Source organism: Odontesthes bonariensis, chromosome 11 (assembly GCF_027942865.1).
Source record: "Odontesthes bonariensis isolate fOdoBon6 chromosome 11, fOdoBon6.hap1, whole genome shotgun sequence".
NCBI lineage: Eukaryota > Metazoa > Chordata > Actinopteri > Atheriniformes > Atherinopsidae > Odontesthes > Odontesthes bonariensis.
The window spans coordinates 12345750-12489928 of NC_134516.1; the positions used below are offsets into that span (position 1 = coordinate 12345750).

At 41.3% G+C, this 144179-nt stretch overlaps 2 protein-coding genes across 3 annotated transcripts in view; one reads left to right on the forward strand and one right to left on the reverse strand.

Moving 5' to 3' along the window:
- Positions 1-9246, forward strand: part of ect2l (epithelial cell transforming 2 like) — a 17488-nt gene extending 8242 nt beyond the window's left edge. The window contains exons 7-21 of the mRNA XM_075477108.1: positions 61-226; positions 1089-1217; positions 1326-1418; positions 1715-1921; positions 2047-2153; positions 2280-2435; positions 2517-2603; positions 3059-3168; positions 5541-5688; positions 7766-7839; positions 7966-8122; positions 8251-8316; positions 8413-8501; positions 8801-8973; positions 9104-9246. Coding sequence (XP_075333223.1) covers positions 61-226; positions 1089-1217; positions 1326-1418; positions 1715-1921; positions 2047-2153; positions 2280-2435; positions 2517-2603; positions 3059-3168; positions 5541-5688; positions 7766-7839; positions 7966-8122; positions 8251-8316; positions 8413-8501; positions 8801-8973; positions 9104-9237 — 1896 coding nt within the window. The 3' untranslated portion in view covers positions 9238-9246. The remainder of the gene's footprint in view (positions 1-60; positions 227-1088; positions 1218-1325; positions 1419-1714; positions 1922-2046; positions 2154-2279; positions 2436-2516; positions 2604-3058; positions 3169-5540; positions 5689-7765; positions 7840-7965; positions 8123-8250; positions 8317-8412; positions 8502-8800; positions 8974-9103) is intronic.
- Positions 9247-12410: 3164 nt separating this feature from the next.
- Positions 12411-106758, reverse strand: filip1l (filamin A interacting protein 1-like). Of its 2 annotated transcripts, XM_075477564.1 has the most exons (6): positions 106400-106758; positions 78319-78649; positions 70594-70767; positions 70310-70488; positions 18400-21235; positions 12411-13208 (listed from the first exon to the last, which is right to left on the reverse strand). In XM_075477564.1, exons 2-6 carry the CDS (start codon positions 78637-78639, stop codon positions 12999-13001), a joined length of 3720 nt encoding a protein of 1239 aa, XP_075333679.1. In that variant the 5' UTR covers positions 78640-78649; positions 106400-106758; the 3' UTR covers positions 12411-12998. The 2 variants fall into 2 exon arrangements, with proteins under 2 accessions (XP_075333679.1, XP_075333680.1); XM_075477565.1 differs by lacking the exons at positions 70310-70488; positions 70594-70767; positions 78319-78649; positions 106400-106758 and adding an exon at positions 25707-26082.
- Positions 106759-144179: the final 37421 nt, after the last annotated feature.

A 144179-nucleotide genomic window follows, 5' to 3' on the forward strand; every position in this document is an offset into this window, starting at 1 on the left:
ACGCAAAGGGCAAATGAAACAAACATTTCTCCCTTTCCAATCTTCTGGTGTTTCATCCAGCTGGTGCTGAGTGGTTTGAAGGCCAGCATAATCGTGGTCTTGTATGACTACAGAGGGACTCTCTCAGCTTTGCTCAACCAGGTGGAAAGGGCCACGTCGAGGCAGCCCGTTCAGAGAGTTGGCCTGCTAGCTCCAGGAGGAACAGAGGAAATTCACCTGCTTCATGGTGAATCTTGATCCTTTTTTTGTTCATTAATGTGTGGGTACACTGCTACCTGGAATCTCCCCTGATAGCAGTTAACTGTGAAACTGTTGGACACTCCAGCTCTATAACTCCGGGCTTTGATTTGATCTTAATAACATGTATCCTTATAACATTATATATATATGTATATATATATGTACATATATGTATATATGTATGTATATATATGTATATACATATATATATATATATTTTTTTTTTACACGATATACACTTTTACTAATAACATATATATTAGAATAAACTCTGCACTTATTAATGCTTTTTTCCCAAGGAATAGTTTTCTATTTTTTATTCATGTGACGGTGTTGTGTCATTGAGTTTGACGACCACAATATCACAAGAAAAATTACTAAAATGAAGTAAATGAAGCCTGTCTTTGGTGTCCTGTTGTCCAAAAGGCTTGAGTGATGTCACTTCCTGATGTACATGCTCATATGGATCGTACCATTCTTTTTAAGTGGGGGGGGGGGAATCATTTGTGTAATGGGGTTGAGTGGTCACTCAGAACTAAATAATGTGATTTTGGTTAATAATTATCAATTCATTTTGAGAAAAAAAATATCACCAACAATTAAGCACAGATAAATGTTTTCGTTTGATATCAAAATGCATGGACTTTTTTTATTTTATATATTTTAAGTATACTTTCATCGAAGGCCACGAGGGACATGACAAAATAGGTGGTGTCAACAAAAAGATGTAATTTCTCATAAAAAGCTCAAATTTTATGAATGTTTTTTTGTTTTTTTTTTACACTGTACACAGACTAAAGTTATTAAAATATAGATTTAATTCCATGTTTATCCTCGGGAACTTTCAGGCAGTAGTCTATCGGAGACGACTGTGCTCAGCCCCGATTACAGAGAATTCTGGGAAAAACTGTGTGGCTGGGTGGCACCAATAGAAGAAGGAGGTGGAATTGACATCTTCTGCCCACTGGCTGCATCTGGTAGCACATGTGTTAAAACACACGCACACACACACACACACACTCCTGTTTCTAACTTACATTTCCTCATTTACATAAACTCCCTGCCTCTTTGTCACCTCCTCGCAGCATCAGGAGTGGCTCTCATTCGCACTCTTTCTACTCTCACTGGTCTGGAGGTCCAGGCACCAGTGGGTCTTGCCACTGGAAGTTTCCAGAACAGTGAGTAACACACTCTTCAGATTGGGAAAGCCCCTCTTATTTAACAATATGTCATCATTTTATTTCACATCGGTGCGTCTGTTGACTGCTTAGCTCATTATTAAACTTAGTGTAGTCAAAGTTCAATAGCTGCTTATACAGTCTGACCTACAATCTACAGTGTTACTGTGGAAACCACCCGTGTTGTCGTTCAGTAGATGGAAGTACCCAGCAACACATGTGAAATTAGTGTGGAGCATCTTGTAAAATTCACAAGACACATGTTTGCTCTCCTCCTCTTTTTAAACCCAATTCAGTTCTTGGCGAGTGGTCGGATGGTGATGTGTGCAACAGACGCTTTGAACAGCAGCCGGCAGCTCCGGCGCTGCGGTATGTGTGCGACAGTGTGCTGCAGAGCTGGTGCAGACAGGCTCAGTGGATGGAAGAAGCTCTGGGGGAGCTGAGGAGCTCCCTGGAGCCCCAGCTCCAGCTGGCCAGCCTGCAGGCCAGAGGCCGAGCTCTGGGTGGGTTTCACTTATCCTCCGAGTTAAAAGTTAGACATACAGAGATGGACTGATGCTAAGTTTAAACACGTGGGTGTAATCTGTGCCCTGTTAACTCTCTAAAGAATGTGATTGTATTTGTATAGGTTATTTCCTGTGGGAGAAAACCTGCCTTGACAACCTTTGTGTGTCCAAAGAACTCGGCGAGGCACTGACAGAAGGACTCACTGCCCTAACGAGACAGGAAGAGGAGGTGGGAGCTTTTTGAAATGCAGAAGAAGTGAAATGTAGAAGTGAAATTTCAGCAATAGGGGGGCAAAAATGGGTCTGTCATTTAAAAAATGAAAAGCATCTATCATCTGTGCTCGCACACTTTCAGACCAGACCTCTGGAATTTCTGTCCGTCTTCCTGACAAGATGGAGTAAGAACGAGGCGAGACGAGCGAGTAACGAAGAGGATGAACAGAGAAACGCAGCAGACGATGATTTGTCTCCAACACAACGAATGTCCAGCCTAATGCCTGAGCTGCCACAGGTTTGCGCTCATAGAACATTTCCATTCAGGGAAGATTGAGCACGAACACTCGACGGATGGATTCTTTCTTTCTGCATTTAGACGGCGTTAGACTGGAGAGGCGAAGTTGCAAGAGAGCTGTACCAGAGCGAGTGTCTCTATCTGGGGAGGCTGAGCGCTGTGGTGAAGGTAGAACCTGGATTTTTTTTTTAATTTGATAGCTGGAAAAACTAAACATCGAGGTAAAAATCACTAATGAAAAGTTTTAATTTGTCATCTGTTGCTGTCTGGACAACATTCGATGAAAACTTATTGAGAACGGGGAACCTTAGAAAATTGTGTTTTTATCTGTTTTACAACAGAATTTTTTCGAGTGGGGAAAAATGAGAGTAAGCAGGGCTGAAGTTTGAGCACAGTGAATTAAGTTTACTCTGCAAACCTGGCTTATTGAGTTATACGTCTCCAAACGAAAGAATACAAAGCAGAAATGCTGGGTTTTTATATCACGCCCCAAATATGTGCTCTAAAAGCACAGAAAAGGGGATGTTTCCATCATATTTCCCCTTTTAAGAGAGTCTAAGAGAAGACAATAACTGTCAATAACAAACATATTTCACTGATGTGCGTCTCTCTCTGTGTCGAAGGTGTACCATGAGCCTTTAACAGCAGCTCTCAACTCCAACAGAGCTATCCTCAGCTATGCTGACATCCAGATTGTCTTCAGTCCTGTTACCCAAATTCTGCAGCTAAACAGGTAAATACAAAACATTTTGGAAAAAAATGAATGAAAAAGGTATTTGGTATTAAAAACAGCTGGACGAACATGTAAATCGTCAACAGATCAGTGACATGACTGGGCATAAAAAAAGTCCGAAGGAAAGATTGGCAGAGGCTTGACAGTTTGCAAAAAAACTGTGTTTACAAATTGTGGAATAATGTTCCTCAAGGTAAAGCCGCTCATTTTAGATGAATACCATGAAACATTCGTTTAAGTTATGGAAACACAAGGGCTTGTAGTCAACTCCAGTCAAGGTATCTTCATAGCTTTCATTGCTTTACTGTTGACATTTGCCTGCTGTTTGCGGTGCTGGTATAATCGGATGAAAACAAGATATTTTGTTTATATTGTTTGTGTGTGATATGATGACAATAATAAGAATTTAAAGAAAAGATTTATCCTGTAAAGAGGAATCTACATGTGAACATGATCCACAGATGCTGCCATCTTTTGTGGGTCAAACCTCTGATAAAATGAAATGGAAGATGAAAATCTTTTTGGAAATCATGGATACTGCATCATCTGGACAAAAGAGTAACTGCTTGTTATAATCCCTCAGTTCTAAAGCCTAGTGTGTTAGTTCCTATGGAACTTGCAACTTGCACATCTGGAGAAGCACCCTTGTGCTGAGAGATACACTATATTGCCAACAGTATTCGCTCACCTGCCTTTACACGCATATGAACTTAAGTGACATCCCGTTTTGAATCCATAGGGTTTTATATGCAGCTATAACAGCTTCAACTCTTCTGGGCTAGCTTTCCACAAGGTTTAGGAGTGTTTATGGGAGTTTTTGAGCATTCTTCCAGAAGCGCATTTGTGAAGTCAGATGTTGGATGAGAAGGCCTGGCTCGCAGTCTCCGCTATAATTCATCCCAAAGGTGTTCCATCGCGTTGAGGTCATGACTCTGTGCAGGACAGTCAAGTTCTTCCACACCAAACTCACTCATCCACGTCTTTATGGACCTTGCTTTGTGCACTGGTGCTGCAGTCATGTTGGAACAGGAAGGGGCCATCCCCAAACCGTTTCCACAAAGTTGGGAGCATGAAATTGTCCAACATCTCTTGGTATGTTGAAGCATTCAGAGTTCCTTTCACTGGAACTAAGGGCCCAGCTACTGAAAAACAACCCCACACCATAATCCTCCCTCCACCAAACTTTAAACTTGGCACAATGCAGTCAGACACGTACCGTTCTCCTGGCAACCGCCAAACCCAGACTCGTCCATCAGATTGCCAGATGGAGAAGCGTGATTGGTCACTCCAGAGAACGCGTCTCCACTGCTCTAGAGTCCAGTGGCGGCGTGCTTTACACCACTGCATCTAGCGCTCTGCATTGCACTTGGTGATGTATGGATTGGATGCAGCTGCTCGGCCATGGAAACCCATTCCATGAAGCTCTCTAAGCACTGTTCTTGAGCTTATATGAAGGCTTTGTTGAATGTCAAATATTTCACGACTGGACTTGTTGCACAGGTGGCATCCTATCATGGTCACGCTGGACTTCACTGAGCGCTCCTGAGAGCGACCCATTCTTTCACAATTGTTTGTAGAAGCAGTCTGCATGCCGAGGTCCTTCAACTTATACACCTGTGGCCATGGAAGTGATTGGAACACCTGAATTTAGTTATTTGGATGGGTAAGTGAATACTTTTGGCAATATAGTGTATATTACCCGGTTACACCTATGACTAAATCCCTTGCTGGCTTAGAGGTAAATCAACTTTGACCCCTCCCCATGCCTCTGATACCAGTCCTTGAAAGGCACATGTCAAAAAGTGTTTAGTCTCACCACAAGTTTTTTGACAGGTTGCATACACAGGACTTAAAATCAGCTGTCAGTTACATCTGCTAATAGAGGCCAGTATATCCGGAGGTTTCATTGGAACATAGATGCTACAGTATGCACAGTTTATTAGAGCAACATATGCTCCAATCCAGATCGTGTCCTGTATTAGGGAAGACCTTATGCATTATTGTAAATTTCAGCAAGACAATGCTCCACTGCACGCTGCATCTACTGCAATGGCTTCATATCAGAAGAGTTTGGATGCTGGACTGGCTTACTTGCAGTCCAGACCTTTCACCAACTAAAAAAACATTTGGGGAAGTGTGAAACGCAAAATACTAGAAGGAAGACCCAGGACTGTTGATCAGCCAGAAGCCTACATTACACAGAAATGGGACAGCATTCCTCTCCCAAAGGGCCGGCAACTGGTCTCTTCAGTTCCTAGACCTGAACAGGATGCTGCACAGTAAACATGACCCTGTTCGAGTTTGTGGTGCTGCTTTATTGTCCCCCTGTATTGCCATAATGTGGCAATTGTGTGTTTGCATGTGTGTTGCAGGATGTTTCAGGCAGACTTGCTGAGTAGGCTGCAGCAGTGGGGTGCAGAGCAATGTGTCGGAGATGTGTTTGCAAAGCTTTGCTTAAAACTGAGAGTCTATACCAACTACCTAAACAACTACACCACTGCCCTCCGGACCATTGATAAGGTAAAGTCTGTGAGTTTGTGTCCTCCTTCAACACTTAAGGGGTGAACATTTCCTTCACTCGCACAGCATTTCTACTTCTGCACTAAATCGGTTACAGTTGATTCATCCACTATACTTTTGAAGCCTCATCAGAAATGGTCTCCAAGAAAGGGTGACTGTCAAGAAGTCATTCTTAAGGATGGGAAATGGGGAGAAGGGGCTAAATCATGCCAAATGATCCAAGAGCCGGGCTGAAAATCAGTGGCAACAGGTCTTGTGGAGTGAAGAATCCTCCACTAAAACCCGGACCTCAGCAATATTGAAGCAGTTTAGGAACATCCCGACTGAGCACAGGACAAAAATGCAGGCAGCATTCAAAGAATGAGCTTTGGAATATCCTTCAAGAAGCCTCAAACTGCTTCTGCAGTTTTTCTTCAACTTTAAACTTAATACTTTTCAACACAATACTCAAGAAGTACCTTTAGGTTTGATACACTGAAGTGAAAGTCTTTGGCCAATTCGAAAGGGACATTGGTTTTCACCACTGAGAATATTCAATCAATAAAACTAATCTGTATTCTTTATATCAGTGCAAATCAGGACCAAACATAAAACATGTTTGCCCATATTCTGCCTTTGCATATAGAAGTAGGGCTGGTATGGGGAAAAAGTCATCACGATATTTTTTTCGATATCAGTCGATATCGATATATATCGGGTCCATAACTTTTAGCATCCACTTGAACCCCTTATTTTCCACTGTGCTTATTGGTAGCATGTCTTTTGCAATACAATAAGTTACTGTATTTATAACATCACGGCGTCTCTTAGATTTTTTTGTCATACGGCGCTGGATAAAGCAGACTCTGTTGTGTCCTGTTCGATTATAGCTATAGTTGGGTTATGCTCCTTATTTGAGCAAGGGTAATTATCCTTGGATATATGGTGGTCAATGAATCGAATCATTGGCACAAAGCATGTCATACCCTGGTACGATAGGTGGCGCTGTACCCATTTCAACTATTGCTAATAGAGCCACTTCCGGTTGACCGCTTCACCACCAGCAACAACAACAACAAACTCAGGTATTCGAGAAAATGGTGAATGAAGAGCAAGATGAAGGTACGTCCCTCTACATTTCGTTTTTGATGAGCTGCTTATTGCACAAACGCGATGCACAACGGCGCATTCTCCATCGCGTTGCTTGTTTCTTTCTGACGGCGGCGACACCAACAGTAATATCGTCTCTTTCCGACTTCCGGTTCAAGACCCCGGGAAAAAATCTCGAGCATGCGCAGAACACAAAGTCTACTTCACCACGTGCTTCACTGTCTACAAGCACGTTTTATTTGACTTTCAACCGAGTTATCTCGGGGTCTTAATCCGATCACGAGTAATCCGATCCAATTTCTTGTCCGATTAAGGTGTATACGTGAACTTAATAACTCAGTCTTATTGTAATTTAGCCCTTAATCCGATCCTTTCAGTGCCATGTAACCCCACTGATTTATACCTGAGGAAGGGGCTTTGATCTCTGGGTGCCTATTGTTTCAACGCCACCTTACCACACCCCCCGGGGGGATGTCTCACACTTTAGAGCAGGATGTGGTCTCGGTGATAATTAAGAGACAAATGGTTAAGACATTGAATTATACCATTACACTATCGTTATCATTTTATCGCCCAGCACTAATATAGAGCAGATAAACTCTGATTTTTGAGTTGTGGCCACTTTTTGATAAATGAAATTCATGGCCAAGCAACCATTAAACAGATGTTAAAAGACACCATTAATATGATTTTATTTTGATTCAATTTGAAAGTTTAAATGCTAATACTAGTCGGCATTGTCAAGTGAGTCTCAATAAAGATCAACTGTTAAAAATAAAAAACGTATTCAATGTCAATCAAAGCAAAAACTTTCAATTTGGTTTCAGTCTCGGGAATCGACGTAGATGCAATTCCTGATGAGATGTGCTCTTTCCATCTGATTTTGCTATCTGCAGGAAAAGGGAAGGTGTGAAAGGATAGAGCATTTTACACCATATTTAAGGACCATAATGTTATCATTCCATGGGGTTGTGTCTTTGTGTGTCAGTGCAGAGAGACAAAACCAGCATTTCGGGCTTTCCTGAAGGTCGCCGACAGAACTCTCGCAACACACATGCTGAGGTAACGGCTCAAATGTTGCCGTAACTCTTCTTTCCTTTTTTTTGAGCATCCCCAGTACATCATCGCCATCTCCATCTAGAATTAATGTGTGTGTGTGTGTGTGTGTGTGTGTGTGTGTTTGTGAAGCCTCCAGGAGCTGTTGCTGTGCCCAGTGTGGAGAACACAGGAGTATGTGACTCTCCTTCAAGTCATGTCATTACACACACAGCCCGACCACCCAGACCACACACACCTCTGCCGTGCCCTCAACACAATGCTCCAATTCAGACGGTTCATACAAAAGGTAGAACCCGTGCACACATTCAGAGCTGTATGCCATGCAGATACCTTCGTCCGTTTTGGTTGACTTTACCTCCTAACAGCAGTTTGGATTAAATGTGCAAAACGTTTCGCTGTGTGACAATTTCTCAGTTGAAGCAGTGCTCAGAGAGAGACGGGCTGATGGAGGAAACGCAGCGAAAGATTCAGGGCTGTCCGGTAGGAAAACGCACACCCCTCTCTCAAATGTTTTGCCTGTTCTGTAGATTCAACCAAATGCATGTGACGCATTGGTTGTGTTTTGTGTGCGCATAGAGCCTAAGCGAAGGAAACAGGCGGTTAATGACGACTCAGGATGCCGTGTTGCTCAGGAGCCCTGATGAACAGATTCCAGACTCATTAAAGTAACAGCTCATTTTTCCATTTCTGTGTATGTCTCTTGATCATTCGTTTGTCTTCGCCTGGCAATGCGCTTGTAGTCGCACGTACGTTGCACAAAATACACCTGCCAAAACAACAGAACTTTAAGCTCAGTTATGGATTTTATTATTGCCCTGCTTATTGTGGTAAATGGCGAAACCCGACATTTACTGTGTGTGTGTGTGTGTGTGTGTGTTTTAAAATGCAACATGGCGGTATATTGTTAAGTAATGATGTCATCCTTTTTCCGGTGTTGTGTCCCCTTGTGTTCATGCATGGGTAGGACCTATGAGCAGGTGTCCGATGTGGGCCTGTTCCTGTTTAACGATGCTTTGGTGTTGACGCGGAAAAATGTGCAGCATACACCTTTTGTGCCATCTCACCGAAGCACATACACATTCCTGGCCTCTGTGGCTCTTACCAGCCTGACTGTCAGAGAGATCATGCATACCCAGTGTAAGTTTTTACCACATAAATGATACGGTACTTTGTATACTGTGGCTTTGCGTCTTAATAGCTAAAAATGAAATGCTGTCGCTGACCTCCAGTGGTATGTCTTTAAATAAAAAAAAAACTGTTTTCACAGATATGCGCCATGGATTTGTCCTGGAGGGTCCTTGCCGCTCTTGGGTTTGTTCCACAGAACGAGGAGAGGAGAGAGCAGGCTTCCTTTCTGTGCTGCGTGAAGCCATAAACTCTGCTCTCAAAGGACATAAGTGACTATTCACCAGCAAGACAAGAGGAGGTTTGGACAGTGTAACAGATAGGGATGGGAATCGAGAACCGGCGCCCAGTAGGTCGATTCCGTGGAATCGTTAATCCGCCTGCCTAAGGATCCCGTTTATATACACGATGACCTCATGTTCACGCTTCATATTTTTGGCTCAGAATGTTTCCAAAAGGGCGTCGAGGCAGAAGCGCTCCAAAGTTTGGTTATCTTTCACCAAAAAGGACAATACTAAGGCCAGTTACAACACATGCAGAGCTTTGATCGCATCAAAGGGGCGAGATACCTCCAACATGCTGAAACATTTGACCACACAGCATACAATTACTTTGCACGAATGTAAAGGGGAAGAGATGTCACTCTTGCCTGCATTCAAAACTTCAGAGCCCTGTTGTAATGTTAGCGACATGCTGTATGAATAATTTCCATCTGATATTAACATTTAGTTGACAAAGACTGCAGGCGTGAGGCAGAGTTAGATATATAGAGTTATATATTGTGCTAAATATAACTGGATGAGAACCAATAAGGAACCGAATCGACAAGCGATATCGATAATGGAACCGGAATTGCTCAATTCTTAACAATTCCCATCCCTAGTTATAGAACAGGTGACTGACGACAGCAGTTCAATATCTTAGCACAATATGTTGTGAAGTCCTTGCCATCTCACTGTGGCGTGACTGTGCATAGCAACAGTACCGAGGTTTATACAAACAAGCCTCACAGCTGTCAGGTACTTTATTGAGTCATAAACAATTCAGACCAAACTATTTGAGATTACCTTACAGGTAAAGATAGTTGTGTTGTATTATTCCTTGGCTAGAGTTCATAAAGTTGTTACCTTTCAGATAAATATCTTGTATCTAAGAGTCTACAAAGCAGAACTTATGGCTTTGAGAGGTAACATTGCAATTCCTCCCCTCTATCTCGCAGGATGAGATACCCTTTTTCAAAGAAGTAGTGGTCATGTGGACCCTTAGCTGTGGCATTGGTGGCCATTGGAATGTGTACATGACCACTTCTTACTTTTGTAAAATGGAGGAGAAGGGCCAAGGGGAAGAGTTGGAATTGGGTCTTTTTCTATATGCTACTGCTCCAGAGCAGCAGAGAACAGACGTAAAGATAAAACATTAAAGAATGCAAAAGTGTGTAGTGTGGGCAGTGAGAATGTCTTCTTCCCCACATTCGGCTTTTTTTTAACATTTTACCCTCAGGGTGTCACAGAAAATATTTACAGTATCGAATCATGTTTCAGTGTTTGCTCTTTACTTGCCCCCGTCTGACCATTAACACTGCCTGGGTTGTATTTGAACAAATAAAACTAAAATGATCTGACACACCATGAGACTTTGCCTGTAACATAGTCACTTTATGACATTCACGACTGTAATTTATAGTCAATTTGTTCTTCAGTGAGTTGGCAGTGATGTTTAAGCTCATTATTTTACAGTGGATTTCCATTTTGGCTTCAGCAACTTCAGCAACCATTATCTTTGTCAGGAGAAAACGGCATCATGATACTATCCCATATATCGCCCAGCCTTGTTTGTTTCTGTCTCACCTGTTAGGTGAGATATGTTTGCATGAGCATAGAATAGATTCAACTTGTAAAACTGTTACATAATTCTTTGATCACAATTTGCTTTTGTCTTTGACAGTCAGGCCTTTCCAATACCACCTCAAACAATTCTGTTGTTGCTTCTCATTCACTACATATCTTTGTAAAAGCCGACCGCTGTTTCTCACTAAAAGTAACATGGTTTAAAACATAATGGGCATGTGGCCTTTTGGACATCTCCCCGGGGAGGCGTTTCGGATATGTCCAAAATGAGAGGAGTCATCAGGGCACACCCAGGACTCACTGGAGAGACCGTATTTCTTGGTTGGTTTGGGAATTGACTCGATGTCGCCAGAGGAGGTGGCGTTTGTAGAGCTCTGTTAAAGTTCTTTGTGTCTGTCTTTAATGTTTGGGAGCTTTCCTCAGTTCTTCTGTGGATTCAGGCTGCGTCTCTGTCTTTTCCTATAGACTCAAACTGACTCAGTGATGTTATCAGGGTTCAGCAGACCATTGGTTAAAGGGCAACCTCATTCTCTGATGGCATCTAAACTGCCTAAGACTTCTTAACAGTACTGCATATAACTAATTGTGAGAATGCTTTTTTAAGGCATTCTCACTATTAAGTTCCTCTTTATTTTTATTATTCCGCCAGTTTTCGACACCTAACTACTCCTGCATACTTTCAGCTATTTCTACAATTTTGGTTTTAAAACGTTCAGCTCTTTCAGCGGATTCCTGCTATCATTTTTGGTGTTTCTAACTTTTACACTTTTTAAGATATTCAACTTTTATTCAAATTTTCCCATCATTCAAATGAATGGAAACTGATTTCAGCTCTTCCAAATCATCTTCCTCTTTCGAACTATTTCTGCATGCTTTCAGCTACAGACACCATTCAAACTTTAAAATGTTCACAAGACATTCAGCTATTACCAATTCTTTCAGCTTTTTCAAGTCTTCAGCCAATTTTGAAATATGACAGTTTCAAAAACATGAACATTTTGCTCTTTCTTGATTTTTATGAATGAGCACACAGTTGAGTGCGTGCTGATAAGTTTAATTTTTTTCAAACAAATTCCTCTATCTTTCATACAGTTTAATTTACAGAAACAAATTATACCTTAAAATGTAGGAAAAAATGTCTTCTTTCAGCCAATGTAACTACTAAAGAGCTCACATTTACAGAATTTCAGCTATGAGCCTTGAACCGAGATCAACCTCTCAAATTCTCTGACTAACTCCAATGTTAAGTTTGGTAGTACACAAAAATTACAAAATTCCTTCAACCAATACCTTAGCAACAGTTTTTACTGCTAAAATTGAACTATTTTCAGCTTTTTTAGCATGGTCAGCTATCCCCATTCAGCTCATAAGCATTCTCACTGCTGTTTCGCAGGAACAGCTCTTTCTAGTTGTTAGTAAAGATAAATGTTGTTTAACCACATAATTACAATTGTCCGTTTTAAGCTGGCAAGCCTTTGAATTATTCATTTTCAGCATTCAAATAACCTTTCGGGTTTGGTCCCCTTTTTTTGCTGCACCTTTGCGTTTTTTTTCTAATCGGATAAGAAACATTTCTCAAGTTAAAGTATAAAAAAAGTCTTTATTGATAAACAAAAATAATACGTGGGACATTTTTAGAGATAACCTATACGATGCAGCTACATTACAATTCATCACTTATGTACATTATTGCCACTGTTTAAAAAAAAAAAATTCCTGTTTCCCATCCCAAGAAATGGATAAATGGTTGTCTCATTATCTGCATCTCACAGCAGATTGCTGTCATAACAGATGGATACAGATACTCAAAATTTACATACATTTTATTCAACAACACTACCATGTAACACTTTGTGTCACTTGTTTTTAGCATTCTATTGATTCTGTTTCATTTATGCTGATCAAAGTGTCATCTTCACACAAATCTGTCACAGCAGATAATTGGATCTCAATATTCAATGGATGATTCATTGAATCTATGTTTGAACTACTTTCTAAAATGTCTTCATACAGTGTGGACACAAAGAACAGCTACATTTCGCTGTCTTCGGAGCACCACGGATAAAGATTTGATAAAAGTGGAACAGGTAGTAACGGATGTTGCTGTTTTAATATTTGAATCAATGTCGGGGATGTTTTTCTTTTGAGCACACGCCAAGCTGAGCCTCTGCTGCAGGAGATTCACTGATGTCACAGTCTCCGGTTGATTAGATTTGGGTTGTTGTTGTGTGATGCAGACATGTGTGCCGGCTGCTCTCTCCCAGCAGTTGCGTGAGGCGGCTGACACTTGCTTTGCGGTCCCGGGCTCGTCACTGTGTTGTTAGGGCCTTTTTGGGAGCCGTAACCCTTTGGCTTGGGGATCCTTGTCGGCCCTGGACGTCGGAATGCTTCAAGTGGTATCTGTGGGACAGACACGGGTGAATAGTGAGAAGGTTTGAGAAGAATGCGGCAGTTTTAAGACTCAAAGAGAGACTTTAGAGAATGTGAAGAAAATGATGAAGAAGTGGGGTTGTAGGGGAACAGGCAGCAGAGAAACATTCACAAAAGGTTTGCGTTTTTGACCAAAAGGTTTGCTTGCAAACTCAAGTTGTTCATTTGAGATCTATTGCAGTGCGCGTAATGACCACTAGATGGCATCAAATATTATTTTATGCCAATAAACCTTTTCTTCCTCACTGCTCCTCTCACAGTGTAACTAAAATAGTGTTACTGCTTAATTTAGTAGTTATGTTATGATAATATTTAGCCAAATATTCAATTTCCCGTGTTTCTAGTAAAAAGGAAGTATCTGACGTGGTAGTCGCAGTGTAAATGCTCAAATTTCAAAGAAAAATCACATTTTAGAATTAATTAAACCTTCATTAAGTTGCCAGTGTTATCATATTGCATGGTCTTTATTTGAAGTTATTCTTCATGACATAGAAGACTCCAAACTGAAGTTTAGCCATCTTTGGGAGTGGAAAAAAAAGATTTGTGTTGTCCCTCATATTGTCCCAAGTCATCCAATCATCAACACCAGTGTGACTGACTGCTTTGCTTAGAAACCAGTGTTTGACTGCTTCTGCAGCACAAACCCTGAGCAACGTCGCTTTTTCCTCATTTTCTTCAATAACTTACAGTGCAATCACTTTTTAATCGGCGTGTTTGCATGATGGATGCTGAGGTGCACCACTTTGGGATGGCCCCTTGTAGTCAAAGCCATATCCTGTTTACAGTAACTCTGATGAGATGTTTGCAAAGTTATGTGAAAACCCCTGCCACAAACTTACCACATGTATTCCTCGTTCGGTAATGGCATGCTTGATTTGATTCTTGCCAATGGATCATGACAAGGATGCATTGACTTTTACATAAACAGCTGATGCATTCATCAGCCTTTGGGATGATTGCTCACTTAACAATTATTTTTGTGTAACCAGCGATGCTGTCTGCTATCAAATGCAGTTTTGTGCTCCATTTAAACTCATACAGTAGTTTACTTTAAATTACTGCATGACAACAGTCAGCAGGCAATTGGCCAAAAAAACATAATTTCTTCTTAATCACACTGTCATAGCTTCTTCCTTTTCCCTCTATACGCACAGTTCTACACAAGGTTAGTGCCTTTGCAAATAGTGCTGACTAGTTTCCCCCTACCACCTCAAATAGCCCATCTGAATGTATCTGAGGTGTCTTTTCAGTTTTCGGCAAGGGAGTTAATTCTCCTTGACAGAATTTGTCATCGATCTGGTCTGAATTCTGCAGCCGAGTGAAACTGAAACTCCTCAGTATTTCCACGAGTTTCATCACGCAGCTGAAAATATTCCCAAGCAGTCCACTGAAACCTCTCCCTTTTGAAAGCAATTATATGTGATCGTGTGTACCGTGAAGTTCAGAGAATTTATTAAAAAAAAATTTTAAAAAAAATAAAAATCAGCAGTGGAGTACATCCTTCAAAATTCATACGGGGTATAAATTACAGAACAAGCAGAGACTCATCGCAGCTAATGGGCCAGAAAATCCGAATGGCTCTACGTCATGGGAGCAATGTTGATTTTACACCGAGAGAGACTTTAATGTGAGCTTTGTTCTCTCATATATCAGCGGTGCAGCAGGAGTACTTCCTCTGCCCCTTGCTCTGCAATACCGGCACAGCTGTTGCCCTAGCAACCAAACACGGGCTTTGTTTTGGTGCTTGTCTTGCGGTGGGAGAGAGGCTCCTCTGACACCGTCTTACACTCACGCAGTATGAAAGCCTTTTGTTTTCACAAAGCCACTATTTATTCTTCTTCAGTTTTATTGAGCCTGTCGGTCAAGGTGAGCAATTTCGTCTGCGGGTTATAGGCGTCTTGGGCTAAAATGAGAATATATCTGCTCTTGCCTGCAGTGTGATATACAACTAGTCACTTTGGTTACCAGTATGGTGATAAGACTTTCCTGGCCGCAGTGGGATTCACCTCAGTAGATGTGTTGTTTTTTTTTTTCAAATGAACACGGTATGTTTGGTGTTATTAATAACACTAACGTTTTTTTTTGTTTTTGTTTTTTGTCATAGTGTGATTGCAATGGCCTTAGCAATAGAAATAAGCACCGCTGTTGGCTCAACCTTCAAGAAAGCCGCATCATACTCATTTCATCAGTCTGGCAGGGACACAGTGCTCAGATTTCTCTTCCTCGTCTGAACCAGATGAGTTCACTTTATGAATCAGATCAGTCTTTAAGTGAGTCAGGGGGTAATTGAGGTCGCAGACAGCAGTTCCAGCTGCTGGATGCTTTCTCAAGCGGCGCTCTAATGAATAGCATCTTGTTTAGCCTGTGCATCACTTCATCGCACCCAGACGGTTTTGGATCTGGTTTCCACAGCTGCATCTCTTCTCGCCCGCTCGATGTAATGCTTCATTTAATCATCTCCTTTACCGTAGCTAGTGGGTTCGAGCTGGGTTTCGCATTTGTACCTCTGACCAACCTCCCACAATATGTGTTTGGCCATTTTTAGTGCAGTTGGACGTTGGAGGTATAAGGATCCGGAAAAAAATCTTTTCTATTCTCGTGTGTGGCTGCTGCTTCTTCTCCACCCTGCAAATGTGCGCAACACACAATCCCCAAATATTTACCATACTTAGCTGCATGCTGAGCCGGCCCAAGGCATATGCCAACTATGCGGTCGCTTAGGGCCCCCACGCCACCAGGGGGCCCCCGAGAGCAATTTTGAATTTAATTTTGATTACAACTTTATTTTTTTGTAAGATAGTGTGAATGTCATTTGACTCTATTTTGTATTTGTATTTTGAACATTTTGCACACCATTGCACATCTGAAAGAAATTAAACTATTTAACGTGTTTACTATAAATGCAGTCTCCAGCCTGCTGATGTTACTTTCAAATAGTTAAATTAATGAGCCATACTTATACATCACTCTTTATGTAGAAGTTAATTAAACCATATTTATGAGTTTGCTATCCCTTTAAGGTTAAAAACAAGAATGACACCTGTATAATGTAAGATGATTACAAATAATGCTAATGATTGTGGGTCCGTTACACACATAACAGTGTAGCCTATGGAATAATGAGGCATCTGGAGCTGAGGTGATGGTAGGGGGGCCCCAAATGAAATTCTGCTTAAGGCCCCATAAAGGCTTGGGCCGGCCCTGGCTGCATGTTTTCCATCTACTCTTTCATTAATCTGTTATATATGTTCATGTATCTGTATTCGCAAAAGGGCCACGTGTAGATGTCATAAAACGCATTTACCGCGTGGTGGTTTTGATAAGCTGCTTTTCTCGTTTTTATGACTTAAGATTCTTATTTCCATACAAATATAGAGAATTGAGCATGAAAAGCTCTTTCAAAGTGGCATTTCTTCTCTCGTCCGAGATGTTCCTTTACGTTATTTGTATTGAGACACGGATTAGTGTGCTCCGACGGACAAATACCTTTCCACTCTCTCTTCCACTCCCACATGCGTTCATTCTTGTTCTTCAGTCTCCGTTCCCTCTTTGTCTTGCTCTGACCTTTGGTGCCCTTTGTTTTAAATGAACCGCATGGATTTGGGAAACATTTCCACTGCAAACACTTAAACCCCATTCAGAGGAACGCACACACACACACACACATGGACGAACGTCTGTAAGTCGCGTAGATGACTCATTTCGCGAGACACGATTCATGGGATGGAGCTAAGTCAAACAGAGGGTTTGAGTTACTTTTCAATGAACAACAAAGCTCCGTAAGACTTTTGCAATAAGAACAGTTCGGTCAAACTATCAACAAATCCGTCGGTGTGTCTGAGACCCAAACATCGTATCAAGTTTTCTGAGGTGGGACTTTTCAGTGTTTACAGTAGGTTTCTGGGGGTGCGTTATTGAGTTTCAAGGTTCATAAGTCCAAAAAAGCAGATTTTCCAGCACTAAAAGATTTGATTGTAAGGCAACCCGGGCTTTGATTTCTGACAAAATAAAAAACACATTTGTGTAATGTCAGTGTCTCTGAGCTACAGATAAGTGTAATCTTTATGGCTGATGAGAAATAAAGTTGCACCTTATCAGTTTGTGTGGAGCTTTGTTCCATTAATATTGCGTCTGCAAGTGCTGTGCTTTGTTTTAAGTGAAAGCACAAGCTTTATGATCCGCCACTCAATGGTTTAAAGGTTTGAAGCCAAGTTTCCATTTAGTAATCTTACGACAAACTCCAAGTTCACATCACATTGCTTTTAATTTTCGGTCACTGGGTTTCTGTGCTCTGGATGTAGGAAGAAACTATGACATCAACCTATGATTTTAGGTCAAGCAAGCAAACACATGTGAGAATCCCAGACTTTTTTTTTTCTTTCTTTCTTTTTTTTCCTCTGTAGGTATGAGCACAAAACAAAAACTCTTTCATCTGAGTGTAGCTTAAAGACTTTATGTCTTTATGCTCGAACCTGAAAAAGGGATTCGTGATCCTTTTGAATACGCATTGGATTGAAATCATGTAAAAAGGGAAAAAAGCTATGACACATGCAGCAAAAAGACAAACAGTTGATTTCAATCTAATGGAGTTTTTCCTTTCAGATTTTTTTTTTTTTAATGTGACACATTCCAAACATGCTAGATTTAGTGAATAAATGAAATTGGCAAGCATGGATGACAAAACTAGAACATAACACTTTTTTTTTTGCACACTTTAATTATCTGAAAATTAAACAACTTAATTGTAATGCAGTACGTGGTATATGAAGTATAAAACTGGTATGGTACATCAGTCTGAATAGTCTGACTACATGGCACTACATTGTGCCACTGAGTACAATACAGTAAGTGCACATAAGTTAGAATGTGGTGTTATGTCAAGATTAAAATCAACAATTCAAGTGCTCTTTTTTTTTCTTTTTTTCATGCAGACAGTTTCTAAACGTATCACACGGCACCAAGCAAACCAACCAACATAAAAAGTAAAACATTCAATCGTTTTAAGCTCGTAAATGAAGTAAAACAGACATGAACCACAGTGTGGAGTTGGGACTAAAGGTCTTGGATCTCATGGGCAGGATTCAGAACAGAGGATGGGATGGAGGTGGGTTTTTTTTTGGGGGGGGGGGTTGTTATCGGGTCAGTCATAGGCATTACTTACTGTCATTTGTGATGGTCTTTGGATTGGGGTGGAGGTGGGCTTAATCGTGATGCTACTTGTGATTTTGCTGTTGCCTTTGGGTGCAGGAGTGCTGCAGTTTGCAACCACCTGAGTCCTTTGCTCCTGGAGTCCAGGTGTGCTGCACGGGCTGAGTGTTTGTGACGGAGTGCTGATGCTTTGAATGAACGGGCTCCCTAAGTGGATGTGGATTTTGTTATCCTCCGTGGTGATGACGTTTGGCCCCGAGCTGTTGGACCTCTGGACCTGCCAGCTGCTCTGCCTTTCCGGGGTCACGCGGAAGACGGCGTGGCCCCCGACGACCTCCACCGGCTCTGCGGAAATGGAGCGTTCAGGGGTGCCGGTCATCACTGATACAATTTGAATAGGTGACATGGCTCGGTCTGGTGTTACAGAGCCACAAGAGTCTGGGGTCATTGCTCGGGAGTAAGAAGCCATGGTGAAAGGGGAGAGGGCCCCGTCTGGTGAGCACGGCTCATCTGACACGGAGGAACACTTGGATTTAGCTGTTGGGGAAATGGATTTAGCTGTTGGGGATATGGAAGCATTCTGGATGATGGTAATTCTCTGCTTGGGTGGACCTCCACTTGTGGGTATGACGGCAGTGCTGGTAAATGACTGGGTGCTTTCTGTGGTCGGACTGGTGATCTCTAGCGTTGCCGTGTTGTGTCCGTGGTCAGGAGTCACTTTAATGTGCAGAGGCTGCCCGGGACTGTGGGTCAACACAACGTCTCCGGGCTGGACGTGGTTGCCATTCTGCCGCAGCTGCATTTTGCCGTTCACCGGATGCGGGGCGTCTTTGTTTTTGAGGAACGGCCCACGTGCCCGTCGCAAGTTGTTGTTGAGGTTATTCACACTGTTGATGAGTGACGGGCTGCATTTGGCGAGCTGAAGCTCGTTGCTGTAATTCGCATTCTCTTCAGCCTCGCTCTCGTCGTACAGCTTCCCGTTCACCACGGCGCATTCGAGGGGGGCTGCCGTCTTGCCGTTGTGGGACAGGAGCTCCACTGGTTCAGTCTGAACCTCCTTGGAGGACACGTGCAGGTCCGAAAAGCGCCTGCCGTTCATGCCTGGGCGAAGGCTTTTGCTAAATCGTCTGTATCTTTCGAGCTCTCGAGTGAGCGTCTCCATTTCTCTGGCCAGTTCTTTGTTTCTGACCTCCTGCTGGGTTAGCTTTCGTTGCAGTGTGGAGTGGTCGGTTTTCATGCGGCAAATTGAATCCTCCGTTCCCATGTACTCGTGAATCTTCTCCTTCAGAGCTGCCACCTCTCTGGTCAAATGACTTGACTTGGCTTCCTCCTCCTTCAGTCTTTTATATAGAACGTGCTCTTGGTTGCACTCTTTCTTTTCAGCCAGCTGGTACTTTGAAAGCTCTCTTCTTGATATTTCCAGCTCCTCCATCAAGGCTTTAGCTTTCTCTTGTTCGTTGGTGAATCTTTTCTCCAGTGATTCTAACTCCTCTGTTTTCAATAAATCCCCTTCTGCCACTTTCATGTCCTTTAATTTGCGTCGGAGACGTTCGACCTCCTGTGTCAAATCCTTTACTTTGTTGTCTTCCTGCTGGAAGCGGTTGGCAAGAGGTGTTTTAATGTGCTCCTCTTTAGCTTTGTTTCGAAGGTATTCTCTCTCGATTGTCTCAAGTGACTGCAGCCTTTTCTTCATCATATTGATCTTGGACTCTAAGTCGTTACTCCTCTCCTGCTCAGCTCTCAGCTTAGCCCTTAAGTCATCCCTTTCCTTTGTGGCACTGCACATTCTATCCTCCAGCTCTGCCTTTGACCTCAGTGCTTTCTTGCTCTCCTCTATTAGCTTCTCTGTGACCGATGTCACTTTGTCTTGTTCGGCTTGAAGTTTGCCGGAACTATTTTGCACCTTGTTCTCCATTTGCTTGAGCTTTTCTGCCATGGCCTTCCTCTCATCCACCAGCATGACGGTCAGAGTCTTCAGCTTGGTCAGATCTTCTTTCAGTGTCATCTCCGTCTTTCCCAATTGGCTTTCGGCAGCCTCCAGTTCTTTGACCCTGACTTTCAAGACCTCCAGCTCGCTGCTCAGGACCTTTGACACCATCCTCTCCTTCTCCATGTTACTCTTGAGTGAGCTGCACTCTTGTTTGCTCTTGCTGAACGCATCTTCTAGCTTTTCTAATTCCATAATTCTGTGGTTCAGTTTATCAACTTCAGCTTTCAAGCACCTACTTTGGTTGGCCTCTTTCTCCAGTTTTTTGTTGAGGTCCCTGCAGTGGTCCTCCATTCTGATCAACTCTTCATCCTTTCCCTCCATTTCAAGTACCCGTTTCCGTAGCTCTTCCAGCTCCGACATGAGGCTGGAATTTCCACACTCGCCGCGGCTCATTTTGTCCCTCAGCTCCTGGAGCTCTTCATCGGCTCGGCGCAGGGTCTTGTTGGTCTCCTCCAGCTCATCGAGTTGCCTGCTGAGCGCCGACAGCTTCTGGCGCAGGTGCCTGTTTTGGGCATCCTCACTGGTCAGTTTGGCAGTCATGGCCTCTTGTTCCTGATGATATCGACCGGCTTGGTCACACAGCTCAGCCTCCAAGCGAAAGACCTTTTGCTCCTCTTCCTGCAGACGAGCATTAGCTGAGCTCAGCTCTTCCTGAGCTTGTGCAGAACTGACGCTCAATTCGTGGACCTTCGCTGTTTGTTGCTTCAGCTGCTCGGTGAGACGCTGCTGTTCGTCCACAACCATCAACGCAAAGGACTTGAGTTTTGTCAGCTCTTCCTTTAGACTCGCAATCTTTTTGTTGTTCTCTTGGTCTTTTCGTTCCTGGTAGGCCTTTTCCTGATCAATCAGCAGCTTCAACCTGTGAAAACAGGAGAGAGGCAAACATGAGCCTCAATAAATTTGATTGAGAATGAGCTTTTTGCATTTCAAAAGAGTACAAATTAGAGGAGAAATTCTAAATGAAGTTGTGTTTTCAATACATTTTTTTTTTATGCAGCTGATTCCACTTAAATCTGAGGCAACACAAATGCTAATCTCTGGTAAACCTTAAGCGCCCCCGTTGTCTTTATTGGCCTATGAAAGAAACTCTGCACCCCCCCCTCCCAAAACTGTCATTACCCATAAGGCCCACTTCTCCAAGCACTGACACTTCATAAACACTGTTATTTTCCCTGCATTTTTAAGGAGGACTAAAGTTTTTATGTCATGGAAAATTTAACACATCATAAAAGAGGGTCATAGTCTGAAATACCTGTGGTTATTTATTTTTTTTCCCCCCTTTTTGCCAACAAATGTTCATATGGTTTAGAAACCTAAGTTATGACTGTAAATATCCGTCCTTGAGTACCAAACATTGAATTCTAGAAAGTTTCCATGGTGGTTCAGCCGCTGTGTCGTCTGTGAAATGAGGCGGAACAACTAACACACAACCAAAAGCTTGATGCATGTGAGACGCTCATCTGGCCGCGCAAGGTGGCTTGAAAACAAAATGATGCTTCTGAGCAGGATGGTTACTCTTCTTGTAAAGCGCAAAGAGTGACCTCTGATACAGAGAGGAAGCACAACGTTGCTCAAGAATAAGTCAAAGTATAAATAATGGGCATTGTTGAGAATGACCAAAAAACAAACGTAAGTGTTTTCAGTGCAATACAAGATGTAAGCAACGAAGGGGCCCTTGTGATTTTTGAAAAAAAGTGATAAACAAGTGGCCGACTGGCAAATAACAGGAAATAACACGTGTATTCCGCAGCTAATTCCATTTGATATTTCTGGAAATGTAGCGCATAAAGTACTGCGTGCGTGTCACCTGACTCTGATTTTGCAGCGTGTAGTCTGGGTGAAAACGTCTGTGCACATCTTTAGGTTAAAGTGCCTTTCGTCCCCGGGGGGAAGCAGCTGCCAGGCATTTCCACACAGATGGCCCACTGGCATGAAACAATCCTTTAATTAAGGGGTTCCTCAACTACCCCCCCCCCCCCCCCCCCCCCCCCCCCCCCCCCCCCCCCTACCAAAACCACCACTACCTACCCCCCCCCAACCCCTCTGTTTTTTTTCCCCTCCTCTCTCTTATACATTTAAAGGAATTCCCCCTGCTCCCAAATGCAATTACAGTCCCACAGAGTTTATACAGAAATCCCCCCACCCCCCACCCCAACCACACACAAACTCTCAGGGATCACTAATTCCACACGCACACGTGGGGCTGTGGGCCATGATGTAAGTGCGCTACAGTAGGGTGTGGAGATCACTTCTGAGCAGTGGAGTGTCACTGCTTTTATCAGTAGCAGCCAAGGAAGGCATATTTAACTTCATCTATGGGTTATTATTAGACAGAACACTGACATGAAATATTACATTAATAGTATCATTATGAATAACGATGAGAATTCATTGGTGTGGATTGAGAGGCCATTTGTCCTTAGTTTTACATTTACACTTTACATTCAGTCTGTTAATTCAAAACAGGATCTATTAATAACTGGCGTCACTATGAAAGAACCCACGCAGTGATGTGGTTTTAAAGCCAGTTGTGCATTCTGTAATAAAAATGGTCACATGGTTGATTTTTTTTTTTTTTTTTTTTTTTTTGGCCTACTTTAATGCTTGTGATTGCAAACTTTCATTAAGTTAATATTTTGTGTGAATTCTGTTTATTCTTAACCAAATATTTCTACATCGTCTTAATGCTCGTTTTGTTGTGGCTCCTATTCCGGCGTTTATTGAGGGCCACTGTAAACAAAACCTTAAAGGTCCGTGAGCATTCCCGACGCTCGCATTCATTTTTGTCTCGGCTTTGTTGATTGAGTTTGTCAGAGTTACAGATGGAAAGTAAATCGAGGACCCACAAGTGTGAGCCAAGGTGTTGAATTTAAAAAAAATAAAAATTTCAGCGTGAATAGTGTATGTAGAAAGGCCGAGTCGCAAAGCTAAACTGTTTACAACAGGGAGGCATCTCTCTTGCAAATTCGCCTGTTGCCTGTAATCACTGTTTACTCTATCTCTTATCTCAGTCCCTGCTGTTTTTCTAGTGATGTCATCAGCCGAAATAGAAAGAGAAATGCACTTTGTTCCCAAGTGGGACTGGAGATCTCTGCTGATGTTGGGTTTATTCCCAAAAACTGGGTATTAATCCTGTGAACTGCCCACAGTGACGCTGAATCCCCTCGAGCCCTTTGTTATAGACAGTGTTCTCTGGGCCACTTAATTTGTTTCTCAACATTTTTCGTATCATAGAAACGCTCAGTCGAACGCATTTTGCAAGCAGATCCACATCTGCGATCATTGTTGCTGTAAGATATAATTCAGAACAGACTTTGCATGTTCTATAGCTGGGAAGACGATATGCAGAGTGGCTGTCATGCTCTTTCATGCAGAGTTCCCTAAATCTTGAAAGTAAATCATCATGAAGTCATACATTGTAACTTTGACACATAAGACTGGCAACATTTCATGGTTCTCACTATCACAATGCACCTCACCACCCGCTCTGTAGCCATTTCCGGCTCTTTCCAAACGGATGCATGACCACCACTGCGAGTCATTAATCTATCACCGAAAATGGTTTGCACGAAGTGCTTTGGTGGATTCTTGGTTGTTTCTGGCTTTGTTGCCGGCATAACTTCTGCTTTCCCTCAAATGTAGGATAATATAATTAACGTTTGAAAAGGAAACATCCAGTTAGGAAGCTGGGAGCAGTCACTCCAGCATACGTTACAACTTTACTAAGGGCTTCCCCCCTTTTTTTTTTTTTAAGTGGCTCCCGAGGCTGGAAACTGTGGCTCACCCGCCGCTCAAACTGCTCTACATGTTCCATATGTCGGGGCTGCCGCGCCATTTCCTCACCACAAGTGATTAGGTCATTTATGTACAGATGGATTTGTCCTGTGACCTTTCCCAGCTCTACCAGAGGCTTGTGGACAGTGGGCTAAATGTCCTCATGAAGGACAGAGTTGGGGAGGACGCTGATTGATGCTGTGCAAAGGCAGCATTTAAAGTCCTTGCCTGCTGAGTAATATGCCCCCAGAGTGCAATCAAAATGTGTGAAATATATTGCTCCCATGTTTGCTAAGTATCTTGTAGTGGGTGAACGGATAAAGAAGTGGCATGCCAACAAAACAAACCTGAAATACTCTCTTTTCAGGTTATAAAATAAGTCATTTTATCTTTTCCACAATGCTGCATTCACCCAATGGAAATATTACGACGGTCTCGTTTAGTGTTCAAGCACCATAACTAATTCTTTCTTTCCTTAAAAACACGGATGCAGTTTTAAACAGAAAAGTTTTTGTAAGCACACGAGTTACATGAAATGTACTAATTCATGTTTCCTATGTGCCGTGAAAATGCTGGACTTAAATGTATTTCCAAGTGCTTAGTGCTTATTGAGATTGTGTCCACATTTGCATTCGCTGTAAATCTCTGAATCTGTGACACTGCCTTCAATGTAAACCTTTTCTTCTCTTCTATCAAAAGCACACACAATGTCATTTTGGCTTTTTGTAGCACATCAGTACATGATGCGATGTAACAAAGAAGTAAAATAGTAATTCTAGCATTTACATATATGACATACAGTTTTCTGTCTTTGCAGTTCATTTAGAAATTTAAATCCCCCTCAACCATAAGGTGCTGGAAATGTTTAAACGGTCAACTTAAATTTGGGCTTTAATCTTTGTTTTTTGTTTTTTTTTGCCGTCTGCAATACAATATAGGCCTATTCTTTTTTCTTTTCTTTTTTTTAAATCCACATTTCCAGTTGTATTTACGCATAAAATACAACTAACTTATGACAAACTCCTGAACAGTGACTTTATACAATCTGTCCTAGAACTTGCTAGACAACAATTTGCTTAAATGTGAGTCTCCTCACAGTGTAAAGGGTTGATATCTTTATCCAAGTTTGCCCCACTGAGGCTTCCGAGTCCGACCTTTTTCTCTTGTAAAAACGGCGGCTAGTTTGAGTTCTGATTAACTAATGTTCAAAGATTTCCACATGAATTTGAAACGCCTTGAATATTACATCAAACTGCTCGTAAAGGTCCCCCCAACATTCCTATTTCACAAAAGCATCTCGTTTGTTTCAAAGAGTTGATTTCTTGAGCATTTCAAACAGGAACCACACAAAACAATCTTGCTCTAAAGCTGGAGAGAAAGCTGAAAATGACATTACGGTGTGACAAAATTCACAAGCACATCAGCATGAAATAATGTTACCCGGCTGTGTCCAAACCTGTCAAGAGATTAACAGCTGTCCTTAAAAGTTTTGGAAGTTTCTTTTTTTTTTTCCTTCTTCTCCTGAATACAAAGTTTTTTATGTTCAGAGTTCCTACCTGTGGTTTTTCCAGGCTTTACTGCTATATGCTCATTATCTTGCCGTACAACAGCCGACCCTCAACTCTTCCTCTCACTCTGAGTAGCTGTAATGCGGGCATTCCTGCAGTCAGTCCAAACAATAAGGGATGTGCTCCCTGGCTATGGACCATTACATCATCAGCATGCCCTTATTTGGGGCTTTGCATTGCAGCAGCTCACAAGAAGGGGGTGTGCTTGCTTGCTTGCCTGCTTGCATGTGTGGCTGTGTGGTGTGCTCATGTCTGAGTGGGAAAATGTTTAGCTAAAGGTTGAGAGGTAAAGAACATGGAAAGGTATTTTCTTGACGTATGTAATGTGTGAAATATCTGCCTGACTTGTCACTGCTCCAGAGGCAGGGCAGTAGGTGAAGAGAGATGAGAGGTTTGAGTTACAGTCTTTCCTTTTGGTTCTTGTCAAATTAAGTCATTTATTGAGCCAAGGAGGAAGAAAAAGATAATACAGCCGACATATTAACTTGAATTCTATATTAGATTCAATTGGATTTTCTCAAAGTGTTCACAGACCTACTCACTCTATTAATCACACCCTTGATCTTGTGCTGACGTACAAGGCGCTCCTTGGTATAATTCACAGCTGCGTGCTTTAAAGCAGAATGCAGGAAAGTTGGAAATAATATGACCTTCATCTAATTTAGAAATGTCTTCATTTGTCTGGAAAGATTGTCTAATAACATATTAGAAAGCCCCTCTGTAAAGCTAGAACTGCTTACTATTCATCATTGATGGAAGAGAATAAGAACAATCCCAATTTTTTTTTTTTTTTTTCATCGCTGTAGCCTGGCTGACAAAGACTCCAAGGTCTGTTGAGCCATTTAACTCTTGGTAATGGTGATTTTAATTAGCTTCTTCACCAATGAAATTGTTTCTATTAATTTTCTATTATAATCAATACTTCCATATTGGAATTTGATCAATCTGTCTTTGTTGACTATATACCACAGAGTTTTTAGGTTGTTGTAATTAAACCTTGAAGTACCTCGAGATGTTGGTGCTTGTTGTAATTTGGCACTTTATAAATAAAATGAATTGAGCTGAATTGAACAGAATGGATTGCTACTATACAAATGTGTCTCATGTTAACATCAAGTTCAGGAAGAAAAAACCTGGACTACAGGAGTTATATATATATTTGGGAATTTGAAACTTTGCAGACCTTCTGAGTGAACCAAAAAAGCATTAGAACTCAGAGTAAAAGAATATTATAAAATTGAAATAACCTTCTGAATTTAATGCAAATAATAATAATCCATATTTAGGTATGTCCAAAGGTATCAAACAATAAGATATATTGATCAATCTAGCTTAATTTTCATCTATCTAAATGATAATTAAAATTCACATAGTGAAACAAAACATGCAAAGAAGAAGAATACCCCAGACACAGTTGTTGACACTAACATTTGGATACAGAGCCTTAGGCAACAATTACTAAATGTTTAAAAGCTTCTTGCACGTATATATGCCGTTAGCTTCTGTCACTCTTACACTGCTATGTCTTCAAGTTCCTTCCAGAGCTCTTATGTACCAAACCAATGTGAAGGACCTGTGAGTGGCCCACTGGTAAGCCTGCCAGAGTCACCAATGTCTGGGCAAACGAATATCACTGGAACACACTGCAAGGAAAACAGGGCGCACACCAAATTACAAGAGACAGACATTTGCAGACACTCCAGATGTGCCCCACGACTGATCGTCAACTTTGTATATTAAAACCCTGAATTTTCAAGGGTCCTCATTGCAGAGTTTAGCACTCATTTCTGACACTAACACACTTTGCTGTATAATGACTTGGCAGTCCTCTGATTTCATAGTTGATTTTTTTCTATGGTCAGTTTAGTCCCTCCATTACCAATGGAAGCAAAGCACAAAATGATTGAACCTCTGCAATGTTTAACTGTAGGTAGGGTGTTCTTTTTATAATAGGTTACATTTCACCACCAATAAAAGAGTTCTGCTCTGGTTCTTCTGTATAGAAAATGGATGGATGGTTTGGGGTGATGCCACCACTACTACTACTACTACTACTACTACTCGATGTCAGCTTGAGGCTCTTAAGATTTCTCATTTGACGTTTTTCTATTCTATTTGGGTAATGCTGAACTGGAATGGGTAGACTGGTAACAGCATGAACACTGAAAATGAAGAGCATCTCTTTTCCATGCTCTACCAGCACCTCCACAACTCTTATCTGTGGTTATTAAAGCCAATTTAAGCTCATGGGTCCACAAACAAAACAATGGATTTTCACACCACAGTGTAATCATAGCTGAAGCCCACACATATTGCTCCTTAGCACTGGCATATTGTTCACACCACAATGCCACACTGTCCTTTAATTATCAGATTGCTCTCATTGACCGTAACCGGTGACTAAATCCATATTTGAAAGGTTAACACTATGAGTCACCTATTGTCGTCTAGGAGCAAAGTTTGTTGCGATCTGTCAGTCAGGCTATTGCTCAGCTGTCACTGCCTCTGTTATTGTGAGAAAAATATTCCCTGTTTATCGAACAATGGGACGTGTGACACTGCATGATGTAGGAATATACGAGGAAGTAAAACAGCAGGAGCTTATGGCTGGTGTAAGGTGACAATACGTGACATTCGGTAAGACAGCAAATTAGTCACATATAGAAGTTTGTAAAAACACTCAGCCCTCAACCCTGTCAGAACACGCTTCAGGCAGTATGTCGAGGTTATAAGTAATTCCAGCAGTGAATAATGAGGGCAAGAGTTCTGTCTCCTGCCTGCTGAATTAAATATGTCATGACTTCACAATAGCTGAGGTAACTGTTGCTAAATATTATGAGCTTTTCCACCCAAGTTGAGGGAAACACATTAGCTGGATTCATTCAAAGCAAATCTAAAGCAAGGCTGTGATGTAAAAACAGAAGCATGGGATGTAGCAAAAATGAACACAACGGCAAAAGGTCAGCATGTTGTCTGTTGGTTTTCCTCTGGACAGTGCTGGATTGGATCAGAGACTGTTGCGATTGGTGGCAACGGTAGGAGTAAACTGTAACTATCTAACTGTAACTGGTAAACTTGCTATGATGATAGGAAACACGACTGGTGTGTTTAAACTTAGTCAGCTAAGATCCCCGCCCTCACCAACCTGAAGACCAAAACTGTAAAATCGAAATGTCCGATCTTTGCCAAGCAGCGTGCTCCAAGAAAAATGCCATTTTGTGGGTTCTGATGAATCGACTGCATGCATCACACTCTGACCTAATGTCTGTCCGTTAATGGCAGACATAGCATTGTCCCCGAGTCGTGGTAGATGCCAGACTAAACCCACAAATTTCACAGGAGGTAAGGTCCAAAAAATTGGCCCAGTGGCTTGTGTAAGAAATTGGAGTCAATCATAATGTTTTTTGACCTATTGGTGGAGACAGTTGCTGGAGGATAATGAATGAGGCTGTGTGGAAAAAAAGTTTGGATAGCCATCCTGTGCATGTAGAAGCCAAAGATAGCATGATAGCTGCCTGTGTAAACACTCAAAAGTTTATTTCGTTTTTAGTCTTCGACTTGTTCTTTGTAGCAGAAAACAGAGTAGTGTTGTAGACTTTTCTTCAACTGCAGTATGCCAATTGTCACATATGTTGATGACAGGTTAAGGCGAGCGAATCAGAGCCCAGAGGTTGGGAGCATAACCAGAATGACATGGTTGAATTCTGGTGGAGACCTGAGTCTCAACACTGTCCCTTGCTGTCCTTTCTCCAGTCTGCTTGAAATTATGACAAATTGATTACTTAGAAAGACTTTCCCCAAAACAACTCTTAAATCTTTAAAGCACCATTTTATGACTTGCCATGAGGCTGTGGGAACCGGGACACTGTAGCGCTCACTTGCGTACCGCAGGATTGATTTCAGGAATTAAAAAACCATTGTTGCACAGTCTGCAGACTTGGAGTCCAACAAATGTCGACTGGAGCTCCAGCACTAAACTATGACATACTCTAGTTTTGTGTTCTTTCCCATTTCCCTGCAACAAAACTGTTTGTTCTTGGAACAAACAGCTCGGTCATCCAAAATTGGATTCTATTTCTGGATCTGGACACATTTGGATCTCTGAGTACTGTACACTTGAAACAGATGTTGGGGATCAAACAACAAGAGCAGGCCACATAAACATGTTTGCTGTGACAAACCTCTGCCAAATGACAAATAGTGGGGAAGATTGAAGATGCATTGTGTAACCGCTAAGGAATGACTATAGCTCTGACGATGCACAGAAGAATGTGGAGGTTTGGGATTTGGGTTTGAATGAGGAACGTGGGCTCTTTGGGGATGCAGTTGTTAAACCCAAAGGCCCGGTCTTTCAACATATTCTGAGGGGGTAGAATGTCAGGAAATTCCAAACATGTGCTAATGGTGAAAAATTAGCTTTGATGGAAAATTTCTCTCTGCTGTTAGAGGCAGCCAACATTCCAAGATTGATCAAACTGCCCCTTACACTGCGACCAGGCATTAAAAGCTATGTTTCAACAGATTCTATTACTGCGTCACAAAAAAAATGCTTCAGGGCTTCCGTGTAGCCCCTTGTGGCTCAATGCCCGCCATACAGTGGACAGCAAAGTTTCCAATTGGATTCTGGCTCTCTTCCACAGCGTAACGGATTATCGTCCACACGATACATCAAGTTTCCACATACAACTGAAGAACAAGTCGCAGTAAAAAGTAGATTTCATTCTATTGCTGGTCTTCCCAACAACATCGGAGCAATGGACTAATGAAAGCACCTTCCCCCTCCATGAATGTCCAACTCATTTGCAACTCCCAGTATGTTTATGTATTTTCTGCAGACGCTTTGATCCCTTACCAGTGTAGGCAGGTAGAGTAAGGGGGTCTTGCTAAAGGACCTCTACTGGAGGTAGTACCTTTCATGCAGGGGATTTGAATCTAGGTCACCCACATGAAAGGTGGCAATCTTACCACTACACAATCCTTAATAGTGCACACAACTCCTTCATCTTACAAAACAGCTCGGTGGACATGTGTCTCGAACAAGGAGCAGCTGGTGACGCATGGCTCATTGGTACATATCTTTTAATAATTAACATTTTGTTGAACTTTTTGTTATGATTTGTTTTATTTTGAGATTTCGTTATTTATTGTAGAAGCATTTATCATCATATAAACTTACTCGTTTAGCCATTCATATATTTTTGTATTTATTTTGGATTCTAATAGTTTCAGTCCTCCATGCAACTTGGTTTATTTTTTTTAACTTTCTTTACTAACTCTATACCATCCCCTTTGGTCCAGTCTTCTGATGGAAAGCTCAGGACAAAAAAATGTGCACATATATCATAAAATTAACTCTTAATATTCCCATAACAATGTGTAATTTAGAAATCTTCTTTTTTTTTTTCAAACTTTCTCTTTTGCCGACACTTTACTTTGACTTATTTACGAGTGAATCTATTTGGTCTGAACACCCACGTCCACTCTAAAGTGATGAACATTTACAGTAACAGCTGTCATAGGTACACACTAAGGTTTTGTGAATGTAAGCAGGAAACACTGATGTTTAAATTTGTATGTAAGTAAATATTTGTGTGTGTGTGTGTGTGTGTGTGTGTGTGTGTGAACACTACCTGGTACCTGTTATGAGGCATGAATCAGATAAACCATTAATGTCCAAACCAGATGGAAGCGAGAGATATCCCAGAGAGCAGTATTTTTTTTTTTTTGAAGGAGGGAATGTGTTTCTGTTTTCACACACGTTTTTAAGGATCAGGTGAACTGTCGTCATTGCAGATGAACCAGACAAAGTCAGAGACACTGTCACCCTCTCACCTCAGAGTGTTTTCCGCTGCCTGTATTGCAGCCATCGCAAATGAAGCCTGATCTTTCCCCGTGTGCTTCGCGCTGTCTGACACACACATGCTCGTGAGATACACACAGCCTAGGGGCTGATTACCTGACATACATGCATGACATCATCAGCTTGTAATCAAATCCACATGTCTCCTTTCCCTCCTCCTTTTGCTCTCCGAGTCTATCTCTGGAATTCTTTCCCTCTTTTTATCCACCCATGACTTTGTCTTTATGCTTTTATTTTCTCCTCTTCTTTCCAGTTTTTCATCCCTCTTTGTCCACCACCTCTGTTTTCTTTTTGTTTATTTGTTTTTTTTCCTGCCTGTGTCGGGGGTCTCTGATCTCAGCCTGGGCCTCAGCAGGAGTCCCACTGTTAAAGTGGAACACGATTTGCCGGGCACAAAAAAAGAAATCTCATGTGGACATTTACTGGCCTTTTATGGCCAAAATCAGGTTTTTATTGCCAGTCTCTGGCTGAAAATCTTTTGTTTGATGATACACTGTCAGCTCCAAATAATGGTAATGGGATATTAGATCACACTTTTGACCTGCATTCACTTTGTTTTTGACTCCACTCACCATTTCATCACTTCTTTATGCTATTTCTGCCTTTTTTTTATTATCCCATTTTATCTTATTTTCTTTCTTCTATCATTATTACCACAGTTGTGCATTATAGAGTCTTTAGTTGTTTGCATCTGTCTGTAGGTGTTTTATAGGCTATTTTGTCATTATTTTATGAACTTTGACATCTAAATTGTTTATGGTGATTCATCGGTTTCTTACTCATGTTAAAGGAATATGCCACCCCCAGGCCAAATTAAGTGTATCCCCGCATTCCCGAGACATAAATAAGTGTGTGGGAGCGTTTTCCTGGCGACCCAGGCATTGTCCGAATCTCACAGCACTGACCACTGCTTGGTTGCGCGTAATACATACATGCTAGCGTCGCCAGCGTCGCCAATCGAAATATTTTGCCCAACGTGAATTAATTTACTTGATTTACCTTCTAATTACTGTGTGAGTGGTGTACTTTCACCATCGAGTGCAAATGACTGTGTAAATCTACACGGAAGTTTGGTTTGCTCATGTCGGTTTGGGAACTAGTTTCCAGTGCGGAAAACACAGCCGAAGCACACTCCCCGCCACGTCATTGGGAATTCGCACCCCCGACTTCCTCAAACAAACCAGCGTGAAGCAGCCAGGGGGGAGGGGGGGGTTTCCGCACTGGAAACTAGTTCCCAAACCGACATGAGCAAACCAAACCTTCCGTGTAGATTTAGACAGTCATTTGCACTCGATGTGAAAGTACACCACTCACACAGTAATTAGAAGGTAAATCAAGTAAATTAATTCACGTTGGGCGAAATATTTCGAGTGGCGATGCTGGCGACGCTAGCATGTATGTATTACGCGCAACCAAGCAGTGGTCAGTGCTGTGAGATTCGGACAATGCCTGGGTCGCCAGGAAAACGCTCCCACACACTCATTAATGTCTCGGGAATGCGGGGATACACTTAATTTGGCCTGGGGGTGGCATATCCCTTTAACATCGATTCAATTAATTTCTCCTCATCAGCTTACAACTCTCCACAATAAACAAGCCAAAAATGTTTTTGGAGTGTTGTGAGAGTACACACATATATTATATATTATATAATTTATTTATATATAAATAGATACCATTAGTAGAAGAATTCAGAGAGAATTTAGTTCAGACTTGGTCCCTTCTAGACTTTTAGAAAGAACTCCTCAAGCCACTATTCAGTTTTCCTGTCAGTTTGCTTTGGGTCTTGTCTCCATCACTGCAAGATGCTCCTTTCATCATATATATAGATATATATATATTATATATATATATCTGTGGGGATGGCATTTAAGGGGAATCTATGGTTTACTGTGTCCATAAGCAAAGACCATCTGGGACTACAAATGCACTTGAGGTCATCCTCATGCTACCTTTTGGGTTCAGCTTTGCTGATGCATCTAATGCGTGGGCGACTGGTCTGCAGTATAATACAGAGGTGTGGAAAGCACTGGTTCTCCTGCAAGCCTCCTCAAAATAAGGGTCTGTGTTATCCTTCTGTTCCTCGTCGTCTTGGTTTGGTATGCTGGCCGGTAGCAGAGGGACCCAGTGGATCCTCATGGACTAATGAGGATGTGTCACATGGCTATGAAAACCATGATGTGCCCTTGAATGAGGTGATGATCAGTGTGTGCCCCCCCACCCCCACCCCCGCACCACACACACAAACACACACACACTGTTGAGTGTTGTGGGCAAATACTTAAATCTCCATTTAATAAAATCAACAGATTTAGCTTCTCGTGGTCTGATGGTTATTCATAAGCCTTTTGGCACATTCTCTGCAGAATGTCATCTGCCTTTTTCGTGAAGAATACGTTCTGTGTGACTCTTTTACCACAATGTCCTGATTGATAAAGCTCTGCACCGATGGTTGCCCTTCTGTAAAAGTCCGGATTCTCCACAAAGGAACTCTGGATTCATCGTGACACATTGACTTTTTTCGGTTACATCTCTTACCGAATCTAAACACATCTGATAACTCCAATTGGCTGGGCAGTCAGAACTGGGAAGTGGTTTCAAACTTGTTTACTTTTCAAATAATGCAAGTCGCTTTGCTTTTCCACAGATCTGATTCGTAACACAGTCACGTCTTTCTGGTCAAAACAGAAAGTCACGAAAATACAAATTTCGTAGGAAAGGTTCTGCGTGCACCGTTCAAGTAAAAGGGAAAAGACTGAAAAGCCTTTTGTCTTTTTGTATTCAACAGCAGTTTCCGATCAGAAAAGTCTTCAAAGGGTCCAAAAACCACCACACGTATTTGTGGACACAGAAATGCAACCAATTTTGAGAAAATGTCCAACTAAAGATAGATTGAAACAAATGTTCTCTTTGCTAATAGGCTTTAGTGTTCTGTACTTGTTTCTGGAAATATTGTGCTCTTGTTTCTTGACACAAACTTCATCTTCTCCTGCAGCCTCAATGAACTCTATTTGTATATTTGTTTCTTTACTTGTGCTTTTTTTTTTTCTTATTTATGCTCTGTTCTAGTTAGTCTTTTGCAATCGAGTTCACATTGGTTTGATAAGAGACAGAGATAGAAACTATTTGGAGGTGGTGACAGTGCAAAAAAGCCATTTTTTTCCTCAATTCTTTCAAGAACATTCCTCTGGCTTGTTGTTTTACTCAGCTCCGTCGGGACAAATAGTCCCCTGTACACAAGTGCATAATGGGGGAAGCACGTCATCTCGCCATGCAGCAATATAAGATTATAGACAGGAATCAGTCGTGGAGCTTCAGATTGAAGGGCTGCACAGATCAGAGAGGCTGTAATTTACAGGCTGACAACAGCTATTGCTGAACAAAGGATTGCACTTGTAGGGAGAAAACCAAGAGAGGTGTGTACAAGTGCATCTGTGTGTGAACACAAGGCGACGGGGCAGGCGTGTGTCTTCTGCCCTCAATTGGTACAGCTGATAATCATTACCCCAAAACCACTTTGGACTTTGAAGTAAAATCGCAAACACTTAAGCAGGATGTTGCGATCATTGTTTGCACAGACGTGGTGGATTTCAAAGCCTTGGGGCCACACATCAACCAGCAGCCATTACATGTACCAAGCGGCAACGACTTGGCCCCGGCTGCTTTCACATAATGGTCTATACACTACAAACACACCCGTTTTTACAGGTTTGTGGAAGGTTATTGTGATGTAATTTGCATTTTCCTTTTTTTTTTGCCCCCTAACAAAGCTGCAGAAGTAACTGTTATAAGGCAAGTTGAGCTACAGAGCAATAGTTCTGTTATTAAATTCACGCAACTACGCGGCTGTTGTTCCGTTCGTCTTAACACACAACACTGACCGAAGCTCAACAATAGAATGTCTATATTGTAACTTAGTAGGAAATTCACAGGAAGAAGGGAAGTTATACACACAGGCACACACTAATCTGTCCAGCTGTCAGGTGAGCAGGGTGGATCTGCCCCTAGATACTCTTTGATGGCTTCCTGATGGATTAGCATTGATCTCAAAATAGTCTGTGGGGGCCTATAAAAGCTGCTCTTTAATCAGATTTCAAGGGAGCTGAGCCGCGTCACGAAGCCTCAAATGCTCCCTGGCATTTTTCCCACCTGTGTGCATGTACATTGCTCTGTTGATTGGCTTATTTGCAACACGAAAGCTGTGTTTGCACTTCTATCTCACCCAGCTTCCACAGGGTCGACCTGTTTTCACAGTAATTGATAAGTAGAAAGGAAGGTGCCACTTTACTAAGAGTCCAACCACTACCTGGTTAATCTCTTAATGTTCGTCCTCCCAGAGGCAGCACCAGCATCCCATTCAGTTAAAGATAACTATACTTTATGATGTTGGTGCTTGACTGGAGCTGCCTGGTTGGCCTGGAAAAAATTGCACCCTAACCACACCAGTTGTTTATTTGAAGGCCAGTTCAGCTGAATTCGGTATATTGGAAATAAACCGCAGCTCATTTTTTTTCTGAGTGAAGATAAGCACCGCTTTCTGTTTAACCACCCAGTACGTCCGACACGCGTTCTCATAACAGCAGGGACGACAAACTTCTGTTGAATGCGAGGGCGTCAGCAAATGAAGTGGAGGAAAGTCTGTCATCACCGCAGTCAAGCCAAGTCCTACTAAGATACTCAATCTCAATCTTCGATTTACAAACACTCTCCAGCATCTTTAAACAGAGGAAATGAGTTTCCTAATCTAGTCATACTTTCACAACCACTCTGATGTATTTAAAAAAAACCAAAAAGTCCAAAAGTCGTGTGTACACTCATCTTATAAGGATGTGACTACATTGTTATTTCCATCGTGGCCAAAAAAACAAAAGTCCATCCATTGGTGAAAATCTGTGTACGGTCAAGGCGATTGTAAATGAGTTGCAGAGGAACGTATCTGACAAAGTTACAGAGCTTACATAAAAAACATGAAAACACACATTTGCAGTAAATTGGTGGGCCTCTCTGTGCTTCGAACTGGGGTTTGTATTTGTGTGTATGTAGGGTAGCTGGTTCAGACATGTTCTTTTTCTAGACTGATGTTCTCCCCGTGTATGCGTGGGTTCTTTCCGGGTACTCCGGCTTCGTCCCACCGTCCAAAAAACATGCAGGTTAATTGGTGTCTCGTTCATCTCTGTGTGGCCCTGTGATGGACTGGCGACCTGTTCAGGGTGTACCCTGCCTCTCGCCCGATGACCGCTGGGATAGGCTCATAGAGGCTGCCCAGAACATTCTTCAGCATTCTCAAGAAATAACACATTGTAACTGTGTCTAAACTCACCGCTGGTCGTCCAGGCATCTCTGCTGCAAACCACCCAGCGTAGTCTGCCTTTGGCGAGAGGGAGTGGGTCAGCTGCATCAGCCGCGTGTTTTGCTAGCAAGCGAAATTTGAGACTCGACGCGTTCCGATGATAACGCAGTTCCCATCGACATTAACGGCAAATAACTCTAGGCTTGTCAAGAGAACCATCAAGCAGGAGTTTGAACATGAACTCCCCATTCAAAAGACCCTTTTCTTTATCCCTTTTAGCTTGCCATCCACATTTAGGCCATATCCCTTTTTGATTCCCCGCGCTACGGGGTGGACGGGGGCTCACATTCAGAACGTGCCTACGATAAACTTGGTTCAAAAGAATTTATGGCATTTAGAGCAGTGTTTCTCAATTCCGGTCCTCAAGTACCACTGCCTTGCATGTTTTCGATGTTTCCCTCCTCCAGCACACCTGATTCAAATGATCAACTCAGTGCAGTGGCCTGATCAGGAGCCATTCATTTGAATCAGGGTGTGCTGTAGGAGGGAAACATCGAAAACATGCAGGGCAGTGGTACTTGAGGACCGAAATTGAGAAACACTGATTCAGAGGATTTTATTTTATTTTTTTCGTGAACTCATTTTGTCAACTGATTTTCAGTTCCTTGTGTAATTTGCAAATATGTATACGTGAACTTTTAAAAAATTATTTTCACAAAACCATTGAATTAATAAGGAGGAACAAACATGTCAGTTTCAGAAGTAAAGTCTTTCAGAAGTAAAGATGTCGAGGGGGTTCGTTTCTTCAATTGGCAAATAGTTTAACAAGAATAATCCATCCATTTTCTTTACCCACTTAATCCAATTTAGGGTCGCAGGGGAGCAGCTGCCTATCCCAGCTGTCATTGGACGAGAGGCAGGGTACACCCTGGGTGGGTCACCAGTCCATCACACAGGGACACACAGAGACATACTAGACATACAACCATGCTCACTCACACTCACCCTGGGGACAATTTAGAGTCACCAATCAACCTGATGTGCATGTTTTCGGACAGTGGGAGGAAGCCGGTGTACCCAGAAGAACTTGCAAACCCCACACAGAAAGGCCCCAGCCGGGATTCGAACATGTAAAAATAAAGTTTGTCAGTTAAATAAATGAAATGTTAAGGTTAGGGATGTACCGATACTGGTATCGGGCCGATACTATTCTAATATACTCGTACTCGTTAAAGTTAACCGATACCATGAACCGAAACTAATTTATTGCATAAAGACCGCGATCAGAGGGTGTCATTTTTGTTGTATTTTTTTAGATAGATAGATAGATAGATAGATAGATAGATAGATAGATAGATAGACAGATAGATACTTTAATGATCCCGAAGGAAATGCAAGCATCCAGTAGCAGACATAATAAAACAGTAAAAATGTTTATACAATAATAAACACTTTAAAAACAAGCTAAGAATTTAAAAAACTGTTTAAGAATATAAAATATAAAAATATAAAGTGACCAGTGAAGTGACATGAAAGTGAAATATAAAGTGATCAGTGAAATTCAGAAGTGCCATCACTGTTGTACAGCTCTCAGTGTACATTTTCAGTCTGTTGGTGGAGCAGGATTGAGACAGCAGTCTGCCACTGAATACACTCCTCTGCCTGATGAAGGTGTTGTGCAGAGGGTGGTGGGCGTTGTCCAGTATGGACAGCAGTTTGTCCAAGGTCCTTCTCTCTGCCCCTGTCACCAGAGAGTCCAGCTCTGTGCCCACCACTGAGCCACCTCTGGCGGATTGGCGGCTAGGGGAGATGTCGAGCTAATCAGGAACAGTGTGGTTAGGCTAGTGAGACCGAAACCTGTCTTCCAATTCATTGCATTTTTTTTGTGGTAGAAGTATTGGCATTGGTTCTCGGTGTCTGCAAGTACTCAGATCCAAGTATCGGTATCGTATCGGTTTGAAAAAAAGTGGTATCGCTGCATCCCTAGTTGAAGGAGCCATGGCATGAAATTTTCACTTTTTAAGGTTGTTTAACATTAATATGAGTTCCTCTAACCTGCCTGCGGTCCCCCAGTGGCTAAAAATGACGATAGACCTAAACCATGCACTGGAAATTATTCTCCGCCTTTGGTAATGTGACCATGCAGATGGCCTGATCGGGAAAGCTGCCTCTTATGATGTGGAGGTTGTTTCCCCCCAGAGCCCATAAATGGCTATGCCAAAACTGCCTTTCCCCGCCCACAGCTCTTTGGCCAGCTCATTGCGCTGTACATGGATGTAAAAAAATCTGTTTAGAGCTCCTGCATCAGAACCTCTAAAGAGCCAGTGGACAGATTTTGTTTTTTCTGGGAAAGTGACGGAACCGAAGAGATTTGTGTATGTGTGCGCCAAATATTTCACAGACGAATGTTTCCAGAACTTGGGCCAATACCGAGCCCAAAGGAGAACCCAGACACCCTGCGGAGGAAACTCATTTCGCCCGCTTGTATTCGCGATCTCATTCTTTCGGTCACTACCCACAGCTCGTGACCATAGGTGAGGGTAGGAACATAGATTGACCGGTAAATCGAGAGCTTCGCCTTCTGGCTCAGCTCCTTCTTCACCACGACGGGCCGGTGCAGAGCCAGCATCACTGCAGACGCCGCACCGATCCGCCTGTCAATCTCCTGCTCCATTCGCCCCCTTACTTGGGGAAGGATCTCATTCCCGAGAGTAAGTAATTTAACGCTCTATAATTGTGTTGCTTTTCTGTATGTACAGTATAGTTACATAGCTTGTTACCACAAGAAAGGGTTTGTATCGTTAGCTATGCAGCTAATAGCATCTGCAAGCTCTTATCTCTGTCAACTGGGCTGTTGGAGGTGTTTGCATGCCCATGAGATGGTTAGCTCGCTCATTTTAGACCAAAACCCCCGACTTCAAGCTTCCTGAAGAACAATGAATCCGCAAATTCAGTGCATTTCATCAGGATAATGATTCATTCATGGTTCCTGTCAAAACGGTCAGTCTGTCTGTGTCGTTAGCTCTGCAGCTAATAGCTCGGTCACTGTCGCTAATGTAACGGTAAATAGCATGAGGTATGCGAGTGGACAACTCATTTACTATAACGCGAGTGTTGTATACTTATTTGTTGTTTTGATAGCCGTCCTGCTGTTGGTGTTATGGCGCGCACGATATCTGCCTTTCCCCTGATTGAAATGACTCGCGCTACGTGCATCTTTGCAAACCAGAGCAATCAGATGAGAATGTCAAAATCCTCACTCCTGCTTTCCCCTTCACGCACACCTTTTTTGCTGTGCCTTGTGTAGCACTTGCTTGATGTTTGACTGTGTTAGGAGAGTTGTTCAGTAACTAGTTCGCCATATTGTCAAAGTAAGCTCATATCAACAGGTTTCGCTAGTTTTACGGCATAGGGCTGCTGTGCCATAGCGATTCACAAAACATTTGCGCATGGTACCACGGGCGTAAGTAAGGCCACACCCCCACCCTCCGCTTTGCCTCGCCTTTCTCCTCCTAATTTGCATTTAAAGCTGCAGACCCTAAACAGCAGAATTCTGGGGGAAAAAACTCAGATACAGTATAAGGGGACAACTAAAGCCTATAAAAATATATAAAAGCCTCCATTTATTTTCATGCCATGGCACCTTTAAGGTCTTTGTTTACTTTATCCATTTTTCATATTGCTTCTTGACCAGCTTTTGCAGAGATCTTCTGGCTTTCTTGGACTGCATGCATAAATGTAAGTTAAAATCATTTTTCACTTCATACTATCCACATTTCATCATTATTTGTAAGCTTTTTCATTCATTTTGTATCATTCTTTTTAGTGGTTGCAATGAAGCCAACTCCTACTAAGATACTCAGTCTCCAACTGACAAACAGTCTCCAGCATCTTTAAACAGAGGAAATGAGTTTCCCAATCAAGTCATCCTTTCACAACTGCACTAGTGGAAAAAAAAGTCTAAACGCCTTGACCTCTATAAAAAAAATACACTCCATTTATATGAATGTCATTTCAAAAGTAGAACACGAACTTACGGTGAGGCATCTTTTCAGCACTATAGCCCCCGTCTGATGAATAGCCTGCCTTAGGGCCGCAGAGAGTGTTGATATTTTTAAAAACAGGCTCAAGACCCACCTATTTAATTTGGCTTTTAACTAATGTCTTATTTATACATTCATTTAATTATTTTAGTCAATTTATATTTTTAGCCCTTTTATTATTTTTACTTTTTACGACAGGGTTAATTTTAGCTATTTCCTATTATTATTTTATTTTATCTATTTATTTATTTAATGTTCTTAGCCTTTGTAGTTTTATGTTCTTATTCCATATTCCCAGTGTTTCCTCGGTGGGGGCTGCTTTTAAACATGTATAGCACTTTGTGCTACATTTTAATGTATGAAAAGTGCTTTATAAATAAAGTTTGATTTGATTTGATTTGAATGTTAATTCTATAGTAGCCAGAAGGAACCACTAAATCACTAAATTCACTGAACACTGTTCATCGCTGCATGCATAAAGGCAAGTTGAAAATCTTTTCCAATTCATATTTTATGCATTTCATGACCATTGGACAGCTTTTTCATTCATTCTGATCCTTATTATTGTTTTCCTTCATTTGAAATAACTTTCCTAAAATGATACACGGCGCATCTTGTAGTTTGAGTCATCATATCTTCAGTGTTGAATATTACCTTTTTTTTTCTCTGATTTCGAGTGTAATATGAAATTAGGCTAATTTGCAACTTATATACTAATTTGCAGTAATCAGGGCATATGAAACAGTTAACATTTTAGACAGATCAAAACGCGGTCATTGACCTTTTTTTGTTGATATCACGCTGAAGCGCGTTCCCATCTTTGTCCCTGTTCAGTTTTCCTCCCCTACCATCTCTTTATTCCTCCATCATCCTCTCATTAACTCTTTGTCCATCTGGCCTTCTGAGTCTGTGTTTCTGCACCCTCTCTCTCTGCGGATGACACGCCCTTAAAGCTCTCCAGATGTCCTCATTCGTCATTTATCTGAACCCTCTCATAAGGCCTTGGCTCTGTACGACCAACAAAGTAGGAGCAAGACCTCAGATGACACATGCATCCTTTTTTTTTCTGAATTGATATCTCACAAGTAAGGGGGAATTAGAGGGATTACAAAGAAGTAATAGATCAGCTGTTACATTTGCTCTGGGAATGTTATCACATCACAAAAGATAAAGACACTAGTTTCTAAAGTAGTGTAATGTATGTTTGAGGCTGAAAAAAGATAAGGTAATGATACGTGTATGAAATCCGGATTGGGCCTAATGGGCTGATTTTCAGTCATAATTTCTGGTGGGTTTAACCAATCTGACAAAGTTTGGCTAACAGATGCAAAAAGATGGAAACTTTGGAGGTTACACAGAACTCCAAGGCCCATTTGAGTGAAATGGAAACCGCATTATCTGGGTGTGTTAGCCCAGTGTTAAGAAGCTCTATTGTGTTTGATTTCGGTCGGACTAACGAGCTAACATGCAATTTAAATGTCCGGTTTTGGTCAAACTGAAAAAAACCCCAAAAAAAACGGGGCTCACAACTGTCAGGGGATACCAAGAGCGAAAAGTTGCTAAACTCTACCTCATTACGTTCATTTCGGTAAACTGTACTAAATCATGACGTTACCTATAATACTGGCAACTGAAAATAGTCACCTGCAAACCAGTTTTGCAAACCCTTGTTGCTACATTTTCCATCTCTTCTCTTTAATGAAAGTCTGTCTAAATCTTCCTTTCCTCACTGAAAAGACGTGGGGCTAAAAGCCAAGTGAGGAAAGACGAACAGAAAACAGAGCGTTCAGAAGAACGGTTACCTCGGACATCAGTAGGATAACGAAATATGGTCTCGAGGGCTGAGTCCTAGAAACAGATCTGCAAGTTTGACTGCTTTTGAAGTACTGTAGAACTCTTTGCCAGGCTTTCTTTTTTTTTTTTTTTTTTTGCTTCAAGTCAAGCCTGAACATGAGATGGGGTTCATTGAGAATTTAAACTTTCTTTTTCATTTTGGTGCACTCACAGCTAAGGGTTGACCAGCATAAGCTGCAGTGCCCTACTGTAATTAATCTATCTGTGTGAAGGTTAATTAGCAAAGAAAATGTTTCGGACTTGTTTTTGAGGCATGGAGTACCGGTGGATAGTTAAGTTTGATGGCCTCACTGTAAGACATGCCAATAGATTATCTTTGCATCACAGCTCTTCTGTCAAATGTGACCTTTACAGCATTGTGACACTTAAGCAGCCAAGTGTTTATTACAACAACTTCCTTTACACGGTTTATTGGAAATGTTTCTCCTCCTTTTCCCCCTCTCTCTTCCTATCTCTCTCTCTCTCTGCCTCATCTAGTCCTTCTGCTGTCCTCTCGACATTTCCATCACAGCTGCCTCACTCGGGATCCTCCCACACACTGCTCACTTCTTTGTGTTCGGCAGGAATGCAAATGATAGTCGTCCGGGGCACGGGGTGTGACAGTGGAATTTTCTTTAACGGGATGCTGCTGTGATGGGCTTTGAGTGTGTGCTGGACTGTGTACTTAGGTGACATCACTCCTTTTCCAGGGTGATCAGAAAGGGAACGAGACGCAGGCTGGGAGGCAGTTTGGGTCCCGGACACAAGTTCTTTCTATTGTCTGCTCTCTTCCTGTCCAGGCTGTCATGATCCCAATTACTGGCAGCATGCCTCAGATTGTCTCTGACTTAAAGTGAAGAGAAGCAGACTGGGTCTGACACATCATTGCTTTCTTTTGTCACGGATAGTTGTGTGTCAACTTTGCATCTGCATTTGTTCTCCAACATCTTTATCCTTGAACAGAGCAGAAGTGCCATAACTATACATACTGTTGAATTCAAGGCAATGTTGGTAAGTGTGTTCTTACAATAAAGTTATTTTGTTTTGAAAAAAGAATATACAGCATCCTACCCGCAGTCAGCCAGTGCTATCTGTAAGTAGCCTCCAACTATAATCATGTTTATGGAAAGCGTAAGAACGCTCCCAGTGGCAAGGTTTTGCTGGTTTTGATACATCAGAGTTGTACTGAAATTTTGATTTATTTCTGCTTTGCATTCTAACTAGCCTGAAAATACAGACAGGGTTACAAAATGACCAACTATAAATCGGTGGAAAGAGAGCAAAAGAGTCCGTTCGGCTGAAATGATGCCACAAACATTACAAGACACCGGACACAACATAAATTATCAGGGAAAAATCATCATTTCAGAAACTCCGACACTGAGGTACACTGCACGATGCCAATGGACATCATCCAAGAAAAAAAAAACAAAAAAAAAAAATAGATTTATTTTTTGGCACAAAACTGCACCATCGCGGATGAACAGCCTGAAGAATGTCCGATAAAATCAAAGTAAATTAGTCAGAGCCTTTGAGGGTCCAGCATGTTTTGAGTGAAACATCGTGAAAGCGTAGGCCTGATGGTGGGTGCGATGATATAGGTGTTCACTGGTGCAAAACATGTTTAGGGAGCTGATGTTTATACAAGAAGCATGTATGTCTGTTGGTATACTTACAAAATGGCTGAGGAAATTATACCCAGTCTCCACAAAGTTAGCAGTAGACGAATATTCTGCTGTTGGGTCTACCTTGACAAAAAGTGACGATACACATCAGTAGATGCAGTATAATAATGCCATGTCCTATAGCGGTTCATCTGTGGCAATGGAAAATGCTCAATCAGAGTTGAAGCATATAAGGTTGTTATCCAAAACCATTTTAATTTGTGCTATCTGCAGCTAAATGTTTTTTTTGTTTTTTTTTTATGAGAAAACCTCAAGTAATTTAGCTGTAAAATATTATAATAAGTCAGAAGTCAGATATATGTGGCATATGTAGAAAAAATCCAGCTAAACGTGTCTGTAGTAAAGCCAGGGAGCTGATATATTTTCTCAGAGTTTTTTGGGGAACCTTTTATTCTGCAACCTGGTTCAAACAGGTCAGATTTTCACACTTTAGATACAGCTTTAACCATGACCTTATGTCATGCCCGATCATAAAATTTGAAACCTCACAGGAAAGTAGAGAGGAAAGGGGCATATAGGGGAGCTGGGATACAGTACAGCCTTGCTGTTTCGGGTCTCTTGGCCACATTAGGCTCCCTGTGGCAAAAAACACTTATAATGTTGATGAAGTGCACCGGCGGGATACCTTAGTGGGGCTGCCTGAAAGGCTTGGATCAGTGGAGTTATTAATGAACAGGCCGACTGCTGGATTTTAGCCGTCTGTACTCAGGGTGATGTCACTGTCTGGATAGACACGACTAGTCTCACCTCAGTGACTGAACACAACAGATGGCTCACATCTGGAGAGAATCCAGAGAGGCATTTTAGCACTGAGAGTTATGAGGTTTTAGTTTTGTCCATTGAGTTTCAGTGATGATGAAGATTGATTTGGATTTTATGTTCTTTTTCGTGCAATTAGCTCTGGCAGGATGCCTAACCTTGAGAGATTTTACGGGATTACAAAAAAATAAAGGAAAATCCGACAACATCTGGTGCCAGAATTACATGAAATGTAACATGCACCTCAGTACTCTAATTGTATTTGCATTTTTTAAAACGGGTACGGTCAATAACAGTATATCTCTTTATTTGTGATGACTACACATGTTAAATGATTTGGGAGACTGAAAATAAGAACATGCGACAATTGAAATATATTTAAAAAACATAAAATACTGAAAATGAGATGATTAGCCATGAGGTTAAATGTCAGCAAGAAAAATGTATGAACACGGGCAACAAAAACTGGCGGACCATTTGTCAAAAGTTAGGTGACATTTCGTATTTATTTGTAAAAATCTGGATAAACTGATCAAACTCAAGATCCCTAATTTCCCTGCAATTGTACGTTGACAAACTGTTGGACTATTTGCCCACGCAGTGGTGAACCACGCCCCATCCCCATTTGGGATGCTCCTCTCATATCCAATCATGATGTTAACTTGTTTCCAATTAACCTGTTCACTTGTGGAATGTTCCAAACAGATGTTTTTTTGTGGGTTTTTTTAAACATTCCTCAACTTTGCCAGTCTTTTGTCGCCCCTGTACCAGCTTTTTTCTGGAATGTGTAGCAGTCATCAAATTCAAATTGAGTAAATATTTCTTTAAAAAAAAAAAAAAAAAAAAGTTTATCAGTTTGAACATCAAATATTGCGTCTTTGTAGTGTTTTTAATTGAATATAGGTAAAAAGGTATGTGCAAATTGTTGTATTCTGTTTTTTTTTAATTTACACAATGTCTTAACTTTATTGGAATTGGGGTTTGTACAACAAAGACGGCCACAGAGTGTGTGCATCTTAAATCTTACAAGTATGCTGTTTCTCCTTTTTTCCTGAATGCTTGGAGAATGCTTTTACAAAAGGCGGTGATGGAACATGATGGTAACCTATTGCTTGCCCAAAGTGCAAATTAGCATAGATTTTCAGTTTTGAAAATTATATGTATTCAGCTAAATTTAGGGTTTTGGTTATTTGAAGATCGCTGCATTCTGTTCGTGTTAATATTCTATAAAGCGTTCCTATCATTCGGAAATAGTAAAGCAAACACAAACAGCATCTTTATACATGACACTCATTAATGGATACATTACATAAATAGAATAGAATAGAATAGAATAGAAAAATACTTTATTGATCTCCCAGTGGGGGGAATTCAAAATTAGTCAAGTAACTCAAAATTGAAAAAAATAAATATTTACAATGATTGTATATTAAAACAATAACAGCAATACTAATAAGAATAATGAATACATAAATAAATACATTTGAGAAAAACATCAAAGTCAGCAGTAACTGTTAAAAAGCCTTATGGCTGTGGGGACAAAGGACCTCCTGAACCTCTCAGTCCTGCAGCTGCAGAGAGATGAGCCTCTCACTGCAGCTGCTAAATATGATAAAAATGTAACTTTTCATATATTTGTCATTATGTTATTAAATGTCTTACCAAGCTGTTTAATGAATGAAAATTGTGTTTGACCTCTCAAACTTGTGTATGTTTTAGCTACAGCAGTTGTTTATGCTGTACAAGAGAGGCATGTAATGGCTTTTTTTTTGCAGACAACTGGGACATTGCAGTATTGGGTACTCAGCAGCTGCATTTGAGTGACTGCGAAACGCTTTTGAAAGTTTTATGGAGAAACCCTAGCATCACTTTTTTTAACTCTCCGATTTCATGCATTGTTTTTACACCCAAAGATCATCAGTTTGGGTTGTCAAAAGATGAATAAAGAGACTGAACTTCTATTTTTGTTGCTATCGTCTATTAGTTTTTCAAGTGATTTAATCCTACCCCGTGCAAAGCAAGAGAAAGGTTCGCAATCGAAATGCAACATTAAAGTTTGGATGCAAAGGCCCTTAAAGAAAAAAAGGATGAGTGCTCAATGAGATTCTTTTTTTCAGGTCATTTAGGGCTGGGTTGGCTTTAATATACAGCTTCTTGAAATGTGAGCTCATAATTTTCTTTGTTTGACAAAAAGTGTGCCTTAAGAATGAGCTCATACTGTACTTACATTAAATTAGAGATCTAGGCACAGTGTTTATTTTCTGTTTGCTCTTTGTCCAAACCGCAGATACCGTACCTCCTCCTTGGCATGTTTGAACTCTACAAGAACCCCTTTCGTGAATTGTTTGATGCTTTTAAAGAGATGGCTCACTTATGTTCTCTGCTTTGGCATGAGGGCAGTGCACCCCGTACAGATTTATAATTAAACAAAATATGAGGGTCTTTCTGGGGAGGAAGATAAGAGAGTAGGTATATATTTTGAGGTTACTATACTACAGAAACCAGAACAAATAAAGCATAAAGAATTTTATGTCATAGTCAGCTCTTTGCAGGAGTAAAACCCAGCCTTACTTGTCTCCCTGCTGACATGGATACTTCCTCTTTCTTCCATTTCACTAAACCATAAGAGGCTCCTGAAACTGGATAGACCCAGTAAACCGTTTTTCCACTCTTTAGTCATACTGCCGACCCCCCCTACTCACCCCCACCTCTTCTGCCAGCAGGACTCACTTTAGTGTCAAGCTAAAACATTTGTCCTGAGATATCCACTAGTGGACAAAAATCTGATTCCATACCATTTTGATCTTTTAGAATGAGGTGCGGAAGCTTTCTTAAATCCTGCTACGACCTCATCGAAAATATTATCACCGGGCATTTTTATTATATAAAGCAGTTGTTTGTGGTTCACGAAGGCTGCAGCTCCTCATCAGGTCAAAATGGCATCAGGAAATGGAGATTTTTGAGTAAAACTAAATTGACTGCATAATCTAATCTTGGAGATGGAATGCAGTGTAATTGCGGTTTTGGGCTTGCATCAAAAAGTCCTGAATTGTGTGGTTCGGCATTTCAGTTGGAGGAAGGTTACTGTTGTTTGCTTTTGCTGTTATGTCACTGCTGCTTTAAAGAAGCGGGCTTTACATTTTTTTGGAAGACGAATACAAAGGATTAACCATAGGAGCCATTGTTTTTGTTGTACTGCTTGGCATTGATCTCATTTCCTGCTATAAACACAGAATTTGGTTTTCCGTTAAATCATGCATCTTATTGAGAGTTAAATTCCAATCCTGCAGTGCTTTTGCAGCCTCTTGGTGGGCTTGTAAAAGAATACCATTTTATAAATAGATATTTCTAAGCACATTACTCACACATTCATAATACATTTTATTAGTTTCCTTGAAAAACAATCCTTTCTATTTCGGAGAAAAGGGTGGGGCTTGAAAGGATCGTGTTTATCCGTGTATCTCAACCCAGAAACATCTTCCAGTCTAATAACCTTACAGGGAAATAGTTCTCATCAATCATCTCCAGCACCTTGCATCAGATCTGCGAGGAGGGAATTTGTAACCCACTCATGGCTCTTATTTCCTGGTTTCTGGGGGTTTCTTGTCAAAGCAAAATGAACTGGAATGGGGTGGTCTCCCTGACAGCTCGCTATTGTTCCTCGCTGTGTAGTGGGAACAAAAAGCTTTAAATTTTAGGTTTCCATCTCACTGCTTGACAGCTGACCGTCTTAGTTTTTAGTCAATCTTCAGCTCAACAAAAATCACTAAGATACCCCCCCCCACACACACACACACACCCAACAAGTATCACTAAGATACCCCCCCCTCCCTCTCCCAACACCAATAATTAGCACAAACTTCTCATTATGCTACATATTGATTTACAGCATAGGAAACCTGACATCGTTAAATTCCTTTCAGATGATAAACGTTAGTGACCGCTGAAAGCCAAACTCCGAAATTTGCCACAATACGGAGCTGCATTTAACTGTAACAAGTGAAAACAGTTGCTATGTTTTTTACTTTCTGTGCTATAAACTGTGTCCAGGAAAAGCAAGTTGAACTCCGTTCAATATCAACATCCTGATACATAGTTACCACCTCCAAATGACAAGCTTCCTCAATACCCACTGAAACTTATAAAAGCCATTTTTAAATTGGATAAGAATCCTGTAAAAAAAAAAAAAAAAAAACACCCAGTGGTCGCACACATAACTACTGGTTTAAGCTATTTGGACATTACCCTCAAACATCAAATGAACAGGAATTAGGACAAAATAGAACAATCGTTTTCTTTGTCCCTCCGTGGGGGAATGTGCAGTGTTGAAGCAGCAGAAGGATAGAACAGAAGAAAAAATAAAAGTAACCATAGGTGGTTTGGTAACCATATTTGGTTTTGTAAGTCTTTTCTTGAGCTTTGAGTGTGCCCGCTGCGTTGGACAGCAACAGCAGGGGCATGAATGAAAAACACAGCCCTCGTCAGACAGGATGCTAAACTTGAACAAAGTATATATAAAAAAAAAAAGATAACGGATTAGTTGGTTCTGAGTGACGCATTTTTATTCAAATTGGACTATTAATTTGATTATCATCAGATTATTCACAAAAAGCGGAATATTTTTAAGTAAATACAAATTTGCACTATATAGAGTAGAATTTTTTAGCTCATCTAAACCTCGTTGCACACTCGCATGCCTTGCTCGAATTGTTATGCAGAAAAAAATGCAATGATAAAGACTTCTACAGCCAAGCAGTGACTCTGTTTTCAAAAGAAAAAGCCGTTCGCCACAATAAGACATTTCAGTTAGCAAAGGCAGGCCGGTTCTTTCCTCCCTCCATATTTCACTCACTATCTCGACTCAGACTTGGCCAGGAGCACATGCTCAGACCTATTGTTCAGGCACGGCAGCTGCCAGCTCGGAGGACATAAAGTTTTCTGCTGTCACTTCCTTCCAGCCTGACAGGACGGGAGGGAAGAATGTTTTCCCTTTGCCATGTTTTGCCAAGCTATAACTCACGACAGTGTCTGCACGAACAAATGTGAGAGGAGAGTAAATCTTAGCAACTCGCTGGCAGGTACAAGTATCCTCTACAATGTCGAGCTTGCATGTCGCTCCTTGGATTTTTCTCTGTTGCCTGTTGCATTTTCAGTCTCCCCATAATTTTTTTTTTCCAGTGCTGCCAGAGGCCGTGCAAAGTTCACAGAAAGTGTAGAAATGTCATGTTAAGTGTACATTAGCTGTTTTTTTTTTCATCCTTTTTTTAACTTTTAACTGTTATTTGAGAGAATGAGCATAGATCAAAGTTATTCAACATACATGTTTTTCTCATTTTTTTTTTCCTTTCTTCCCCCCACCCCAAAAAAAAAGCTGAATAATAAAAATAAACAGTGACTGAAGTGTTACACTAGAAAAAAGTTACAGACATGAAAATATACAAGATTAAAATAATAAAGACAATAATGATACAAAATAAAAATAAAAATACATAAATGAATAAAATAATAATAAAAAAAAATAAAAAGAAAGGAAATAAAGAAAAAGTGGATATTCAGGACAGTACCAGTAGGCTATTTGCTTTATTTAATTGTCACTACACAGGTCTTCTGAGGTCTCTGAGTCTTCATTCCCCGTTTACTTTTCAATCATGAGGGAGGGCTTCAAGCTTTTCAAAATAAGATAAAAGTGGGGTCCAAGTTTCATGGAATTTTTGGGTCGATCCTCTAATGCAATATTTTATCTTTTCTAATTTAAGGAATAGAGTCAGGTCTTTCAACCAGGAGGAGGCTTTGGGTGGATGTGCTGATTTCCACTCAAGTAGGATTCTTCTCCGGGCAAGGAGAGTTGAAAAAGCAAGCACATTTTTAATTTTATTTGTCATTGGTATACCCTCCCCTGGGACTCCAAATATAGCCATTTCAGCACTGGGTTGGATATCTTTGTTAAAAGCTTCAGATAACGTTTGAAATATCGTAGTCCAAAAATTATATAGTTTATTACAGGACCAGAACATATGGGCCAAGTCGGCCTTTGCTATATGACAACGCTCACATGTTTCACTGACATTCGGATAGATCTTAGAGAGTCTGACTTTACTATAATGGATACGATGGAGAACCTTGAACTGAATTAAGCCAAGGCGAGCACACGAGGTTGTCCCATTTACTCTATATAATGCACTATCCCAGGTTGCATCGGAGATATCTATTCCAAGTTCTCCTACCCAATCTGCTCTGATCCTGTCAAGTGTCACTTTGTTAAGTGATGTGATACTATTATAAAGTTTTGAGATAAGACCTCTACGGTGAGTGGGAATTTGCAAAATGATATCTATTCCTTTTTTCAGAGGTAAGTTAGGGAAACATGGGCTACTGGTACGAACAAACTGGCGAATCTGAAAATAGCGGAAAAGGTTAGAGCGCTATAAATTAAATTTGGTGGCGAGAGCATCAAAAGTAGCAAAAGTTCCATCTATATAGAGGTCACTAAATTTGCTTAAGCCTACCCTCTGCCACTGAAGAAAGACAGGATCTAATTTGGCTGGGAGAAAGAAATGATTATTGCAGATGGGACTATAAAGAGAGAAGTCTGTCAGATAAAAATTTTGTCTGAATTGTGACCAAATTTTTAAGGTGAAAAATTACAATAGGACATGAGGAGTATTGTTTAGGAGAGAGGGGGAGCTTTGAGCTAATGCAGGGAGTGATGATGAAATACAGGCATTAATTTCTCGTTGGCACCAGTCAACATTTGGTTTCTGAATCCAATAAACAATTTTTTGTAGGTTTGCTGCCCAATAGTAATACATCAGATTGGGTAGAGCCATACCCCCTTCTGCCTTATGTCTCTGAAGGAATACCTTACGAATTCTTGGATGTTTGCTACCCCATAAAAATGACGACAGCAATTTATCAACAAGTCTGAAAAAAGACTTTGGGAGGAAGACTGCAATACTCTGAAAGAGGTATAAAAACCTCGGCAATATGTTCATTTTTATACATGCTATTTTACCTGCTAAGGATAGGTTTAGAACATCCCACTTCTGAAGATCACAATTAAGATTATTAATCAGGGGAGTAAAATTTTTGTCATACAGACTAGAGAATGAGCGGGTAACATTGATTCCCAGATATTTAAATCCTGATTTAGAGAGAGGGAAAGGCAGATCCGTTTCTGCAATTTGGAGGGCTAGGTTATTGATTGGAAAACATTCACTCTTTAAAAAGTTTAATTTATATCCTGAGAACCTGAAGGAAGGACTTAGAACACAATTTATTAGTTATTATTACACTTGCTTTTGGTGATGCATTTAACAGTTGTATCGCAAGATCCAAGAAGTTTGGGCCCACATCCAAATTTTCCCAGCACTGCAAATAAATAGGGCCACTCAACCCGATCGAATGCTTTTTCCGCATCCTGGGAGACAACCATCTCGGGAGTCTCCAAGGATGCGGAAGAGTAAACAACACTGAGGAGCCTGCGTATATTAGAAAAAGAATGGCGACCTCCAATAAAGCCTGTCTGGTCTGGCGAAATTATGTCCATCATAACAGAATCCAGTCTAATAGCAAGAAGTTTGGCTAGTATCTTAACATCTCCATTCAGAAGGGATATGGGCCTATAGGAGCCACAATCAGCTGCATTTTTGCCAGATTTTAACAAAAGTGTAATATTAGCTTCCGTGAGGGTTTGTGGCAGGGCTCCCTGATTCAGTGAGTGGTTGAACATTTCAAGTAGCAACGGGGCTAATTTGAAGGAAAATCTCTTGTAAAATTCGACTGGGTAGCCGTCTGGTCCGGGGGCCTTGCCACTTTGCATTGCTGAAATAGAACTGATGACTTCATTAAGTGTAATGGGTTTATCCAAATCTGACCTCTCGTCAGGATTAATAGAGGGGGCATCTAAATTATCCAAAAAATTTAACATGTCCGAATTATCCTCTGGGAATTCAGATGTGTATAAGTTTGAATAAAAAGTCTTAAAAATATTATTAATTTCAATAGGGTCGACTGTTAGCTCATCAAAGGGTTTCTTGACCTGTGGAATGAGCTGAGCTGCCGATCTACATTTTAGTTGATGGGCTAAAAGACGGCCTGCCTTTTCACCATGCTCGTATATAAAACCTCGAGACCTGAGCAGATATTGTTCCGTTTCCTGGGTTGATACTAGGTTGTATTGCATTTGTAAGCCCAGTCTTTCTTTATACAGTTCAGGGGAGGGTGATGTGGAGTGTCTACAATCTAAATCAAGCATTGCGTCTATGAGTTGTTTCTGCTTTGATTTCCTGGATTTGTTACGTGCTGCTGTGTAAGAAATAATTTCACCTCTAATTACCACTTTCAGTGTCTCCCACAAGACAGACGGTGTTATTGAGTCTGATTTATTTGTCAGTAAGAAATTATCTATGGCGGTGGATATCAATTGGTAAAAGTTTTCAACTGCCAGTAAAGTTGAGTCCAATCTCCAACTGGGACGCTGAGCTTGATTAAGGGGAAAGTCTAAATCCAGTAATACTGGCGAGTGATCTGACTCTACAATGGCTGAATATTCACTTTTCCTAACGAGGGGTAGAAGGGTTTTATCTATAAAAAAATAATCAATTCTCGAATATGATTGGTGTACATGTGAGAAGAATGAAAACTCCTTATTACGTGGGAAAATAAAACGCCATGGGTCCACACAGCCCGTCTCATTCATAAATGTAGATAGAGCATGAGCCATCTTGGATGGGGACACTGACTTGGAGCTAGATCGATCCAAGGTCTGATCCATAACGTAGTTTAAGTCACCACCAAGGATCAAACGGTGAGAATTAATGTTAGGTAAAACAGAGATGAGCTTGGATACAAAACTGGTATCATCCCAATTAGGCGCATATATACAAGCAAGTGCAACTTGAATATTAAAGAGGGAGCCGGTCACTGTGACAAATCGGCCCTGTGGGTCTGATATGGACTCCTTAAGAGTAAACTGTACACTTTTATGAATTAATATCGCCGTTCCTCTTGCCCTGGTATTGAATTATGAATGGTAAAGTTGTCCTACCCATGGCTTTTTAAGTTTCATATGGTCTGCTTTTACCAAATGTGTTTCTTGTAAGAATGCTATCTCTGTTTTTAATTTTTTTAGGTGGGCAAGAATTTTGGCCCGTTTCACCGGCCCTCTCATGCCTTTAACATTCCAGCTCGTAAAGCAAACTGCTGAACCTCCCATTCTTGTGCTGCTGCTTGATAAGTCAGTCATAGTTGTTAAATTTTATGGCCGTCCTGACCCAGTGACCTCATCTGAAAACCCATCATACAACCACATGTTGTCTTATCCACAAAACCAAATAGAATAAAGTAAAAAAACAAACACAAATTAATTAACCCCGATACGACAGCACTGAACTTGAACTCCATTAGAACCCATCCTAACTGTGCCTTCGCTTCCCCAACTGAAGCGAACTGCTGTTCCTTATATAACTCGTAGATCTCCCGATAGACCATCCTCTCATTAACTGACTTGGGAGGGCTCCCAATCAACTATGTAGGAATTACACTATTGTTCCATAAACCGAACCAGTAACAATGGTTATAAACAGTGGCATATACATTCAAATATACGTTTTTCAGGGCAGCATGTTAACCATATAAGCATTATAATCAACCTTGTATCAATGTAATCAGTGGCCCAGATTCAAATTAAAGTTAACATAAAGGTGCAGCTCTCTGGCTGTAGTACATTAAAACAGAGCAATTAAACATATGGTCCTTTAATTTAAGATTATTAACATCATGGCCTTGGATAAGGTGGTTAGAAAATAAGACAAGATAAGTCAAAGAAAGAGATAAATAAATAATAATAATTTGGTAGTGATCCAAACAAGACCATATAGAATCCAACATTACTCGTGGATGTGTGAGTTGATACTGAGAAAATAAAGTAAACATTTGAGTTCTTGAACCTGAGTTTTTATCTTACCCACTGAGTCCCAAAAGTCTGGAGAAGCTCAAACCAAGGGCAGTCCACGTTAAGGCTGAGTTATTCTTTCTGTTTCTTTTTCCATTATCAAAGTTAGCAGTCGGTCCCTGAACACAGAGTGCACGGTTGCCACAGAATATGGATCACAGTCATTACCTCTCCAGCCGTTGCAAACCCGCGGGCAGATGTTTACTTTGCAACACGGCGATCAAAGAATTTTTGGGCTTCTTCCGGAGTCTCAAAAAGGTGGCTTTCTCCATCATAAGTGACTCTGAGTCGGGCTGGAAAAAGCAGACGGAACGGTACTCCTTTCTGGTAAAGAACCTGTTTGACGCCGTTGAATACCGATCTTTTCTTAGCGAGAGCGGTGCTGAGGTCTGGGTATATTCTCAGAGAAGCCCCCTTGTACTTGACTTCGTGCTGCCTGGACCATCTCAAAGCGACGTCCTTCTCCCGGTACCAATGAAAACACAGGATGAAGGGCCGTGGAGGTCGTCCGGCTGCGGGCTTGGGTCCGGCTGCGCAGTGTGCACGGTCAAGCTCTTGGGGGGACGGGAATACGTTATCCCCCATGACATCTTTCAGCATTTCTGAAATAAAAGTAGTCGGGTCATGGCCATCTTCACTTCCTTCAGGCAAATTCAGGATGCGAAGGTTGGCTCTGCGAGATCGGTTCTCCAGGTTTTCAATGCGATCCAGCAGGGTTGTGTTCTGGGCCTGAAGGAGTTTGACGGTAGCTTCAGCTTCACAAATCCGTTGAAAATTGTCACCCGTCAGTGTTTCTGCCGCAACGAGTCGGCCCTGAAAAGAGCTGACTTCGTCACGCAGCCCATCCACTGAGGCTTGCAGAGGCTGAATTGTCTCCTGGATTAAAGAGGCCACATCTTCCTTAAAGTTGGTCCGTTGCTTAGATAGCTCTGTAATCAGCTGGGACATGGAGACAGGATCTCCGCATTTACTACCGCCAGGTATCTCCGCATCGGTAGCTGTAGCCGCCATTGTTGCTAGCTTGCTAGCTACGCTGTCTGTACGTCTGGTCGAAGTTGAATGTCTCTGCGATTTGGAATTAAGGCTTTGGAATTAAGGCTTGCCATTCCGTGGTCGTGAGGGTTCAACAGCTACACTGTACGACGCCTAATATGTGAATAAAACTTTGGTTATTCAAGTTATTAGAAAAGTTGATCGGGAGCCCCTCCAACCTACGTCCTTCTACGACATTGCCAAACCGGAAGCCGTTTCTGCTCTTCTTTAACCCTGGCAAGTATTTGAACTTACAGATCTGGCTGTGGAAGTGCTGTGGAAATGAACTCTTCATTTCAACAAATTGAGCTCATCACGAAGCAAAACATCACCAGCTGCTCTTTGGGGTCTTAATTGTTCTTGTTTTGTGCCCAGTCAAGTTCTGCTTCATCTCTAAACCATGACATATTCACGGTCAAGTTTAACCCCCTCACAGGAGGAATTGCACCCTGAATTAGACAATCTCTCATGAATTCTGGCAACAAAAGCAATTTACCAAAGAATGAATGACTTCATTTGTATAAGGAAGACAGTTTATAGAGGCTGATTTTATAGGTATGTCCTAAAGTTTTTTTTCCAAACCTGATTTATAGAATGAAATAAGATTAAATGGAAAAAAAAGTTGCCAATGCCAAGGCAAAACAGCGCTGCAAGATTTTTCATTCGTATCTTTATCAGTTGAGCAGCTGTGGTTCACATATCTGCACTGCCACGGACAGAAGAGGCCATGTGTGCTTGCTATTTTTGGGACGTTTCTTATTTTGTAAGTCTAAAACTGGTTGGAAAAGCAGCAAGTCTTGAAGCCCTGTGGTCTGTGAGGTCTAATCACTGCATTCTGTCAGGGGAGATGTAATCACATTACGCCATACACTGACGAATTGCTGGCTCTAATTACCACCCAGTTTACAGATGTAGTGGAGTAAGATTTTTTTTACAGTTTCACTCACTCGATTTATGGTAGGAACGAACAAACACATGACGCATCTTTTTAACATTTGCGTGCTGCACATCTGCAGTGCATGGATGTACATTTTTTGGTCTCTCTCTCTCTCTCTGTCTCTCACCAACAGTTTCATCTTCTGCATCCAAGCAGAACAACAAAATGCAACCTCGCATCGCGTTGTTCCCACACTTTTCAAAAGTTACAAGGTCAAGCTTGAGAAAGCTTCCAGCTTCGGCTCGAAAACAATGACGAGACTCAGGCCTGCGTTTTTAGTCCTGTGGAGAACGCTCAACTCCTACATGCCAAAATCTTATCGCAAAAATTCCCTTTTAATATGCATTTTAAACTGAAGAAAAGATCATTAGCCCAATAAATCACCCTTTATAGAGAATCAGTGTGCTTCAGCAGAGAGACAGTTATGTGAGTGAAAGAAAGGAGTACGATTTGTCTTAATACCATCGTTTTTAGAGTAGATTTAGACAAATGAGCCTGTGGTGAAATCTACTCGTTATCTGCCCAAAGCAGAGGAGGGAGTGTTTACTGACCGGACCAAATTAGGTCAGTAGCCGCTCAGATTTTCCCTTAATGTAGGAGTGATATAGTCATGACCGACTACAAACACATTTAACAACTTGTGAGGAGCAAGAGAACAAATACAGCACAGTGTGGCCTCGTCCATCACACAATCCATCCCACACATGTCGGTAAATCCGAATCACCTTTAACCTTTTTTTTTTTTTAATGCCACCTTTTGCTGCATCTGCTCGATTCTTACAAGTTTTTTTTTTTTAAGTTCTTACTGCCTACTGGAGTGAAATTCAATCAGCTGAAGCAGCATGTCGTATCATTAGTTACAGCAAACAAGGCGCGAGGAGTTCTAAGAGAGGTTGCTTATGGTGTCGGACTGTTACAAATATTACTTGTGAAACCTGATTTCACGCAGAAATGTGTGAAACCTGATTTCACGCAGAAATGTGTGAAACCTGATTTCACGCAGAAATGTGTGAAATCAGCACAAGTTCCTCATCACGTGACCTGGTAGCAGCATGTAATGCGTGGAAGTTATCTGCTCACGTTTCATTGTTTCATTGGAGGAGAACATCGTATCCACCTCCAAGTACAGACTGAGTCAACATTTTCTTTGACATATTACGCGCTAATTTCGCTCATTTCTGTGAGACCAACCTGTAACCTCTGTGTTTATAGCCGCATTCGGACAGAGCAGTTCAAAGAACGGTCCACCTCGAATTTCGTTCTGATAACTGTCCTTCCCCAGGGGAACTGTTTCTTTTTGCATTCGCACATGCACTGAAACAAGTGACTTTTTGGTGAAGTAAAAGTAAAAGGGGCCAAACTCTCTACCCACTGAATTGAAATTAGAGACCAATAGTAAAGTTTTTAACAAAGGTCTCAAACAGTGGCTAAAATCTAATCAACAGTGCACACATGAATAGCTCTTAACTGGTTGCTCATACTGCCTTTGCTCTGTTGCCTTTTTATATTCCTTATTGTGAATTGCTTGTATTTCTTTGACTTATTTCCTCATTGTCTTGTTGCCATTTTTTGTTGTTGTTGTTGTTGTGGTTGTTGCTGTTTTTTTGTTTGTTTTTTTTCTTCATATTTCTGTCTGTTTTTTCCTTTTTATTTTTATTGTCCTATATCTTAACTGTCCTATCCTCTCAAAGCTGCCTATGGACAAGTGTTGAGAATTAGCACTTGTGCTAAAACATTTAAACAATGCATCTGGTACGTCCAATGTAATTGCTGTCCATATCAAATAAATAGAGAAATAAAAGAAAAAAGAAACTCTATTAGAGTAACTGTCATAATTTCTACCTTGTATTTTTAAGATTCAGTAAGAACTAGAGCTTCTTAAGTAAAATTAAACATTTTATTAACGTAATACATGAATTATGGGGGAAAAGTAAGTTTTACTTAGGTTTCCTCATACAATTTAAATGTTTAATAGTTGTATGAACATAAACCTAGAAATACTACATAAACTTTACTCTGAAAGTGTATCGTTAAAATCTACTAAGTTACTTCATAACAGCAGATACTACAGATATATAAAATTTACTTAAAATTTTGAGTAAAATGATGTTCCTGCCAATGAAAAACAAGTAGACTTTACTTAATTTGTTTAACTAAATATAACTTAAAACTTAGATGTAATTAAGTAAATGTTACTTAATATCTTCAAAACTGTTGTTTTATGGTAAGCAAAATTTACTTGATACTGGCAAGTGAGTGTTACTTGATATTGCAGCTTTAATATTACTTAAATCATTTGAGTGCAAATACTTACAAAAGGTTTTTTTAAGTAAATCTTATGAGTTGTTTTTTTCAGTGTGAGTCGGAAGCTTGATAGAGACTGATGCGACGCAACCTTCTGCAACAGTGACGTGTTAATTAAAAATGGTAAAATTGGACCATAGTTGACTGATCCTTTTTCAGTTCTCGACAGTTCTCGACTGTGATACGGTTTCCGTCACACTGCTGATGACGCTGCAGTGAGACGTGTGGCGTGATGATGTCGACACAGACGATGTTCTCAACTACGGCAAAGAAAGAAGGAAAAAAAAAGCTGCCGTTAGGGTGGCGTTAAGCCACTCACTTTCAAGCAAGAGAATGCTACTTCAATTACCGTCCTGAGGAACATTTTCACAGCTACTTCACGGTCAAAGTCTACTTTTATGGTTACGAGTTATAGACCCATAGCATTGGTGGCGGTTACGGTCCAGTGACACAAAGCTGCCTACCAAAATGCTGTCATCTCACAACGTTTGATTTTAAAGCCTGGATTGTGAAACCATTCGTTTCTGATGTGACTGGGCTGATCATTTACTACCTTTGGACCTAGCTTCGATGCGGATAGCCACGATTTTATAGGCTGTGCGACATATTTCTGTCCATGCTTCCGATCGTGTTATAAATCCCTGTTCAGTTTTTAAAGCTGTAGAAACCGATGCATGAAATGATGACAGTTCTAAAAAGTTTTACAACTGTTTTTCTTCCTCGTTGGTGTCCAGTTTGAACAGGTTTTCCATAAATATTGCCAATATTGCTAATAGTTGTACAGTGTCGGAGCAGAGACGAACAGTGTTGACAGTCGGTGACCAATTTGCACTTTCGTACATCTGGCAAAGGTGTTACAGGCACATTTTTACTCTGGGCTACATAGACCTAACTTATACATGTTTTTTAAAGGTTTTCACCAAAATGATCAGACCTTCTTCAAGTTTGATACCTAAGAAATGTTTGTTTATCCCGGAATTCATCAGTCATTCATTCATCATTCAGTTGCACATCTGTTGACTACACAAGCAGACATTCCACGAGAATGCTGATTCATTCGCTCAGGAACCAGCAATGTACTGACACATGCGGGAACAAGGCCGAGTGTGGTTTTTTTTTAACTGACTGCAGGTCATATGTGTGTGTGTTTTGATGGCGTTGCCGAATGTGTCATATTTGTGCGATTGCTGAGCTGCACATTGTTTACAACTGCAGACTGATCTGAGCAACGTCACACACATCTCGAGAAAGGACTTTTCTTTCCATAAAAGGAAATGTTTGACATGGAGCCTCCCGGAATGTCTTATGGAGATATTTTTTGAACAAATATCCGATCAACATAGCCAATCGCAAACCTGCATTGCGTCATATCCAAAAACTTTCACTTGGCCTTGGACATTAATGTTTTAAATGTTCTGCGTTAAGTGATTTTTGTGAAGCTGAAACTTTTGTGGGAGGAATAAAGATGTGCTGCTCCCATATAACAGCCTCTGTTACCAGCTCAGCCATCGCATACCAGCTTTAGCTGAAGAAGAAGGCAAATATTTGTGTTTTTGGTAGTACAGATTAAATCTTTATGATGCATAGGTGCAGACAGATCCTGCTCCTTGTGCACAGCGTATGCATGTATGTGCACTCGTGCAGCTGCTTGACAACTTCCAGAAACATACAGTCATTTGTATAAAGCACAGGCTAACTCTTGCTCCCTTTTTCTCCAGAGTTCACAACCTGCCTCGGAGGTGAACTTGCAGAGGCACGAGAGGCAATAATTGATATCCAAAAATTCCTAGATTGTAAAAAAATCAAAACACTTATTTGAAAGAGGAGGGCAGGCCTGGATAATAAGCACCTCGGCGATGATGACGATGAGTGCATTGCCGAGGAATGTTCTCAATCTGATCCACATGAGTGATGTCACAACGGCTGCAGTTAAGTCAACCAGATGGCATGAACACATACTGCATGCACTGTAAATTGTTAAGAGGTGGATGAGGGTTGTGTGTTGTAAGGTTTGCAGCTACTGTTCTTTTGTGAGTTGTGAGAAACTAAGTAACACTCCGTCAATGTCAGTAATTGTCCCTGTAAAATAAATCAGACCCCTTTTTTTTAAATTATTATCATTGCAGCTGTCGTCTTTAATTCCCCATAATAGCTTAGAATAATAACAGCAACAATTTGGCAACTTTTATATAGTAAATACCTTGTATTTTAAAAAGTATTTCATCCTCTATGAATACTTCACCTGCTCAGAAAGAAGCTTGCGTTGCATTTTTTGTTCACAACTCAAACAAAACAGCCATTAAGTTGATGTATGTTGTGGTTTCATCTCATAGCAGAGTACAGGAGATACAGACCGACTTTTAAAGGGTTTGTTCAGATGACAACAAAATCCCGCTTTTTCACAGGACTTTCGTGCCCAAACTGACACGCCTTTGTTTTCGTAGCAGTATCATGTGGGAAAGTACATAGGTGGCAAGGGGAGCCGCTGATTTGTCTCCAAGACAACAAGGGTGGTAGTAAGAGAGGTAATGTGTGGTAAAGGCAAGATAGCATTACAGAACATGCCTCTCAATCCAATTATCCTGTCGTCCTTCAGCTGTTTCCACGGTTACCGGCTGCGTGGGTGTAACGGGGGACGTCGTTTTCTCAAAAAACAACATACAACATGTGTAAAAGGTTAATAGTGACCAGTAAGTATCAACCCGCACTGTCAAAAGAAAACTTCCCGCTCAAAGAAAGTAAAAGATCAAAACAAGTATTTGGAGCTCCTCTATAACTTGACTAAAGTGGTGCACCGACAGTCTGTTTGTTTGAACCTCCAATATAAGAATAGTTCTAATTGCATAAGCTCGGAACAAGTGATCCATAAAGGGCAGATTATAGTTCTGCGTCTATCATCTTGACGTGTTGCTCTGCTCTGGTCGCGAACCACTTTTCATGTTATGGTTCTGCAACCTCGGTCTGGAATTTCTAGGGACGCACAGCAGTGCAACTTGCGAGAATTTCGGTGGGCGGTGACGAGAACTTCGGCGGCGCCGGCGGAAGTGTTTATTTTTCAAAAAAAAAAAAAGTGTATGCAAGATATGGATTTGGAGTTGCTCGACATCGAAGAAGAACAGCTTCTTTTATTGGAGTTGGCGAAAATGCAAAGGAGGAAGCCACACAGACAACGGAAAGGCACACCGAGGACCAATCACAGCCGCTTTTGTCTGCGCACTTCCGTTGGTGGTCTGCGTGCGTCTGTCGCGTAGTCAGGATTTTTTGGAGGTGCACGAGAACGCGCGCAGAGCCTCTGCGTGGGGGAGTGGTCAAGATTTTGACACTCGCAGAGGCTATGCGTCCGAGCGTCAGAGGCTTTGCGTCTGAAGCATGAATCAGCCTTAAGAAGAAACCGCAGTAGGTTACTGTAGTAGCCCAGAAGGAATTGCTTTGTTCCTGCCCTCGTAGTTTTTCCTGTACAATTGGAAGGGTGTGTTGAGTTTTGGAGGTTGCAGTTTGCAATTTCTACCAAAAGTTATGAAATTCTGCACACTGGACCTTTAAAACTGGAACTTATCAACTGATGTTGAGAAGGAGATGGATTTAAAGATTCGTATACCCACAACTTGGGCCCTCTTTCTCCTCTGTGAATCCCCTCTCTAACTCCCAAGTGAGCTCTTCTCACTTGCAACCCATTATGCTTGTTGCAGCATATGAAATCATCTGTGTCCACGTGTTCGCATCCCAAGTTTTGACGTATGAACGGTGCCGTTTCACTATCATTGCGCGACAAGGTTTCTGAATTGAGGTTTTCCACTCAAACTCTTGTGCCAGATATGTTCACTCGATCTCCCACAAGATAAACAACAAGACTGAAATAGTAACAAGGTGAAGACTAAACAGCAGCATGTGAGCTTAAAATCCCTGGAGCCACTAGCATCGGACCCTTTTTTTTTTTTTTCGCTTTTTGCGTTTTAGGTTAAAATGATACCAGACCTGCATGCTTGGCTGTGTGCATTTCACTGAAGTTACATCACAGGACTTTTTCACAGGATGTTTTGTAAAGGTTGCTGTCATCTGGAGACATTGTGCAAAGATAGCACAGTACTCTCTAGCCTCTCTTGGTCCAATACATCATATAAACATGCCTCAGTAAGTTTTTTTTTTTCTTTCTTAATGACGATACACATTAAGCCAGAGGCCACACGTGGTCGTAAAATTCACTCCCTGCCCTCTCTTCAAAAAGAACAAAGGCGAGCAAAAGGCTTGTTGAGGCCTTGCCGTGTGCAGTGTGTGTGTTTATATCTGTTAGCTGAAGTCATGTTTAAAGTAACATCTGTTGATGGTTAGGATGCCGCTCTCGCTCTCACACCCCTGCTGCTTCTGCAGTGCCAGGCGTGCGATGAGGTCATCGCTGGTGGAGCGCTGCCCGATCGACAATTAATCAAGAGGAAAACCAGGTTCATCCCCGACCCCCTGCATGGATTTACAAGCTTTTTAGAGATTCCTCGGAGGAGGTCAATCACAGGCCTCTTTGCCAAAAAAAAAAAAAAAAAAGAGGGATCAAAATAAAAACAGCAGCGGGAGATGTGTCTGTTAATGAACAGCATGAGTGTGTGTGCATTTAGAGAAAGAAAGAGAGGGGGGCGAAAAAGTTTGGTCCACTCCTGAATTCTGCTCCACACACCCCGGGATGTAATCGCGACTCGCTGTTTTCCAGGGCCCTATAAAAGGAAATGATTACATGCAGCGAAAATGCAATCGCACTACAGTGGATTAACAAGAGTGAAATGAAAGCCCGCGGCAACATGCTCGTCTCTCATGGAGTACAAGTCGAGCTGTGGCAGCTGCTTTCAAAACACAGAGGGCTGTTTCAGCTCTCCTTAAACGAGTGATAAGTGGCGTTTCCGTCTAGAAGTCAAAGCTTTTAGTTGTTTTTTTTTTCTTTTTTGGTCAGTTTTTCAAGCTGCCTGCAATAATGTTTTGCAAGGAGGGCAGACTTAAACAGAAGCTGCTGAACAATCTCTGCATATTGAGCCTGCGTGAAGGACTAAACTCCGTTTACTCAAGCTCCTCTGGGATTCTCACTTTCTTCCTGCTTTCAGGCAGTCTTGATGACAGGTCTACCTCTACATCTTTAGAGGGTCACAGGACTGTTATTTAGCGGAAACATGTTTTCTCAGGTTCTTGTTATGACTTTGTGGTAATCAGCACTGGATGTTTAGATTTAGTGTGACTTTACAGGCTGTTTTTTTTGTTATTTTAAATCTCTTTTTAATTTTTTATCATTTTGTGTTTCCACTTTACCCAGTTTGATCGTGCAGACCTTTACTTCTATTAGTTCTGATAATATTGTGCGCACCAAAGTGATGGTTGAGATCACTAAAACAATAAGAAATTAATCTTTCTGTCATGACCATGTGTTGAAGAAAACGAGAAAGTGGAAAGACTGGAATGACTCTCCTTTCTGTACAGCTCATCATGATATATGGAGCTACTCACAGAAACCAGCTAGCCTAGTGTTTGATGGTTAAAACAGAGTATGAAGAATAAAACCAGAGAAAGCCACATGGGTCCTCGGCCACACTCATCTCTCTCTCTCTCTCTCTCTCTCTCTCTCTCTCTCTCTCTCTCTCTCCTCTCTCTCTCGGAGGAACTTCTTTTTAGAACTAAGTTTCTAAATTGAGATTAAAGTGCAAAACTGAGTTGTGTATACTTCCTTTGAATATTTACATATTCACAACACTCCGTATTTACGTTTTACAGAGGCGTACTGTTGAGCTCAGGTACTTGATTTTCAATGTGTAGAACAACTGTTTACTTTACATGTAAACATGTTAAAATGCACCATCTTTTTAAACAAGACTTTGCAGGACCTAACATGGAGTATTTCAGACAACTCGTAATAAAGAATGTTTTATCCATCTCTTTACGAATGCTTGCATAGCAGGGACTCACATGTTCATATGGCCAGACCCGGCTACCACAACAAGGGACACATGTCGGTGGGTGGGAAAGCTACATTATTTTAGCCATATCTCTATGCTAAAATAATTGATTTGTATTGCCAGTCTTTGTATTCACACACTGCACAACCTCTGTTGACGAACCTCAACAACAAACATGAGAGAAGAGCTGCACAGGTGCTACTTCTCGCTAGTTTCTGTCACTCGCCGTGTTTCCATTGCCTTTTTTTTTGGAGAGTTCATTTAGAATATGCAAATAAGGCACAAATTAGACTAAAATGACATCGCTCCCAAGCTGTTTTCGGCTGAGCCAGAAAACAAATTCGACGTGACTGATCAGTGTCCTCCCAGATTTAGTATAATATCCCAGAGATTCCCAGTGATTAAAGTCATTCCTGAAGAGGAACTCTCTCATTTTCCTCTTGTAGATGGTTTAAGTGGTACTGTGGTACTTGAAAGCAGTTTTCTTTATTTTCCTTTTTCTACAAAGTAAGAGCACTAGTTTCCCAGTTAGGACCATTGCTTCCTCTGCTGAAGAACTAGCAACATTACCTCTACTCCCACCCCCTGGTGATGCTTCACAGCTTAGTTTATTCTCTTTAGGCTATGGAAACATGTCTGATTCAAATTTCTTTTTTTTTTACTTTTAAAAAGATCGCTTTAGATTTGCTTCCTACTGAATTGAAAAAAATGGCTCTGGACTTTTTTTTTTCCTCTGCAAAAAATCCAATAAATAAAAGCTAGAAAAGGGCTCGTCGAGGAACTAAAAAATTTCCTCAATCTACTGATACCGTGAAAATCATTGGTTAAGTTGAGCTGGTACACATTTAGGAAAACAAGCCAGATATCTGAATCCAGAAATGATCTACTTTACCCAACAAACGAATAAAGCTCAAACGTCACAATGTAACATACAGTACTCGCCCAGTTACAACAGAACTCCTGAAGTGGTAATTCCTTCCACATTCTTGGTCCAACAGCTCGGAAAGGTCCGTCTCCTCGGGTCCTAAAGCGAGTGCGAGGGACCATCAATAGATATGTTGCTCAGGGGATCTCAAGCTACGAGCTGAAGCACAAGGCCGGATCAAATCACAAATGTAGGGAGGGGCCTGTCCATGCAACGCTCTGAATGTCAAAACCAAAATTTTATCCTTTCTCCGGTAAAATACAGGGAGCCAGTGAAGAGTTTTTAAGACGGGGGTAATGTGGGCTCTTCTGTTGATGCGCGTCAGGATCCTCGCAAGCTGTAAACGAGTCAAATCCCTCTTGCTCAGACGGGTGAACAGGCTGTTACAGTGGTCTAGACGTGATGAAATAATAACGGTAGGTCGCCAATCACAAAAAAAGATTGCACCAACTCTAATTTATTGACCAATGGCACGCAGATTTGATGCTCTTTATTTGATTTCATTTTCTGTTTACATGTGGCTGTAACGAGGAATTGTTCATAAACCTGTGGAATCGTTTACCAACCTTGCCTCTTCTTCTGTCTGGATTTGAGATGAGGGTGTTATCATAGCCGTAAGAACCAAGTTGTGACCTAAATTCAGGAATGTACGGCGCTTCCACATCCGTACTGAAGCATACACAACATCACCATGTATGTAGTATAACTCATAATCATCTAAATGACCCGATCTATCAATACTGGCGCCCCACAGGGGTGTGTCCTCCCCCCACTGCTCTTCTCCCTCTACACAAATGACTGCACCTCAAAGAGCCCATCTGTAAAACTCCTGAAGTTCGCGGATGACGCCACTGTCATTGGTCTGATCCAGGATGGGGATGAGTCTGACTACAGACAGGAGGTGGAGCAGCTGGTCCAGTGGTGCAGTCAGAACCACCTGGAGCTTAACCCCAAGAAGAATGTGGAGATGAAAATGGACTTTAGGAGAAGGCCCAGCAGAGGTTATACTTCCTGAGACGGCTAAGGAAGTTTAATCTGCCTAAGGAGCTGCTGACCACTTTCTACTCTGCGATCATCCAGTCTGTCATCTGCACCTCCATCACTGTCTGGTTTGGGTCAGCCACCAAACGAGACAGGGCCAAACTGCAACGGACAATTAGGGCTGCAGAGAGGATTATTGGAATTGACCTCCCTTCCATCCAGGACCTGTACCAGTCCAGGGCCAAGAAAAGGCCAGTAAAAATCTCTGCAGACCCCTCACATTACTGGTCCCAAACTGTTCAATCTCCTCCCCTCTGGCAGACGATACAGGACACTGCTTGCTAAAACCAGACGACACAAAGACAGCTTCTTCCCCCAAGCAGTCACTCTGTTGAACACCCAGGAATAGCATTCTTACCCATAGTGTCTATTTATTGCAAATGTATATACTGCATTTATTATTCTCGTACACATCCCTATTTACCACCCATACTCAATTCCACTCTTACTGTTCTGCATTTCTAATTTTTATCATTTTATGTTATTGTTGAGTGTTGTACTTTGTGAGTGAAGTTACCGGAGTCAAATTCCTTGTTTGTTTAGTCAAACCTGGCCAATAAAGCTGATTCTGATTCTGATGATGGTAAACGGTTCAGGTGAGGAATTGTTTGAACAAGTGGGATAGAATGAAATGAATGAAAAGGATACCCACAGATACACACCTAATAAGGTCATGCATATGTAAACAGCACCTACGCACATACACTGTGTCTACTGGTGAACTCTTCACTGAAAAATAACTGGCTTATCAAGTATTTCTAAAGTAACCTGGCACGTTGTCGATCATGAGGCGTGGCTGATTCTTTTCAAAGCCGGGAGGTTAGCTTTTCTCCCCCCCTCCCAAATTTAATTTGTATAAATCTTTCACTTTTTCTCACACAGTTATTAGCTTCAGTCTGGACAGGGGGGACTATTTTTCATGGCAGCCCATCCTTCCCGACATGCTCGGTGACAGCACAGAACACACGTCACACCGCCCCTGTGGTCCAACTCAAACACACTCCGCTCCGGCTTCAAGTGCAGTGATGGGATTGTCCCGAGCAGGTCACGGGCCGCCTTTCAGCTGTGTTTCCGTAGTGAAAATAAATGCTGAGAGAGCGTTTGTGTGTGTCGCGAGTTGCTGAGTTAGTGCTCACGCCCTGTGCGCGTTTGTGTGTGCATGATATGTGATATTGCTGAGAAAGCAGTAAACAGAGCACCGCTCTGTTTTCTATGTGACATTTACAGGAGGAATAATTCAGACGCGTTTTCTGCTTCTAGATGCCTCTGTGGCTAGCAATGTCAGACAGCGCTTCGAAATAATCAAGGCCAGGTTCATCTCACATTACAACATTTTATGGTTCATAGTTTCGTCGTCAGAGGTGTCAAGACTTCATCTGAGCAAGCAATCATCTGAAATGCTTGTAAAGTTAGGGGTAAAACAGTGTAAATGCCTAATGGGAAATAAATTAAGGTGCTAAAGGAAAAGCCCACGAACAGCTAATGTTATAATCTATCCTAAGGGAGGAATAAATTCACCTGCCAAAAAGTCTGGTAATCCACTAAATTGCTGACATGGCATTTCACTCAAAACAACAAATGTAAACTGGGATGTTTTCCGAGGTAAAAGAAGCCGAAATATTAACAAAGTCATGTAGCCTAACCCCATAGAAACTATAAATGGCAGCACCAAACAGTGAGAAATTCCTTTAAACTGAGTGAAATATTTCAGTTTGGATCAAATCGTTCCACTGAAAGATCCTGCTATCACCCAGCGTAAGGAACCTGTTGTGGTGTCGGGGGGGAAAGTACAGGACGGGGTTTCAAAGAGATTGCAAGAAAACGCTGAATTAATGCACCTTTAATCATCTTTTATCCGATTCAGTTTAGTGTATTACTTCATATTGTAGCACATTATGAAACTGGCACCCATCCGCAGATATTAGTTTTTACTTGAGACATGGTTTTTCACTCAAGCTCACAAGTATTCACAACGCTACTAGAAAGGAAAAGTCTGCGTTCAAATTGAAATGTAAGACCTAGCTGTGTGCTTAAGTTTCAAACCTAAGTCACCTAAATCATCTGTCCAAAAATGTTTTGCCTCCCACCCATATTGACGGGATCGCTTCCAGAAACAACTCGTGGTTTGCTTCAGGTTTGTGCAAAGCCTTTCAATAATACATGTTCATAAAAGCGAACTGTCATGGGAACAATGGTAATGAACATTGTTCAGGTGGGATTTTACCCTGTTATACTGAACACATTTTGATATAATGCCACATAGGGTTGTTAAGACTGAAGCAGCACTGATTGGCTTGGAGTTAGACGGAGGATCTGAGCCACTGTTACTGGCATCAAACAATTTTTAAGCAAAGGCATTCAGATCTAAAGATTGTTCACAGGCTTCTATCTTCAGCCTCTACCACTAGGCCGTTGGAAAATACTAAAATTTTATGATTGTACCGCGACTATGTCTGCTGAAATTACTCAAGAACTTGCTGACATTTGCTCATAAAGATGCTCATGCCGCAGGGAGAGCGAGGCAGTTAGACATGACAGTTACTGCTTAAAGAAGAAATATGCTTCAGCTGTAATTTTGGCTTTAGATGTGGATGCTACATTTAGGGGGCCAAATCCATGGTTACAGTTGCATGCAGCGCAGGTCAGCATGGGTGGTCAGCAGAGTGGGATGTTTCTCGCTTTTTCACATAGAGCCAAGTGTGTAAGCAGTGCTTAAAGGAGAAGTGAAGATTTTACACAACGGGGGAATGATATATCAAATGTGGCTGAATGTCGTTCAAAATCGTTTGAATTAGAAAAAAACCCAAAATGGCGTTCTTTTAAGAAATTGAAATTCGATTTTCTGTATGAGTCACCAGATCATACAGCTGGCCTTTAGTTTTTTTTCTCCAAGGAAGCCTTGGAAACTGCAGGTACTGTGTGACATAACGATTCCTCGTTTGATTTTGTTTTTTTTATTGTTTGATTTTGTTTTTGTTTTTTCTTGTGTGTTCTCCAACTGACCTCTCACGCTCCTGCTCCAGCAAGTTGGTGAACTCGTCGCTCTTCTTCATGAACTCTCCGTGGTTCCTCTTCTCGTCCTCCAGCTTGTACAGAGCCTGTTTGTGTGCCTGCTCCACCATCAGCAGCTGCTCCAGCATCCTTCGGTGGGTCTCTCTCTGCTTCTCCACCAACTTATCCAGCTACGTCAGGAGGGCAAAGAAAAGTGTCTCATGTCTGAACTGCACTATGTTACCTACATGTTGGCTGTTATCAGGAATATTATAGTACTCTACAGTTAGCATTACCTCTGCCATGGGTCTCTCATAGATATCTTCCTGGAAGACGTCGGACTTGCCCTGGATGGCGTCTCTCTGCAAGGCCTGCAAGACTTTTTGTGGTGTGACAAAACCATATTTGGCCTCCAGCAGGGCCAAGTCGATTTTCTCAGCCTTCAGCACTGTAATCACCTCATCTCTGGCCTGCAATGAGAAAAAATAAAGTGGGTTTGGGTAGATTCAGCTTGTAATGCAGAAATAATTCGCAGCAGAGAGCATCGAGCATACAAGCCCGGGCTAAACTTTTGGGAGTGCACAAAGGAAGAACTGTGCATATACATTCTTCTCACTAGGTTTTCGTAGCCATGCTTACCAATGTTTCTCAATCTCAATTATTGTGAAACTATATGTGTGTGCACGAACCTGATTACCACTCCCATTTTAAGCCAAAAGCAAATAAAGAAGCCCAGTTTTACCAAATGTAAAACTGAGACTCTTGTGAAGTTTTTTTTCCTTTTTTTTTAAGTCTTAGTTCCGGAATGAACAACAGAACAAAAAAAGAACAAAAAAAATGTGCATAAGCTCACGCACGGTCTCAGAATTAGGACCTGCAACCCCTGCTTTATCTGCAACCAGTGAACACAGCCTTTACGGCCTTGCATCAAGATGATCAGGGGGAAACAAAGACGTACAAATAGAGCATTATATGTTGTACTTAAACTGTCTTTGAAAGCCTACATGGCCTAGGATATCAGCCAATATGTTACTAATCAAGCTGAAGTTTTCAGTTTCGTTGTATGTTTTTGTTTCCATCTCATATAAGAACAGAATTGGTGTAAATATGTGTGAACACATGATCTGAAGAATGTGTGAGATCCGCATATTCTCATCACACAGTCTCTTTTCAATTCAATTCAAAAATACTTTATTTATCCAAGAGGGAAATTAAATGTTGATGTAACTCAATTAAATCAAGGAGTTATTATAGATGCTGATGGCTGTGGGCAAGATTTCCTGTAGCGGTCCGTTTTGCATCCAAACTGAAGAAACCTTTGACTGAAGAGACTCTGTTTTCCGATAACAGTCTCCTGGAGAGGATGTTCAGGGTTGTCCATAATTCTCTTGATTTTATGCAAAATCCTTCTTTGCATTATTGTCTCCAGAGGTTCCACAGTCGTCCCCAGAACAGAACCAGCCTTCCTTATCAGGTTGTTGAGTCTTTTTAGGTCCCTGGTTCTGATGCTGCTGCCCCAACAGATGACGCAAGAGGAAATGACGCTCTCAACAACAGACTTGTAGAATTTCTGCAACATCTTGCTGCAAACCTTGAAGGACCTTAGCTTCCTCAAGAAGTACAGTCTGCTCTGTCCTTTCTTGTAGATGGCTTCACTGTTGTGTCTCCAGTCCAGTCTGTTGTCCAGATGAACACCAGGGTATTTATATTCCTCAACCACCTCCACTTCTTCTCCCATGATGGAAACAGGGTTTGATCTGACCCTGTTTCTCCTGAAATCTACAATCATCTCCTTTGTTTTGTTAACATTCAAGATGAGATGATTGTTCCCACACCATGCCACAAAGCGGTCCACCAGCTCTCTGTCCTCAGCTTCTTGTCCATCTCTGATACACCCGACAACTGCAGAGTCATCTGAATATTTCTGTAGATGACAGGAGTCTGACTTGTACTGGAAGTCTGAAGTGTACAGAGTGAAAAGGAATGGTGAGAGTACAGTCCCCTGTGGTGCTCCTGTGTTGATGATCACCTGGTTAGACACACAATTCTTCAGTCTGACAAACTGTGGTCTGTTTGTCAGGTAGTCATTAATCCAGGTGATTGTTGAGGCCTCCACCTGAGTCTTCTGGAGTTTCAGATGAAGCAGATCAGGCTGGATTGTGTTAAATGCACTGGAGAAATCAAAGAACATGATCCTCACAGTGCTGCCTGCTTTGTCCAGATGACAGTGGGTTTGTTGAAGCAGGTGTATGATAGCGTCTTCAACTCCAACTCCATGGCGATAAGCAAACTGCAGGGGGTCCTGATATGTGCTGGTTTGCTTACACAGGTGGGTCAACAGGAGTCTCTCCAGGACCTTCATGATGTGGGATGTCAGGGCAACAGGTCTATAGTCATTGATGACTGAAGGATGAGTTTTCTTTGGTACCGGAACCAGACAGGATGTCTTCCACAACAGTGGTACCTTCTCTTGGGTCAAGCTAAGGTTGAAAAGGTGTTGCAGAATCCCACAGAGCTGCTCTGCACAGGCCTTCAGGACTCGGGGGCTGACACCATCTGGACCTGCAGCCTTGTTCCGGTTCAGTCTCTCCAACTGCCTCTTCACCTGACTTCTAGAAACAGAAAAGTGGGAGGGGGAGGCAAAGGGGACAGCAGCATCTCCTGATTTGGTTGAAGACAAACTAGTAGAAGCAGAAGAATCCATGACTGAGGTGGAGGTGGAGATGTTACAGGAAAGCTGTGGGTCAGAGGAGAGTGGGATGTCTCTTTGGCTGGGAACAGGAGGGGAGGATGGTGAGCTTGTTCCTGAACTGAACCTGTTGAAGAATGTGTTCAGCTCATTTGCTCTGTCCAGACTTCCATCCATCTGATCCTCCCTCTGCTTGAAGCCTGTGATCTTCTTCATTCCTGACCACACATCTCTGATATTGTTCCTCTCCAGTTTACTCTCAAGCTTCTTTCTATACACCTCCTTGCTCTCTCTGATCCTGACTTTGAGCTGCTTCTGTATACTCCTCAGTAACTCCCTGTCTCGCTCCCTAAAGGCTCTTTTTTTCTTGTCCAATAGTTCCTTTAGCTCACTGGTGATCCAGGGTTTGTTATTAGGGAAGCATCTCACTGTTCTGGTGGGATGGTGTTGTCCACACAGAAGTTTATATAGTCAGTCACACACTCAGTCATGGCATTAATGTCCTCCTCATGTGGCTAACAAAGAGAAATCCAATCAGTTGCATCAAAACAACCCTGTAAGGCTTCTTCAGCTTCATGTGACCACTTTCTAACAGTCCTTTTTGTGACAGGTAGTCTCTGGACAAGGGGTTTATATGCTGAATAGAGAAAAAAAAAGGTTGTGATCTGATTTACCCAGGGGAGGTCTTGATTTGGAAATGTATGAATCCTTGACATTTGTGTAAAACAAATCCAATGTGTTGTTTTCTCTGGTAGAGCAGCTGACAAACTGTTGAAAAGTTGGCAGTGTAGCAGAGAGTGAGGCATGATTAAAATTACCAGATATTGCCACAAAAGAATTGCGGTGTTGTGTCTGCATCTTAGCAACAACGGAACTGATGACATCACATGCAGTGTCGGCAACAGCTGAGGGTGGAATGTAAACAGCCACCAAAACAACACTGGTGAACTCTCTTGGCAAATAATATGGACGAAAACTTACTGCCAATAGTTCAATGTCAGGACTGCAGAGACGACTCTTCACACTAACATGTCCTGGGTGACACCATCTGTTGTTGACAAGCACTGCCAATCCACCCCCTTTCCTTTTCCTGCTACTCTTTAAATCTCGATCTGCTCGTACAGTCAGGAAGCCCGGCAGAGAGACGCTGGAGTCGGGGATATGATCCTGCAGCCATGTCTCAGTAAAACACATAATGCTACATTCCGATATTCTTGCTGAGTCCTTGTCAAGGCTAAAAGTTCATCCAACTTGTTAGCTAACAATCTTACATTGCCCATGATGATGGATGGCAGAGATGGTTTGAACTTCTTCTTTCTCTCTCTCTCTCCTCTTTGCTCCTGCTCTGCATCCACGACGCCTCCTTTTCAATTCCAGTGGGATTTCTGGCATCAGTTGTCGAATTATTTCTGCTTTTCCAATGTTAATCAGCTGCTCCCTGTTGTAAACCACCCTGTTGCTATGGTTATGCATCATAACAAAAGAGCAAAATGTACAAAAATATTAGGAAAAATCAATCCAGCTGCACAGCATCCAAGGCAGGAAGGAACAGTTGTCCAAAAAATGCAATTTCTTCCAAGAAAAAACAGGAATGAAATTTAGAAAAAAGAAAAAATCTCAATGTGAGGTACAGAGCTACTCCAACGTGCTGCCACCCTCAGCGGCGCATTCTAGAACATATATATATATATTAGTGGTGGGCATAGATACATTTTTTTAATCTAGATTAATCTCACTGAAATCTTGAAATTAATCTAGATTAATCTAGATTAAAATGGCTCATTCAGAATATGCGTGCTACCCAAGTAATGACTAAAAATCAGTCTTTGAGATAGGGTTTCTTAATACAGGGGGTGCATTAAACCAGGGGCTCATTTCCTGTTTCCAAAACCCATCACTGATTGCTTGAGAAAGCTGTTCTACTTTGATATTTGGTGAAGAAAAAAAAACATTCTCAATAAAATGTAGGTGTGTTAAACGGTTTATTCAGTTAAACATGAAAATTAGTACGGTAAGCCTACAAGGTTTACATCAGTAGCTTTTTGTTAATCAGTCCAAGCGCTACTTTTCCTTCTTCCACCAGTCACTAATGCTGCGTGTACACCAAGAGCGACCTACGCTACCTGAGCGCCGGAAATCATTATTTTTCTATGGAGGGTGAGCTACCTGGGCGACCAGAGCAGATTCTCCAGTGGCGAAGAGAACTGCGCTACCAGAGCGGATTCAAGCAATTAAACTCAAGCTAACATTATGCTAATGAGCTATGACGCGTTTTGGCGAAAACCAATGACAATCCACAGATTGTAGGGGTCCGACAATCCGCGGGGTTCGCGGAAACAGACGTGTAAACTTTAGTTCCTATCCAAACAATAGTCGTTTAATCCTGAGACTGTTGCAATTGCCGTGTCGAGTGCTTCAATACAATAGTGTAGTAACCCCACGTATACCTTCTCACTGCAATTAAGTTTTATTTCGGATTTATTTCGGATTTTATTTCGAATTTAGTTTATTTTTCACAGCTGCCTCTGCTATTCCTGCTCTTCTCAGGTGTACCTAATGTAGTTTTACATAATTTGTAACGTGATGTATATCTTGTATAACAAATTGTAAATAACAACACGTTTATTTGTGTCCCTGCCCTCACTTTCCTCATGTTTTTTTCTCGCGGGGGTGCTGCACAGCCGCGGGGCCTTTAAAAATTTAACATTCTAAATGTGACGTCACGAGCTACCAAAGCTACCAAAGCAAATTCTCAAGCGAAGCTTCTCCAGCTACCTCCGCTACCAGGTAGCGTAGGTCGCTCTTGGTGTACACGCAGCATTAGGCAGACCAGCTTATTCACATGCATGGCTCCAGCAGTTTCTCTAGCTTCGCCAACTTCTCATATTCAGCACTTATTGGGAGGGCCACGTTGTGCTGCTGTTGAGATAGCGTTGTGTGCAGTGTGTCTCTGTTGCGCCACACGCGCTTGATCATCTCGAGGGTGGAATTCCATGTGTTGGAACATCTTGCACGAGCGGCTCCTGAACTTGCCCAAGGGAGGTTTGCTGGACTTTCAGCTCGTCTGCGTTGGCCGGACTGTGTTTGAAATGTCCCACCATTTGACGACACTTGGCAAGTGCAGCATCAAAACCCTCTTCTCGCAGTGACATTACAATCGCTCTCTGTACAACATGTGCAACACACGGCAGATGCTCGAAGGGCAGTATCCTCCCTGCGGCCACCATATTAGGAGTGCTGTCTGTTCCAACAGAGCAGATTTTGTCAACTATCCCCCACAGATTAGCGACCTCCATAAACTGCCTAGCACAGGCTTCTGCAAAGTGGCGTTCTTCTGTTTTCATCACACCTAACGGCAGACAAAGTACATCGGCCTACACCCGAGCTAAAATATCAAGGTAAAAGTCATCACAGTTTGCTTACCTATTTTGACCCAGTTCCCAACCCAACTCTGAGAATAGATTAACAGCGATATTTTTTATATCGCCCGATAAGACTCTCAAATTATCGCAGCACGTTAACGCCGATAACGGCCCACCACTAATATACATATATAGAACATACATTTTGATATACACTATATTGCCAAAAATTTTCATCCAAATATCTAAACTCAGGTGTTCCAATCACTTCCATGGCCACAGGTGTATAAATTCAAGCACCTAGGCATGCAGACTGCTTCTACAAACATTTGTGAAAGAATGGGTCGCCCTCAGGAGCTCAGTGAATTCCAGCCTGGTACCGTAATAGGATGCCACTTGTGCAAGTCCATTCGGGAAATTTTCTTGCAACTAGATACAGTATTCCCCAGTCAGCTGTCAGTGGTATTATAACAAAGTGGAAGCGATTGGGAACGTCAGCAATTCAGCCACGAAGTGGTAGGCCACGTAAAATGATAGAGCGAGGTCAGCGGATGCTGAGGCACATAGTGCGCAGAGGTCGCCAACTTTCTGCAGAGTCAGTCGCTACAGACCTCCAAACATCATGTGGACTTCATATTAGCTCAAGAACAGTGCTTAGAGAGCTTCATGGAATGGGTTTCCATGGCCGAGCAGCTGCATCCAAGCCATACATCACCAAGTGCAATGCAGAGCATCGGATGCAGTGGTGTAAAGCACACCGCCACTGGACTCTAGAGCAGTGGAGACACGTTCTTTGGAGTGACCAATCACGCTTCTCCGTCTGGCGATCTAATGGAGGAGTCTGAGTTTGGCAGTTTCCAGGAGAACGGTACGTGTCAGACTGCATTGTGCCAAGTGTAAAGTTTGGTGGAGGGAGGATTATGGTGTGGGGTTGTTTTTCAAGAGCTGGGCTTGGCCCCTTAGTTCCAGTGAAAGGAACTCTGAATGCTTCAGCATACCAAGAGATTTTGGACAATTTCATGCTCCCAACTTAGTGGAAACAGTTTGGGGATGGCCCCTTCCTGTTCCAACATGACTGCAGCACCAGTGCACAAAGCAAGGTCCATAAAGACGTGGATGAGTGAGTTTTCTGTGGAAGAACTTGACTGTCCTGCACAGAGTCCTGACCTCAACCCGATAGAACACCTTTGGGATGAATTAGAGCGGAGCCAGTTCTTCTCGTCCAACATCAGTGTCTGACCTCACAAATGCGCTTCTGGAAGAATGGTCAAAAATTCCCATAAACACACTCCTAAACCTTGTGGAAAGCTAGCCCAGAAGAGTTGAAGCTGTTATAGCTGCAAAGAGTCGGCCGATGGCATATTAAACCCTATGGATTAAGAACAGGATGTCACTTAAGTTCATATGCGTGTAAAGGCAGATGAGCGAATGCGTTTGGCAATATAGAGTTTTTGCCAGTTTATGTGGAGGATCTTTTTTGTATGTGTATGTGCGTCTGGCTCCCAGAGTAACTTTGGGTGGTCCTCTAATTTGATTGATCAGTTACTTGACTTAAAAAGTAATTTAAAAAGATACTGTAGCCTATACTGTATATTCAAACCTTCGAAGTAGAATTGCCATTTAGTTTGGGGCTGAACTATAGTAAAGTTACAATACCAATAACAAGTAACATTAAAAATATTATTTGTCAGCCATTTTTGCTTTTCTGGTTGGCAGATTATGTCCAGAAATGTTTTGCTATGGAATTTCAGAGTGTGTTTTTCTGCACTAGTCCATGTATTTAGCCCATAAGCTCATTAAAAAGTCTGACTTTTAAACATAAGACTTTTAATCCTTCTCGATAAGCATGTCTGACTTTTAGGTCCGACTGGGCTCATTGCCATATGTGCTGACCTGTCGGCTGCTGTATTAATTAAATGTCCCCTGGGCATGATCAAAGTTGGCACAGGCACCTTTGCAGTTTGAATTACCTGTAGTTCTCCTTCCAGCAAGCTCAGTAGAAAGACGAGGTCATCTCGGGAAAGGTCCCTGCTCTTCTCCCTCCGAGCGCTCTTCTCAGCATTGTAGGTGCTGGAGCTTCCACTGCCGCCGGCACTGCCGTCGTTCTTGGCTGTCTTGTGGTTCCGCTGAATGGTGCCAGTGTCGTCCGGAGGCTCCCGGTGTTGAATACGACGCTCCGCTCTTCCCGAGGGCTCCTCTCGTTCTGCAGATCGTTTTCGGGCATCTACCTGATGCTGCTGTGCCAGCTTGGCCTTGGCTACATCTTCCAAACTGTTGCTGCGAGACCGCATGTTCTTCTACCTGTTCAATGGATTGAAAATGAACGAAAACTAATGTTTTTTCTTAATATACTGCATGCAGAAATACACACATTTCCTGCTCCATGTAATTTGCCTTTGTCTGTTTTGTGCATTATTTATATTTGCATTAAGTCAACATGGGTACAAAAGTGAGAAATCAAAGTGCAATTCAAATGTGGCCTGAATACCAAAAGAAATAAAGTTAGATGTGATGCATTTCCTAAAAATGTTTTTTTTAAAAATGGCATTCTTATTTCCATCTTTTACAGGCTTGAAGTACCAAAGTAAAAGCTTAGGCTCTCTGTCTTGTCAGTGGTCAGTATTCTATTATGCAGGTATTCCAGCTTTTAAACACTAGTTCTAAACATTCTATTCATCTTTTCCTTCTGTGCTTTCTGTATGTGCAATACACAATTAGCTCTTTTTCAATGTTAAAAAATACTATCTAATCAGATCAGTTCATCTGTGGGCCTAAAATTTTGCACTGTACAAAAGTTTCAGATTTGAATTCAGCCACTTTTGTAAGAAATTACAAGAACAGAACACTCCTGGATACTTGTATGCACTCATATAAAGCTACTTTGTGACTCGTTTCGTTTGTTCAAATATGAACATGGTGATTCAAGCCTCTGTTAAATCCTCTATGACTCTTCCAGTCGGTGATATCCTGTTTAGCCTAATGTGCATTTGGAAAAAGAAAACACAAAAAGCCCTGGAAATGAGATGAATGGCCCATCATGAGCGCAGAAATGAATCTGCCTCACTGTCAAGTGTACAAAAATATCGTCATTGCCTGCCATGTAACAACACGGACACTCGGCGGGAAAAGACGTCAACACAACATATCAACGTGCCACAATGCACAATTATGTAGTTTAAGGGTTTTTTTGTTACTTTTTGAGAGTGCTAGAACTATTTCAGACCTTGTCGCGACAAATTACCCAAAAACTGCCGACCGTCTCTCACAGCTGGAATATAGGGCAGCCAAAACCAGTCTTCCTGAAGATTTAGACGCTTGAGTGCTTGCTGTGGTCTCACTTGGTCTTTCTGATTGACATACTATACTGTTGGTGATTTGACCCCCAGATGTGGTCAGTAAAAGGGTTAACATCAGGCATATGTTTTGTGAGCTATGAATGAATGACATATTGAGGTGCGTTTGGAGTGCGTTACTTTGTCACATCTGTTTGACGAATGCTCCTTTCAGGGACACTGACAATGATAAATCATATTGTGATACACAGATGAATGTTTTTAACTGTACGCTCGCAGGGAAAGAAACTATATGCTCATTTGCCAAGTATTTTATTACTTGCTCAGGATGTATGCTTAGCTAAAGCAAAGAGACTCATTTCTGAGTGCAGTAATCTGCCCAAAGACATTACATCACCATCTCTCAGCATGATTGAAGATTTTACCAAATAAGTAACTACATCACTGCATGCATGTAGTCCAGGTATGAAAATCAAGTTTGTTGCAGTTCCTGAAACTATGAGCCACAGCCTGCGAGCAGAAAAATAATACAGTGAGATACTATAATTAGCGTACTTTAGGTAAGAAGTTAAAATGATGTGTCACTTTTTTTTTTTAAATAGTTCAAAGTGATTATAACAATACGCCAAGTTCATTACAATTTAAATGGCTCTTACCCAATCACAAATCTACCCCTTCCTCCCCAAAAGGTGTCAGTGCTGTGTTTGTTTAAGCAGGCAGATACAGCCAATGAATACGTTCCAAGTACCTCTGGTGGTCGTGTGAGCAGCTGCTTATGAAGGTTAAAAATGTCTCTCATTGCTGGTAAAAAAAAAGAATATCCCTAACCACAACGTTGTTGTTTGATAATGTTTTTCTAACCCCAGCCAAGTATCTTTGATTCCTAATCCTAACCAAATTTTCTAAAACTGACCAGAATGGGACAGCATTTTGTTTAAACATGTTATAAGTTTAAGTTTAACCAAAGCAGACCAGCAAAATGGTGTCCATGAGGTTTTCGGTCATGCTGCCAAGGGAATGTAGCAGAACATTATCTCGTTTTCTTATTGCACTTCATGATATGTCTGTTAAAGAAAACAAATTGAAATTAGAAAAAAAAAAAAAAAGTGCGTTTTCAGCATTGGTCCAGAGTTGCCGTTGAAACAAAATAAAAAAGTACTCCTAATTTTCCTGAAACTGCCTAATTGGCACATTAAAGCGACATGACTCCTGCAGTGTGTGTCCAGCCTCTGTGTGAGGCCCTTCTGACAGTTTATGAGTAAGAAAGATGGCTGGCTGATTGCATCGTGCTCACTCTAGGCAAGGCGCCACATGATTCAGAGCTGAGGTAATTCCCTGCAGCCAAAGACAAACTCCACACCAGCTTACTCAGAGATCTGGGCTACAGGCGATAGACAGAACTCCTAAAGATGTGTGTGCAACCGTGTGTGTTGATAAAGACACTTTTTCTGTACAGTGCATGAAGGATCCAGTACAGTTTGTCCTGAGAATCATCAGAGCAGTAACTAAGCAGTAAGAAAGGTGTAGTCCTCTCTTGTCAAAAGCAGCTGTTAGTCACTACCACACAACTGCAACTTGTTCGCACTGAAAAGCACACACATCTTATACATACATAATGAGCTTGAGGATGTAGATTTGAGCTGAGGTTGTGCAACAGATCCAGGGGTCACAGACACGCAATGCAAGCCCTGCTGGGATTCCTACATGTGCAAGTATCACATATCTGCAGAATCTCCAAGAAGGATCAGAAATATATCACATAGTTCATAAAAAAAGTTCACTGAAGGGTCAAGAAAAACAGCTCCAAAATCAATCCCTCGCTGTTGTGGTGGGAGTCGAATAAAGAGTTTCGAGCTTGGAGTCGTATCTCTGCTGAATGATGGTCCCGATTTCTGTGATCTGTGTTATTGGTTTTAAGAAACTTGGAAGAAGTCGGACAGAACTGGAGACACGGGCCAGCTGCGGTGGTTTGTATTATTGGACAGATGTAAAAAGGATTTGTTGAACTGTAGTTACACTCCTGAAAGCACATTTTTGTCATTATCCAAATACTATGATTCCATTCATGTATTTTTCCTTTGAGCATTTGAATGAAATAAATGCCTAAATTACAGTTAATACTCTAAAAGCATTAGAATAGCACAACGAGCCCCCTAATATGAAGCTGTTACTGCTCTTTATGCCCAAAACAAACATTGTAAACGTTCGAATAAGATGGCAAACGGTTCATTTTGGTTAAACAGACACTGGCTGATTGACAGTTGATAATATGATAGAACCAAATTAATCATTGTTCACAGCTACACCTAAAAGTCCCATCACCTGCTTGCAATTTTGAAACAACACTTCGGAAGGTAGCACTTTGGAAAAATTAGTGGAAATGTCTCTCAGGGCTTCCTTCACAATAAACACTAGTGATCACACGTATTTTATATTTTTTTTCCACAACCATGTCGCCAGTGCCTTCGGCTTAAACTATAAAACACCACTAAAACAAAGCCGAGCAGCAACTCATGTAGAAAGAGACCTCAGATCAACTTTGTCAGAGCCACTTGTGACATTATTTTCATCAGAACCAATGAAACATTTGTGTTTGCGGTGAGTAAATGAGTTCCTATCAATCTCTGTGACAAAATGAATGAATGAAACCTTTCTCTGGAAGTCTTAAGTGGGAAACATGAGCAAAACTTAGCAAAGCGTGTAAACATTTCAGATGAAGTCAGAGCATTACCCAACTGTACCTTTCCAACCGTTATCATGTTTGTACCTGCGGTGCTAACGTAATAATAATAATACATCATAATTTCCATCTGTTGAAACACTTACAATTACGGCGTGAATGAATGGGTGTGTGACATGTGTAAAACTGCCCAGAGATGACTTAACCGTGCTTTGTCCTCTTACTAATCCCATGCAACCGGTGTCAGAGCAACTTGGATAAAATCCACTCGTTTTTCATTATGTGAGCAATGATCAGTGCCAGAAGGTGATGTTATGATTAACAGGTGCTCAGATCTTATTCAACAGACTTGGCTGCTCAGTTTGGTTTTGGCAATGAAGGCATAATGCTAAGAGGAATCACTCAAGTACAGCCATGATTATTCTCGGAGGAAGAACCAATAAAATTTTTGACAAGTCTGAGCACATTTTCGTGTAAAATGTGCAACTATTTACTTAAGCATAGCTTAGATAATTGATGCATTCATTAGTTCTTAGATCTCAAATCATTTCTTTGTGTTTCGGTCAGAAAAACTTAACAAAACCATGAAGCAACAAATGAAAAATAAAAAAAATAAATAAAAAACTAGCTGGTATATCATCTTGATCCAAAGAAGAAAAGAAATCCCAAACCTTCACTAAAAACATCAAATCAGAGCAGCAGGGGTCTGTGGAGGAGACAAACCTTCTCCTTACACCGTAAACCTTTAGAACAGAAATTTAGAACAGAGGGAATTGTTTATTGACATTATTGTTGTCATTCACTCTGAGTCTGGTTCCGCTAGAGGTTTCGTCCTGTTAAAAGGGAGTTTTTTCTTTCAACAGTCGCCTTCGTACACGCTCGGGATGTGACTTTGGATCAAAGTGACGTTTCAGTGCAATCTGTTGGTTTCCTTAGCCTGAACTGAGCTGGTGAACCGATACAGTGTGAGGTATAGCTATGGCATCATTCCACAGAGACTTCCACAGGCTTCTGACAAGCTGAGGTCATCTCTATTAGCAAATATGTTCATATGAATATGAAGAACCTTTTTTGCGATGAAACCAAGAGTATTTTCTACTGAAGGTTTTCTAGTTACTATTTATAGTCTTTTGTTATTATCAGTTGTATTAACCTGCTGTGTTGGACCAGATTTGGCTGGATGTACTGTAAGGAATACAACAGCAACAAAACACCAATGACGGGAATAGAGTCTCAAACCCACTTATTGTCTGATGGCTTTGCCAGGATGTCCATTGCCAAGAAATCAGATTCTATTGCAGGCAACCATCTTTTGGTCTAGATATAACAAAGTGTCTTTGGTGCCAAAACCTAATCAGGTCAGCTTTTTTTGTTTGTTTGTTGTTTTTTTCCCCCAAACCTAACTAAACACAGACTAAAACCAAAAGTAAGTTCTACTGTATGTGCCAAAACTTAATCAAGCACCAACTGAACTGACAGAATGAAAAGCATCTGTACACTAGGGCTAAACAGAAGGATGATCCCACCCAGGAAAGGGAATCTTTGTAAAATCAATGCATTCCTGTCTCCCAGAGTGGACTCTTTCCCCAAGTAGACTCATTATTTACCTGTTTCCATAATGCCAACATGCAATTCAAACACATTACACGCCTACCGCGTATGTGGTGTCAAAGAGGCCGTGCTTGATTTACCCATTTGTGAGACATTAGGTTTGGAATCCCATAAATATTGAGTATGATATTGTCATTTGATTGGACAGACTGTCAACCTTTGTTTAATTGTATTTCTTTTTTTTTTTTTTGCTAGAATAACACAAAATGCAGCTAAACCAATGGAAATGTTTGCCCAATGTTTTGGGGAGTTATTCTGGGGGCACATAGAATGTATACAAATGTTTATGGCTGTTTAAAAGCTTTTTAAATATTTCGGTTTGGACCAGAGTCACTGTATCATCCATACAGCTCTGACATGGCCATAAATGATCAATATTAATGAAAGCAGCCTTGTTATTTGTTCGTAAGAACTTTCCTTTTTTTTTCCCCCCCCCTCTTCCCTGAGGTCCTTCCATTACCTTGTGTTCTCATTAAGCAGAGAGGACAATGTCCAAAGCCAAAAGCAAAGCGGTTACTGGAAACAGTTGGCAGTTTGGGCTCGTCTAGCAGAGACCACCAAGGTTTCTCAAACTAGCTAACAGGTCAAAAAGCTCATTCATTTAAATAGCTTTTACACAGAGAACTCACCAAGCCAGCCAGCCAGACATCAACTTATAAACCATCATAAAGTCCGTCTATAATGACCATCAAGAAATTTTTATCACACATATAAGCTCTTCAACAGACGATTAAGCTTATTATTTAGGTTGTTTTCTTTGACTGCTGGGACTCACAATCTAAACCTGCAACACATCCCGCCACACATAGAAACCCTTTCCCACATGTTGTACAAACTTTGTCAATATGCTTTTAAATAAGCTAAACCCGTGGAGATTCGGGGTCTTTTACAACGAAAAAAAGATGGCTTTTTAGTGATGACTTCACTTTTCATGTGAGCTGGAAGTAAAGCAGAGGAATGGTTGTTAAAGTCAAGAGGGTGAAAGGTGAGGAAGCAGGTGTGCTACAAAAAAAATAGACCGCCTGACTTTTTTTTTTTTTTTTTTAACTGCGCGCACACAAATGCAAACAGCAGCCTGTGTAACAGGCAGGCAGAAATGCACAGAACTTATGCATGCAAGCACACACCCACCATTGAACAGGAACACACAAATTAGAAGAAAAAAAAATTCCTGCGGCCTGACATCATTCTGCTGTCTGTATGATTGAGGGGAAGAGAAACGCAGATCAAACAAGTACGGAGAAAAGGCAAAGAGAGGGGAGGGTAAGATGGAGGAGTAGCAGTTTATCCTCGGGAGGATCTCCTGGCAGTCTGCAGCTTTGTACACAAAACCAGTTACCGCAGAATCATTTCGAGAGGTGACTTTGGTGTTTGTAAGTGCTTTCAGGTGGCAGGAGTATGTTCTGTAACATTAATCCACCTTTTCTGAATCCCACTGGATGAACTCAGACATGCAAAGTGCCACCCCACCTCCCCTTCTGTTCTTGTAAAGTTTCTTTATTCAACAGAAAACAGAACAGCCACAATGTGAAGAAAAGTTTAATTTAAAAGTTTTGCTGTTTTTCTTCTTTGCATCTTTTTTTATTGTGCGTAAATATCCAAAAGATGGTTGCCGTCGTCATCCTGGCACATTCATGTGGGAACAGCGCTGCCGTTGTTGTTGATATGGTGTGCCAAAATTTAAGAAGTAGAGCAATACGAGCCTTGAATTGTCAATGATTTGCGAATCACAACCCATCCGGTCGTACAAGTGAGAAATGCTTTGGTTTTTAGCAGAACAGGTGCTGCTATTGAGTTGTTTTGTTACTAATGAGACCAATTGGTTTAATCTGAAAATCTTTTTTTGTTTGATATGGGAGTTCAGCTGTTCAGCAGATCTGGACTCTCTCGCCGTAGAGCCGAGCCGCTGTAATATGTATAAATGTGGTTAGGCATTGGCTTAATGAAATTAACAGGGACTTCTCGGAAATATATAGAGTCTGGATGGTAGTATATCCATCCATCCGTCCATTCTGTATACCCGCTCAGTCCAACTCAGGGTCGTGGGCTCGTATATAAACATGTATATACTGTGTCATTCAGCATCTATGCCTTAAAAGCTGAGTGGTCCCTTATCTTATTATCTTATAAACTTATTAATAGTTTTTAATAGTTTAATAGTTATTTATTCATTTATTTACTTACTCACTACTCACTATGTGGATATAGTAATGAAATGTGTTCGCAGATGTGAACAGATTCCTGAGCACATGCAGTGATGTCTACAACAGTCTGTTTTTCTGTGATGTTAAGATGTTTTAGGTATCAAAACAAACATCATACTTCGTTCGAATATATTTGCCTTACAGAGAGTGATATCAACCTTGTTACCTGGCCCCCAGCAAGAAAACCCGCCAAACGGACATTTCTGTCACTATTTCGTATAAAGTATGAGCAATCGTGTGCAGCAGAAGCAAGCGTCCCACCTTGTTTCTCTAGAAACACACAAGCCTGTGTCCTGTGAAAAATATATCACGTGAAAAAAAAAGGAGAAGGTGGTGTTTCTAAGGGGGAATGTGTGGCAAAATCCTTGTTTTGAAATACTTCTTCTGATTCAACCACAGGCGGAGTTATGCATCAGTATCAAAAGAAACTGTGTGTTCAGTTCGGAGGTGAGCTGCGGAGTCTGTTCCATGTAAAATCAGATTAGGTGTCACACATTTTTTCCCAATTTTCAAGTGTTCTGCTCAGTTCTGCCCAGACATGACGCATGTTGAAGTGCATCATGTGCTGGACTGTGTTAACAAATTGTTTCATTTGATATTCGCTCTCAGGTTTGTCTAGCATGAACTTAAGGCTGATGTCTGGCTCTCTCCGTCAGGGTTTTATTTTCTTGTATTCGTTCCGGCAAATGCAGCCCACGGATTAATTCAAGTATGAGTTTGTATGAAATCCATCAATCGCAAACCATTCCTCAGTTGTTCCAGGAAAATAACACACATCATCGTCCACTATCCTAATAACGTTTTTGCATGAATGCGAGGCCGTGCTCTGGGAGAGGAAGCGAAATGTACGAATCGAAGCAAGTACGTTTCAGTGTCAGTGATGATTAGAATAAATTTTAAAAAATGCAATTTGAGCACAAAGGAGGTCAAAAACTGAGAGCCACAATCACCTTCTTTTTAGTTTAGTGAGGCATTCAGATTTATTTGGTAGAGCCAGCATACATTATGCTGAAATACATTTGATAAGAACGTGAAAGATATATTTTATGATACATTTTCAAGATTTGATTATCCAGGATTGTTCTGTGCCTGCTGCTGTTATGAACTGAAATAAGATAGGAATCTCTACAACCCATTTATGCACCAGATAAATCTGGGACCTAACCGCCCTAATACTTAAACACTCTACTCCACTATCATCCTTTAATTTTGCAGTAAATCTGCGCAAACAGTGAACAAAGGGACAGTTTTAGACAAATGCTTTGGTAAAAGGTGTGGGGCATCTTGAGAATAGTTTTTCTTCCAGTGATTTATTTGTATCGCTTCACTTAAAGTCTTATTCTTCAATGTAAAATGGGTCAATGGTGTTGATAGCAGTGCCGGATAGTTTCTTAAAGCCAAAAGAAACTAGTCAAATGTTTACAAACAGAGCTGCGGTTGCCCCGGCAACAGGTAGCCATCAGCGCTCAAACCTCGAGGTTGGATGAGGTGCCATAAACCCGTCGGAGATGTTTCCTGCAAGCCTTAAAGCTGCCCGGGCTGTAAAGCAACAAGAGAAGCAGTTTGGGGAATTCCTCAGCGCTGAAGTCGTCCACAACTCAGACAAATAACTCCCCCCAGAACGGACGGTCAGGCAGAGAAACAGAGATGTTTCACCTCTTATGGAGGCTTGCTGTTATTTAAAACTGTAGGATATAGTATATGACGGTGCCTTGCTGCTACAGGGCTGTTAAAATGCCAGTTTTAAGAGAAAGAGCGCACTGCTGAACTTTGCGAGATGACGCAAACCCAGGAAATCTTAGAACTTGTCAGAATCTGTTACAATTTCAGCTTAACACATCTTGAGTGCGAGCATATCTCAGAGACCAGTCTCACGGTCGGTAACAATGTAGTTCCACTTTGAATTTTTAAATCTAATGGATATAGATTAAGCTTTTAATAAAGATTAACTTTAAAAAGTGGTCATACAACTGAAAATAGAGCACTGATATTGGGAGACAACACCGTAATAAGTCATTCAGGAGTTGCCTTGTAATATGAATCTTTTTTTGTTCTAATATCCCATTATTTCTCTTTCAACTCACAAAAATACGCACCAGTACAGCATCTTTTCCTCACCAGAGGGCGCCATATTGACATGAATGTTTGAAGCTTCGAGGTTCTTTGTAATCATTCCATTTTCTTATTTATATTGTGTGATTTAGCAGCAGTAAAATGACACTTTTACTGGTTAAAACTATATGTAACATATGGGACAAGCTTTATAATCTCCAGCTATAGGGTAAATGTTATGGAAAAATCATTTTTCTGTGCCTGTTGGCATATAGTTGGGAGTCTGAAGTGACCACCAAGTCAAAAATTCAGGAAAAAAACAAGGCATTTTGTTTCGGAAACCATCTGAAAATGTAACATTTAGTGAGCTGTTCATGTTAGCAGGTAAAACATGCGTCACTCTACAAGGAGAATAAATAAATAGGCTAACATTGCTCTTCCAGTACTCATTAATGTTTTAGATCAGAACGAGGACGTCTAAATTTTTGCTTACTTTTCTCATACCATAGTAATAATGTGGTCCAAGGGATACTAAGACCTATAGATCTCAAAAGATGAGAACCCTGAAGAAGAGAGGGGGGAGTGGAATCGTGTGGGTCACTCCACGCCCCTAAAATGATTAATGGAGGTGTAAATTCATGGAAGAAAAGGGAGTTGCTGCCGTGTCTCACTGTATTCTTTCGACAAAAAGCATGTCTCAAAAATTTAATCAAAACCTCAAGAAATTTCGTTAACTGGTGAAAATGTTTTTTAGACTTATTGTGTCTCCTTTAACTTAATCTCTCTGCGTGTGAAATGAACGTGTCTACTCTTCTCCCCTGCAACGTTAAAAGAAAAAAAGACTCTAGTTTGTGTGCAGAACATCCCTAAATGGTTTACTCTGGTAAACTTTTTACAAGAAATCAGTTATGTGATGAGAAGTGTTCTTTCAGTGTATTTTAGCTGTTGATTCCTTATTATATTGACAGTTTAAATCTAAATAAAACATTTGTTTTTGCAGTGCATAAAGTGCAGAATGGGCTCACAAAACACGGAGGGTGATATTTAGGATTGGTTTTTGATGTTTTCAGAGGTCAATGAAATTTACACCAAGTTTTTTAAAAAAAAATTTTTTTAAAGAGAATTAGGATTAACCCACTCTGACCTGAAACACATCTCCCCTGCCTTAGTTAATCAAATTAGCACAACACGGAACATCAGTTTTAGTTAAGTTGGGAGTTTGATTAGAGAACTGATGCAGATTTATGCATCTGACAGGTTTACATTTAAGGAGGGGTTGAAGGACTTGGTATGAAACAAGACAACGGGTGTTTTTACACTAATCTTCTTGTGCTGGCCTGAATGTTTGCATTTTTATTTGAGCAACAGTGTTGCCATGAGAATATCTTCTTCATGACTTCATGGCTGACTCCACATGTTGCTTGTGTTTTTAAGTGTCCCGGTCCACACTGTATATTAGAGCTTCTGTTTTCTCCTCCGTGATGTCAAGATCGTCACATTTAACAAGGTCGAGCTGTTGAGAATAAAAGCGGACAGTGGCACACTAAAGTTCTGCGACCTCTTAACAAGCATTAAAGCACCAAAAGTGGCTTTTAAATGGCGCCCTTCGTGCTCTATTTATTCAAACGTTGTCACAACAGAATGGAAAGTGGACTTAATGCTATTGCTGTTGCTCTTCGAATTCTCAAAAACCGATGCTATGTTTAGCTAAACACGCCCGGTGCATTCAATATCCTGAGTCAGCTTTCTTTCTTTGGCAGGTGCTTCACGCTCACTGTCATCAGACTGTAACCTGGCCTGTTCTGCAGCAGGTGATTATGAGAGATAGAGCTGATGGGGTTTGATGCTGGAAGTTGCTCGGTGGTGGCAGTGTCACTGCGCTGGGTGTCATGCTGAACAAAGCAGAAGTGAGGGTGGGGTCATCCAGTTCAGTGAAAGGCCCGGCTGCTGTGGTTCAGATGGTAGCATGACTTGAAAGTAGCACTAATCGATTATTTTGTCATTACAATGGGGGGGGGGGTGTGTTTGATTTCCCCTGAGATAATCCAAATAATCCACTGAGATTAATGAAATATTGTTTAATCGCATTATTTGGATTTAATTTATATTCAGACGTATCACTCATCTCTGCTGTCACCTTCAGGATTTTAGCAAATTTAATATTTTGGGTTGATTCCTCCTACCAGCGATATCTCTAATAAACATTATGTACAATGTACATTACCCGCTCGGCACCGAACATTTCTAAAGTTAGACAGTTAACCTTGTGATGCACCATTTGCTCGACATTCTCTTCTCAAAGGAAACATCATCATTTCTGATGAACACAATCATTCTAGTGGCCGGTTGTCTTTTAGTGAGCTCGTAGATCATCTCTGACTGTTTACCTAGATTAATTTAAAAAAAAGTTTGTGTGAGGAAAAGCCAACACATAAATCAATATGCCCACAGGCGAGCTTGAACATGAAAATAGAACCAGAAACAGTGCAGAGCTACACCAGACAGCAGAAATATATTTTCATCTGAGTCAGTATTGCAATAATAATTCTACAGTGGCTACATATGCATCTCATTGACAGGGTGCTCATTCTATTTTAGGGGTGTAGAAGAATGGGTTTGCATTTTCTTATTTTGTACATTGCTGCTGCACCTCCTGTTACCTCCCGTTTGAAACGCTCTGTTTTTGGCTGCTATCTTTTTAAAGCCTGCCTCCCAAGAGAGCGGGTGAAATGTAAGAGGCGAGGCAGTTGCTCATACCTAATGCAGTAGATTTTTTTTCAGCATTCACTGGTAGTTTAATTTGTATCGGGGCCGCTATCAAGCAGAACCGATCAAGTGAATCACCAGCTCTGATAGAAGGCAATGTTTTAGGCACAAAGATCTCTAACCACCTATAAAATCTGATCCTCTCTTCCTGCTTCCTCTCGCACCCCCACTGTGGGTCCAGCATGACAGAGCAACTCCAGACAGATCCGATGGTAGATGAGTGTGAATAGCTGAAATGGTCCCGTCACCGCAAAGGCCACCAGGGAGGAAGATAGATCACCTACAGTACTGTACAAGCCCCAACTTGAGCCTGCCAGCTCTGTCCCAAACATACAAGCTCATGCACATTAACAGCCCTGCCGGATGAAGTGTTTGTCCATACAAAAGTTGCATTTCATCAAATGGTGTTATGAAAAGCCAGGCCAACAGAGCCTATTCTGAAGTCACTGGCTCTTCTGGGATTTGGTTCACAAACACAACGTTTAAAACCAAAAAAGTGCTGCAACTTTTATCTATATCTTTGAACTATGAAGATGTTCTTTCTGTGGGAACACGGAACCGACTCATGCACCTTTAGGGTTAAGGTTGAGAGAAGGGTTTGGGAAGCAGGTCCCAACTTGCAAGCCTAGACTGTTGTCAAGACCAGATTACGTTAAGTCCTTTGTTAACAGATTTCTCTTTTTCTCATTTTTACAAGCTGATATGTGAATAAAGAACAAATGCAAAGATTTTAAAATCTCATAAACCAATGTTTCATTCACAATAGAACAAAGAAAACACTTTGAGTTAGCTAATCTTGAACTTGATGGTCACAACTTGTCTGAAAAAAAGTTAGGACAGGCATTGCGAAAGGCTGGAAAAGTAAGTAGGGCTAAAAAGGAAGAAAAAGGAATATATTGCAACTAATTGGGTGGATTAGCAACAGGTCAGTAACACGACAGGGTAAAAAAAGGATTCTCTCAGAGGTAATGATGGGCAGAAGTTCGGCAATTTGCACAAAACTGCATCTTCAAATTGGGCTGCAATGTTTTTCAAATGTGAAATTGCAAAGGATCTTATGATTAATTTATCAACAACATTAGGCGATATCATCAAAAGATTTCGAGACTCAGGAAATCACCCAAAAACACAGTCATCTTCTCAGAGCCAAATCTCATTTAAAATGGACTAAGGAAAAATGGAAAGCGAGGGACCATCCAGCTTGTTATCAACACTCAATAGTCTGTACTTTGTGGGCATCTTGTGATGGTATGTGGGCACAATAGTACCTATTGAACTGGCAACTTGCACATCTGGAAAGGCACCAGCAATGCTGAAAGGTATACAGAGGTTTTAGAGCAACATATGCTCCCATGCGAGTGGCATCTTTTTCAGTGAGGGATATGCATATTTAGGACAATGCTAAACCGCATGCTGCATCTATTGCAACGTCACATCGTCGTCCGGGTGTTGGACTAGTCCGGCTGCAGCCCAGTCCTTTCACCGACTGAAAACATGCGCCGCATCATGTAAGGCAAAATATGCCAAAGAAGACCAAAATAAGACCGTCGAGCAGCTCGAGTTCTTTCTCCAACAAGAATGGAACAACATTACTATCCAAAAGGGCCGGCAACTGGTAAAAGAAGAGGGGATGTTACACAGCGGTAAACATCTTTTAGACGTGTTGCTGCCATTAAGTTCAAGATGAGCAAATGTTTTCTATGAATCAGCAAAATGTCTCACTTCAACATTTGTTGTTTTCTATGTTCTACTGTGAATGAGACATGGGTGCATGAGACTTGAAAATGATTGCATTCTGTGTCTATTGACATATTGTTGCACGGCATCCCGACTCTGTTTGGAATTGGGGTTGGATTTTTTTCATTCCTATAATTTATGTAGTATTTAACTTATTCTAATTCAAATGAAATCCTTTTACTTTCAGAGAACAACTGTTGTTTAATTACATTTTTGCTTCACCCAATGACACACCTTCCCATTAAAACCTGTGTCAGGACTTTAGCATTCAAGGCATATGTCAGTCCTGTTTTTAGAATGTGATTTTTAAGCCTGTATTATTTTATTTGTCTTGTTTTTTTTGTTTGTTTTTTGTTTTTTCACTGGGATTCTCTACTCTGACCAACCAGCAGATGGCAGCACTGTTTTATTTTAAAGAGAGGCCCTTTGAAGCCTTTGGACTGTGAACTATGCTACTTAGCTTCCTCAGTAATGTCTACATGTAGTATTTATTGAGCTAAGTCAGCCACCTGCACCTGCTGGAAAAATATTAGGCATCTTACACTGTCAAATACATTTGTGAAAATGGCAACTGATAGTATGTTAGAGGGTCAAGGGAGTTCATCAGCTGGTCATCACTTTGTCTGCAGTAATTGCACCTGTGTACACATAAACCTGTCTCACCACCCATTACATGAACTATAACATCTGAGTATGTGTGTTCCTTCTATATCTATCCAGCAAACAGATGAGGAAAGAAAACCACCTACATACAGCGTCGGCATGCATGCATTCATTCATGCATGCGATCCCAGTCTGTCCATCCATCTGTCTAGTCGCTGAGGATTGACAATAGAGGATTACAGGGTCACAGCATCCATCAGCTGGTCCGCATGCTGTCACTTTAGCCCACACAAGTAATGCCACTGACTGAAAGATTTACTCTGCTGAGGACGGTGCGTTTCATGTGTCAGTTAATTTATCGCTGATTCACACATTGACTCAAATGGTTGGGAGAATGAGAATTAGTGTAACATCCATTTGCAGTATAGTGTTAATGGTTAAAGGGAAGATTACATCATTTTCATGTTTTTTTTGCCCTGCTGATCTACATGGACAGTGATATTTGCATTCGCTTTTCATTCAGACATCCATAATCCCCAGACCAATACATGGCTTATCACAAACACCAGCAGAACTAATTACATTCTTTTCAGCTTCAGCTGTTCTCTGTGCTCATCTGCATTACATCAGCCTGCTTCACCTCTAAGCCATTGTACATCACACGTACGTTTGACGCAAAAACATCGGTGTCATCATTGACACTGTGAGTATGTTCGGAGGCTGATGTTAGCATTTAGTTCAAAGCGACACTGGGCTTGAATATGAATCACAGCCAATTATAATTGCCGGAGGCAACAAAGAAAATGCTCTCAAAAGGGAGCAAATATATCAAATTATTATAAGAAAAACATTCTGTTATATTCCCTTTTATCTCCCAAAAACTGGCTGCTGCATCAGATTATTTTCTGCCTGAAATCCAAACGGCTGACAAATCCCAGGCTAAAATTGGGGGTTAATGCACTCCCCAGCACAGTAAATGTGAGGACAAGACAAGAGTTGATTCAGGCCCTATCTGTATTCAACTAGACTTTTGTGTTTTCCGTTATATTCCAAGTGTTATATGTACTTGCCACCGATGAGCCTGAATCACAAAGCAGACAGGTCTTGTATGTTTCACACCGGTCCTATGGTATATTCCAAAAATGAAAGTGTTTGAGTTTACATGAATGACAAGTTGCATGTGTATGTCTATGGAGGAAGTGGATAGTATCTTAGGTCTTTCAAAATTTGAGGCATCTTAAGGTGCAGTGTTTATCAATAGAAAAAAAGAAGAAAATTATGAGTATCAAAAAGTTTGGATCTTATCAAGAGAATCTTTTATAAGCTTAGAATAGATCAGTTATAGCTCTTTGCCAGGTAACAGCCATATTACCCTTAGAAAAGGCATGTAGGAAAAGAGATGTGTTCTCTTTGACCTCATCAGGCACAGTGATTTTGAGATGGGGGAAGGAGAGGTGAAGATGGAAAATAAGACTAGGCATCGGTGTGGCATCTCCCAGATGGAAGATACCTGAAAAATTCTACTTAAGAACAAGAAGCTTTTGTACTTAATTACTTCTGATCTTTCCCAGGTTAATCAGGGTGACAACTGGATATCCAGGAAATTATTTCAATACCTTCAACTTATTTGTGTAGTAAGGTAATCCAAGATCACATCAATCTGAGTGGTAGTCTAAATAGCCGAATATGGTGGGTTCATCAACACAAGCAACTCTTGTCATTTATGTATTTACTTATTATAAACTTACTTAATTATAAAACATCTACTAGAGTATCTCAAAGACCCCTAATTTGCTAACTGTGGCTGAAAGGGTGCACAGCATTATGCTCCACAGCATGGTGCCCCAGTGTATCCCAAACACAAAGGATAATACTTCATTTATCTGGTCTTCCTCTAGCATGGTTAATAATTAGGGACTGTGCTTCATCCAAGCAGGAAGCCAATGCTCAGCAGGGATCTGACTCGTCAGCAGTGCTGCGGTTCAGCTGTAATGCGCAGTTTTGCACCATTTTTCAGTGTGCATCGAGTTAAAAAGAAAAACCTACATTTAATTCAAGCCATATCCTTCGGAATTTTTGTATTCAAAATATTTTTTCTGAGCGGATGGTAACAAATCTAGGACTCGGGAAGAAAGATGAACCTACGCTGTTAGGAAGAGGAGCGCTAGGCCATAATTTAGACCAGGGATGGGGAACTTCCATGATAAAGAGGGCCAACATTTTTTCAGCACTATCATTGGAGGGCCACATGACCACGCACTTCGAATAATTGGATATGAAAGACGCTACAAATGATTCTCAATAAGAACACATTTTATATGAATTTATATCTGTATGTTTATTGCACCAACATACAACTATTTTCTGCAATAAATGCATTTTAACACGTCCTTAATCAGCAACAAAGACAAAACATTTGCTTAAAAAAAGTGCAAAAAGGAATTTGAACTCCTTCATAACAAAGAACAAAACTGATTGCATATTTAACCTTATGCAAGGTGTTGTAATGGCGACTCAAGTTGTAATCTTTTAGGGCTGATAATGTCTCCAAGCAAACTAGACACATTGGTTTTCCTTTGAATTCGGTGAAGAGGTACTCTTCTTCCCATTTTGGCTAAAAAATGCGATTTTCTCGGTCAAGTTTTCTCTTTTTGCCACTGCTAGTGGCCATGGCTCTTGACTTTTCTATTCGCTGTTGCGGAAAGCGGCCCGGGCCCCGCTATTGTTTGCGTATGGCGCGCCCTCTATCGGTCAACAGTATAATTACAATTTTATTTTATTTATTTTTATTTTATTTTTTTTTATTATTAAATTATTATTATTGATCTATTTGCGGGCCGTACTGAGTGAGGACGAGGGCCGTGTTCGGCCCCCGGGCCGCCAGTTGCCCATCCCTGATTTAGACACTAAACTCTGAAGCACTGTTGCGGCTTTGGTTCCACTGTTCCAGTTATGAGTCATCTTGGCAGATTGTAGTGTACCCTCCTTCACCCTATGGGACTCATCCCATTTGAACACTGCAGCATTCCTGCCAAACACAATCCCACTCGTTGCAAATCATATCCATTTAAGACTTTTCTCCAAATCTGCCCAAGTTAAGGTGGGTAAATTAGCCGTCATAGAGTGCGACACTGACATTCCTCAACTCTGTAGCGCCACTGTCCTTTCCTCCTCTGCTCTTGTCGGCCCTCAACATACCTAACTTATCTTTAATAGGAGGTAGGAGGAAAATGCCAGTGGGTCATCAGAAAAAATAGCCTCATAATTGACCCTGTCGTGTATTGAATGTGAGAACCATGCAAAGTCCCAGAGCCATGCTAAGCCCTCTCATCTCATCTGAGTCCATGTCTATAGCAACAGCAAACACAGAGAGGGGCAACAATGGAGGCTTAAGCCGAAAGCAAAGCACTCACAGCAGGCTTCCTTGGTGTGTTTTTTTTCAGTTTTTTTTCTTCTCTCTGGTTCATATCCAGTGTCCTGCCGCCACCTGTGTCATTTTATACAATCATGTTACATATGTTAAGAATTTCACAACCAAATTTGAGCCCTGGTGGGAATACGGGGCAGAAATAGCAGCAATATGTGAGCTGGTTCACTTTGACGTTGGCATGATGGAGAGCTCTGCTAAAAAAAATTTTTTCAGGAAACATATCTCCACAGAGTAAGCTCAGCTAGATGAAGAGCGAGCCATGCTTTGATGGGGTGCAGATTTAGCTTCCAGGGTAAAACCCATTGTTACATAATCGAGGAAGCGGAAAACATGATGATTATACACAACATGCTCATTTTTTATTATCGAAAAAAAAAAAATGAAGATGTTAGGAAATTTGCTGCAGTAGGCGTGTGTCATGTTCAGTGTTGTATAAAGTACTGAAATCTCACACTCAAGTAAAAGTATAGGTACCCCTCCAAAATATGACTTTGGTAAAAGTCCAAGTCACTGACTGAAATGTTACTTGAGTTAAAGTCTTAAAGTATCCGAAACGTCTTGTACTTAAGTATGAGAATTACTGTAAAAATAGATGTACTTAAGTAATGTAATGACAAGTATAAGTAAAAAGAAAACAAGGTAAACGCAGTTTGAATGACATTTTTTATATTTTGGTCAATTTTGAAGGTCAAATACACTTAAAATCTACACACAACTAAGTGCAGGCAAAATTTAGACCAGCTTTAGACAGAAAATACAAACTTTGTGAACCTTTAAGTTTTTCTTCTTCAAGTAAGGTCAGTGCTGAAAATGAGGCGTACATTACACCATTAAGAAAAAAATTAAACAAAAGAGGCTGCTACTGTTATTGCCATCATTATAAACAAAATGTAAAGAAAAAAATAGGAGAAATCTCAAGCTTATCTGGCATCTGAAGAGGGAGTCCAGTTTGAAACCCCTTTTGTAAACCTTTCTGAAAAATAAATAAAATAACTCAGTACAGAAAATGCGGCCAACATCACCAAGAAAAAAAGCTGTTACGATTACTGTACTTCACAAGCTATAGGAGGTGCACACACAACCGGTCATTATACAAAAGAAAAAAAGAATTGGGAGGGAACTGCAGCTTATCTGGCATCTGAAGAGGAAGACCTTTTTTGTAAAACTACCTTAAAACCTAAAAAAGGGGAGTTTCTGTAAGGTAGAATTTCCACGTCTTTGGGCAAGCATAACATGCATGGGGTCAAAACACTGTTGCGTTTTTTTTCTCTCTCTCTCTCTCTCTTTTTTTGTAACGAGTAACTAAACCGAACAATGAAAATGTATTGGAGTAAAAGTATGCAATTAAGTTCGGAAATATAGTGAAGTAAAAGTGAAAGTTGTCAAAAAATTTTAAACTTGAGGAAAGTACAAAGTATTCCAAAATATACTTAAGCACAGTAATGAAGTATTTTTACTTCGTTACTATACAACACTGATCATGTTAGGGCCTGGTGAAAGTCTTGAGACTTTCTTGGATGTCTGCCGCTGCAACGGTCACTGGTTTCTGTTCTGGGAGATTGCTATGGTCGGCTATCAGATCCACTGGCCATGGAGTATTGGTGTTATGTGATCCCTCTTTCTCCCCATAAGCTTTTCCAGTATTGTTCAGTCTCAGCTCTGGGTGAATCTATTATCACCTTTTTTCCTTACCATTGAGAGTACACTTTGGATGGTTCAGTTGAGAACATCCTATATATTCTTTTGGCTGCAGCGTCTCTAGTGCTGTGAGTCTATGTTTTGATAGTCTCCGGTATTCAGGTACTGGAGACTTTGGGAGTTCTTTCTTCATTGCACCTTTCTGAAGCTATGATAGCTGGCTAAACTCCCTGTGTGTTGCCTTGATCTTGGCCCTCCAATCTTATTTCCACGGGAAGTACTGTCCCTTTCTCCTCCTTGTATTGTTTATCTTGTAGCCTAGAATCTCAAGGATCACTGCAGCTGTGCTGTACATCAGCTTATTGGTCTCTGTGATGGTCACAGTAGGAATAGTGGGACATTCACATCCCGTAGCAGACTTTCAGAAGGTTCTTTGTCTCTTAGTAATGGCAAAAGGCCACACAGGCTCCAATTATCCAGGTTATCCATCATCTTCCATCTTAGGTAAGCTGCTCTTGTGTTAAAGTTATAAGGGCTTTGTAATGGGGCTTGGTACCAACTCTCTGACAGTAGAGATGATGATGTATCCTCCCTGGCCTGTCGCCCTTCGCCGTGGCATCTTTGTTGTACTTCATCAACCTCTAGTTGGGATAGCGGATCCTGTTTCTGAACATTAGAATTAGTTGGTTTGCATAGTCTGCATATATCCACTCTCACTGGGATTGCTGGGACAGTAGCACTCCAGCAATGTGAAATACTTCTTTCTCGTCCACGAATGTCGTGTTGCAGTAGCCCACAAGTCATCAGTATGTCCGGGTCTCCAAACACGTGACCTTGTTAATCCGGACAGTGTCTGAGCCGGCATTGGTGATGGGTTCAATTTCATTTATTCAGTTTTGGTTATGCTTTGTCTTTCAAGTTTGTTTTGAAAGAGTTCTTCTCATGTGTGTGTTGTCTTCTTCTCCTTTTACATTTCACTTGATTGTTTGACTTCACCTGTGTCTTCTGAGTCTCTGTGCAGTTATAGCCTTGTCCTTTCCTTGTCAGCTGGCAGTTCAAAACCTTGTCTTTGGGCCGCCTATCCTTTCTAACCCTTCCAATTATTATGATTATGACTTAGCTTAAATGAGATGTAAAGATGATTTGGTGACATCTAGTAGTGAAATGGCATGCTGCAACCACTTGAATAATTTTGGCCTCACTTTGCCCTTCCCATGAGTGTCAAAGAAACAATCGTGGCTGTTAAAAACATTCACGTAGGGTTTTATTTATTCATCTAATTTTTGAAAGTTCTGTTTTAGAGTTATTGATATTGTAGTTCAGCCAATATTGTAAATGCTGTTGATATGTACCCTTTCACGACATTTTACATATGAAGAAATAAACAAGGCTTTTCCACTGCATCACAGTAAGTGGTCCTGAGCCAACTGGACGCAATATGGCAACAAGAGTTAAAATTGTAATTGTTATACACTGTTTAATTGATCAAGTGAACTGAGTGGCTAAAGAAGGTCTATCTCAGACCAGAATACAAAATATTGCCAACTAGATAAAAAAAAAAATCGATATTGCTTTTGCTGTTTTTTTGCAAAAATTTTTTTTTCAATATTTATAACTTAAAATATGCTATTCGTGTTACTTGGTCATTTGTGGTATGAGCAGAACTGCCAACAGCAGCTGTGCTCTTCAAAACGCTCATGGTCCCAATGATTTCTGCTGCATCATGGAAAGGACTGGCCCCTTTCAAACATCTTCCAGAGGAATTTGACTACAGCTGGGCCCCATTGTATATATAACACTGCACATACAGTACTGCAGGGGCTAAATAAAGAAAAGGTGATGACGCGCCTGCAAATCCTAGCGATGTACTGACGTCAAAAGCATCAGGAAATGAAATGACAGTCGGGGTTATTAATCTACTCAGGTGAGAAGTTTCATCTCAGTCAATGAGTCATCAAACTTCTCTATGCTCTGCAACATTAGATGGTAATATTACATTGATATTCAAGATAAATGAGGGCACTGCTCTGACCATTGACATGCCCAGGGTAGATAGGACCTGCAGGGACATAGTCGTGTCCTTTTTTTCAGTATTTCATTTGATCTTCATAACCTGATTCATAATGTCTTCAGATTCAAAATGATTATTTTTCATAGTGTAGCTGACAAGCTACCTGATGCATGTTTTTCTAAACATCTGAAAGTCATGATTACACTACAGGCAGGACTTCAAGCAAGTCTTGTGGCTTTTTCAGCAGCTTTCTTACTTTCCCTATTTTTCTTGTTGCAAAAATCTCCAGAATTTACGTGACTCCCATATGTAAAATCATCTGTGCAGGTGCTGATCTCATAGGAACAGATTTCCTCAATTTGAAAACACACGTGACATTGGCCAGACAAAAGAAATCAATTTGATCTATCTGAGCAAGTCAGCGCTCCAATGGTGTGCCAATGCAGCACAAGTTTTTCTCTCCTTTATACTTCCACAGAGATGAGCGGTGGCTTCGTCTGCTACGGCGAATCTCACTGTTACCGTCTCTGGAACACTATTGAAGATATGCATGAACCATTTGCGCACCTGCAGCAAAAGAAATGCAGTAAGTAGTCTAAAGGTATTTCAACTTAATCTGAACAGACAGCTTGAGTTAATGCAGAATGTTTTAATAGGAGCTTTAAAGATCTGTGAACTTCTTACAAATCTTTAAATTAATGTCTCCGTCAACACAAAATACGAGGTATCACACAAGAAAATTGAGACATGGACCATCCTCCGCCCTCTTTTTATAGTCGTCACTCCCTGAGCCTTTTAAGTTTTCCTGTCTTCACTTGATCTCATCGAGACGGGTTCTGCGAAAGCACACTCCACCTGATCTTTCAGCGCCAAACCCCGCTGTACAAAGTGGTCTCAGATAACCTGTTTTGACTTCTCTTGGCAGCAGAAGACTGCAGGTCAAGATGTGAGAAATGGAGAGGGCCTAATGTCGGACAACACTGGTGCTCCTATCTCAGTATAAATAGCGGTCCCTTCCACAGGAGAAGATGAAACAAGTCCCTGTTGCTGCAACCAAAGTCCATGTGCTTCTCCCAATCCATATCCTGGTTGTTGGTTGGTTTGGTCGACTCTTTTCAGCCACGCTGTTCAGTTAAACAATTCCAAGAACCAAAATTTTGATCTAATGCACATTACACAAGAAATCAAATTTATGATTTCCTACTACTACCATTTTTCCCCGAATGTTACAAGAAGTCCTTTTTCAAATCCATTTATCATAATTGGTTCAGTCCTGTTCTTTTCCACCTGGGAGGAACAGAAATCCTCTTTGTGCAAAGATAGCATGTTCGTGTCTTCATGTCACAAATCAATGCAGAGGGAAGCCATTTAGCGCCAGTTTTCAGCATCCAGGGTAAACAGTGAAATGTTGTATTTCCCCTTCATTATCCAAGGTGTCGGACGAGCATTTTCCTAAACCTTACCTAGTACTTTTTGTCCCATTATCAACCCAATAGACGAATTAAAACCAAAAGTCTGAAGTGACATAAAAGGGATAAGAACTAATGTGGCAACATTCGTTCCTCTTTTCAAGTTTGTTTTAAAGCTTTACTCTTGTCAAATTTGAGTTAGTAATCCCTTCACGATCTCCTCATTGCTAAGGGTGGCGGTGTTGATATAGCAGACTGTCCTTTTTTCCCAGACCAAGATATTTTAATCAAGTGTGATATATCTTACTCTTGCCACAATTCACCACCAGAAGTGATCTCCTCATCCCAGGGGAAGTTATCTAAGGAATCCGGACTACCTTAAATTGGACCATGTCCCATTACAGTATAATCCAAAAGTGTAATGCGATCCTTTTTATTGATTCCTACAAGGAAACACTTATTTATTTTGGTGTCTTTCCAGCACAAACATTCAATGTCCTGCCAAAAGACACTTCAAGAAGCCTTAGGTAAATATGACAATGCATGTCAACGAGACAAAATGACAGTTATGACTCACGAATATTCTCGTCAACATCTCCTTATTTCATGTTACAGTCACATGTAAAAGAATTTCACATATCAGGGCATAATGAAAAATGACCTGTTCCCTACCAGGGTTTAGAATTAGGTAAATTAGCAACATGACATGAAATATTACTCATAAAGACTGAGCCAAATTGCAAAGCAGTGGATAAAAAGTATAGCTTCACTGCCTCCATAGGAATTAAGAGGGCAGTTGAAGTTTTGGCATTTTTTGCTGGTCTGGAGCATTCAGGTGTGTGTTAATGCAATGTCAAGAAAGAAAAACATCAGCAATAATCTTGGAGGAGCAATTGTCTCCATTCATCAATCTTCGAAGGGTTAGAGGGTCAATTCCAAACAATCTGGAGTCCACACTTGGAAGGAGTGCCAGGAGCCGCCATCTTCGTTTTAGACAAACATGGCTTAGGTTAATTAAGTTACATCTGAAGAGAGTGGAAGATTTCTGGAACAATGTCTTTTGGATAGAAGAGACCAAAGTGGAGATGTTTGGTCATAATGCAGAGCACCACAGTTTGGTTCAAAATAAACACAGCATTCAGCACAAACACCTCATAAAAACTGTCAAGCACAGTGGTGGAGGGCTGATGATTTGGGCTTGTTTTGCAGCCAAAGGACCTGAGGACCTTGCTGTCATTAAGTCAACCACAAACTACTCTGTATACCAAAGTATTAGTCAAATGTGAGGCCATCTGCCCCGACAGCTTAAACTTAGCCAGGATCAGGTCATGCCACAGGATAATGATCCCAAACACAGCAGAAAATCTATCACAGAATGGATGAAAAAGAAAATGGTCCAATCAAAGTTTAGACCTCACCTTGACTGGGACCTTAAGAGAGCTGTTCATTAATTAATGTCCACCAACCTCAATGAGCGTGAGTAACATTATAAAGAAGAGTGGGCCAACATTCCTCATCAATCATGTGAGAGCCTTATAATGTCAGACAATATACAGAGAATGATTAGTTTAAATTTTTGCTGCTGAAGCAGATTTTACAAGCTATTGAATTGGGGGATGAAATTAATTTTCCTCATACCGCTTCTTGCATTTTGACTTAGTTTTTGTTCAAGAAATAATGACAGTGTAATTTGTCATGTGTTGTTGTTCATTTGAGGTTGAATTTACCTTATTTTTAACACTTGGTGAGAACCAAGTCATTTGTTTTATTGTGTCCAAATACGTGGAACCTTAGAATTGAATAAAGGTTTACATTTTTCGTTTCTCGGACTGTGTCGTGTTTGTGTGCGGTCTGAGTGCACGACGTAAAAAGCATCTTTTATTTTCAGCTGCTCTCACCCTCACAGCTCAATCCTGCTTTGGATTGGTAGCAACAGAAAAGTACAGAGCAGCGCAGGGCAGCTCTTGCTATTGATGAATCAAAGACCAATAAATCCTCTGAGCCAGGCTCTCTAATCCAAGTTACAGCTGGTGAAGCTCAAGGTGCCAGGAGGTTTGCCTTAATGCGTGTGTTGTTTAATGACCCCTGCCCCACTACCCTCAAACTGTCAATCACTCAACAAAGCATAGCAGTTTGCAGTAGTTTGCTGAAGAAAAGACAGAGTAAACATTAAATTACCGTAAATATTGAAATGTTCCATGTGCATTTCTTTCATTCTAAATTACAGATGATCGTTTCCAAAATTCAAAAAGGAATAAGCACCTTGTGCATCAGCCTCCCGTGGTCTTCGAAATCATTGCACAAAAGGGGAACAACTGTCATTGGGAGCTTTCTCCTGTTCCTCATACTCAGATTCTCAGTCGATATAGATGGGGAGCATCACTGCAAAGCCACTTTCCCATGACTCCAGAGATGCTCTACTGGATTCAGGTACAGACTCTAGCTCGGTCAGTGCAGGACTTTCACTGAATTTCTTTTTTTAAAGTCACTCTCGTGTTTTCTTGGTGGTTCGCTTCAGGAAGCTGTCACGCATTTCCACTTGACACTTGTAAAACGTTGCTCCACCTTAAGATTCTAAGCATTCTGTGAATGGTTTTAACAAATCATTGCTTTATGTCACGCATTCCTGACCAGTTTTGAAATCTCTGCCTTTTCCCACAGAACAGAACATTTCCACAGCATGATACTGGCATCACCATGTTTGACTGTAGATATGGTTTTTGTGTGGCAATGCTCGGGGCCTAGTTTTCCCACTATTTGCCATAGTGTCTCATAATATGTGTTTAAAATAAAACATTTATTTGCAAGGGGAGTGTGCAACATCACAAAATGTGGAAGAGAAGATTTTCAATTAATGCTCATTGGTGGTGTGGTGGTCAGCACCGTCGACCTCGCAGCAAGAGGGCTGCAGGTTTGATTACCGACTGGAGCCTTTCTGTGTGGAGTTTGCATGTTCTCTCCGAGAACACCGGTTTCCTCCCACCGTCCAAAACCATGCACGATTTGTGACTCTAAATTGTCCCTAGGAGTAAGCGAGAACACGTGTCTTGTTTGTCTGTGTGGCCCTGCGATGGACTGGCGACCTGTCATGGGTGTACCCTGCATCTCGCCCAATGCTGGGATAGCCCTCCTGCGACCCTAAAATTGGATTAAGCGGGTAAAAACATTCAACTTCCGCTTCAGTTCACATGAACTTGCAAACACCATTCACCCTAAACTTGCTGATCAATCTGCTGGACGGCCTCCTCTTTGTTGTCGAACAGGAGATTACTACTGTACTAGAACGCAGTGGCTCTCCGCCTCGCTATCATGCAGAGCTAAGTAGATTAACCTATCACTTGCAACAAATGTGAGAGAAAAGGGCAGAAATGGTTGGCTATTTCAGTGCAACAACTTTAAGTTTTGGGACTTTGACATGCTTTGCAGTACTCGATGCAACTTTAAATGTCAGCCTTGAGCTATTTTTCATTTAGAAACCTTTGAGTGACCGCAAACCATAATATTTGGTGATGATCTCTAAAGGCTTTGCTAATCCTTTTATTAATAACATCTCTCTTTTACTGTGCTGACCACCACATGCCAACACATCATCAGGCTATGGATGCCAGCACGGGAGACCCAGTCTGAGCATGTGCTAATTGTTTTGGCATTTTTAATGCAAAAAAAGAAATTCGTCATTTAATTTAGCTGTGGTGAAAATGCTTTCTTGGCCTGGCAATTGACTGTTGTCCATCACTTCTACTGCCCTATGTGTGTTTCCAAACTGAGCCCCGAGTGCAGGCCTGGTAACCCGACCTCCTCCCTCCCTCAGTTGTCCTCATTGCACTCAGTTACTGTATGACTCCGCTGCGAGTTCTCATGGACACTCTGCCCTTTGGAAATTCCCTGGCTGCAACCAATACGGCCCGTCGTGCAACACCATCATCCATACAAGACGATATTACTGCACGGAAGCAGATAAATTATCACCATCAGCTTTGATGTGGTGGACAAATTGACCGTGGGGTGATATCAGTTTTTGTGCTCATCAGCAAATTCAATGGAAAAAGATTGTTTGTTTTTTTACTCTAAGACTACATAACAGAAGTATGACTTTGAGCCAAAATGTGCCAAATAGATTCAACCTCATTAGAGCATATTCAATCCAATTAGATTAAGTTAAGATCAGCAGGAATTCACTGTGACCCCCAGAAACACTGGTCTCCTCCAGCCTCTAATCCCCATATCTGTCCAATTTGCAACAACCTTGCACAAAAGCAGCCACAATGCAGATTACGTCCCTCTAAGTGACTGCACAGCAGCCTGCATCTTTGCAGAAACACAGACGAACAAAGAAAATACAGAAAAGTTTTTTTTATGTATAGATATAGCATTATTGAATTAGAATATGAACAGTGTTTATAATGACGGGGTTATCAGCTGTGATATTTTGTTTCTCATTATCTGAAAGAAATATTTAAATAAATTGCACGTATCACGCAGACTAATAGCCGTGCCTTTTTGCATTTGCATATTTACCTGACGAGAAAGGAGAGGTATATTAGCTTGGAACATGGACATACACATCTCCTGACACACGCACCCACACAGTCTCTCTGAGCCTAGCTCCAGTCTTACCTCTCACAGTGACGCTTTAGCCCACTGTACTGCTGTGCCTCTGCAGTGGCTTCCTTCAGCCTGCCAGCTCAAATGCAGCGTTATCCTCAGTGCGAGTGCGGCGGCAAAGCACGTCCCTTCTCTCTACTCTCTCACTTCCTCAGCCGGCCTCTTGTACAATCCAGGTGGACGTGATGATGCGTCGCCCGGTGCACTGTAAGAGCTGCTGTTGCTGTGAGTGTGATGGTGTCTGTGGCTGGTGACTGTGAAAACAGGCTGTATGTGCGCGTGTTTGTGTGCGTGCGTGCGTGTGTGTGTGTGTGTGTGTGTGTGAAGGAGGGTGAGCAGAGGGGGAGAGACAGGACCTGCCATACAGATATCAGCCCTGTTGCAGTTAAATTTAAACCACCCTCCCCTCTGACACCTCAAGCCGCGGCTGCCCTTCCACTCCAGCACACTCAAGGCTCTGACGGTACCATATGGCCCCTGACAGAAGACTGAGCCCTTGGGAGTCTGTGACTAACCCTAAGGAGTGAACAAGCAAGGAGAGTGGTGGTGGCGTGCGTGCGTGCGTGCGTGCGTGCGTGCGTGCGTGCGTGCGTGCGTGCCTGCGTGCGTGCCTGCGTGCGTGCGAGAAAGAGAGGGTGGGGTAGTGGGGAGTTTTAGGGTAGGGGTGGGGTTGCAGCAAAAATAGACACCTGATACGTCTAGTGGCAACCCCTTCTCTGCCTTTAAAAACAAATTGCGTTTTATCTGATGCAGCAGTTGAGTCACAGGCAGACGTCACAGCCGTAATCGAATGATGGGTATTGTTCAGTTTTGGATTGCATGCAGGGAAGGCTGATATCAGACCAAAGTAGCTAAACAAGGGCTGACGTGTGGATTTATGTGAATGATTGTGTCTCTTTGAGTGTGAGCCTGGAACTGTGTAGAGATTCAGAGTCCTTCAGCTGTCAGCCATTGATCTCTTTGACACGCGGCCATAGATCTTCATGCTAACTCTCTTTTCTTTCACTTGTATTTACCCAGGTGTCTGTAAATGCGTGTATGTGTGTCATGGCAAGCTATTCTGAGTTCTTCAATTTCTCTTTTAAACACATAAACTCCCAGCAGTCTAGTGTTTGCAGTTTCCTGTAGTGCCTGCGGATTAAATTATGGAGATGGGGAAAACTAGGTGAAACACTTGACATGTTTTTCTTCAGCTTGCAGTGAATTAAAGGAGGGGACTCGGCAGTTCGGCAAAGTGTGACACCCAAATTTTGCTGCAGTATTTTAAAAAATGACGCCAGAAGCTCAGATATTTGATGATGAACTGGCATAAATGTGAAGATTAAAACTTTTAATATAACAATGTGTGAAATGGTTTGCAAAGTATATTGTATGACACCTTCACTCATGGTGTTCATACATCCATCCATCCATTTTCGCCCGCTTATCCGAGGTCGGGTCGCGGAAGCAACAGGTCCAAGAGAGAAACCCAGACATCCTTCTCCCCAGCGACCCTCTCCAGCTCCTCCTGGGGGAACCCAAGGCGTTCCCAGAACAGAAGGGATACATAATCCCTCCAACGAGTCCTAAGTCTGCCCCGGGGCCTCAGGATGTGTCCGGAAAACCTCCAAAGGGAGGCGACCAGGAGGCATATTAACCAGATACCCGAACCACCTCAGCTGAGTCATTTCAGTGCGGAGTAGCAGAACACTCATGGTGTTTAACAATACACAAATTGTCACCTCCTTTTTTTTTTATATATATATATATGATTTAATTCTTTAAAAATCATCAATTCAATTCAATTCAAAATGTATTTAAATAGCACATTAAAACAACCTCAGCTGACCAAAGTGCTTCACAATAGCAACTGCATCACATGTTAAGAAAGTCGTCAATAAAATAGCAATAAGAATAAGAATAACTTACAGATAGAATAAAATTTGTAATAAAATTAGCAATAAAATGACAATAAAAGTAACAATAAAAGTAGCTAGCCAAGGTAAACTCCATTTCAGCCAGTGGAAGGCCAGGGAAAAGAGATATGTTTTCAGTCTGGATTTGAGCTGGCCTAAAGACTGAGAGGACCTGACAGACAACGGGATGCTGTTCCACAGTCTGGGCGCTGCCCCAGAGAAGGCTCCATCACCTCTGGTCTTTAGCCTGGCTTTGGGAACAGCCAACAGGAGCTGGTCGGCTGACCTCAGTGCTCTGGGTGGAGTGTAGGGCTGCAACAGCTCACTTAAGTAAGACGGGCCCATAGAGTTTAAAAATCATAACCCGTTCTGATCTACACATTAGCCTTGTAAAAAACATCAAGAAAATTCATGATTTAAATGCAAACGTTCCAGTAAAGCACCTATTGGTTCACATTTTCTAATACATTTTCTTTTAAAGGAAAAGTCTGACGAGTTGAATAGCGCTTTCTCCTGCTCTGCATCACTGACTTGCAACAGAAAACAACCATTTTTGTCCCACAGGCTGGGCATCATTCGCTGAAGTGAGTTGAGCAGTGTAGAGGACTTGTGGGTTGTAATGGGTCCTAATCATTGATTGTACATAAATCATCAAAATTGACCGTTCGGCTCCTCTGGGTCAGCTTTGTGATATGTTGTGCAGACTTGTCTCCTTGCGGCAAGAATAAATGTCTTGTGTTAATTGTCTCCAGCGACTCTGAGCCTCATTAAGAGAGAATTTTCTTGAACCCCGGTCCTGTTTCGCTGTGGATATACCTGCATGTGATCCAATTGTGTGATAACAGAAACAAAAAACTGATAGTTGATTTAGTGTTAAATGCAGCGAACGGTGAGATATCACTTTGTGTTTAATGCGCATGACAACAGTATGTCTTGGTTATCTTTACCTCTGAAATTTCATGTGTGAAGCAGTCAGAATTGCAAATCCTCCAAAATAGGATTTATGGTTGACTGGCATCCGTGGATAGGAAAAAGTGGATAGAAAGGACTCACACTGAACAAATGACTAACACATTATTGATCTTATTGTGCATCGATGAGTGTAAGGCTGGTTCTCAGAATGCAGTAACTTTACACTGCTCGCCAAAGAGAAACCTCTCAAAATGAACCTGACTGACAGCTCTGAGGGCGGCACAAGAAAGTGCTGGCCCTCTAGTTTCCAACAGGCCATCTTTCATCACCCTCATGTGTGTGTGTGCGTGTGTCAGTGTGTTTGCATGTATGCTTACATGTGTGCATGCCCAAGAGTTTCATTTAGCCTTACTCTCATTCACTTATCAGGACTGTTTACTTTCTTATTGGCAAAAAAAAAGGCCTTATAAGATGAGATCAACAAACTTGAAAAGGACAAATACCTGCCGCCCCTGGCCAAACTGGGGCCCTAAGCAGAATTTTATTTTGAGGCCCCCCACAAAAGTCATCAATGAGGAGACATTCAATAAATGATAATCAGGGCCGCTGGAAAATTGAATCTCCAGTCCACATCTACACAGAATTATCCTCTCTTCTGTCCCGTGTTCAGCAGGCTAGCAGCTGCGGGTGTTTATGCCACAAAGTTTTTCTTTTTTATTTCAACAACATACCCACCTTCAAGTGAATCACGAGCCTCGTTCTTTAGACCTTTTCTTTCTTTTGCTTGCTCCCGACTCGTACCGCCGTTTGGAGGCCATCTCTCCACCTGCATCCAACTGCCTGTCAGCGCATCTGACCGCTGATTGGTCAGATGCTGCGTGCTGTCAATCACTGCGGCAACGCATGCGCTGTCGGATTACTCGTCTCGTTCTTTTTCTGCGTGTAGGGATGGGCTGTTAGTTTATATAGTTTACATTGAGTTTTAAAGTCAGTTTATTCCATTTAGTCAGTCTTAAATGTATCTGGAGCTAACACGCCCTTTTAAATCATAAAAAAGCAAACCACTTCACGATCTCACCATTCTTCTCAAGCTTTTGATAATATTACACAACTTCTTTAGCAAGCAGTGATTACAGTTTGTTATCATTCAGTGGGATTCTATTCAGTTCAGTTTATTTCAATTCAGGTTTATATCGCACCAAATCTCAAGGCACAGCAAAGATGCAATCCAATTCAAGCCAAACATGATCCAATTAACTATCATAATCCAATCAAATACAAATTGGTCCAATTCATATAAAGCCAATTCCAAAAAGTTCCCCAGCTAACGAAAACCAACGGATTGCATCAAAACCTCTTCGATTCAGTCGCCTGTCCTTAGCATGAACGAGGCAACGGTGGAAAGGAAAAAAAACTCCTTTTTTGAGGGGAGAAACCTCTGGTGGACCCAAACTCAAGAAGGGCGGCCATCTGCCGCGACTGGTTGAGGATATGCTCTGAAGCTCCAGAGTTAGTTCAACTTTATCCAAAATAACAGTGGTTTAGTTTAAAAACAAACTCGGGCCAGAAATGGTCGTTTAATCTTCTAAAATAGTTCCCAACTTGTTGGTCGGTAGAGCCACACATCATTGCAAGATTATTTTATGTTAATCTGTCATCACTGTTTTTTTTACTGACCTGAGTCTTGGACTAAAATCAGGATATTTATATGAGTCAAATCGCCAACATAAGTAGAAAGACAATAACGATGCTTTTGCAAGATGTTTATGCCCCAATTTATGAGCTGAAGACAAACGGTCCAGCGATAACTTTCCACATAAAACTGTGGTAAATCTCCTTGTGTTTCTTGTGGCTTTGGGAGTGAAACACTAAAAACTACACCATTCTTACCACAGTGGCACAAATCCATTTTTCCATTTTTTTAGTCTCTCAGTGAGTCAGAGCACCTGTCCCTGCTGTTTTATCAGCCCCCTTTAACGACCTGTCCGCCTTGGCCTGTTCAATATGCTACATGTCGGACCAGCTATAAACTACCTTTTTGGGACACTTTTCTAATCCCTGGAGAGCTGTTTCAGGACACAAACGCCGGTCTGAATGATGTTCTCGAGACTGAATGGTTGATGCTGTTTGTGCCTACATTTATGATGAGGGCTCACTTGGGGTTTATTGATTTAAAAACATTTGGAATATGTGATTTCAGACTGAAGCAGACATGCAGGCAGTGAGCCCCTACCTTTACATGTGCTGCCAGTGAAAATTCAGATAGGTGGTGTACACAGAGAGTAAATTATTGGTATGATTTTTTTTTTTTTTTTTTTCGCTGCAATGTTAAACCATGCAAATGTTTTCCACTGCACTTTGCCAAGGCAGAGTCATAAAGTTTCTCCTACCCTCTTCTCCAGCATTATGGGAGCGGGCTGTTTAAAAACAGAGGTATTTACGACTCAGCACTCTCCTCTAGAGTTCCTGGAGCTCCACTAAGCATGTGGGACTTGCAGTGTGACACCACCGGCTCAGTTTAAAGATAGACGGGGTGTTGGTTCTGCCTATTTGTATCAGGGTCAGCACACCTGCTTTTCTGTCTGCCGTGAGCAGATTAAGCACGACTTGATATTTTCGAAATGAACTTACTCAGCGTGTGTCAAATCTGAGGGAAAAACAACTTCTTCTCTGGAATCATTTTGTGTCTTAGGGGAGATCACAAATGTGTCTGTCCTTTATAATCTCGAACATTTTTAGTGGTGTTTGATAAACAAAAATCATATTTCTGTAGTATTCCTTATTCGGTATTCATTGTTATTAAATATGTGCTATTGTTATAGATAGATAACAAAATTAAATATAAATCAGCTGACGAACGCGTAGAAAAAATGTTGAAGTTGAAAGTTGAAATTTTTTTTGTCGCTTGGCAACAACTTAGCTGATGAGTGCACATGCAGCATTGGGCAGGTAACACAAATTAACTCTATTAGTAGACAACATGGACAGGAACTCACTCTAAAACAGTCTCTGTCTGACATATAGTCTTAAAGGTGAATAACAAACATGTGTTAGAGTTGTTCCTACAGTGATCTCACATTTCTTTTGTTGATCAGAAATAAATGGCTTCAACCTTCTTGCACCTTTTTCTTTTTTTTTGTTTCTGCTCTGCATCCTGGGGTCTTATTCCAGGTATTGCTTGGGTTTTGGGAAGCCTGTTGCCATCGTTATGCATCACAAGAGATGTGAAACATTGCCAGAGTCACCAGCAGAAGTCCTTTCCACCAGCATGGAAAATCATTCAGAAATTTGTATTTTAAAAGAAAAAAGCTGTGTAGAAAATCTAAAGAAGATGCAAAGAAAGATAGGATGTCAAGAGCTGCTGGAGCAGGGTGCCTGCCTCTAGTGGGGCGCCATTCTGGAATTACAAATTTAATATCTTGTCTTTGTACCATTTTACTTAAGTATAGTTTTCAAATGATGGTTTGCAATTAGTGAGATCAAAATGAATTGTGAAAAAAAACCTGTCAAATAAAGGTAGGGGAAAATGACATCAGGGACATTATCCCCCTAAAAAATGTAGTGAAACTATTATGAAAGGCTGCCAGTGCACTGTCACCACCTACTGGTTGAAAGGAGAAGAGCAGCCAGCTCCTAAGCCACAGCTGAAAGCAATGCCGCAGTGATGATGAACACACAGCATGGACAAAGCAGGTCAGATTGTTTTAGTAAAATAATGGTGAAAATTTCCCCCAAGTGGATATAGTCTATTCAATGCTTATTTAATGTCCCCACTTTGAGTGTCAAGGCCATTATTGATAAAGAGCTGACTACTTTGACTACTGTGCTGAGTTTGGCTGCCAGGCTTGACTGTCTATAGTTGAACTGAAATTAGTTTTTTGTGAAGAGAAACATGTCAGACGGATATTTTGAAACCCTGAGACGCAGTCATGCTGGAAACTGCATACCATCAGGCCGACAGCTTCCCAGGACTCCTCCTCTGACGGATGTGAAGAAGCAATTGGATTTTTGCGATCCAGATGTACATTTCGATAAACCGCAGCAGAGCACTGAGGTACACGCATTGTTCCACAGTCCCCCTTTTGTCAAAGTGCTTCTTTTATTTATTTTTTTTAGAATGAAATATATCTCCTCCTGCTAACAGGCTGGTAGCAGAGGTCCTAGTGGCTGTGACCAAAATGGGACACTTGATGGCAGCTATCTTGAAACAAACGCAGGTACTGAGTGACGTATGTAGTGTGCTTGCTTTAATGTACCTGTATGGTGCTTTGATGCTGCCCTGTGATGGACTGGCGACCTGTCCAGGGTGTACCCTGCCTCTCGCCCAATGACACCTGGGATAGGCTCCAGGCCCCCCCGCGATCCTGAGTTGGATTAAGCGGGTATAGAAAATGGATTTATGGTGATATGATTCTTTTGACTTGCCTGCAGTTTTCCGAAGCATAACACAGAATTTCCTGAACTCTCGTTTTGAATTTCTGTTAAACTAAATGTTTTCTTTGTTTTTCCTTAACTCCTAAAAACCAGATGCCCCCCACTCCATGCTGAAAGGGATGAAGGGATATCAGTTGACTGCAAGTGATTTAGACTTCATTAAAAAGATGAAAGAAGAGCAACTTATTACAAAACTTGAGGTAATTTTAACTCCTCTTTTTTTTTTTTTTTTTTTTTTACGACATTCAGTGGAGTTACATGGCACTGAAAGGATCGGATTATTGGCTAAATTACAATAAGACTGAGTTGCTCCTTATTTGAGCAAGGGTTATTATCCTTGGATATGTGGCGGTGAATTAATCGAATCATTGGCACAAAGCATTTCATACTCCGATACGATAGGTGGCGCTTTACCCATTTCAACTATTGCTAATAGAGCCACTTCCGGTTGACCGCTTCACCACCAACAACAACAACAACAAACTCTGGTATTCGAGAAAATGGGGATCGAAGAGCAAGATGAAGGTACGTTTCTACATTTCGTCTGTGACGATCATGCTTATTGCACAAACGCGATACACAACGGCGCATTCTCCATCACGTTGTTTGTTTCTGTCCGACGGCGGCGACAACAACAGTAATATCGTCTCTTTCCGACTTCCGGTTCACGACCCCGGGAAGAAATCTCGACCATGCGCAGAACGCAAAGTCTAATTCACCACGTGCTTCACCATCTACAAGCACGTTTAATTTGACTTTCAACCGAGTTATCTCGGGGTCTAAATCCGATCGCGAGTAATCCGATCAAATTTCTTGTCCGATTAAGGTGTATCTCAGTCTTATTGTAATTTAGCCAATAATACGATCCTTTCAGTGCCATGTAACCCCACTGATTGTCACCGCTAATTTGCCTGTATTCTGATGCAGTATGATGATGGTCCTCAGGGAGACTTGAAAAAGGTGCAGATACTGCTGAAAAAGGAAACGATGGCCCTGGAGCTTGTGTACATATCCAGAGAGAGAGCGCAGGCTGAGCTCAACAAGGTAAGTCTCTCTGAATTACAATGAACATCGGTTTTGCAGGAGATGATGGCTAAACTTCTGCAAGACTAGATGGTAAAGGGACTAAATTGAAACGAGCAACTGTTCGGCAGAGGTTACATCTATATATTTGGAGCTGCCATGGATTCCCACCTACATTCGATGAGTAATCACCTTGTCATTTGTCACAACTGGCCACCTAGTCAAAGTCAAAGTGAACTTTATTGTCAATCCAACTATGCAATCAGTGCAAGTAATTACATAGAGGATCGAAATTGCGTTCCCCCATACGTCAATGTGCAGCAACATAACACACACAAAATACGCAACATACAATAATGCACACAGGTAAGACAAAATAAACACACGTGTACAGACAAATGGACGGGTGAATAATTAGAGGTAGATAGTGATGTGCAAAGGTACAGTAAGTAAAGTGCAGAGTGACAAAAGCAGCATACAGTGGGTGTGTATTTTCATGTTCATAGACTTTCCTTAAGTGAGTTGAGTAGTCTGATGGCCTGTGGGGAAAAAAACTATTGCAGAGTCTGGAGGTCCTGCACCGCATGTTAGTTACCAGTGCCAACCTATCATCAGCTAGATCTAGGCTGGCAGCCTACTAAAACTGTATGTAGCCTTTTCTGACTGCTCAATAGTTTCTGATATTTGTCCTTTTTACTGAACCATATTACATGAAAAAACCTTTCTTCCACAATACCAATTTCTCAGCAACTCAGCATTTTACAGCTTGTTATCCAAATGCACCTTCTCTCTGTCCCTAATAGTTCCTCTGGTGAGCATATATCCCCATTATATTCTATCACCATAAATCATTTGAGTGTTCAAGTCTGATTCTGTTCCAGCACTTTCGCAAGCATTTGTGATTGCCTCTAATAGCATTATTTCTCAAAAGTCTGTTGCTCTCTGGAAATTCCCCTAAACAAAGCTGCTGACGTCCAAATCGAATCCGCAACTTCGAACAAAAGACCACCAATCGCACGGCATCATCGGCGAAAGCATAACTTTGTGGGACGGGTTGTTTTCAAACTAAATGTAACAAAAAAAAAAAACCCTGTTCCATGTGTCATTTTTCTTGTAAGCTCCCTTCCTGTGACGAGCTCACGGAGTGGCTGAAAGCGGTGCTCAGAAGGACGTCTCCACTGACGGAGTTCACGTCGGTGGATGTGGATGTCAAGTCTCTTCTGGCCAAGGTGACAACCGAAAACGTCCAGAGTGCAATGGATGAGAAGAAGAAAGAGATCACCCAGATTAAGAAGATCCTGGCAAGAAAGTAAAAACCTGTGGTGGACTAAAGTCAATACTGATTAGTGTAGCTCATGTATGCTGTTTGATCACTGGTTCAAAAATTGCTCATCCATGTTCATGTTAAGGAGTAAGGAAGAGGCTGAAGAGAAGGGGAAGCTTGAACAACAAATTGCTATTGAGAAGGTTAGAGAAATTGCAATGTGAACATTTTGTTACGCTGTTCACTTGCTGATCATATTCTGTTTTTCAGATGAAGATCCAGGCGCTGATGAACCAGTTGGTTGACCTCAAATATGAGCTATCAAAACAAGATGTGAGAATCTGCTTTGAATAATGTTCCGTGCATTTTCTCCACCTAAGAAATGTGATGATTTAATAGGAAATAATCTGCCCTGCGTAACCAAAAAGGCTTTTGAGGTTTTCTTTTCTATGCTTTCACAGGAGACTTGTACATCCCTTGCAGTGCAGATGAACACTCAAAAAGCACCGCGGGATCATCTGAAGCAACTACAAGCAACTAAAAGTAAAGTAAAACGTGAAGGAAGAAAAAAGGAAGATTTGCGCAACACAACAGTGAAAGAGAAGTCAACAAGATGGAAACAGGCAGACCATCAGATCAGCGTGACGGATGATCACCCAGAAAAGAGCTCAAGCGAACCTCTAACTGAATCGACGGACGACGTGAAAAAGAATTCAGAAGCAGCATCGCAGAAGCTGACGAAGCCGGTAAAAGCAGCTAGAAGGAAACCCAGAGTTAAGGAGCAAGAATTGCAGTCCCACGAGTCTGTACCAGCTGTGGGAGGGAGACAAAAGTCTGCTGGAACTGCTCAGACAACCGCTTCAGAGGCTAAAAACCAAAGGAAAGTGAATGCTGCGGAAGATCATTCCACATCGCAACAAGTAGTTGCCTCGCGCAGCAGAAAGAAAGCAGCTGTCGCGGCAGACGAAACTGCTCACGAAGAAACACAAAATGCTGCTCTGAGACGATCCAAGAGGATAGCAAACAGGAGGTGAACTTACTTGACTGCTTAGCGGCTCCACAACTTCAATTTACACTGAAATGTCTTAACAGTTGAATGCCAATTTCAGGTGCTGATTCCTAGAGAATTGATCCTTGAAAATTTGCTAATGTCCTGGATTTTATTGAAGGTTCACTGTGAGGCTGGCATTTTGTTTCTTGGTCAAATTTCATTAATCCATACATTTTGGTTTGCATACCAACTTAAATAATTCCAACAATTTGTTTAATTTATAACCAGTGAAAGTTTGGTGACACCTGCTTAGGAGAATGAAACTTTTGACTATCTTTTCAATTTTATTCACTGTTTTTACTTATTTTTTGTTTATGGGAAAAATAAAGTGAACTTTTCATATCCAGGTAATCGTGGAGGATGCTTTAAATCAGATTCTGCTTAATGTGCACAACAACGCCTTGTCCATCCATAAGCGCTGGACACTTCACAGTTGAATCCAAAAGGGTCTAAAAAAAATTATGGGGGGGTGTCAGATGTAAATTACTGTAAAACCTAGAAAGACAAAATGGATGTCTGTCATAATTAAAGCAGTTAGGCATGTAAATAGGAAACCTTTAATTGTCAACACACATGGCCAATGCCTTATTTATTTTTTTTCCTCAGTGATAGTTTATTTTGGAGTATCCAGCATTCTACACCTTTAACCACTATTGTGAAGACTTGATATTTCATTGATTAAAGGAAAACTAAATGTCTTGAGCCCAGTTTTTTTTTTTTTTTTTTTTGGCCATTCTCAACAAATTGGCCCATCCATTACATTACAGCTAAGATGCACATATCCTCTTGATAAGTTGTAAATAGTCTTGATCCAGAAAACAATTCGAACATGGTCCTATTGAAGCAGATTAAACACGGAACCTTTCAGATAAAAATCAAGGTTTGGATTTGAGTGCCTTGGAGGAGAGGGTGGCTGGCGTGATCGGAGCTACGTCCTCATCAGGCGTGCCAGGGAAACTTGACACTGATGCGCCCATAGAGCTCGAGAATGGTAAGAATGACTGCACACCCAAGACGTTTAAATAAAACAGTTGCTTTAATTTTCAACACAAATGAGGTTCCTAATCAAACTAATATTTTTCATTCACAGATGAATCCGAAGTGGCATCCGGGCAACCTGACCCGCGCAACGAATACGCGGCCCCGTCAACATCCGAAGCCTCTGCCTCTGCCTCTGCCCCCCGGTCTGCAGCGTCACACCGGCCAGCCGTGTTAACCACAGAGGTCCTAGAAAGACAAACAGAGATCGTGAAGTGGATGATGGCTTTAACACACACCATGCAATCTATCGACAGTACATTGAAAGACATAAATGAAACACTGAAGTCACAGAATAAATGCTGAAAGAAATCGTTGTTCTCCTTTCTTTTTTCCTTGAATAACAGAATGCTTACCAAAAGTCAGAATCGCTGAATACGTTCCTCTCTCCTCCTGAGCGCTCTTGGCTGTGCAGGCTGGTGGTAGGGATCTCTGGGTGCGGGGTTCTCTGGATGTACATCTGGAAATGGCACTCCATTTTTTTGGGTAATGTTATGGAGATCCCCGCATGCAATAATAATATTGCATACCTTTTCGGGCGTATAGGGTTCCCCCCGCAGCCGAGAGACAGATCCAGCTTTAGGAGCCCTATACACCTCTCCACAGTGGCACGCGTGCGCGAATGCGCAGTGTTAAAGCGCCTCTCCTGTTCGGTGTGAGGGTGCACGGTTGAATAATGAGCCATCACTCTTCCAATTACGGAGTTGTACTTGTTTAATTTATTTAATTTGCGTTTATGTTTATATTTATGTTGAAGTCAAATAAAACATGGGCCTTCTTTAAAGTGATAAGTCTGTAATTTTAACCAAGGGATTTGTTGCGACTCCTGAGCACGCACTAGTGACGCTGCTGTATTGCAGTCACCGCAAGTCAAAATGGAAAAGTGCGTACACGGCCTCAGAGCTGTCGTGGCGATTTCATCTTTCCTGCGCTCACGATGGATTTGATAAATGCCAACCTTTGCGCAGAAAAGAACGTACACACGACCTACGCACGTTTTTCGTCTTACGCAAGTTTGATAAATGAGGGCCATTGTGTGTGGGTGATAATGCTATCATCCATCCATCTATTTTCTATACCTGCTTAATCCAATTTAGGGTCGTAGGAGGGCTGGAGCCTATCCCAGCTGTTGTTGGGCGAGAGGCGGGATACGACCTGGACAGGTAACCAATCCATCACAGGGCCACACAGATAAATGACAACCATGCACGCTAATAATTCAATCAGACAGGCATCAATTTCACACGTCTCACCTTCTAAATATACAACTGACTTTGATAAAGTGGCCTACATCACACAAACAGTAGCTTAGATGGGATTCTAAATGATCTATGTACACATATAGTGATACATCAAAGTTCCCTGTTGCAGAGTAATTGTTTCCAATCTATTGATTCATCTTCAGAGAGAAAGGATTGTCCATCCATTCATTATCCATAGCCACTTTTGTCTGGGTAGGATTGTTGGAGGCTATTACTATCCCAGCTGTCATAGAGCAAGTAGCAGGTTATCCCCTGGACAGGTCATCACTAAGGCAGTTGAAGCATGAATGGAATGAATTTTAATCAGCTACCTTGGTATGATTAAAACGGTTGGAGACTGTTTAAACAGATGTAAGAATTTGGCAACATTTCTTTGTATCATAATTATTCAAACAGGATTTGACCGTTTCTGTAAGTTCTTCACAGACTGAGGGATGGTTGAAACTGTCAAGCTTTACCACAGCTTTTTGTCTCCCACCGTTGCTGCCTGTTCTCGTCCACCTTCTATCCGAGAGTAACTGTACATGCTAAACAAGCCTTATGTGATACCAAAGGTTCCGTACCGACCGTCAGTATAACAGGATTTTGACAGAATTTGTTGCCATAAAATTAAAAACAGCCCTGTCTCCATTTTTTCGTTTCCCACTTTTGCAGTCTTGGGCCAGCAGCAGGGGAAACAGCCTGACTGGGCTGCCAGCAAGTTTAAAACATGGACATTTCTAGTTGAAAGAATTGCTGTCATGAGGAAAAATTTGTTTCATCTTTTGCCAAAAAAAAAAAGGGTGCTAAATAACTGTAAAGTTGGCACTCTAATAAGCAGAATCATTAGAGCAGACTTGAGTTTCTATGTTGAATTAAGTGTTGTTAGTGCTAGGGTCTCAAACATAAGTCTATGTGATAAACTGAAGAAAATTAGATGTTTGTGGTTAAAAATTAAGTTTCTTTGTAATTCTTACAGCTTGATTTCAGTTTCCTATGCAGCAAATGTGAATTTTTTTGATTATGAGTCCTTGTCCTTTGAACCAAAACCAACTTCTTTTTTGTCCTTTCATTAAACTTTAATCTATAGAAAATGTATCAGTCAAATTCTGGTGCATCTATTTAATTTCCCTTTCTTTTTTTCTTGATAGTCATGGCTGTGTAACTATGTTAGGGGCAACTGCTCGTCAAATGTAATGGCATAGGAGTAAAAACACCCAACATTCACTGTCGGTGAGTCTGGGGAGGTGTGAAAAAAAAAAAAAGGGGCTGACCTTTTAAATGTTCCGAGGCATCTTCTTGGTTTACAAATTGAATCTGAACTAACACACTTCCATCAATTGCCAGGATTTTCTTCACAAACAGCTACAGTCCTTGCAACAATAGCAACATCTCTTTTAACATCGGAAGCTCTGTTCAATTTTTTTTCCACCTTGGACCTTGATCCTTGACTTTTCGTGCAATCTGAGAGGCTCGTTTACAGCCTGGCTATAATCCTCAGTACCTGACAAGAGATTTCCCCTTTTTCCCCCTCTCAGCTAAACACGCATAACTTGCACAGTTCCAAGAAGAGATTTTTGTCTAGTGGTCAAACACAATGACCCAGCCAAGACCAAAGTAATATAAGCGCAGGGTGGGTATGATGGATCCATATCCTTCTATTAAATTTAATAGTTTTATATTAATAAAATCAGCTTTCCTTTCTGTCAAACTCAACCTGAGCGATACGCTTTTTTTTCTGGAAAATGGGCTTAGTTTTAAAATCACAAGGTTCAGAGTTCATACTTTTTTATGTATTTATTTTTGAACTTCTTAGATTATTTGTGTGTCCTTCTCTGTGGCTCTGGGTTTCTCCAAGTTTTGCTGCTTGAGTTTGCCAACGCTGGAGCCCTGAGCTGCTTTTTAGAGCCGAGGCAAAGGAACGTTACCTCAAATACGTCAATTTCAGAAATTAGATCTTGTTTACAGACAGAGTCTAAGCAGACAGCTGGGATCCTGGCCCAAGGAATTGTGGGTGATACGAATTCCTCAAGTTTTTCGCCTTTTGGCTCAATGAACTTCCCTCGGATTTGGTCACTTAGGAAATAACCTCTATACTCTTTCTCGTTGCGACATACATTTTACAGAAGAGTGAAGTGGATTTTTTTTAAAAGAGATTACAAAAACCTAAGTGCATCTCTGATTTATGATAATAATGAAATGCCTGTGTCGTAATTTGCACAAGTTAGGCAACGTTCTGGAGAATCATTAAATTGTACCGACTTGACTTTTGCGTGAGTACAGTTATGTTGGCTGCCACAAGAGGGCAACATTACAGATACTAACCGTACTGCAGCAACAAAATACCCTGAGGCCCTTAACTTTTTGAATGCGATCATTTTTATGTTTTTATGTAATATCTTCTATATTTCAGGTTAAACGAACCAAGAGAATCTGGGATAATGCTTCATGCTGGGGTCACATGACTTTGTCACATGACTTTGAATTGGACCACCTATTTCTATATTAACTCACCATTCCATGAGCAAATGCTACAACTATCTATTTGATGCTTTGAAGACTTTATTGACTTAATAATTCTTGATAGCTGTAACCACCAAAACCTGCAGCTAAAGTTTCACAAAGTTTCTCCCAAAACAAAAAGATCACTTTGCAATAAGTGATTTTATTTCTCAAAAGGATATTGATTGTTTTTACAGAATAATTATTCTCTTTGGGGTACATAGTTGCTCTTGAGGTCACATCTTTATACTGTCGGTCAATTTTATTAGATACATTATCAGATGCAAATTACGAGTGATGAATAATTCATCCGTGGCTAACATCTGTTAAATCACTAGTGAGAGGGTTAAAGGGTGTCGTCCAGCTCACGTCCGTATATGGTGTGACAAAGTTCTTTAGTTTCAGGCTCTGCATGCTGTCCTTAACCATCTACCCTTCCCTGCTATGCTCCTGTTTTGCTTGGACTCTGAGGCACGACGGTACACAGGCTCCAGCCAAAGAAAACCCCGTAAAAAATAAATTGCGAGAATGAGGGCTGAGACCTGAGGAGAAGAGGCCTGCGACACAAGTACGAGCAGCCCGTGCCAAGTCTGGCGTGGTAGGAACACATTACTGCATTCAAATCTCAGTGTGGAGGCGAAGTGCGAATCCTGCTGCCTTCGCCTTGTGCCAGTTGCACTGAAATTCCAAACCGACAGAGCACTTCACAAGAGTATGTATCTCTTTCATGCGGTTTCTGACGTGCCAAATAAGACCACAGGCCTGAAAAAACTTGGGTTAATCATTTATACAACTTTTCAGGGTTATATTATCTATGATAAATACTGTACAACTATGTCAAAACAGCACTTGGGAAAGTGGGAAACTGTAACTGCATTTAATCTATCTATCATATACAGTTTGCGCTTTAAGTAAACTTTATGTGCAAAAGGCTGAACACTTATTCAGATGGCACGCTCCAAGGTGTCAAATCCATGAGGAATGTAAAAGAATGGAAGGAAGGGTGTGAAAGAAAATGGGGGGGAAATGGCTGACAATAACTTCCTGCCAGCAGAAGCGTTGCTGTCCTGACCTCGAAACAGAAGACAAAAGATAAACTTTGCTGTGTTATTATCACACGGTATTAAGAAATCATTCATCACAGATGTGCAGCATCAGATTGGGTGAAACAGAAAAGGAGAAACTGGAAGGCACAAAGAAATATGGAGGCCTGAATACCCTTGCTTTGGTTACATTGTATTCTTGTGTATCCTGACAAGATGTCCAACATTCTTTGTTTGGGGGCCTTGCTTACCATCTACAACACTTTGTCCCCTGAGCCTTCCGACTTAACAAAATGGAAGTCAAAACTGTACAAGATATTTTCAATATTTCACCACAACCTTATTTTCTAGTACAGCACATAAGCAATTTAATGAATAGAATTTCCTATTAGTTCGGGCATATAACACAGCCCTTTGTGACGATATAATAATATCTCTCTCTCCCTTTTTCAGCATAAATGTTTCTGCATACATGTGTCACAGCCTAATTAAAACCTAATTTAGTCTAATTTAACACAGGAAACAGGGAAAACTGAGACAAAAGGACTGCTTTCTGGGTTTAAAGGTTACACTTTCTTTTGTTAGCTTCCGCTTTGACTCATTGTTGGTGAAGTTTAGGCACCAAAACCACCCGGTTAGGCAGAGGCAATAGATGCCTTGGTTAGGGTTAAAAAAGCTGTTGATGTTGATGGTACTTTCAAAGACAACTGAAGCAAAATTATTATTTTCATTCACACACGATAAACAAGTAAAAACATAGTTCTGAATATTAGATTCCATTTCTGCCAACAGAACCAACAAAATGGGATACACCGGATATTTAAAATACCGTTGTGAAAGTGTTTTCAACCCTTGGAAGGGTTCTTGAGATTAAGTGCAAATAAATGCATCCTTTGGTTGCTTACAGTTTTGCTCTCCATAGTCTAGTGGACAGAACATTTGGTACACTTTGGATTCTGCTGCAGTAAACCTCTTGGCCTCATTTGCAGTCTACAGTACACGGTCTCTCTGCATGTGTCTGGCCCGAGCCAGTGAAAACTTGTTCTCCTGGCAACTGAACAATCTCCATCAAAGCTGGACAAATAACGTCCAGACAGAACTACGCTATGGAGGAGGCCGGACATCTGTGAAGACCAACAGTAGCATTGTTTGTCTTTCCTATTCTGGTCTGGCTTAGAACATATTGATATTCTGTCACTGTTTTGACTAGCCCACATTTTATCCAAACTCTTCGGGTCTTGGAAATGGCACATGCTGTTCTCAGATCCTGGGAATGGATCAGTATGATGTGGGGTAGATCAAGATTAACAATAAATATGAAAGTACTTAACTTTTAATTCCTACAGATGCACAACTCTAACAGAGGTAAAATGTTGATTAAAAACAGAAGGCAATGATTTGCACATCTCATAAACCTATATTTTATGCACAGTATAACATCGAAAAATATTGAATGCTGAAATTGAGACATTTTACCCTCTCGTGGAAAATATGTAAAAATCAACATTTAACAACATTCTGTAAACATCTGGGAACTGAGACCAGTTGCTGGGTCTTTAAGAGAACAATGGTGTCCCAGTCTTGCCTGATGTAGGATTCTTGCTGCTCAACAGTCCTGGGTCTTCTTTGTCATAGTCATGATGCACCAACTGTTTTCAAATGGTGAAAGGTCAGGACTGCAGACGAGCCAGTTCATACTCTTCTACTATAAAGCTGTCACGCTGTAAGAGAAACACTATGCAGGTTTGGATTGCCTTAACTAAAAAAAAGCATGGAACTCCCCAAAAAAAGGTGTTGTACGTCGCTCTAAAACTCACTGATGGCGACTTTCCAGGTTTGCATTTTGCCAGTTCCATAGGCACTAATGCAACCCCACACCATCAGAGGTGCTGGCTTTTGAACGGAGCGTTATTACCAAGCTGAATGATCCCTCTCGTCTTTAGTCTGGAGGATACAGTTCAAAAGTTTTCAAAAAACAACTTCAAATTTGTGTTTGAGTTTTTCAATTTACCTCAGTCCATTTTAAATAAACATTTGGCCAAAGGAGATCGGGTCGTGCTCACACATGGCTGGTTTCTTGCACGGAAGAACTTTAACCTGCATTTGTGAATGGCACAGTGAACTGAGTGTTCTTGAGCCCATGTTGTGCTTTACAGGACAGAAACACGTCTGTGTTTAATGCAGTGCTGCCTGAGGGCCCAAAGATCACAGGGATCCAAAACTGATTTTCTTTTGCCTAGTGCCATATGCACAAAAATAGCTCCAGATCCTCTGAATCTTTTAATGATACACTATATTACCAAAAGTGTTCGCTCATCTGCCTTTACACGCATATGAACTTAAAGGTAGGATAGGAGATCCTGGATTTTGAGTCCAGCGAAGCTGCATTTTGAAAATACACAGGTAAAAAGTCCCAACCCTTTTCTTCACTTTCCCCCCGAAGGCACGCCTCTAGAGTACATGAACGCGCACGAGCACGAAGGTGCACGAGCGCTGTTCTGACAGCAAGCATCGATCGTTGCCGTATTTAGTATATGATAACTATACGTTTAATAATGCTAGGTGCTAGCCAAGCTGGCTCTAGTTTAGCTTCCTGCCAAGCTTCTGAACGTGTAATTCGTTCACGGAGCAGGGTACGCGCACAGGGGGAAGGAGGGGGAAGGAGGGGGAGGGAGGAGCAGATTGCAGTTTGATAGACGGCATCAGTATCCAATCATTGTGAACGGTCCGTTCACAATGATTGGATACTGTTTTTCCTAGATTGTACGTTCTAGAGGCCATATTTGTGTCAAAACTTTTAATTAATTGGTTGCAATGGGGGTGTGAAGAGTATTTCAAGCAATATGTAAAAAAATGTTCCAGAAAAAGAACCCCTACCCCGCCTTTAAGTGACATCCCGTTCTTAATCCATAGGGTTTAATATGTCAGCCCACCCTTTGCAGCTATAACAGCTTCAACCCTTCTTGGCAAGCTTTCCACAAGGTTTATGAGAATTTTGACCATTCTTCAAGAAGCGCTTCTGTGAGGTCAGACATTGATGTTGGACGAGAAGGCCCGGCTCGCAGTCTCCGCTCTAATTCATCCCAAAGGTGTTCCATCGAGTCGAGGTCAGGATGCAGGACAGTCGAGTTCTTCCACACCAAACTGGCTCATCCACGTCTTTATGGACCTTGCTTTGTGCACTGGTGCTGCAGTCATGTTGGAACAGGAAAGGGCCCTCCCCAAACTGTTTCCACAAAGTTGGAAATCTCTTGGTGTGTTGAAGCATTCAGAGTTCCTTTCACTGGAACTACGGGCCAAGCCCAGCTCCTGAAAAACAACCCCACACCATAATCCTCCCTCCACCAAACTTTACACTTGGCACAACGCAGTCAGACACGTACCATTCTCCTCTATCTCCTCTATCAGATTGCCAGATGGAGAAGCGTGATTGGTCACTCCAGAGAATGCGTCTCCACCACTCTAGAGTCCAGTGGCGGCGTGCTTTAAACCACTGTGTCCGACGCTTTGCATTGCACTTGGTTTTGTATGGCTTGGATGCAGCTGCTCGGCCATGGAAACCCGTTCCATGAAGCTCTCTACGCACTGTTCTTGAGCTAATATGAAGGCCACATGATGTTTGGAGGTCTGTAGCAATTGACTCTGCAGAAAGTTGGCGACTTCTGCGCACTATGTGCCTCAGCATCCGCTGACCTCGGTCTGTCATTTTGAGCGGCCTTGTACTTTGTGGCTGAGTTGGTGACGTTCCCAATCGCTTCCACTTTGTTATAATACCGCTGACAGCTGACTATGGGATATTTAGAAACGAGGAAATTTCACAACTGGACTTGTTGCACAGGTGGCATCCTATCACAGTAACACGCTGGAATTCACTGAGCTCCTGAGGGCGACCCATTCTTTCACAAATGTTTGTAGAAGCAGTCTGCATGCCTAGGTGCTTGAATTTATACACCTGTGTCCATGGAAGTGATTGGAAACACCTGAATTTAATTATCTGAATGGGTGAGTGAATACTGTATTTTCTGCACTATAAGGCGCACTTAAAAGCCTATAATTTTCTCAAAAAACAAAAGTGCGCCTTATAACCCGGAGCGCTTTATATATGGATTTATTCTTGTTAGCTTACGGACCCTGAAGCGATTTTGTGTGGTACACGGCGCTCTGTCAAAATGTTTTAGTAAGATTTTGGTAAACTACAAAGCCGCACCGCAGCATTACGGCTACAGTAGTCATGAGCGTAGCGGAGTAGTACATATTGTGATTCACCATAATAATAACAAAATTGAACAGTGGGTTATTGAACAGAGAGCAACGGGTAGAAGCGTCTCTACAGTCTCTATTCGACTGAAGGCAACAGCGTTAGCACGGGACATGAATATCAGTGTAAACAGGGCGTTCAAAGTTAAACTGCGAGCTGCGTGGGAGCAGTGGATGACAGAAGGCGAACACACATTCACCAAGGGAGGGAGACAGCGCCGGGCGACTTTCGCTACTATCTGTCAATGGATCGTGGATGCCTGGGTTAAGGTATCAGTCTCAACTGTGGTCCGAGCTTTCACGAAGGCCGGTGTTCAGTCGATTTGTGCTACTTGTCGAGAATTGCTACTTTGTGGCGCCGAGCCAATTTTATAAGTTTCGTTTTCGAATCATCACTGAACTGCCAGGTAACAGCAACGACACTGTTTTGTTTCGCTTAATGCGCCTTATAGCCCGGTGCGCTTTATATATGAAAAAAGATCGAAAATAGACCATTCATTGACAGTGCGCTTTATAATCCAGTGCGCTCTATAGTGTGGAAAATACGGTACTTTTGGCAATATAGTGTATCACGTATTGTAGATGTTCAATTCTGACATTGCTCCACAATTTTTTCCTATTTTCATTTTTTTTTGCAGACTGCCGAACCGCTGCTTATCTTTAATTCTCGAAGACCCTTCCTCTCTGTGGTCCTCTTTCTATACCCAGTTGTGTTACTGACCTGTTACAGTTGTACAAAGTGTTCCTCCACATAATCATTTTTTCCAGCCATTTGTCGACCCTCTCATAACTTTTGAGACATGTTGCTGCCATCAAATCCAAGACGAGCAAAGTTTTATGAAATAGTAAAATGTTCTTCTTTGTTATTCTATGTCCTATTGTGAATAAAATTCTTGAGATCTGCAAATCATTGCAATCAGTTTTTTTTTTTCATATTTTATAAAGCTTGTAAAAAGAGTCTTTCAGAAGTGGCAGAGTGGACTGTAGATGTGTAAGTCATTTTGATCTTTTATATAGAGGAAACATAAATGTCAGGATAATATTCACTTTCAATTTCGGCATCTCTTGCTGCACAGTCGCTGAACATAGTGTTGCTTTTTTAACTATTATCATTGGCAATCCATAGCTCTACCAAGCTAAATTAAGAGAATTAAGAGACCTTTATTCTGTCTGGGTGTTCGGACTTTTGTATGAGGCTCCAACCTTTTTTTTCACTGTATGTCAAGCACCAATTAAGGTAAAAACATGTCAATCTATAACTTTATGCATTCTCGAGGTCAGTTAATCTTCTGCTTGCTTAACCATAAACAGCAGTAAAATTTTACAGGACTTTCGCTTGCCACCTTATTTATTTATACAAAATATAGCCCCAAATTTGAATGACTGAATTGAGTCAACAGAAAAATAAAACTGCATGCCGTACTCAAGGGTACAGTTCATGGCTCACTGCCTAAAAGTAGAAGAGTCAGAAAAGCAGTTTATAGATTTTAATCCAAAATGTAAAACTGACTACGGCTAGAGACATCTCTCAATTGGTAACTTCTTTGGAGGCCACCAAAAACAGTCATCCGGGCTCAGACATCAGTTTACTCTGCTCCTCGGAGGAATGCCGTTAATTGTTTATTGTCTGATTCAGCTTCTGCTGCTTCTGGCTGACTTTAGTTTTGGGATGCACAAAGATAAATACGGATCCTTAAACTCAAGAGTCTTGACTGTAAAGAAATACAGTACATCTATGTTTAATGTTACATCTTGTATGGCAGAGTGGTGGAGCTGGAATGTATGGCGGTCTGCATCATATCTTAGTGTGAGCTTTTAAACCTGTAATAGAATAGATTCTGGGATTACCAGTCCTGTTTACCAATGCCTGCAAATCCAGTGTCCTGTTGCAGTGTCCATGCAGATAGTTTGCCAAACACAGAAATAAACCAGGGCTTTGTGGCTTCATCTGACACATATGCAGGAAAGAATTCCATTTTTTGCCACAATCTGATGTGAAAAACAAAAAAAGTATGTCTGTTCTACATCACACACCACGCACTGATAGATATTACTGAAAAACCATGACAAGAATTTGATGACTGCGTCACAACATGGGGTGAAATACTTGTGGTTAGTTGCTTTTCCTAGCTCAAAGTGTTTAAAGCACACTGCATAATAATCATGACGAAGGTGGCTGTAAATTTTCCTCCACCGGCTACTGTGTGACCTACATGACAGAAAGGCAGACATCATTCATGTGAAAATGATGACATTTGTTTAATGGACAAGAGTTTTGCACTTGGTTTAGTTTGTGGACTCATATCACTGTCAGTATTTATAATGACACGGGAAAGAAGACACATCAAAGCATCTCACAGCACACGAGCACACAGCTATGCACCCCAAAATCCCAAAGTTGCAAAACACACAGCACACAGGAAGGAGATGTCGCCACCAGAAAGGCCCCGACCACTCAGTCTCTGAAACAAGAAAACAGCTTGTAAAAGAATGAGGATAACAGGGAGCCCTTCAAGCTACTGATCGACACTAAACACTGGTGATCAACAGCTAAGGAAAGGCCTCCCTCCAACAGTGAATCACAAACCAATTAAAAAGGATTGTAAACAAAGTAATATGTCAACGACTTTAAGAGAAATCACAAAAAACACCAGACAATGTGTTAAAAAGACAACGGAGTGCCGGGAAAGAATGCATTTCTCTTTCCAAAGGCTTAAAGATCAAATCATTCCCCGCCCTCACGCAATGCGAGCTCGCTCACAGTAGCGCAAGCAATGGTCCCGTCCCAGCTGCCAAGGACCTCAAAACAGGCTCGGGATCCCTGGCATGAACAAAACAGCATGTCAGAAAATGATCTGTGATTTATTTGGAAGTTTTCAATTTCATACATACTGATCAGGCTGCGACTCCAAACACCAACACAGGAAGCAGCATGACGCTTATCCAATGACCTGCGGTATAAACCTGAGGAATAGCACCTGCTTAATACCAATACGCTCGAGATTGATGACAGGTAAGAAGCAAACCTACCGGGAACAATTCAGAAGAGAACAGTAGCAAGCCCCGCCGCGAGCTGACCTGAATCAGAATCAGAATCAGAAAAAACTTTATTTATCCCCGAAGGGCAATTAGAAGGGCGAAGAGCGGTACATTAAAAGAAGAACAAGAAAATGGAATCACAAAGAAAATAAAAACACAAAAGGGGGTGACCAAAAAAAAGGCAGATAAAGTATAGCAAATAAATAAAATAAGTCGTCGATAAAATTAAAATGACAATGTGATTAAAGTGACATTGTAGTTAAAGTGTCAAGGTGATATTGTAATATTGCACATCAGGACATGAGATATTGCACTAGAGTATTGTACATAAAAGACCTAAGTTGTAGTAACTGTCTTAGACTTCTTAGAGTTCAAGAGGAGAATAACACTGGGAACAAAGGTTGCTCTCTTCCTTTGGGTCTTACAGGCCGGACAGCGGAACCTGCGACCAGATGGCAGCTTCTCAAATGCCGGAAACAGAGCATGAGTCGGGTCCTTGAGAATTCGACGAGCCAGGCCGCTAGCCTGCTGCTCGTACACAGTGTTCAGATGGCGAACAGAAAGTCCAATAATCTTAGAACACAGGCGGTTCCTATCCCGTACAGTAATGTATTTAAAATAGGTGGTGGATCTCCTCATTGTGGATCTTGGGAAGTCCATAGATGCACAGGTGGCCTCCCCAGGGTAAAGTCTGTGATAGAAAGCGCGTTTTTTGAAGGTAATCAGTGACTTTCTTCTCATAGTTGTTTATGGGGTCCCTCTTCGGGGCCTCGTATCACTCAGCAATGTTGTTATTTTTGTTGGATTTTTTTTTGTGGCTGCCAAAACCTCTAACATTGTCTTGAAAGCTGTTCAAAAGAAATTCATGACGATTGGAACTGGCTGTGAGACAGATCAAGAAAAGCACACAGACTGATTAAAGAAAATAATGAAAATAAGAAAACTGGAAGAGGAACATTTTCGACAAAACCACACAAGACGGCCTGAACAATAGAGCCAAACAGTCTAAGATATGAAGAAACACAGAAAGTCTTCTTAATTCTGGACGTCTATGCCCTTAACTAGTGAAACAATGCCTCTGTGAGAGCAAATAACTCTCTCTGTTACTTTTGTTAATCTTTATTTTAGCCATATTAAGGTCAGTTGAGTGTGGGAATGGAGAGTTTAACAGTTGTTCAGTGTTCAAAGCCAATATTTATTTGATCCCCTGGACATGAGGTTTTTTGCAACCTAATTCCAGAATCCACACTGTGCTCTGCTCTGCCACTACTCTTAGAGGAACTGCTGTTAAACTCTTTATCACTTGTTTATGTTCCATTTCATGCTGTCTGGATCCTTAATTGCTTTTTGCTAAAAAAAAAAAAAAGAAAAGGCTGGTTCGAGCTTGAAAGATTTGCCTCTTTGTTTCAAAACCTCCGATACAAAAAAATGTTGTGATTTTGTTAGTCAAGTTATCTATCACATGTATGAGAAAGAAATTTGTCAGGTCAAGTATAGCTTTACATGTTTGATGTAGCAGTTATATGGAGAATTGATGCCAAGAATGCAAAAATGAAAAAGAGGGGGGAAAAAAAGGCCTTTTGTGAAATGCATGATTTGAAGCATTAAAAATACATAAAAGAATATAAAGAAACACAAATAAAATAGTTAAAAATATTAAAAACAAGCAACAGTCTAGATAAATTCAAAGATATCGTGCAGATTTCCTCCATAGACACATGAGAAAAGAAGTGTTTTTAACCTGGTTTTTAACACGTCTACATTTGGTGAAAGTTTAATCTCCACTGGCAGTTTGTTCCACTTGTTTGCAGCATAACAGCTAAATGCTGCTTCTCCATCCAGCAGCAGCGTTCTGGATGAGCGGCAGATGTTTGATACTCTTTTTGGGAAGTCCAGTTAAAAGAGCATTACAGTAATGGAGTCTACTGGAGATGAACGCATGGATGAGTTTCTCCTGGTCTGTTTGGGAGAGAAAACTTTTAATTCTGTTGATGTTTCTGAGTCTGTGAAAAGCTGCCTTGGTGACAGCTTTGATGTGGCTGCTTAAACTAAGCTTAATCAGTGGTACTGTTTTGATCTCTCAAACTCAACATAATCAAGTTTTAACACAATTACAATTACTGTATGGGCATAAAAAGACGGTTGGATGGTCGGCTTTTATATGCATTCATATATAAAACACGGCCACAGCAACTGTCTAAAAAAAAGTTTAGGAAGCTGCCTCTTCATACTAATCTTCAAAAAAAAAAGTCTTTCTATTTGTATTCAAATAAAACTGAAAATAGCTGAAAAGTCAGTTTTCAGTGTACACGGGTACAGTTTTTATGTAATACTGACTCATATTTTTATTTTTTTTTTAAAAACTAACAATAGCCATGTTTAGTCGTTAAACTGGGTCAAGTTTTTCAGTCGGATACTGTCGGATACAAATGGTATCATAACCAGGGGCAAAAAGATGGCCTGGGAATTTTTTACCAGGACCGCCCACACATTTAACAAAATGTTTGCTGGTGGGTCATGGATTTGATTTGATTTTTGAGGCCTAAAATGCAATCAATTACGAGGCCAATAGAATGCACCTTCATACATCATGCTTCTATGATTTCAGTTGAATAGATCACTCATCCAATAAAATGTAATCATATTAAATTATATTGCTAGATATAAGTTATCCTGCTAAGACCAATGTCATGCTTCGTGCATTTCTATTTTGTAGTTATTTCCTGGTTTTATTTTGGTAAATCCTGTTCCTTTGTTCCCTGTCACACCTGGTTTCCTTTGCTGATTGCCTCACCTGCCATTCATTTTGTAATCCCTCCCTCAAGCATATCGCTCCTGGTTTTTCTTTTCTCCTCACCAGTTTATTGATTGTCTTTTGCCTTCATATCTGTCTGTAAGTAAGCATCTTATTCTGTTAGCCAGTACTAAAAAAGGGCAACAAAAAGACTTTACAGTCTACTAAGATACAAGTGAAATATGATTGGAAAAGTTATTAATTCATGTCTTTAAAAACATTGATTTGAATGATCCAAACAAGTGATTTTTATTTATTGTTTTCTAGCTTTAGGAACCTTGACATTTTGATTAATATTTGGAGATAGTGTTGAATAAACATATTCTGGTATGCTGGGTTTTAGAATATTCTAAAAACACCCAAAACCGATTAATTCCATTCTGACAGCCTGAGCTCATGGGCCCGACACGCAGTCAGCTTAACAGACACCGATACTCTGATGGTTTTCAAGCTATTTTTTTTCTTTTTCAATAGGTCCACCTCTTTAATTTTCTTCCCACCATCAAACCACAGGGGTTTCCAGACATTTGGCTCAATCTTGCAGCCATATTAACAAAACATTTGGCAGGGAATCTTTCCTAAATTTGGACTATTTGCTCATACACATGCAGTTATCTTGACAGCAAGAGATTACCTTCACTTTCATGGTTGATGCTCAGAGTCAAGTATAATAACACCTGTGCATATGCCATTTAAAGAAATAGAAATGTTTTATCCTCTGTGTACATGTTATTCAAAACCAAGTTTATAAAACTAAAAAAAGTTATTATGCCTCAACTGATTTGTGGGCCTTGATAAAGTTAAGTGAATTTACTTCATTATATTGAATTTGAATCAATAAAAAGTGTGTGTGTTCAGTCTTAAAGCCGAAAAGCTTTCTTTTTTTTCCTTATTTGCCTGGAAGTTATACTGAAAACAACATGTTTTTTTAGTACTTTTAATCAAACTGCTGCCTAGTCCGATGACTATATTTCTAGAAGGTTTTTTTGGCAGTCAGGTCAGGTTTGTGTGTTTGGGTATTTTTCATGAGTGGACATACATCATGAGCATCGGGCAGCAGCCAGGCAGCACGGAAGACTTGATGACTGACAGATTGCAGGGAAGCAGAAAAAGTAAACAGTTGTGGATCACATTCACCATTCTCATTGGTGTAATTACTCTAATGCTGTTGTGGCTAAGCGTTACACTGCTGCCCAGAAGCACAGCGACAGAAAAACTGCACACAATTGCTCCATTGATGGAGACTTTTTCAGCTCCTGAAAACATTTGTTTTATGTCTACTGTAGCTCTGGAGGAGCCTCTGTCCTGTCTGGGAAAATAAACCTGATGACGTCATCCGGGTTATCTCCAGTCAGGTATGGAAGGTTTGAATATTTTAACAGAAAACAAGTTTTCAAAACCTATAAGCTATGTGGGGATCAGACAAGGTCTTTGTTATGTGTTTGAGTGTTATTGATTTGCTTAAACACTGGTGAGACAATGGCATCCCCTTGAGGGGGCCCTTTTGTGTCTGCCTGCTCTTGATGTCAGTTTGATGCATGAGAGCACTAAGACATGGGAGTTAAAGGGATAATCCGGAGTAAAATGCACTTTAGATCAATTTACGGGATGTTGGGAGTACATACGTTGAGTTGACATCAAAATCATCTCATTCGGATGACACATGAAGACCTCGGGACACTTCGGTTTGGCTTTAGGGACCCTCTACTCACTACCACGTAAGTGTTATGTTGTTTGGAGCTGTAGAAGAGGTATAAAAATAGCTTTTTGTAGCGGTGACATGATATGCACCTCTGACTTCCAGGCTAACGACTTTTGGCTAAAAACGGTCAAATCGAAATTCTCAAAACACATTCGAATGAGATGATTTTGATGTCAACTCAACGTATGTACTCCCAACATCCCGTAAATTGATCTAAAGTGAATTTTACTCCGGATTATCCCTTTAACATGGCAATCATTCAGTGGGATGGACGATAGACAGGGTAAAGATGTCATCATCCCAACTTGTCCGTGGGAGAGTATTATAAAGCTCTTGAATGAAAACTCCAACTGATTAAGTACTGACGACACTGACAAGAAAACAGGTATGTCAAGAAGTATGCTAAAGCTACTGGCAAAATAACAACTACTATGTAGTTGCATATTGAGAAGTGAAGGCTACTGGGTCTTTAGTGTCCCTCCCTACATTAGGAAAGCCAAGATATCTAAGCCTCTGAAGCCTTGAGAATTATTGCGGTGTATGACAGTCCAATACTCAATTGCTGGTGAACTCTTCCAGTAAATATTCAACTTTTTCCTTTTATTCGGCACATAACTCGTCTTCTTAACAGATTTTTAATTTTCAGAGCCAATACAATATGTTGCGCAGCCAAAAAATAGTAACTTCATTTTCATAAATGATACAAATGCCACTGCCATCAACGTAAATATCTTCTGTATAGGAAGCTGAGTTAGGGCTCCTCCTAGCTCCTCCCCCTGCCCAGGTGCAGCATATAAGGTCTCACCTGGCCCAGTTTCTCGAGATCTCTCTTGCTGGTCCCTGAGGCTCGCTGTACTTTTGATTTGTTGGGTTTGGTTTTCTTTTGTTTTGGCCTTATTTGCACCATTTTGATGTTTTGAGTGCTTTTGTTTTACCGTGGCCAGCTTTTCCTGTCGTGTCTATTTGTGTGTGGGTTTTGAGATCTTGTTTATCTATCAATTGGGTTGTTGACTTTGTTTGTTCTGTTGGATTTTTGTCAAACTCTTGTTCTTTTGTGTTTTAGGAAGTTTCTTTAGTTCCAGTGTGGACTGGGTGTCTTCAGATGGGAGTCTAGGCACCTAACTTCTGCATGCAAGTAGGCTCTGGGGCACTTTTTATTGCGTGTTTGTTTTGTAATGTTGCACCCAGGCTAGTGAGGGGGAGCACTTTCCCAGTAGTCTGCCTCCCACTGAGACCCCAGCCCACAGATTTTAGTCTTCTGTTTTAATTAAGATTTTGTGTTGTTGTTGGTCATTTTAGCTCATTTATGTGAATAAACTTGTCTTTCTTATGCTATAGGTCTGCATTTTATTCTTTCCCAGCAGTTTCATCCCTCATTCGTCTAGGTTTAGTTTTGATTACTTGTAGTATTATTTCAATTAACTTATTTTCTCATTGAACCTACTGTCTCTGCCTCCTCACTCCCAAATCTGTGCCCTTGTTCAATTCCTCTTTTTTTGCATTTGCCCTGTTTAGGTTTCTATATCCTAAGGTGTAGTCATTCTTTTAAATTACCCATCCCATAAGCACCACTCTCTGCCACGTATACTTACTTTCGTATTAGCAGAAGCAAATCGTATCTATATACTGTAGCTTGTGGCTGTTTTTGATTTTTCTGTCTTTTTAGTATAGCACCAAAGAAATCAAAAGAGACATTACAGCCCCTTTTAGAACCAGTAGTTCTAAATTAAAGTGTTGCTCCAATGGAAGACAAGCCAAGTACACTGCTCAAGCACCCCAATCTTTAGATCTGCACAACTTCACGTGTCTGACGAGCCCTTTGCAGCAGCAGCAGTAATGCACCAATGAAGTTTCACATTTGGCATTCCTGTGGTGGTAAGTTGTTGTTTTTTTTTTGTTGTTTTTTCTTGCCTTTTACTGTTAACATGGGAAACTGTCAGTGATGTACGGTGGCTGTTGGAATGTGCTTTCCCATTTGCCCTGTAAATGTAATTAATCTGTTAGTAAGGTCTCCAAAGTGAAAAAGGGGTCGGCTGGAAGAGTTATTGTTGAGGAATGTTACACTGCAGGAGGTAGATTCATTAGATTGTTGGCTGTTTTTCAGCTGTTTCACAATTTTAAGCCCAAGTTTCGTGACATGGTGAACATTTGCAGAGTCTGAATTCTCCAATACCTGGGAGAGTGAGACATACCAATCAATCAATATCAGGGTTAGGGTAAGGACATAGTAGCTACTCTGTGATTTAGGGAAAAGGACAACCCATCAACAGATTTTATAGGCTGTGTTGTTGATCATTAAGAATGCAGGTAAAAGATTTTCTAGTAAAGTCACTATAAAAAAAAAAAGATAATTATTCGTTTGTCATTTAGAATTAGTCCAAGAACATGGAGCAAAAATACAACCTAAATGCAATAATGCAAACTCTGAGAATTTTAGATGCAAATGTATGGGAATTGTAAAAATGCCAAAGAAGAAGGTCACATTTTTATTTTTTTTAACAATGATTACATTGTTAGGAGTTAAAATTCAGTCAGGATGTGACAAAGAAAGATTTTATAAAGCTAATAAAAATGTTATTCTAACCTAACCAAGTAACCAAATCCTGCCACCTTAGGGGGATTTTGTGGCTTGTTAAAGGAAAGACTATACAAAAAATTTGTATTTCCCTCCTGTAGTTCAAAAAGGCTGTACTTTACAGTACACCCCTATTGGTCTTATTCATGAACATGAAGGTTGTTTCGCTCGGAGGGCTTGTTGACATGGCAGGATCTGGGACGCGGAGACCAGTGTAACTTAAAATTGGCATATCTGGAGTCATTTTACATCACAAAATGATGATATGTAACGGTATGTAAAATTGCCCTCCAGTTTATCCATGAATCAAAGCCGATCCACACAGCAGGATGGTGTAAACTTGTTAATTGTCCCCGGTCTGCTAGACGAGACGATTGCATCATACTTACAAAAACAGTCTAATAGAAGGACCTACAGTATGGCTGCCATCCACACTATTATCCACACACATTCCACAAGTTGACATATTTACACTGCAGTGGAACGGGCAAAGTAAGAAACAGGGGTCTCGCAGCATTGAGTGGAGGCCGTCTGCTCCTGCTATTTCTGTCTTCACTGCAGACTTAAAGACCACATAAAATGTCGGGAATCGTGGTCAGCGCCAAACAATCCTTTTCCTGTGGTATCACGTGGAACTGATGGGCTTTGGTTTGCTTGGTAATGGGTCTGACATCAGCGAAGGAAAACATACTGCGACGAAATGAATAAGCTGTACTATATTGCCTCTCCAAAACAAAGTGCCTCAACCCGCATTATGCTTTCACAAGTTGTCAGTCTTGGCATGCTTATAGTGACTGGCTTACCTACTGTGAGATGTTTATGATAATATTTAACTTTCTGAGCAATTTTTTTTAATTTGAAATAACAAAACTTTGTGTTTTGATTATAAAGGTATGCATTTGTCCCTGTAGTGATATAAACAAAGTCAGGATGCAAACACTGAGTTGAAGTGTTATTCAGTTATTCATCAGTGCTGCATCTCTTCACAAACAGTGGAGTGCATGGAACGTTGTGAATTATTTACAGCTTTGTATATTTCTGCATAAGTTGGACCTAAAACATCATAAGTAATGACTTCATATTGTTTCAATCTCTCTAATGAAGAGATAAAGAATAAATAATGTAACCTCCAGAACATTTGATATCCTATTGTGCATTGCATTCCGCTCAGTCCCTCTGCCAAACTGCTGAAGCGGCCTCCAAAGATGGAAGGGAACATTTTGAGGTGCAACCCCAACTCAAAGCAAGCACTGAGACGACCGGATTAACAACCAGACAGAAAAATTCAGAGTTGGTCATGAGGGAGCAAACAGCTCGTCACCGCAGTAAGTAACTGGTTCCAGCAGGAATCAGGGGCTTTGCTAGTTTCACTGTAAGGAAGTATCCCAGACAGTGATGACTGATGTAAAACCTTTACTTTGTCCACCAGATGTATATAGTGATTGGGAACATACACATCATTTAGCCACATCACATTAGGGCTATTTGGCTTTATACCCCACAGCTGTAAGTGATATTTAGATTACATTGTTTCATGCAATGACATCATGTAACTGCAGTCAGGAACAGCATCTGTTGACAACTGAGCCAAAATCTTACAGGACTCCACAACATACAGAGAGCAGATCCAGTGTGTGTAGTAAGGTACAGCTCTGTAAGCTGTGTGCTCAACAGTGCAAGTACAAGTGCACTACCATCAAACCTGGCAGACTTACAAGCAAAGCTAAGGTCCTGTCATAATTAACACTTTTATTATTACATTCAATCTGTATAAGGATCTCAGAACAGACCATTTGCCAGACTGACTACTTCTGGCTATGTTCTTACAGAAGGAACATCAGATTTATTTATTTTTTTTAAATTTCAGGTCAGATGTTTTTGGCAAACTTTTCAGACATCATTTGCAAATGATCAGATCAGATTAGTGTGTGAACACATCACCGACCTATCTGCATGGGTTGCTGTGGTAATGATGTAGGGATCATTCATTGCCCTGTGAATTTTGGAAGACACTGTCAGTGCTGTGAGATACTTTTCGTCCAGTAAGTTCTCTCCGGCTTTGTTGGAAGTGTAGTTTTCCCCTTAAGTGTAAGCAGACACTTTATTTTGACGTTCTTCAAGGGCTGTTGTTCTCCATGTTCTCCTCCATAACTCTCTGTAAGTAGCAGCACTGATTCCAAGCAGCACTGCTGCTTTTTACCTGTTTACAAGATAAAAAGACGAGCTGCCATTTAAAATTTCAAGCAAAACCAGGGTTAACGTTTGTCAGCCAAGATCCCAGTGTCTCTCATTACAGTGAAAGGTTGTATTCTATGCCAAACCACTATCTTTTTTCTTTTTTTTAACGTGGGATTTTTGATGCCAAGATCTAGGAGCCTATGTTGCCAAACAGTAATCGTTGCAAAATTTAAAAAACTGAATAAATACAAATGTATAAAGAAACATCAGCCTTACAACAGACAGACACTGCTCTGTCTAAAATGTAACCGAACAATCTCTTGTTCCAGTTGATCCTCTGTCTCTTTAACAAAAGCCAATTAAGTCATACCACTGCGAGGCTCCTAAAAGCAGGCTCATGCTGGCCAGATCTTCATTGTGGAAGGTAACTGTGACATCAGAATACCGGCGCTTGAGGTATGCTGGACTTGTTGCAGTTTTCTTTTGCTGAACAATAAGTGTCACTAATGAGAAAATTAAAAGCCCACACCACAGGAACAGCGTTGGATGAAGATCTAGTACATTATCTACGACTTCACAAACATACTCAGTTTTAAGTCCATTGTTTTACCTTGAAGCAGTTTTTGTAACATTTACAATAATTGTACCATCTTGGGTTTTAACGGATGATTGTAGAAATGGACAGAATTCCACACACCATCCTTTAGTTTTCCTGTTTTTCAAACACGCCAATTAAAGGGCACACGCTAGGTAGTGTGACATCAATTTTGGGGTTCGCTGCCAATCTCAACCTCAGGAGTGATGAGCATAAACTTTGCATCACACATGCCTGTCGTATATTGGTAAGGATGGTTCGAATATATATTTTATCTGTACATTGAGCTTGTACTTGACAGTGTTAATTTGCTTGTAGCTGTGTCATGACACAATACATGTGACAAATCAGTAGAAATCCCATTAGAATCACATCTCAAACATTACTATTGATAAAAGATTGTGCACCATGGAGACAAGCGTAGTTGAAATCTCCAGATTGCCATGGGGTGCTGTGTTTGTAGCCTGGTAATAATTGAGCTGATATAATCACATTCTTCACACAAAAGTAAATGCTCAATGAAAAAGTCTGCTTGGCTCCTTCTAACCGATGCCTCCATTCTTCCAAAGCTCCAGTGAGAGGTAGTCTAAACGTTAGTCAACTTGCATAAAATTGAAGCAACGATGCTAAAGTTGCGGATGAAACTGTGATAAAAGTTACCGAAACCAAGGAATCTTTGTAATTGCTTACAGTTAGTGGGAGTGGGCATGTTGTCTGTGCCCTGCGGGAGATTTAGAAAAAAATCCTGAACAACATTCTGAGAGACAATCTAAATCTATTTCTGTTTGTTTACCTAGATGATATTATGAGGGCTTGGAAAACTACAGGGGCATTCCTGAGGCCATGACTAGGTACTCAAAGTGTCCTAACGGTGTGTTGAAGGCTGTCTTCCATTCATCCCCCTCACGAAGGGGGGCCAGGTGGTATGCATTGCAGAGATCGAGCTTGGTGAAGATGGTAGCTCCTTGGATGGGTTCGAAAGCGGATGAGATGAGTGATAGATGATATTTGTTTTTGATGGTGATTTGATTCATGCCCCGAGAGTCAATGCAGGGCCGCAGGCTCTTATCCTTCTTCTGCGCAAAGAAAAACCCGGCTCCTACAGGCATGAGCCCTGCTGCTAAAGACACACGGATGTAGTATTCCATGGCCTCTCGCTCGGAGCAAGACAGATTATAAAGTTGACTGAAAGGCAGTGGTACTCCAGGCAAGAGGTATATGGCGCAGTCATAGGGGCGGTGAGGACGTAAAGACAGGGCCCTGTCCTTACTGAAAACTGTGCCACGGTCGTGATATTCAGTGGGAACTAAGGACAAATCTACCAGTGGGTTACTGGAGGACTGGAGGGCCGATCTGAGGCCAACTGCCTCAGAAAGCCTGCTTCCTGCTCTGTCTTTTGGCCACACTGGACAGGCGGAGATTTAATGACCCTTGGAACCACAATAGATACACTCGTTAGCCTTCATGCAACAAACTCTCTCCTCCAGAGTGAGATGCTCGACCCACCTGCACGGGCTCTGGAATTTCCTTAGAGGGAGATGGTACCAACTGGACTGATCCATGAAGTGTGAAGATCGCCGAGGGGATGGTTGAAGGGAACGGGAGACCCTCTCTCTCCTACGTTCCTGCTGGCCGGTTGTCGATGTAAATGGCCACAGTAATGGCTCTTCCCTAGAGTCTAGCTGACCCTTCATCTGGTCAATTAATGCATTCAGAAGGACTCCCTAGAGGGCATTGGGCGGCCACCCTGTTTTTTCAGCTAAGAAGCAGAAGTCTATAACAAACCCTGCTACAGACTGGTTCCCTTGTTTTAAATTGAATAACCTCTTGGCTGCATTAACCTTATGGAGAGGGTGGTCAAATGTCCTCAACTCCTCCAAAAAAGGAGGTGAACGGGAAAGGGTCAATTGAGTGGAATCGGAATAAGGCTAGTGCCCAGTCCAGCGCTTTATCTTTAAGTAGTCCTATGACGTAGGAAGTCTGTATTTATCTTTATTCAAAGGAGCATGGAGAATGAGAAAAGGCTAGTGAACACTGAAGTAAAAAAAAAAAAAAACACCAGACTTGTTGATGCCACCTGAGAAGAGATCCGGGGTGGGGAAGGAAGTGTCAAGGAAGACTGGCTCAGGTAGGGCTGAAGGCGGAGCTGGAGATTTCGGTGGCGGAAGAGTTCCTGGAGGAGAAGCAGACAGATGTTCATGGATATTCTGCAGTAATTCAAAAACCTGGTTTAGACGTTAGTTACTGGAACCCTGTTGTTCGTTCAGGCAACATAGCGCTTTCTCATATTCTCCGAGCATTACTCCCTGTTTTGTCAGAGCAGAACGGAAAGCCTCCGCTGAGTCCATCTCTTGGCCAGATTGTGCTGTCACGGCTGACTCACAAATAGGACCCAAGAGCAAATGCTGATACTGGCAGATTTGAGTAAAAGACTAGGTTTATTTAAAGGTCCTATGGTATGAAAATAAATGGAGGCTTTTATATATTTTTATAGACTTTAGTGGTCCCCTAATACTGTATCTGAGTTTTTTTCCCCAAAATTCTGCCTTGGTGCAGAATTACAGCCGGTCCCAAAAATGAGCTTTCCTTAGGATCCTCAGAATGAGCTGTTTAATGGGGGTGTGGCCTTACTTACGCCCGTGGTACCTCGCGCAAATGTTTTGTGAATCGCCATGGCACGTAGATGGCACGGCAGCCCTATGCCGTAAAACTAGCGAAACCTGTTGATATGAGCTTACTTTGACAATATGACGAACTAGTTACTGAACAACTCTCCTAACACAGTCAAACATCAAGCAAGTGCTACACCAGACACAGCAAAAAAGGCGTGCGTGAAGGGGAAAGCAGGAGTGAGGATTTTGACATTCTCATCTGATTGCTCTGGTTTGCAAAGATGCACGTAGCGCGAGTCATTTCAATCAGGGGAAAGGCAGATATCGTGCGCGCCATAACACCAACAGCAGGATGGCTATCAAAACAACAAATAAGTACACAATACTCGCGTTACAGTAAATGAGGTGTCCACTCGCATATCTCATGCTATTTACCGTTACATTAGCGACAGTGACCGAGCTATTAGCTGCAGAGCTAACGACACAGACAGACTGACCGTTTTAACTCTGGAACCATGAATGAATCATTATCCTGATGAAATGCACTGAATTTGCGGATTCATTCTTTTTCAGGAAGCTTGAAGTCGGGGGTTTTGGTCTAAAATGAGCGAGCTAACCATCTCATGGGCATGCAAACACCTCCAACAGCCCAGTTGACAGAGATAAGAGCTTGCAGATGCTATTAGCTGCATAGCTAACGATACAAACCCTTTCTTGTGGTAACAAGCTATGTAACTATACTGTACATACAGGAAAGCAACACAATTATAGAGCGTTAAATTACTTACTCTCGGGAATGAGATCCTTCCCCAAGTAAGGGGGCGAATGGAGCAGGAGATTGACAGGCGGATCGGTGCGGCGTCTGCAGTGATGCTGGCTCTGCACCGGCCCGTCGTGGTGAAGAAGGAGCTGAGCCAGAAGGCGAAGCTCTCGATTTACCGGTCAATCTATGTTCCTACCCTCACCTATGGTCACAAGCTGTGGGTAGTGACCGAAACAATGAGATCGCGAATACAAGCGGGCGAAATGAGTTTCCTCCGCAAGGTGTCTGGGCTCTCCCTTGGGCTCGGTATTGGCCCAAGTTCTGAAAACATTGGTAGGTGAAATATTTGGCGCACACATACACAAATCTCTTCGATTCTGTCGTCACTTTCCCAGAAAAAAACAAAATGTGTCCACTGACTCTTTAGAGGTTCTGATGCAGGAGCTCTAAACAGATTTTTTTACATCCATGTACAGAGCAATGAGCTGGCCAAAGAGCTGTGGGCGGGGAAAGGCAGTTTTGGCATAGCCATATATGGGCTCTGGGTGGAAACAACCTCCACGTCATAGGCGGCGCCCAAGTCATAAGCGGCGGTTTTCCCGATAAGCCCATCTGCATGGTCACATTTCCAAAGGCTGAGAATAATTTCCAGTGCATGGTTTAGGTCTATCATCATTTTTAGCCACTGGAGGACCGCAGGCAGGCTAGAGGAACTCATATTAATGTTAAACAACCTTAAAAAGTGGAAATTTCATGCCATAGGACCTTAAAAATAGTGCCAGAGTGGAGGGGAGGATGCTGGCTGTGGTGCAGAAGGAACTGAGTCAATGGTGGGGCGAGCAGGTAGGTAGTGAGCAGGCAGGTGTCTAGGAAT

Coding starts and splice junctions, on each gene's coding strand:
- filip1l (XM_075477564.1), bottom strand. CDS start 78,639: ATGCGGTCTCGCAGCAACAGTTTGGAAGATGTAGCCAAGGCCAAGCTG. Junction 70,489..70,593: donor ATGAGAGACCCATGGCAGAG/GTAATGCTAACT, acceptor CTCCTGACGTAG/CTGGATAAGTTGGTGGAGAA. Junction 13,209..18,399: donor AAAGACCATCACAAATGACA/GTAAGTAATGCC, acceptor TCTGTCCCACAG/ATACCACTTGAAGCATTCCG.